This window comes from Zalophus californianus, chromosome 9, assembly GCF_009762305.2.
Source record: "Zalophus californianus isolate mZalCal1 chromosome 9, mZalCal1.pri.v2, whole genome shotgun sequence".
NCBI lineage: Eukaryota > Metazoa > Chordata > Mammalia > Carnivora > Otariidae > Zalophus > Zalophus californianus.
The window spans coordinates 76,590,564-76,734,742 of record NC_045603.1 but is presented as its reverse complement, the minus strand read 5'-3'; the positions used below and the strand labels follow the sequence as shown (position 1 = coordinate 76,734,742).

Below are 144,179 nucleotides of genomic sequence, written 5' to 3'. Positions count from 1 at the left end.
TACAAGAGATTATGGAGGGTGAGTACATTGTTAGCAAGGTAGGTGGGAGTGTTTGCTCTGGTTCCCACAGATGTCTGTGTATCTGTGCTGGGGGGCAGAGGAGGGAAATGGTGCCTTCAGCTCTTTTGTTCCTGGAGAAGTCTCCTAAATTTCTCTGCCCCTCCAGCACCATTTTGAGATTAGTAAACAAATCTCCTTCCTAAGGAGTGTTTTTCAAAATGCTGTTTCTATGCTGTATCTCAGTGAGGTTGTTTGTTATGCTGTCTTTTCAAGGGCAGGGACTCAGTTTCCTATTGCACTCTTGCTCTCGCAGAGCCAGAGCCCTGATTTTTTTTTAACTTCCTTGTGTTGTGCCCCCACTGATTATAAGAATTCTCCAAGTTAAGCCCCTCTGGTTTTCAAAGCCAGATGTTATGGGAATTTGTCTTCCCATTGTGGGTCCTCTGTGCCTGGGGTGCCTGGGATGCCTGAGGTGGGGTCTCTTCCTCTCCCTTCTCTGTGCTTTTGGTGTCCCTCCCTCCTGCAGACAGTGTGATTCCCAACCATGCCTCCACCCTTCCTACTATTTTAATGTCGCTTCTTCTCTACAATTAGCTGTGGAGGGTCTGTTCTGCCAGTCTTTAGGGTCATTTTCTGGGTTAGTTATACTGATGTGGGTGTTAATTAGGTGTATCTGTGGAAATAGTGGAGCTTAGGATCTTCCTACTCTGCCATTTTCTTTTGTTTGTTTTTAAAGTCTATTTTGTCTGATAGAAGTATTGCTACCATACCTTTTGTTTCGTTTGATTTTGTATGGTTTTGGTTTGGTTTGGTTTTTTGTTTTTGTTTTATTTTGTTTTGCTTCCATTGGCATGGAATTTTTTCCAGCATTCTTTTCTTTGAATCTGCATATCTTTAGGTGTGAAGTGAGGTTTTATTTTATTTTATTATGTTAATCACCATACATTACATCATTAGTTTTTGATGTAGTGTTCCATGATTCATTGTTTGCATATAACACCCAGTGCTCCATTCAATACGTTCCCTCTTTAATACCTGTCACCAGGCTAACCCATCCCCCCCCCTACTCCTCTCCCCTCTAGAACCCTCAGTTTGTTTCTCAGAGTCCATAGTCTCTCATGGTGTAAAGTGAGTCTTTTTTAGACAGCATATAGATGGGTCTTGTTTTTTATCCATCCAGTCAGCCTATGTTTTGATTAGAGCATATAGTCTATTTATTAAGATAATTATTTATAGGTATGTACTTGTTGCCATTTTGTTAATTGTTTTCCAGTTCTTTGTAGTTCTTCTGTTTCTTTCTTCTCTTGGTCTCTTCCCTTGTGATTTGATGGCCTTCTTTAGTGTTATGCTTGGATTCCTTTCTCTTAATTTTTTGTGTATCCTAGGCTTTTGATTTGTGGTTATGATGGGGTTCACATATAACCTATGTGTAGGGCAGTCTATATTAAGTTGATGGTCCCTTAAGTTCAAACACATTCTAAAAGCACTACATTTTTCTGACCCCTTTCAGGTTTTATACATATGATGTCATATTTTACATCTTTTTATTTTGTGTATCCCTTAACTAGTTTTTGTAGATACAATTGATTTAACTACTCTTAAGTTTTACCACCTCCATACAGGCTTTATAATTGATTAAACTACTACCTTCACTATGTTTGCTTTTACTCATATTTTCCTTTCAGAATTTTCTTCCAGTTATGACCTTTTTTTCATTTTAAGAATTTCCTTTAACATTTCTCATAAGGCTGGTTTAGTGGTGATAAATTCCTTTAACTCTTGTTTGAGAAAATTATCTCTCCCTCAATTCTGATTGATAACCTTGCCAGATAGTGTTCTTGGTTATAGATTTTTTCCTTTAAGGACTTTGAATCTATTATGCCACTCCCTTCTATCCTGCAAAGTTTATTCTAAGAAATCAGCTGATAGGCATATGGGGTTTCTCTTGTATGTAACTGTTTTCTTTTACCTTGCTGCTTTTAAGATTATCTCTTCGTATTACTTTTTCCATTTTAATTATGTGTCATAGGGTAGACCTCCTTGAGTTCATCTTGTTTGGGGCTCTCTGTGATTCCTGGACCTGGATGTCTGTTTTGTTCCCTAGATTAGGAAAGTTTTAAGCTGTTTCTTCAAATAAGTTTCCTCCCCTCTTTTTTTCCCCTTCTGGGATCCTATAAGGCAAGTGCTTTGAGGCTTGATAATGTCACAGAGTTCCCTTAAATAATAATGGTGGTGGTGGTGGTGGTGGTGGTGGTGGTGGTGGTGGTGGTGGTAGTAGTAGTATTGCTGCCATTCAACTTGGTTGCTTTCCATTACCCAGTCTTCCAGGTCATAGATCTGTTCTTCTGCATCCTCTAATCTGCTATTGATTTACTTTAGTATATCATTCATTACAGTTACTGAATTCTTCAGTTCTTTTTTTAAATATATTTTCCATCTCTTTATTTTAGTTCTCACTGAGTTGATTCATTCTTTTCTCAAGCCCACTAAGTGTTTAGAACCATTACCTTAACCTCTTAATTGGGCATATTGCCTACTCCCATTTCATTAGCTCTTTTACCATGATTTTTGTCTTATTCCTTCATTTGAGACATATTCCTGTCTCCTCATTTAACTCTTTGTGTTTGTTTCTATGTACTAGGTAGGTCAACTACCTCTCTTGGTCTTGAAAGTACTAGCCTTGCGTTGAGGGACTCCTGTGGTGCCTTATGGCACAATCCCCCCTCATTAGAATTAGGTGTGCCAGGGGCTCCTTCCTGTGTGGGCTGTGTGTGCTCTCCTGTTTTGGCTAAGTTGTGATTGCCTTCAGCCCAGCTGGCTGCAAGGACCTGGTTTATCTGCTGTGGGTGCACTGCACAGGGTTTGCTCCTTATACTATTGAGTGGTCCAGCTGTGGCTGCCAATGCTCACTGGTGTGTTGAGTGGGCAGTCAACCTAGCTGTCTGCAATTAGCCTCTCTATCACAGCTATAGGCACACCAAAGTCAGAGCTTGCTCCCTGAGCAGCCAGCTAGAAGGCCTAGCTGCAGGACCGGCAGGCATTCTGGTGTGTAGGGTTATCTCCCTGCACCACCCCCCAATCCCCTCCTCAGCCAGGTCAGGACTCACTTTGGGGTGGCACTTGTTCAGACCAGGGCTGCATTTCAGATGTGGTGGGACAGGAGCCATTTTGAAGGGATGCCTGCTGAGGTGGGCGGGTCTTCAGAGGAACACCAGGGTGGGGCTCATGGTGCTAGCAAGGTAGATGGAGAGTGTTAGCACTGGCTCTGAAAAACATGCAGACTTTAGTCTGGGGGAGGGGAAAGAAATGGTAACCACCAGCACTTTTTTTCCTGGAGAAAACTCCTGCAGATCCCTGCCCCTCTGGTGCACATTCTAATATTAATAAATCTCTACACATACACCCCAGGTACTTTTCACACTGCTGCTTTGTGCTGTCTCTCAGGCTGAGCTACTTAGTATGATGGCTCTTTCAGGGCAAGAACTGGGTTTCTGATTGCCCTCTGGCTCTCCTGGAGTTAAGCCCCCATTGTTTTTTTGTTTTGTTTTGTTTTTGTTTTTTCAAAGCCAGCCTTTATGGGGGCTCATCTTCCCAATGTGGGTTCCCAGTGCCAGGAAGTGCCTGGCACTGGGGGGTGTGTTCTGGTGTGCGTTCTGATCCTCTTGTTTCTCTGTGTTTGTGATACCCATTCTGTTTGTGGTTAGTTATGCTGGGGGTTTGGTTCCCAACTATATCTCCACCCTCCTCTCCTTTTTGATCTGGCCTTCTCTCTACAATTAGCTGTGGAAGATCTGTTTTTCCAGGCTTCAGGTGCATTGTCAGAGTTAGTTGTATAGTGTAATTGTTAATCTCAGTATGTCTGTGGGACAAAGTGAGCTCAGGATCCTCCTACTCTGCCATCTTCCTGCGAGTTCATATGTTTTAAATTTTCCAAAAAAAAGAGTGAACTCATAAAACCCTAGGGAGCTTACCCTTGACATTTCCACCACCATTTTTTCTTATCTACCCATCTCCTGTCCTCATAAATCCATCCTAAATGTGCCCCTCATGGTCAGGGCTGGGGAAAGATCTGTTCCTGGCTCATCATAGCAGAGTAAGGGTTGATCCACTTGGTCACTATTTATTGTTTTTCATAAGATCCTCCCCCTCCATTCACACATTTTCCATTCTTCAAAGTGCAATATTGATAAGGTAAAACCTAAACCAAAACCAAAACAAGCTTTTTTGCTAATATTAAACACCTTTCCAATGTGTATTAAGAACTCAACACTCAAGGTGGTGATAGAAAAGTTTAAAGTGCATGAAGAAAAACAAGAACCTTGTGTTGCCTCACTGAAGCTCATTGATGGAAGACTATAAACTGATGCAGACCTACAGTTTTCTCAAGCAATATTTGGTAGCCCTGGTGTAGGAGTAGGGTTCTCAGCTGAACTGATCCAGAGCTGGGATTTTCTGGAGTTAAGTGCGACCAAAGGGCAATGGGGCCAGGGATTTGAGAACACTGGCAAAGCATAAGTGAAAGATAGCTTTAAAGGACCAGACCATGTATGGAAGGAAGTAAAGATTCTTATGTGTTGGTGGGGGGCAATGAAGGAGGTATGAGGAAAGAGGATTAATAACAACAACAACAACAAAAATTAGGGAGATCAGTGAGTGGTTTTCTTAAGAAAGATTAAAGAACAGAAAGCAAGGGTGCCTGGGTGGCTTAGTTGGTTAAGTGACTGCCTTTGGCTCGGGTCATGACCCTGGAGTCCCAGGATCGAGTCCTGCAGCAGGCTCCCTGCTTGGCAGGGAGTCTGCTTCTCCCTCTGACCCTCCCCCCTCTCATGTGCTCTCTCTCTTTCTCTCAAATAAATAAATAAAATCTTTTAAAAAATAATAAAGAACAGAAAGGATTGTTTTCTTTTCCTACCGCCTTTAAAAAAAATAAAATAAAATATCTCTCTGTTACCATGGTTCTCAACTTGGGGTATGGGAGGGATTTTGCATCCTCTCCTTCAGAAAACATTTGGCAATGTCTAGAGACACTTTTGGTTGTCACAAAGGGTTCCTACTGGCCTCTAGTGGGTACAGGCCAGGGATTCTGCTAAACATCCTGTACAGGAGAGATTCCCACAACAAAGAATTACCCAGCCCCTAATGTCAAAGTGACAAGGTAGAGAAACCCTGCTCTAGAGAGTCTTTGTAATCTGAAAACTGTGAAATGTAAACATTATCCAGAATTTTTAAGCCATACCTGGCTAGGAAACTTGTTTTTCAGCACAGTCTTACTGCTATGAAGGTGAATACGAAGGTCTATAAAAGGGCAGGTAGATTTCAGGAGCCCCTTGGAACATGGTTGTTGTGACTGGAGACATCAAGCCACCCAGATACTTGGTACCAGATGCTGCTGCTATATAGCAGACAACCTTCTACAAAGGTTCAGTCACTGGGATCTTCCCATGGTGTGAGACAGCCCTCCAATCACCAAAGCAAAAATACCCCCTTATTTAACCAGGAGGCAGCCACACTACTTAAAAGATCCTCTTTCTATTTATATAAGTTGGGATTGTTTTCATAGCCAAGAATGACTCCATTACTTCCTGAAAGTGCCACAGATATTAGCCAACTTCATAGCTATAACTCTTATGCTGTTATTTTTTCCTTTTATTGGTTGTTTATACACCAATCATCTAAATCTAGTGACAAAGAAGGATGAATCTTTAATTGGGTTTTCCTGAAAATGCTAGCAAATTCTTTTTCTGTTCTAAAAATACATAGATAACTTCTGTACTCTATTTTGCTACAGAGGGAGGATCATTTATGATGCTCATTAGATGTTATATTTGAAAAATGGTCTCAGTATTCTCCTTGAATGTGGAGAAATTCCATTATTACCAAGATCACACAGAATGAGACATCTCAATGAGTCTAGGTAAGATAGACAAAACTAATAGTAGATGCAAACAAGAGCAACAGTTCTCAAATCTGTGTATCGGAATCACCTGGAGGATCTGTTAAAACACAGATTGCTGGGAGCCATTCCCAGAGTTTCTGAATCAGACCTAGGATGAGGTCCAAGAATGTGCATTTCTGACAAGCTCCCAGGTGATGCTGATATTACTTATCTGGGACCCCATATGGAGAACCATTGTGGATTTATACATTAATTTTCATGAATTCTTCTGTTTCAGTGTTAGGTTATATTTAAGAAATCATCTCTTCAGTACCATGTAGTATGTTTCTCTGTTTAAAAGAGCTACACTGAGTTCTTTTAACAGGTATTCCTGTGAACACACATATCTGAGAGTGGAAAACTTTGAGCTTTAAAATGTTTAGCAATCATACATGTTCACAGAAACTATGACTATGATTTTAATGACTTGATTTATTTTCTATAATCTCTTGAAAAGAACCAATTTAGTAAATGCTCACCAAAACCATATCTAGGTAAACTCCTGAATATCTAGAGCTAAAACAAGAGCTAGTCTTTCGGTAATGGGCCTGAGTAGCCATGTTCCTCATTTGTATAAAATAGTAGGTAGATATCCTATTAATAATGATATCCCTTTTGTTTAGTTATTCAATCTTTTTCATCTTTTGGTTTAAAATAATCACTAAAAACTGGGGTGTTTTAGAATTTCCTCATACTATGGAAACTTTCATTTCTAGTTTCAAGATATGATATTCTTATATCTTTTAAAAATACATTGTTTTTTAACGTTTAAAAATTAAACCTTTTTATAAAGACCAAATTCCACATAAGATGTAAAATAAAGTTTACTAACATTTTTCAGGGAATTGACAGCAATGTTATAAGTGATCTTTATATAGGAAATATCAGAACAGTTTCAATATTTCAAATATCTATTTCATAAAAATTTCATAGTATTACAGTAGGACCAATGTAACAAAGCATTCTGTGGCCAAATCAATTTAGGAAATGCTAGATTAATCTGTTAAATAATGTCTTTCTGGGAAGATTCCTCAGTGAGTTTAATATGCTTGTAATCCTTATGAAGCTGCAGCTATGACTTTCTCGATGTGGCATGTCTGAGGAATTCTGCTTTACCTAATGTGTTTTTGTAAATGTTTTCAAGGACAGGATGACGAATGCATTTCATCTAATATGTTGCCTCAGTTGACTATGACTTGTTGCTTGGAGCTCTGTGCTGAGAAGAGCTCTAAAGCCCAGTTGGGTTCAACCAAAAAAGGAATGCTATTTCTTTAGCCATGTCTTCTAGGTATGTGGAGAAAATGGTGGCATAAATGGTATGCACTTGGTATGTTTCTTCTAGATATTGAGAGGGATAGTTTTCTCTATCTCATAATTCTTATATAATTGTATAAATTATCTTGTCATATTTACTATGCTGAACTAAGTAATGATTTGTAAATAAAATTTCTTATTTCAAAAATTGCCTAAGATTTTCAAAAAAGTATACTATGAGTCCTAGCCACAGCAATTAGGCAAGAAACAGAAAAGTAATTTTTTTTTAAAAAGTAATTAAAATGGGTAGAAGATCTGAATGAACATTTTTCCAAAGACATCTTTGGATGTCCAACATCCAAAGATGACCAACAGATATATGAAAAGATATACAACATCACTCATCAGGGTAAATACAAATCAAAACTACAATGAGATATCACCTTACACCATCATAATGGCTAGAATAGAAAAGGCAAGAAATAACAAATATTGGCAAGGATGAGGAGAAAGAGGAACACTTGTGCACTGTTGGTAGGAAGGCAAATTGTTACAGCCATTAGTACTAGAAAAACAGTATGGAGGTCCCTCAAGAAATTAAAAGTAGAAATAAAGTATTACCCATTAATTCCCCTACAAGATACTTAAAGAAAATGAAACATTAATTCAAAAAGATACATGCACTTCTATGTTTATCTCAGCATTAATTACAATAGCTAAGATATGGAAGCAATACAGGTGTCCATCGATAGATGAATGGATAATGAAGACACACACACTGAACTATTACTCAACCAGAAAAAGGAAGGTGGTCCTGCCATTTGCAATACACAGATGGACCTGGATGGTATTATGCTAAGTGAAATAAGTCAGAAAAAGACAAACACCATATGATTTCACTTATATGTAGAACCTAAAAACAAATACATAAAAAACAGAAACAGACCCTAAACACAGAGCTACTGATGGTTACTGGGGTTGGGCAAAATGGGTGAAGGGGACTGGTAGATACAGGCTTCAGTTATGGAATAACTCAGGGGAATGAAAGGTGCAGCATAGGGACTATAGTGAACGCTATTGTAATGACATTGTATGGTGACAGACGGTAGCTATCCTTGTGGTGAGCAGAGCATAACATACAGAGTTGTCAAATCACTATGCTGTATTACCTGAAACAAATGTAAGGTTGTGTATCAACTATACTTCATTAAATAATTTCTTTCAGTAAGCTCTTCAGAAGTTTCTAATGTATTTTTTCCAAAATAAGTAGAACGTATGCTTCAGCAGACAAGAGGAAGTCAGCACCAAAAGCACAGTCACCCATAGACAAATGGACTGCATTAAACTTAATTCTTTCCTTTGCACAGAAATTTTTAATAGAGTGAAGTGGCAACCTGCAGAATAGAAGAAAATATTTGCAAATCATGTATCTGATAAGGAGTTAATATCCAAAATATATAAAGGATTTCTATAACTCAATACCAAACAACCCAAATAATCCAGATTAAAAATGGGAAAGGACATACCATGCATCTTTTCCAACCACAATGCTATGAAACAAGAAATCAACCACAAGCAAAACTCTGGAAAGAACACAAATACATAGAAATTAAATAACGTGCTACTAAACAATGGATGGGTCAACCAAGAAATCAAAGACGAAATTTAAAAAATGCATGAGACAAATGAAAACACAATAGTACAAAATCTTTGGGGTGCAACAAAAGCTGTTCTAGGAGGGAAGTTTATAGCAACACAGGTCTACCTCAATAAATGAGACAAATCTCAAACAATGTAACCTTACACCTAAAGGAGGTAGAAAAATAATAAAACCATAAATCAGTAGAAAGTAACTAATAAAGATTAGAGCAGAAATAAATGAAATAGAAACTTAAAAAAATAGAACAGATCAATGAAACCAACAGCTGGTTCTTTCAAAAGATCAATGAAATAAACCTTTACCAGACTCATCTAAAAGAGGAGAGAGGATTCAAGTAAACAAAATCAGAAAAGAAAGAAAAGAAATAAGTTGAGCCCACAGAAATACAAAGGATTATAAGAGAATATTATGAAAAATTATAGGTCAACATATTGAACAACCTAGAAGAAATGGATAACTTCTAGAAACATATAACCTTCCAAAACTGAACCAGGAAGAAATAAAATATTTGAAAAGACTGATTACCAGCAATGAAATTGAATCACAATGAAAGAACTCCCAACAACAAACAGTCTAGGACCAACCAGATGGCTTCAAAAGTGAATTCTAACTGTAAGTAATGTTACCAAATACTACATTTAATATTTACCAAACATTTAAAGAAGAGTTAGTGCCTATTCTCTCAAACTGTTTCAAAAATTGAAGAGGAATATATATATATAATCTATATCTATATGTCCATATATCTATATTATCTATATCATATATATATAGAATATATATATTTTTCCCTTTGCTTGTTTCCTAAATCCCACATATGAGTAAAATCATGTGGTATTTGTATTTCTCTGACTTCACTTAGCATTATACTCTTGTGTTGTTGGAAATGGCAAGATTTCATTTTTTTATGCCTGAATAATCTATATATACCACTTCTTTATCCATTCATCAGTCGATGGATACTTGGGCTGCTTCCATACATCAGCTATTGTAAATAACGCTGCTATAAACAGGGGTGTATGTATCCCTTTGAATTAGTGTTTTTGTATTCTTTGGGTAAATACCCAATAGTGCAATTGCTCATCATAGGGTAGTTCTATTTTTAACCTTTTGAGGAACCTCCATACTGTTTTCCACAGTAGCTGCACCAGTTTGAATTCCTACCAACGGTGCAAGAGGTTTCCTTTTTCTCCACATCCTCACCAAAACCTGTTATTCCTTGTGTTGTTGATTTTAGCCATTCTGACAGGTCTAAGGTGATATCTCATTGTAGTTTTGATTTGCATTTTCCTAATGATGAATGATGATAAGCATCTTTTTTGTGTGTCAGCTATCTGTATGTCTTTTTTTTTTTTTTTTTTTTTTTTTTTTTGAGAGAGCATGCAAGAGAGAGCATGATCAGGGAGGAGAGGGAGAAGCAGGCTCCCCTTGAGCAGGGAGCTGGATACAGAGCTCGATCCCAGGACCCTGGGATCATGACCAGAGCTGAAGGCAGACAGACTGAGTTACTTAACAGACTGAGTCACTCAGGCATCTCCGTAAGTCTCTTTTGGAGAAATGTCTGTTCATATCTTCTACCCATTATTTAATTGGATTATTTGGTTTTTGGGTGTTGAGTTTTATAAGTACTTTATATATTTTAGATACTAACCCTTTATTGGATATGTCATTTGCAAACATCTTCTCTCATTCCATAGGTTGCTTTTTCGTTTTCTTGATGGTTTCCTTCACTGTGCAGAATCTTTTTATTCTGATGTAATCCTAATAGTTTATCTTGGCTTTTATTTCCCTCACCTCAGGAAACTTATTTAGAAAAGTATTGCTATGGCTGATGTCAAAGAAGTTACTGCCTGTGTTCTCTTAGATTATTATGGTTTCAGGTCTCACATTTAGGTCTTTAGTCCGTTTTGAATTTATTTTTGTTCGTAGTGTAAGAAAGTGGTCCAGTTTCATTCTTCATGTTGCTGTCCAGTTTTCCCAACACAATTTATTGAAGAGACTGTGTTTTTCACATTGGATATTCTTTCCTGCTTTTTTGAAGATTGATTGACCTCCTAGTTGTGGGTTCATTCCTGGGTTTTCTATTCTGTTCCATTGATCTGCGTGTCAGTTTTTGTACCACTGCCATACTGTTTTGATTACTACAGCTTTGTAATATAGCTTGAAGTCCAGAATTGTGATGCCTCCAGCTTTGCTTTTCCTTTTCAAGACTGCTTTGGCTATTTAGGGTCTTTTATGGTTCCGTACAAATGTTAGGATTTTTTGTTCTAGCTCTCTGAAAAATACTGGTGGTATTTTTATAAGGATTGCTTTAAGTCTGTAGATTGCTTTGGGTAGTATGGACATTTTAAAATTAGTAGCTCTTCGGGGCACCTGTGTTGCTCAGTCGTTAAGCGTCTGCCTTCAGTTTGGGTCATGATCCCAGGGTCCTGGGATCGAGACCCGCATCGTGCTCCCTGCTCAGCAGAGAGCCTTATTCTCCCTCTCCCACTCCCCCTGCTTGGTTCCTTCTCTCACTGTTTCTCTCTCTGTCAAATAAATAAATAAAATCTTTAAAAAAATAAAATAAAAAGATTAGTAGTTCTTCTAATCCATGAGCATGATTTCTTTGTATTATCTTTAATTTCTTTCATCAGTGTTTTATAGTTTTCAGAGTGCAGGTCTTTCACCCTGTTGATTAAATTTATTCCTAGGTATCTTTTTATTTTTGGTGCAATTGAAAATGGGACTTTTCTTAATTTCTCTTTCTGCTGCTTCATTATTGGTGTGTAGAAATGCAACAGGTTTCTGTACACTGATTTTGTATCCTGTGACTTTCCTGAATTTGTGTATCAGTTCTATCAGTATTTTGATGGAGTCTCTCAGGTTTTCTATACATAGTATCATGTCATCTGCAAATAGTGAAAGTGTTACTTCTTCTTTAATGATCTGGATGCTTTTTTATTCCTTTTCCTTATCTGATTGCTGTGGCTAGGACTTCCATTAGTACACTGGTCAAAAGTAAAAATCAACATCCTTACCTTAGGGGAAAAGCTCAGGTTTTCCCCATTAAGGATGATGTTAGCTATGATTTTTTCATATATGGGCTTTATTATGTGGAGGTATGTTCCCTCTAAACCTACTTTGTTGAGAGTTTTTATCATAAATGGACACTGTACTTTGTCAAATGTTTTTTCTGTGTCTAATGAAATGATGATATGATTCTTATCCTTTCTCTTGATGTGATGTATCACATTGATTTGTGAATATTGAACCACCCTGGCAACCCAGGATCCACTTGATCATGTTGAATGATTTTCTTATATTGTTGAATTTGGTTTGCTAGTATTTTGTTGAGAAATTTGCATCTATATTCATCTGGGATATTGGCCTGTAGTTCTTTTTGTAGTGTCTTTTTCTGGTTTGGTATAGGGTAATGCTGGCCTCATAGAATGAATTTGGCACTTTTCCTTCCTTTTCTTTTTTTTTGTAATAGTTTAAGAACTGGTACTAATTTTTCTTTAAATATTTGGTAGAATTCACCTGTAAAGCCATCTGGTCCTGCACTTTGGTTTGTTGTAAGTTTTTTGATTACCGATTCAATTTCTTTGCTGGTTATTGGTCTGTTCATTTTCTTTTTTTTTTTTTTTTTAAGATTTTATTTATCTATCAGAAAGAGACAGAGGCAGGCAGAGGGAGAAGCAGGCTCTGATGTGGGACTCGATCCCAGGACCATGACCTGAGCCAAAGGCAGACGCTTAACCGACTGAGCCACCCAGGTGTCCCAGATCTGTTCATTTTCTATTTCTTCCTGATTCAGTTTGGGAAGTTATATATTTCTAGGAATTTATCTATCTCTCCTAGGTTGTCCAATTTGTTGGCATATAGTTTTTCACAATGTTCTCTTATGATTGTATTTCTGTGGTATTGGTTGTGATTTCTCTGCTCTCATTTGTGAATTCATTTATTTGCATCCTTTCTATTTATTTCTTGGTAAGTTTGGTAAGAGATTTATCAGTTTTATTAATTTTTTTCAAAGAACCAGCTCCTGGTTTCATTGATCTGTTCTATTGTTTGGGGGTTTTTTTGTTTTGTTTTTTAGTTCCTGTAAAATATTTATTTCTATTCTAATCTTTATTATTTCTTTCCTTCTGCTGGTTTTAGGTTTTGTTGTTCTTTTTCTAGCTCCTTTAGATGCAATGTAAGGTGCTTATTTGAGATTTTTCTGCTGCTTGAGGTAAGCCTGTATTGCTAGAAACTCTGCCTCTTAGAACAGCTTTTGCTACCTCCCAGAGGTTTTGGACCATTTCCATCTTCATTCATTTCCTTGTACTTTTTATTTATTTTTTATGTTTTTTAAAGATTTTATTTATTTTTTGACAGAGAGACAGCAAGAGAGGGTACACAAGCAGAAGCAGGGGGAGTGGGAGAAGGAGAAACAGGTCTCCTGCCAAGCAGGGAGCCCAATGTAGGGCTTGATCCCAAGACCCTGGGATCATGACCTGAGCCGAAAGCAGACACTTAACAACTGGGCCACCCAAGCGCCCCTCCGTGTACTTTTTAATTTCTTCTTTTATTTCCTGGTTGGCCAATTAATGGTTTAGCATGTTATTTAACCTCCATGTATTTGTGGTCTTTCCAAATTTTTTCCTGTGGTTTACTTCTAGTTTCATAGTGTTGTGGTCAGAAAAGATGCATGGTATGATTTTTGATCTTGAATTTGTTGAGATTGGTTTTGTGCACTAATATGCGAGTATTCTGGAGAATGTTCCATGTGCACTTGAAAAGAATGTGTATTCTGCTGTTTTAGGATGGAATGCTGTGAATATATCTGTTAGATCCATCTGTACCAGTGTGTCATTCAAAACCATTGTTTCCTTGTTGATTTTCTGTTTAGATGTTATACTGATGTAAGTCGGGTGTTAAATTTCCCTACTGTTTTTGTATTATTATTGGTTAGTTCTTTATGTTTGTTATTAACTGTTTTATGTATTTGGGTGCTCCTATGCTGCATGCATAAATATTTACAAATGTCATATCTTCTTGTTGGATTGTCCCCTTTATTATTTTACAGTGTCCTTCTTTGTCTCTTTACAGTCTTTGTTTCAAAGTCTATTTTGCCTGATGTAAGTATTGCTACTCCAGCTGTCTTTTAAACATTCATTTGCATGATAGATGTTTCTCCATCCTCTCATTAACAATCTTCATGTGTCTTTAGTGCTAAAATGAGTCTCTTATAGGCAGCATATAGAGGAGTCTCGGTTTTTTTATCCATTTTGACACCCTATATCTTTTTGGTTTCTTTAAGATTTTGTTTATTTATTTGACAGAGACACAGCGAGAAAGGGAACACAAGCAGGGGGAGTGGGAGAGGGAGAAGCAGGCTTCCTGGCAAGCAGGGAGCCCAATGTGGGGCTCTATCCTAGGACCCCAGGATCATGACCTGAGCCAAAGGCAGACACTTAACGACTGAGCCACCCAGGCACCCTGACACTCTATATCTTTTGATTGGAATGTTTACTCCACTTGCATTCAAAGTAATTATTGATAGATATGCATTGCCATTTTAATACTTGTTTTATGATTGTTCCTAAAGATTGTATCTGATCCTTTCTTCTCTTTTTTTCTTTCATGTTTTGCTGATTTTCTTTAGTGATATATTTGGATTTATTTCTCTTTATTTTTTGCATATTTATTAGTGGTTTTATATACAGTTACCATTGTGTTTGCAACCTCTTCTATATATAGCAGTGTATCTTAAGTTGATGGTCATTTAAGTTTGAACCCATTCTTTTCTCCTCTCCTCTCCACATTTTAGGTATACATTATCTTTATATCCTTTTTGGTGAGTTCCTTGACTGATTTTTTTTTTAAAGATTTTATTTATTTATTTGAGAGAGAGAGAAAGAGAGACAGAGAGCACGAGAGGGAAGAGGGTCAGAGGGAGAAGCAGACTCCCCGCTGAGCAGGGAGCCCGATGTGGGACTCGATCCCAGGACTCCAGGATCATGACCTGAGCCGAAGGCAGTCGCTTAACCAACTGAGCCACCCAGGCGCCCTCCTTGACTGATTTTTTACAGCAATATTTGTTTTTACTGCTTTTGTGTTTCCTACCTCTATACTGTCACTTTTGGTCTTTCCTTTCCACTCAAAGAGTCCTTTTTAATATTTCTTGCAGAGCTGTTTAGTGGTCACAAGCTCCTTTAGTTTTTGTTTGTCTGGAAAACTCTTTATCACTCCTATTCTGAATGATAGCCTTGCTGGATGGAGTATTCTTGGCTGCAGATTTTTCCCATTTAGCGCTTTGAATATATCATGCCTCTCCCTTCTGGCTTGCAAAGTTTCTGTTGAAAAATCTCCTACTAGCCTTATTGGTTTTCCCTTGTCAGTTACTGACTTCTTTGTCTTGCTAATTTTAAGATTTTCTCTTTCTTACTATATTTTGCAAATTTAATTACAATATATCTTATTTGTCTGTTTTTATTGATTTTGTTGGGGATTGTCTGTGCCTCCTGGATCTGGATATCTCTTTCCTTCCCCAGATTAGGGAAATTTTCAACTATTATTTCTTTAAATAAATTTTCTACCCCCTTTTCTCTCTCTCCTTCTGGGACTCCTATAATACAAATATTATGTTTGAGGGAGTCACTGAGTTCCCTAAGTCTATTCTCATTTTGCATAATTCTTTTCTCTCTGTTTTGTTCAGCTTGATTACTTTCCATTACTCTGTCTTCTAGGTCACTAACTTGTTGCTCTGCTTCTTCCATCCCTCTGTTCATTCCATCAAATGTGTTTCTCATTTCACCTATTGTGCCCTTTGTCTCCACTGCTATTCCTTATCTCTGTGTTAAGGGTCTCACGCATGTCTTCCACCCTTTTCTCCAGTCCAGTGAATATCCTTATAATAATTTCTTTAAATTTTCTACCAGACATGTTACTTATATCTGTTTTTGCTTAGATCTCTAGCTGTGGCCTATTCTTTCATTGGGATAAATTTCTCTGTCTCGTCAAACAGCCTCTCTGTGTCTGTTTCTGTGTGTTAAGTCAGCTGTATCTTTTGCTCTTGAATGTCAGCTCATTGCTCTTTAGGAAGAAGAGATCCTGGAGTGCCCTGCAGTCATCTGTTCACCAGCACCTGGCACCTCAGGAGAGTATCCTATACGTGGTGCTTATGCCCTGCTGTTCTAAGTAACTTTTGTGGGCTGTTGTGGACTGTGCTTGCTCTCTGTGGTGTTAGTGGGGACCAGGCAGGCCAGCTCCAGGGGGAGCATGCCCGCTAGAGAACGTGGGAGTGGGCAGCAATATTAGCAAAATTTGCCCTGTGCCACTAGTCCTATGTCAGATCCTCCAAGGAGCTTTGGCAGCTGGGGATTGCTGGGGACACAAGGCTGGGTGCAGCACATGATGATGCCTGAGAGTGTGTACCTGGCTGCGGTGTGGCAGCTGGGCACAGCACACAATGAACAGCTGCTGGGGACATGTGGCTGAGCACAGCGTGGTGCACTGTGACAGCTGTGCATACCCAGTGGCTGGTTGTAGCCCATACTTGGCTTTAGCAAAATTTGCCCTGAACCCATGGCTGAGAGTAGTATGTTTGGATTGAGCTAATCCTCAGGAGAACTCATGGGCATGGCACACTGCTAGTGGATTAGGCAGCAAGTGTCTGTACAGTCCTACCTCTCATGGGTGACTCTGTGTTTATGCTGGGGGGCAGGAGAGGAAAATGGCACCTGCCAGCTCCCTCGTTTTCAGGGAAGTCCCCCAACATGCTCCAAAATCAGTATGAAAAGATCTGTCACCCATTGACCCCCCCCCCCCACATCATGTGAACTGTCATTTCTATGTTGTCTTTCCATGCAGGCTACTACCTTTAAGGGCGGTAATGGAGCTGTCACCCTCCCAGCTCACCCAGGGTTGATTTAGCAGATTTTTAAAGCTCCAGGCTCCAAGTAACATTGGTTTTATAAACTCACAGAATTCATCCCCTCTGATTTTTAAAGCCAAACATTATAGGGATTAGCCTTCCCTGTCTGAGCTCCCTGGTGTGCAGGCCCATTTCTCTGCCCTCTTCACACACACACAGCTCCTTCTGACCTTCCAAAACTTTCAGATGCAGTTTCTGCTCTATATTTAGTCATGGAGTTTGTTCTGTCAGTCCTTGGATCATTCTCTGGTTTGCTGACTTGGATATGGATGATATCTAGTTGAAAACATGGGACAGGATGAGGTCAGCGTCCTCCTACCCTGCCATCTTTACAAGTCCCCTGGACCACTATTTTAGACCATACACAAAGATAAACTCAAAATGGATAAAGACCTAAATGTGAGACCTGAAACCATATAAATCCTGAAAGAGAACACAGGCAATAATTTCTCTGGCATTGGCCTTAGCAACATTTTTCTAGATATGTCTCCTAAGGCAAGGGAAACAAAAGCAAAAATAAACTATTGGGACTACATCAAAATTAAAAGCTTCTGCACAGCAAAGGAAACCATCAACAAAACTAAAAGACAACCTACTGAGTGGGAAAAGATATTTACAAATGATACCTCCAATAAGGAATTAATATCCAGAAATATATAAAGAATTTACATAACTCAACACCAAAACAAACAAGTAATCCAATTTAAAAATGGGCAGAAGACATGAACAGACATTTCTCTAATGAAGATATACAGGTGGCCAACAGACACACGAAAAGATGCTCATCACTAATCAGGAAAAAGCAAGTCAAAACCACAATACGATATAAGAATGGCTAAAACCTAAAACACAAGAAACACCAAATGTTGTTGAGGATGTGGAGAAAAAGGAACCATTGTGCACTGTTAATGGGAACGCAAACTAGTGCAGTCACCATGAAAAACAGAATAGAGGTTCCTCAAAAAATTAAAAATGGAATTACCATATGATCCATTCATTCCTCTACTAGGAATTTACCCAAATAATATGAAAACATTAATTCAAAAAGATATATGCACCGCTATGTTTATTGCAACATTATTTAGACTAGCTAAGATATGGAAGCAACCCAAGTATTCATCTGTGGATGAATGGATAAAGATGTGGTATATATACAAAATGGATATTACTCAGCCATAAAAAAGAATGAAATTTTGTCATTTATAACAACATGGATGGGTCTAGAGGTGTAATGCTAAGTGAAATAAGTCAAAGACAAATACCGTATGATTCACTCGTAAGTGGAATTTAAGAAACAAACAAATGAAGGGGGAAAAAGAAAAAACACTCTTAACTATAGAGAACAAACTAGTGGTTTCTAGAGGGGAGGTGGGTGAGGGGATGGATAAAATAAGTGGAGACAATTAAGAATAAACTTATCTTGATGATAAGATAATAATGTATGGAATTAATAAATCACTGTATTGTTCACCTGAAACTACTATAACACTCTATGTTAATTATACTGCAATGAACGAATGAATAAATGACTGAAGGGCAAAGGACTTGAATAGACACTGCTCCAAAGAAGGTATACAAATGCCAGCAAGCATATGAAAAGATGGTTGACATCACTAACTAGAAAAATGTAAATCAAAACCACAATGAGATTCCATCTTACCCCTATTAGGATTGCCACTATTAAAAAAAAAAAAAGAAGAAGAAAACAAGTGTCGGTAAAATGAGAAATCAGAACATTTGTGTGTTGGTGGTAGGAATGTAAAATGCTGCAGCCACTATGGAAATAGTATGATGTTCTTCAAAGAATTAAAAATAGAGTTCCTGGGGCACCTGGATGGCTCAGTCAGTTAAGTGTCTGCCTTTGGCTCAGGTCATGATCCTAGGAGTCTGCTTCTCCCTCTCCCTCTGCCACCTGCTTTCCCCCACCCCCACTTGTGCTTTCTCTGTCTCTCAAATAAATAAAATCTTTAAAAAAAAATAGTTACCATATGATCCAGCAATCCTACTTCTGGGTATAGATCCAAAAGAATTGAAAGCAGGATCTTGAAGACCTATTTGTATACCCATGTTCATAGCGGCATTATTTGCAATAGTCAAGAGGTAGAATGAATAAAAAAGATGTGGTAGATACATACATCGATAGATGAATGAATAAAGAGGATGTGGTATATACATAAAGTGGAATATTATTTAGCCTTAAAAGGAAAGAGATCCTGTCTATGCTACAACATCGATAAAAGTTGAGGAGATTTTGCTGAGTGAACTAAGTCAGTCATGGAATAAAAAGTGCATGATTCCACTTAGATGAGATATCTAAAACCATCAGCTTATAAAAATAAAGTAGAATTGTGGTTGCCAGGGACGGGAGGAAAGAAAATAGGGAGTTATTTTTCAATGGGTATAGAGTTTCAATTTTGCAAAATGAAAAATTCTAGAGATCTGTTGTACAACAATAAGAATATAGTTAACATTACTGAACTGCATGCTTAACATAAAAGTGGTTAAGATGGTGATTTTTTATAATTAAAAAAAGTTAAAGAGATTGTTGTGGGGGGCCTGGGTGGCTCAGCCAGTTAAATGTCCAACTCTAGATTTTGGATCTTAAAGGAAAAGCTTTCCGTTTTTGACCATTGAGTATAATGGCAATGTGGGCCTATCATATATAGTCTTTATTATGTTGAGGTACATACCTTCTATACCCACTTTGTTGAGACTTTATTATGAACAGATGTTAAATTTTGTCAAATGCTTTTTCTGTATCTGTTGAGATGATCCTATGATTTTTATCCTTCATTTTGTTAATGTGGGATAATATATTGATTTGTGGATGTTGAACTATCCTTGCATCCCTGGAATAAATCCCACTTCATCATAGTTCTTTTTAGTAATTCAAATTATTATTTAAGGCCAATGTTTCCTTATTAATTTTCTGTCTGGATGATCTATCCATTGATTAGAATAGGATATTAAAGTCCCCTACTATTATTGCATTGCAGTCTATTTCTCCTTTTAGGTCAGTTAATGTTTGCTCTATATATTTAGTTGCACCCTATGCTGGATACATAAATATTAACAGATGTTATATTCTCTTGGGTTACTGCTTCATCATTATATAATGACCTCCTTTGTCTTTTGTTACTAACTTTGGCTTAATGTCTATTTTGTCTAAGTATAGTTACCTCAGCTTTCTTATTTCCATTTGCATGGATTATCTCTCTTCATCCTTCACTTTCAGTCTCTACATCTGAAGTGAGTCTTTGTAGACAGCATATAATTGGATTTTATGTCGTGTTTTTTTTTTTTTAATCTGTTCAGCTACTATATCTTTTGACTGGAGAACTTAGTCCATTTATATTTAAAGTAATTATTGATAGGTATAAATATACTGTATTTCCCCTAATTGTTTTCTGCGTGTTTTGTACTTTTTTTCCTTGCTCTCTTTGTGATTTATTTTCTCTACTGGCATGCTTAGATTCCTTTCTCATTATGTTTTCTGTATATACTATAGAATTTTGCTTTGTAGTTACCATAAGGCTTACATAAAACCACTTTATTAATAAATCAATTTTAAGTTGATGACAACCTAACTTTGAAAATATTAGAAAGCTCCACATTTCTCCTCCAGCTGAATTTCATGGTTTTGTTTTAATTCCAGTATAATTAACACACAGTGTTATATTAGTATCAGGTGTACAATATAGTGATTCAACACTTCTACACATTACTCAGTGCTCGTTATGATAAGGGTACTCTTAATCCCCTTCACCTATTTCACCCAACCTTCTACCCACCTCCCTTCTGGTAACCACCAGTTCTCTATATTTAAGAGACTGTTTCTAAGTTTATCTCTTTTTTTCTTATTAATTTGTTTTGTTTCTTAAATTCCACATATGAATGAAATCATACAGTACTTCTATTTCTCTGACTTATTTCACTTAGCATTATACCCTCTGGAGTGATCCATGATGCGCTAAATAGCAGGATTTCATTTTCTATGGCTGAGTAATATTCCATTGACCGTGTACCACTTCTTTATACATTCATCTCTTGATGAACACTTGTGTTGCTTCAATATCTTGGCTATACTAAATAAGGCCGCAGTAAACATAGGGGGGCATATATCTTTCTGAATTAGGGTTTTTGTATTGTTTGGGTAAATACCCAGTAGTGAAATTACTGGATCATATGGTGATTCTATTTTTAATTTTTTGAGGAACCTCCATACTGTTTTGCACCAGTTTGCACTCCCACCAACAGTGCATGAGGGTTCCTTTTTCCCCACATCCTTGCCAACACCCATTATTTCTTTTGTTATAGATTTAGCCATTCTGACAGGTATGAGCTAATATCTCATTGTGGTTTTGATTTGCATTTCCCTGATGGTAAAGTGATAATGAACATCTTTTCATGGGTCTGTTTGCCATCTGAATGTTGTCTTTGGAGAAATGTCTGTTCATATTTTCTGTCCATTTTTAAATTGGATTATTTGGGGGGTTTTTGCTGTTGAGTTGTGTTAACTCTTTATATATTTTTGGATATTAACCCCATATCAGATATATCATTTGCAAATCTCTTCTTCCATTTGGTAGGTTGTCTTTTTGTTTTCTTGATTGTTTCCTTTGCTGTGCAAAAGCTTTCAATTTTGATGTATTCCCAATAGTTTATTTTTGCTTTTGTTTTCCTTGCCTCAGGAGACATATCTAGAAAAATATTGTGACTTAGAATGTCAGAGAAATTACTGACTGTGCTCTCTTCTAGTTTTATAATTTCAGGTCCCATATTTTGGTCTTTAATTCATTTTGATTTTATCTTTGTGTATGGTGTGAGAAAGTGGTCCAGTTTCATTCCTTTGCATTTAGCTGTCTGGTTTTCCCAACACCATTTCTTGAAGAGATTTTCTCTTTTCCATTGCCTACTATTGCCTCCTCTGTAGATCAGTTGACCATATAATCATGGGTTTATTTCTGTGCTCTCTATTCTGTTCCATTCATCTATGTATCTGTTTTTTTGTGCTAGGACCATACTGTTTTGATTACTACAGTTTTGTAGTATAACTGAAATCTTGGATTGTGATACCTCTAGTTTTATTATTTTTCAAGACTGCTTTGGCTGTTTGGGATCTTTCGTGGTTTCATACAAATTTTAGTATTCTTTGTTCTAATTGTGTGGGAAAATGCTATTGGTATTTTGATATGGATTGCAGTAAATGTAGTATAGAGAGCTTTGGGTAGTATAGACATTTTAACAATATTTGTTCTCCCAATCCATGATAATTTCTCTTTCTGCTACTTCATTATTAGTGTAGAAATGTAATGAATTTCTCTATATTGATTTTGTATATTGATTTTGAATCCGGCAGCTTTACCCTATTCATTTATCAGTCCTAGTAGTTTTTTGATGGAGTCTTTAGAGTTGTCGATATAGTCTCATGTTATCTGCAAATAGTGACAATTTTACTTCTTCCTTACCAATTTAGATGTCTTTTATTTCTCTTTCTTGTGTGATTGCCATGGCAGGACTTCCAGTACTATGTTGAATAAAAGTAGGGAGACAGGACATTCTTGTCTTGTTCCTGACTTTAGGGGAAAACTGTCAATTTTTCACCATGATGTTAGCTGTAGGTTTTTCATTATGGCCTCTATTATGTTAAGGTATGTTCCCTCTAAACCGACTTTGTTGAGGATGAATAGATGTTGAACTTTGTCAACTGTTTTTTCTGCATCTACTGAAATGATCGTATGGTTTTTATCCTTTCTCTTGTTGGTATGATGTATCACATTGACTGATTTGTGAATATTGAACCACCTTTGCATCCCAGGAATAAATCCCACTTGATGGTGGTGAATGATTTTTTTTTAATGTATTGTTGGGTTTAGTTTGCTAATATTTTGTTGAGGATTTTTGCATCTATATTCAACAGAGATATTCTCCTGTAGTTCTCTTTTCCTGTAGTGTCTTTATCGGCTTTGGCATCAGTGTAGTGCCGGCCCCATAGAATGAATTTGGAAGGTTTCCTTCCTCTTCTAATTTTTGGAATAGTTTCAGAAGATAGGTATTAACTCTTCTTTAATTGTTCAGTAAAATTCACCTGTGAAGCCATCTGTCCTGGACTTTTGTTTGTTGGGAGTTTTTTTTTTATTACTGATTTAATTTCATTGCCAGTAATCAGTCTGCTCAAATATTCTATTTCTTCCTGGTTCAGTTTTGGAAGGTTTATATGTTTCTAGGAATTTATCCATTTCTTCTAGGTTGTCCAATTTTTTGGTGTATAGTTTTCCATAATATTCTCTTAAATTTTGTTATTTATTTTTGTGGTGTTGCTTATTTCTCCTCTTTCATTTCTGATTTTATTTGAATCCTCTATACCTCTGTGTATCTCTCTCCATCTCTTGCTCTCTCTTTTATGAGTCTGGCAAAAGTTTTATCAAATTTGTTGATCTTTTCACAAAACCAGCTCCTGGTTTCATTGATCTGTTCTATTGGGGGTTTTTTTGTCTATTTCATTTATTTCTGCTCTAATCTTCATTATTTCTTTCCTTCTGTTAGAGACAGTTACTTAGGTTCTAACAGGATGCCTGGAGGCCAGCAGAGAGGAAGTCATGGCCAGCTATTGGGAAAGTCAGAGACCTGTCCTGGCAGTACTCCAAACAAGACAGGCCCAAGATGGCTGACAAAATAGGCCAGAAACCCTTGGCCAAATAAGGAAGAAAAAGCTGAAACCCTGCTTTCAAAAACTCCACCCCCCCCAAGTAATGAGTATTCCTCCCCTTTGTTAACAACTGTCAATAAAAGATAGAAACCAGGGGGCGCCTTGTTGATTCTGTCGGTTAAGCATCCAACTCCTGATCTCAGTTCAGGTCTTGATCTCAAGATCATTGAGAAAAAGAGCAAGAAGGAGAGAGAGAGAGAAAGAGAGGAAGGAAAGGAAGGAGAAAAGGAAGGAAGGAAGGAAAGAAAAAGATAGAAACCTGAACCCCTGGGCTCACATCTCTCTCTCTTTCTCTTTCTCTCTCTCTGTCCAACTTACCTGCTCTCACATCTCAAGAGTATACTTTTGCTTTAATAAACTTTCTCACTTGTGTCACTCATCCACTCTGTTGTGTCTGTCCTTGAATTCTTTCTTGTAACAAGACCAAGAACCATCAGTGACATCTTTGGGATGAGCTGCATTGAGGCCCCAGGGCCCTGGGGTCTCCCCAGTTTACCTGGCACCATCTTTTGGCAACCATATAGGTAACAGTGTGTTAAGTAACCTTATTCATCAGTAGTCTCCAACTTTTGCCTCCCTTGTACTGGAGAGTTGCTTAGCCACTCCTTCTTTGTTCTACTGTCTCTTTCTGATCTACCTGAGAACTAGATGGTCCAGTAGCATTTATGAGAGACTGATTTTCAGCTCTGAAGAATAAAAGGACACTTGTTCCTTCTAGTCAAAAGTCACTCTTAGGTGACTAAGAGCTTTATGGAAGTGTCAAATTATTCCTCAGGAGGTACAGTAGTCCCATAGGGCTTTCCATCTCACTAGTATTACCTTGGTTCATCCACAAACACACATATAAGGATGGACTCTCCAGTGCTCTGAACCCCCTGGTTGTCTTAGACTTCCAGTGGGAGAAACTGAGACATGTAAGAGAGTGATTCATGGTCATTCATGGAAGTGATACAAACAGCACACTGAAATCCATTACCCTAATCCTTGGGTAACTGTCTGGTATTCCCAGATGATTGCTATCTCTTCAGAAATCTTTCTTTTGGTTCTTCTATTACGTCTTAGGCATCTTGTACTTATTTCTCTTCTCTTTTCTTTTTTTTTTAAAGATTTTATTTATTTGTTATTTCAGAGAGAGCACCCACACACATGAGCAGGGGGAGGGACAAAAGGAGAGGGAGAGAATTTCAAGCAGGCTCTACACTCAGCACAGAGCCAGACATGGGGCTCAGTCTCACAACCCTGAGATCATATCTGAGCTGAAATCAAAAGTCAGATGCTTAACTGACTGAGCCACCCAGAAACTCCTCTGTCAACTTTTTTGATCAACTACAGGCTCACTCCTCTCATCCCATTCATGTTTGCTCCCTCTGACAACCACCAGAGGTGGGACAGCACAAAGCTGACACTAAGCAGATCAGGTTCACTTTAAAAGATTATCTTGAGGATGACAGAGACTTGTCCTTGTATTGTGGAGTATCTGCAAGGTTTATTTCACATCTCTTGGATCATCGGACACTCTGATGCCCCATGTTGAGCCTCAGCTGGCCCCTCTCATACCTACTTCAGCACTCTCCTTTGCTGATGGTGGGGCACAGAGAGACCTGTGGGATGTTCTGCCTATCACAGAGATCCTGTAACTCCCACTGTTGTGTTTGCATGGGTCACCATAAAATAGGCTATAAGCCATTTTACACCCTAGCAAGGGACTCCGCCCAACAAGATTTTTCCCTTTGGGTTTGCTTTATTCACCATTTAACTGAATGCCATTTAACCCAAGCAGTTCAGGGATTCAGAGGAAAATGGGACATAGAGGTTAATTCTATCTAGACTGGCTACAAAGTAGAAGAGATCAAAATGTTCCTGTGAGTCAGATAAGAAATATTTAGAAAATCTAAGGCAACCCCTATCCCTGGCAACCATTATTTGTCACCAATTGTTGAGAGGTCTATCAGAACAAGGGGAATGAGATATTCTGAGATCTTGAAATCATGATGATGTCCACTTCTGAGGAATCCACCTCAGGTCTTCAGGGTTACTTATCAAACATTGTTTTTTATCATTCCTATCAGGATCTTCAGGAAGGCATCACTCCTGTCACTGTAGATGCCAGGATGAGGCACGGGCCCTGGGGCCAGGGCTGGCCATTCATCACATGGCATGTTAGTCACCGCTGTGATGACAGGGGGCAAATGTACAGCAGGCTGGGGATGCCCACAGTCCACTCACCATCAGAACTCTCTGGAAGAGTTCCTAATTAAGGTCCTATTGAGGTCCTGGGAGAGAATCATCCTCCTCAGGATAATAGGAACCCAGGCTTCTAAAGAGATTCTCAGGAGAAGATCAGAGCCCCCTCTTGGGAACAATGGGAGCCCATGTTTAGTTGCTCCTTTTCTCATTACAGGAGTCATCTCTCCCTGAAGACAATGGGAAAATCCACCTCCATCCCCAAATTCTCTTCTAAGAGGTATCTTGAGACACTGGGACCAGCTCCCATTAGAAAGCTTTAAAAAGAAAAATGCTTGTCGTCTTTTGTAATACTGCTGGGCCCCAATGTAAATTAGAGGACAGGGGAAGTCTGACCAGAGAATGGTAGTCTTAACTATAATACCATGTTACAACTTGATCTTTTCTGGCGAGGAAACAAAAGAGGACCAATATCCCTTATGGCCAGGCCTTTATGGCCTTATACCAAAACTCTGATCTGTCCATACTCCTTGAAGAGGTCCAAGGACACCACTCTCCTCACCCTCTACCCCTCAATCCACCGTCAGCTGACCAACAGCCTCAGGCAGTTCTACTTCTGTTAATCCACCACTATACCTGTGTTCTGTCCCGTTCTCTATGTGCCCCTCTTCTGCCTCTCTTGTAAACGTCTTGCTGCCAAGATTGTGTACATGCCCCCTCCCCGTTTTTTCCTGAGTCTGTTTCTTCGTTTGCTGCTGCTTTTGTGTGTCAGATCTGAAATATATCTTGAGAGAATTGAATGAAAGTTGCCCAATCTTGGTATATGGGGGGGGGGCCTTCTCCTCATTCATTTCCCAGGTTAATTGCTGTGATCATTGGAGCCAATTTTCTGTGGTTAGTCTACCTACGGATGGGAATTGCTGTCAATGTATTCTCATCCCTGTCAAAACTCCTTTGGTCTCAGGGAGGCCCCCTGTCTTCTCTGACCTGGCACGGCCTGCCATTTTCCCTATTTGTTGGTGGAAAGAAAACATACATCTGTTCGTTCATTCAGCCTGACGAGCTTTAGGTAAGTCCACCTATGTGCACGTTAGGATTCCTGTTTCTCTGCCATTGGGCTTTTATCTGCCTCCAGCTTTGCTGGCTGCACTTCAGCAGCTCAGCCCCTGTACCTCTGCCTCCCCCTACTCCTGTTTCTACATTACCATGGGTATGGCTTGCATAACTGGATCCTATACCATCCTTGGTGCCTCTGGTACCATTGGCTCCTGTTCCCCTACCCTCACCGCTGAGGAGCAAATAGCACCCCAAGCTATTGGGCTACCTCCTAATGAAGTTCAAACTGAAGCACCTCCCAAATCAGCATGAAGGGGCCCAAGGACCCCCCTGGACTTAAACCACCCACTTCAGATTTCCCCACAGGAGTCCCAAGTAAAATTGACATTGGGAACAAATTGATTGACTTTTTAGTGGATACAAGTACCACATTCAAGGTTGTTCAATTAATTAAAATAAAGATGTTTTTAGAGTTATCAACATTAAATATAAAACTTTTATTCTTCCAAGGTTTACTAAAGATTAAATAGGCTCATGTTATCTCCATTGCAATTTGTCAACAAAAAGACAACTTAAATTGATGATTAACTTGTCTGTCTCATAAAGGTTTTCATGGGCAACTGTTAAGAACAGGTAGGTTAAACAGATAAAAAGGTTTGCAACTAAAAATTTAAATAGCTTTCAAAATATTTGCTAACCTAAAACATTCAGGTTTTGCTAAGTTAAATGATAAATTGGTTAAAATTCATTTGATATCTAAGGCTTTTCCAAATAATACTAAAGCATTGATTACTGAATGTAGGTTTGTCTGATTTGGGCTTCTTATTGCAGAGAAACTGAGGATACTTGGGTCTGTTAGCAAACATGTTGTATGCTTTATTAAAGTTGTATTATGGGAAAAAGACATGTTTCTAGAAATTATGAAATATATTCATATATTTCTGATCTAAAGATTTCTGGTATAACAGTTCACAGTTACTACTTAGTTTTCACTGGAGATATAGTTTTCACTGGAGTAAAATTCTTCTAAATGTAATTAAAATTGATGGAAATGATAAGGGAAGCAACTCTGTATGTAGGAAGTAGGAGATGTAAGAAAGGGGTAAGGGATGAGAATACAAAGAAAGTAATTTTGTCCTAAAATGAGAGAAGGCTTAGGACAAAATCTGAATGAAAAAGAGAGTTGTAGGAATTTTATAAAGGGAAAACTTTGGAAAAGAATTTTGTGTGGTCAGGAGTGAGATTGGAATGGATGAGTTTTTAAAAGTACACTGGCATAAGATTGAAATTGGTTTACTCTCTGCTAAAAATACAAAGTTTTCGGGGCGCCTGGGTGGCTCAGTCATTAAGCATCTGCCTTCGGCTTGGGTCATGGTCCCAGGATCCTGGGATTGAGCCCCGCCTCGGGCTCCCTGCTCCGCGGGAGGCCTGCTTCTCCCTCTCCCACTCCCTCTGCTTGTGCTCCTGCTCTCGCTACCTCTCTGTGAAATAAATAAATAAAATCTTTTAAAAAAAATAGAAAGTTTTCTTGGATTGTTGGTCTGTTCTTGATAAGAAATTGTAAACAAATGTGTTTTTTTTTTTTCTTTTCTTTGTCAGCCCAGAAAACCAGTTTCTGTGTTTTGTCTTTATCAGGTCTTTGATAACTTAAGAGAACTAAAACTTCTCAGTATTAAAATAGTTAAGTTTTGCTAACAACTATATAACCTTCTGTAGAATCTCTTATTGCCACCTTGGTTTAATTAGATAAATAGTAAGTTTTATAATCTGTAATCCTATTTAGGCACTTTAAAACTTTCTCAGGTTTTTAACAAATTTCCCAAGATTTGAATTCTAAATGAAGTCTTTTTGACTAATTAGGCTTGTTTATTTGGTATGTTAAATTATAGAGGAAGCATTGTCCAAAAAATGATGACAAACCTTTTTTAGGTTATATTTTAAGAGTACATGACATAACTGTTTCAGAAAACATATGAAATTCCTGAAGTTTTAATATGTCCTGGCATAAGGTCATCACTTCACATTCTAGTTACTAAAATGTTATGTGTCACAGAAACAACCAGATTTCCTTGTCACCTGCATTACAATGAACTCTTACCAGATTTTTAACCATATCCATTTTGAATCTTTTATCATTTATAGTTATTGTTCTGATGCTCCTGCAGAATGTTTCTTGTCTTCCAGGAGATTCATGAAAAGGACTTTTGACAAATACAGATTTCTAATATCTTTAAGATCATAAAACTACCTGGGTAAGAATTTCTGGAACTAATAGAAAAGCTGCATTCAAACAGAACAAGAATTAGTAACATGGGACTGAATGAATTGAGAAAGATGGTTATGGTTTTTATGACTCTTGTTTAAAAACATTGCTGGTTCTCTAATGTTGGCTCTTCCAGATTTAAGGAAACATCTTCTCTTAAGAAGATAAATGTGATAAAATATAAAATATTCTTTTGTGAACAAACTGAAACATTTCGTTTTTCTACCAGAACCCTCCAGAGTTCAGAATCTGTCAGTGAGTATTCTTTCTTTCATGGCAACTGCAGTTGTTTGCATAAGTTCAATAAGAATCTGTTCTCCTTGTAACGGGAGACCACTGGAAACATTGATTATATTATCAAGGCTTTGACTAGAATGTCATTTGAGAGAGACATGCATAGACTCACATATGACCACATAGCTTTAAGGAATTAAGGTTGACTTGATGGAGCCAGTAAAGCCCCTTGGAAATGTTAGCCAGATGCCTTGCTTAGAGTTCCCAGCAGTCTTAACCAGGTGAGTAAATAATATCACTTCCTGGCAGATGCCAAATTCCTTCCCAGGATATATGGGAGACCTCGAGAAGAATCCCCCCAAATCTACAGGTATTGCAGGCATGTATGATGGCAAGTATTTGGCATGGCTTCTGGCCTTGAGAGGCAATGTTCAATCTGAAATTCCTTAGAAAGATTCCAGCAAAGCAGATTAAAAGAAAACTCAAATGGTTGATCACTATTCTTGCTGAGCTTACGTAAATAATTAGGCCAGTTTTGTTAAAACTGGACTTGTTTTACAAACAAATTAGTCTTGATCTGGCTATCTTTAATGAAAATGAGGGTGATTTAGAGAAAGATTATGTTTCAATAACACGTCTTTGTGGATGTTAGATTCTAGTTCTGATTGTGTTTGTTTGCCTATAAAACCGGGCTGGGTCCTAAGTTGTTCTGGTTTCCTTGAATATCTGGCTAGGATTCTCCAAACTAAGATTTCCAATTTTCTTTCATTCTCTTGACTTGGAATCATTGAGAACCAAAACTCCCCCTTTTCCCAAAGCCCTGCAAACTGAAGCTGGACAACTTGAGGTCAGCTTCAGAGAAATTGCCACATGGATATCCATGCCATGGGTAGACAATCTTAGTCCTATTGTCTATGGGCCACTCAAAAGGATCACCAGGGGCATTTGAGCTACAAACCAAAAGGACCCATCAGATTGCCACTGTTTGCTCTCCCCCCTCCCCAACCTGAGGATGCTTCAAGATTCTAGAAATCTTTCCACTGGCAGCATTTAAGACTCAGACACTAGGTTTGCTCCAACCATTAATCTATGTTTTTCTTCTGTTTCCACAGAAATGCCTCTTATTAATTGATCGCATGCTAAACAAGACAATCTATATGACAGCTAACACCACCTGCTACACATGTATTACCTCCTCCTGAGAAGTAAGAATCCATAGAGATAAAATCAGGCACCAAACCACTTGGCTACAAGAGGCCCTTGACTACATTCTTACAGAAATCAGCAAGACTGCAACAAGAGCTAACATGTCGTGCTGTGTATAGATCACTTCATCCACAGAAGTTAAAGAAAGGCCTCCAGTCAGGTAAATCTCCAGATGGTGGTCCACAACAACCCCCAAAGAAACCCCAAAACAAATGACTGTCAACACCCACTAGACCAAGCCATGACTTCTACACCCCACTGTCCATTCAGGTTTCCTAAAACTTAGATAGCTAGGACTTCTGGAGCCCTTAGGCAGGGTCAACATCCCCTGACAGCATGAAGTAGTTACAGAAGATGGACCATCACCCATTTTCCCTAAAGATTTTAAGGGCCCAGAGTCCTTGAGGGGTTAATGTTAGAGGCAGTTAGGTTCTAACAAGATACCTAAAGGCCAGCGAAGAGGAAGTCATGGCCAGCTCTTGGGAAAGTCAGAGGCTTGTTCTGGCAGTGCTCCACAACAAAGCCACAAGCCACTGGATCAAACCAGACAGGTCCAAGATGGCTGACAAAATAGGCAGAGAAATTAAGGAAGAGAAAGCCTGAAACACTGCTTCCGAGAATTTCCTGCAAGTAATGAATATGCCTCCCCCTTGCTAACAACTGCCAATAAAAGATAGAAACTCAAACCCTCATATCAGTTCAATTACCCACACACACTTTCTTTGTCTCCCTCTGGCTCTCACATCTGAAAAGTGTACATTTGCTTTAATAAACTTTCCTGCTTGTGTCGCTCATCCACTCTATTGTATCTTTCTTGTAACAAAACCAAGAGCCATCAGCAGCATCTTTGGAATGGGCTGGGTCAAGGCCTCTGGGCCTGGGGTCTCCCCAGTTCACCCGGCAACATTTCTACTGGTTTTGGGTTTTGTTTGTTCTTCTTTTTCTTGCTCCTTCAGGTTTAAGGTTAGGTTGTATATTTGAGATTTTTCTTCTTTTTTTCTTTAATTTTTCTTTAATTTTATTTTAAGTGGGCTCCACACCCAATGTGGAGCTTGAATTCATGACTCTGAGATTGAGTTGCATGTTTTACCAACTAAGCCAGCCAGGCACCCCAGATTTTTCTTGCTTCCTTGGCGGAGGAGTAGGAGACCTGGATCTTGTCTGGTCTCAGGAATTCAGCTGAATAGGGATCAAACCATTCTGAACACATACAAGCTCAACAGGAGATCGAAGAGGAGAGTAGCAAGAACTCTGAACAGAGAAGCGACCACTTACTGGAAGTCGGGCCACTGCTCTTCCAGCAGGGACCCAACAAGCAGCAGATCCGGGGAGACTCCCCTTCGTCCCTGGGGAGGAGCGACGCAGGAGCTCACCACAGGGATCTGCTGGGTTTGGAGACTCCACATGGGATCGGGTGCCAGAGATAGAAACTCTGGGTCACAGGCTGGGTGAGCACAGAGTGCGGCCGGAGACCAGGGAGACAGGAGTGACTGCTTTTCTCTGGGGGCGCACTGAGGAGCGGGGCCCCGAGTTCTCAGCTCCTCCGGGTGGAGAATGGGAGGCCACCATTTTTGCCCTGGTCCTCCAAAGCTATATCGAGAGCTTGCAGGGAACAAAAGTTCCTGAGAGCAAACCGGAGCAGCTTGCTTAGCTCAGATCGACAAGGGCGGGGCAAATCCGCCTCCAGCAAAGACATTTGGGAACCACGGCAACAGGCCCCTTCCCCAGAAGATCAGCACAAACAGCGAGCAAGTCAAGACCAAGTTTACCGATAAATGAGAACGGGAGAACTCCAGCGCTAGGGGAATACTGCACATAGAATTCATGGCTTTTTTTTTTTTTACCATGATTCATTAGTTCAGCAAAGTTAATTTTTTTAACTGTTTTTTTTTTATTTTTCTTTTTCCCCTTTTCAACCAACATCTTATCAATCCCTTTTTAAAAAAATTTTTTTTCATTTTTCATTTTTTATTTTTAAAGTCATATTTTATCCCTTCATAGTAGTTACCCTCATTTTTGGCATATATATATAAGTTATTCTCTCTTTAAAATTTTGAGATACAGTTTCTTCTAACAGATCAAAATATACCCTAAATCACTAGTGTATGGCTTTGTTCTAGTCTCCTGCCTGATCTCATTCTCTCCCTTTTTTCTTTTCTTTTCTTTTTTTTTTAAATCTTCTTCTTTCTTTTTTCAAACAACTTATCAATTCCTTTTATAAAATCTTTTATAATTTTCATCTTTACAGTAATCTTCCATCCCTTTATTGTATCAACACTTATCTTGTACATATATGTCTTTTTTCCTTTAAAATTTTAGGAGGCACTTTTTTCTAAGAGACCAAAATACGCCCAAAATCTAGTGTGTGGCACTGATCTATGCACTAGCCTGATCATATTTGATCATATTCTGCTTTTTTTGTATTGTTCTGTTTTAGTTTTTATCTTTTTTTTTTCTTTTTTTTTCCACTTTTTTCTTTCTTTCCCTTTCTTTTTCCCTGGTTTCAGGTCTTTTCTGATTTGTATACAGTATATTTGCTGGGGACGTTGTTAACCTGTTAGCATTTTGTTCTCTCATTCATCTATTCTCCTCTGGACAAAATGACAAGACGAAAAAAATCACCTCAGCAAAAAGAACAAGAGGTAGTACCGTCAGCCAGGGACCTACTCAATACGGACATTAGTACGATGTCGGACCTAGAGTTCAGAATCATGACTTTAAAGATACTAGCTGGGCTTGAAAAAAGCATGGAAGTTATTAGAGAAACTCTTTCTGGAGAAATAAAAGAACTAAAATCTAACCAAGTCAAAATCAAAAAGGCTATTAATGAGGTGCAATAAAAAATGGGGGCACTAACTGCTAGGATAAATGAGGCAGAAGAGAGAATCAGCGATATAGAAGACCAAATGATGGAAAATAAAGAGGCTGAGAAAAAGAGAAACAACTACAGGATCACGAAGGCAGAATTCAAGAGATAAGGGATACGATAAGACGAAACAACATTAGAATAATTGGGATCCCAGAAGAAGAAGAAAGAGAGAGAGGGGCAGAAGGTATATTGGAGCAAATTATAGCAGAGAACATCCCTAATGTGAGGAAGGAAACAGGCATCAAAATCCAGGAGGCACAGAGAACCCCTCTCAAAATCAATAATAATAGGTCAACACCCCGACATCTAATAGTAAAACTTACGAGTCTCAGAGACAAAGAGAAAATCTTGAAAGCAGCTCAGAGATATGTAACCTACAATGGTAGAAATATTAGATTGGCAACAGACCTATCCACAGAGACCTGGCAGGCCAGAAAGGACTGGCAAGATATCTTCAGAGCACTAAATGAGAAAAACATGCAGCCAAGAATACTATATCCAACTAGGCTGTCATTGAAAATAGAAGGAGAGATAAAGAGCTTCCAGGACAAACAAAAACTAAAGGAATTTGCAAACACAAAACCAGCCCTCCAAGAAATATTGAAAGGGGTCCTCAAAGCAAAGAGAGAGCCTAAAAGCAGCATAGATCAGAAAGGAACACAGACAACATACAGTAACAGTCACCTTACAGGCAATACAATGGCACTAAATTCATACCTTTCAATAGTTACCCTGAATGTAAATGGGCTCAATGCCCCAATCAAAAGACACAGACTATCAGATTGGATTAAAAAACAAGACCCATCGATATGCTGTCTGCAAGAGACTCATTTTAGACCCAAAGACACCCCCACATTGAAAGTGACGGGGTGGAAAACCATTTACCATGCTCATGGACACCAAAAGAAAGCTGGGATGGCAATCCTTATATCAGACAGATTAGATTTTAAAACAAAGACTGTAATAAGAGATGAAGAAGGACACTATATCCTACTTAAAGGGTCTATCCAACAAGAAGATCTAACAATTGTAAATATCTATGCCCCGAACATGGGAGCAGCCAATTATATAAGGCAATTAATAACAAAAGCGAAGAAACACATTGACAACGATACAATAATAGTGGGGGACTTTAACACCCCCCTCACTGAAATGGACAGATCATCTAAGCAAAAGATCAACAAGGAAATAAAGACTTTACATGACACACTGGACCAAATGGACTTCACAGACGTATTCAGAACATTCCATCCCAAAACAATGGAATACACTTTCTTCTCTAGTGCCCATGAAACATTCTCCAGAATTGATCACATCCTAGGTCACAAATCAGGTCTCAACCGGTACCCAAAGATTGGGATCATTCCCTGCACATTTTCAGACCACATGCTTTGAAACTAGAACTCAATCACAAGAGGAAAGTCGGAAAGAACTCAAATACATGGAGGCTAAAGAGCATCCTACGAAAGAATGAATGGGTCAACCAGGAAATTAAAGAAGAATTTAAAAAATTCATGGAAACCAATGAAAATGAAAACACAACTGTTCAAAATCTTTGGGATACAGCAAAGGCAGTCCTGAGAGGAAAGTATATAGCAATACAAGCCTTTCTCAAGAAACAAGAAAGGTCTCAAATACACAACCTAACCCTACACCTAAAGGAGCTGGAGAAAGAACAGCAAATAAAGCCTAAACCCAGCAGGAGAACAGAAATAATAAAGATCAGAGCAGAAATCAATGAACTAGAAACCAAAAGAACAGTAGAACAGATCAACGAAACTAGGAGCTGGTTCTTGGAAAGAATTAACAAGATTGACAAACCCCTGGCCAGACTTATCAAAAAGAAAAGAGAAGTGACCCAAATCAACAAAATCATGACTGAAAGAGGAGAGATCACAACCAACACCAAAGAAATACAAACAATTATAAGAGCATATTATGAGCAACTCTATGCCAGCAAATTAGATAACCTGGAAGAAATGGGTGCATTCCTAGAGATGTATCAACTACCAAAATTGAACCAGGAAGAAATAGAAAACCTGAACAGACCTATAGCCACTAAGGAAATTGAAGCAGTCATCAAAAATCTCCCAACAAACAAAAGCCCAGGGCCAGATGGCTTCCCAGGGGAATTCTATCAGACATTTAAAGAAGAATTAATACCTATTCTCCTGAAACTGTTCCAAACAATAGAAATGGAAGGAAAACTTCCAAACTCATTTTATGAGGCCACCATTACCTTGATCCCAAAACCAGACAAAGACCCCATCAAAAAGGAGAATTACAGACCAATATCCTTGATGAACATGGATGCAAAAATTCTCACCAAAATACTAGCCAATAGGATCCAACAGTACATTAAAAGGATTATTCACCACCGACCAAGTGGGATTTATCCCTGGGCTGCAAGGATGGTTCAACATCCGCAAATCAATCAACGTGATACAATATATTAACAAAAAAAAGAACAAGAATCATAGGATCCTCTCAATAGATGCAGAAAAAGCATCTGACAAAGTACAGCATCCTTTCTTGATCAAAACTCTTCAGAGTATAGGGATAGAGGGTACCTACCTCAATATCATAAAAGCCATCTATGAAAAACCTACAGCGAATATCATTCTCAATGGGGAAAAGCTGAGGAGCTTTTCCCCTAAGGTCAGGAACGCGGCAGGGATGTCCACTCTCACCACTGCTATTCAACATAGTATTAGAAGTCCTAGCCACAGCAATCAGACAACAAAAAGAAATCAAAGGCATCCAAATCGGCAAAGAGGAAGTCAAACTCTCACTCTTTGCAGATGATATGATACTGTATGTGGAAAACCCAAAAGACTCCACCCCAAAACTGCTAGAACTCATACAGGAATTCAGTAAAGTAGCAGGATATAAAATCAATGCACAGAAATCAGTGGCATTCCTATACACCAACAACAAGAGAGAAGAGAGACAAATCAAGGAGTCTATCCCATTTACAATTGCACCCAAAACCATTAGATACCTAGGAATAAATCTAACCAAAGAGGCAAAGGATCTGTAATCAGAAAACTATAAAATACTCATGAAAGAAATTGAAGAAGACACAAAGAAATGGAAAAACGTTCCATGCTCATGGATTGGGAGAATCAACATTGTGAAGATGTCAATGCTACCTAGAGCAATCTACATATTCAATGCAATCCCCATCAAAATACCATCCACTTTTTTCAAAGAAATGGAACAAATAATCCTAAAATTTGTATGGAACCAGAAGAGACCCAGAATAGCCAGAGGAATACTGAAAAAGAAAAGCAAAGCTGGCGGCATCACAATTCCGGACTTCCAGCTCTATTACAAAGCTGTCATCATCAAGACAGTATGGTACTGGCACAAAAACAGACACATAGATCAATGGAAGAGAATCGAGAGCCCAGAAATGGACCCTCAACTCTATGGTCAACTTATATTTGACAAAGCAGGAAAGAATGTCCAATGGCAAAAAGACAGTCTCTTCAACAAATGGTGTTGGGAAAATTGGACAGCCACATGCAGAAGAATGAAACTGGACCATTTCCTTACACCACACACAAAAATAGACTCCAAATGGTTGAAAGACCTAAACGTGAGACAGGAGTCCATCCAAATCCTAAAGGAGAACACAGGTAGCAACCTTTTCGACCTCAGCCGCAGCAACTTCTTCCTAGAAACATCGCCAAAGGCACGGGAAGCCAGGGCAAAAATGAACTATTGGGATTTCATCAAGATAAAAAGCTTTTGCACAGCAAAAGAAACAGTCCACAAAACCAAAAGACAACCGACAGAATGGGAGAAAATATTTGCAAATGACATATCAGATAAAGGGGTAGTATCCAAAATCTATAAAGAACTTATCAAACTCAACACCCAAAGAACAAATAATCCAATCAAGAAATGGGCAGAAGACATGAACAGACATTTCTCCAAAGAAGACATCCAAATGGCCAACAGGCACATGAAAAAGTGCTCAACATCGCTCAGCATCAGGGAAATCCAAATCAAAACCTCAATGAGATACCACCTCACACCCGTCAGAATGGCTAAAATTAACAAGTCAGGGAACGACAGATGTTGGTGGGGATGTGGAGAAAGGGGAAGCCTCCTACACTGTTGGTGGGAATGCAAGCTGGTGCAACCCCTCTGGAAAACAGTATGGAGGTTCCTCAAACAGTTGAAATTAGAGCTACCGTTCGATCCAGCAATTGCACTACTGGGTATTTACCACAAAGATACAAATGTAGGGACCCGAAGGGGTACGTGTACCCCAATGTTTATAGCAGCAATGTCCACAATAGCCAAACTGTGGAAAGAGCCAAGATGCCCATCGACAGATGAATGGATAAAGAAGAAGTGGTATATATACACAATGGAATATTATGCAACCATCAAAAGGAATGAGATCTTGCCATTTGCAACGACGTGGATGGAACTGGAGGGTGTTATGCTGAGTGAAATAAGTCAATCAGAGAAAGACATGTATCACATGACCTCACTGATATGAGGAATTCTTAATCTCAGGAAACAAACTGAGTGTTACTGGAGTGGTTGGGGGTGGGAGGGATGGGGTTGCTGGGTGATAGACATTGGGGAGGGTATGTGCTACGGTGAGCGCTGTGAATTGTGCAAGACTGTTGAATCACAGATCTGTACTTCTGAAACAAATAACGCAACATATTTTAAGAAAAAAGAAAAAGAAGAAGATAACAGGAGAGGAAGAAAAGGGGAGTATGTCAGAGGGGGAGACGAACCAGGAGAGATGATGGACTCTGAAAAACAAACTGAGGGTACTAGAGGGGAGGGGGGGAGGGGGATGGGTTAGCCTGGTGATGGGTATTGAGGAGGGCACGTTCTGCATGGAGCACTGGGTGTTATGAACAAACAATGAATCATGGAACACTGCACCAAAAACTAATGATGTAATATATGGTGATTAACATAACAATAAAAAATTAAAAAAAAAAAGAGATAGTCAAACTCTCACTCTTTGCAGATGGTATGATACTGTATGTGGAAAACCCAAAAGACTCCACCCCAAAACTGCTAGAACTCATACAGGAATTCAGTAAAGTAGCGGGATATAAAATCAATGCACAGAAATCAGTGGCATTCCTATACACCAACAACAAGGCAGAAGAGAGACAAATCAAGGAGTCGATCCCATTTACAATTGCACCCCAAACCATAAGATACCTAGGAATAAATTTAACCAAAGAGGCAAAGGATTTGTACTCAGAAAACTATAAAATACTCATGAAAGAAATTGAAGAAGACACAAAGAAATGGAAAAACGTTCCATGCTCATGGATTGGAAGAACAAACATTGTGAAGATGTCAATGCTACCTAGAGCAATCTACACATTCAATGCCATCCCCATCAAAATACCATCCACTTTTTTCAAAGAAATGGAACAAATAATCCTAAAATTTGTATGGAACCAGAAGAGACCCCGAACAGCCAGAGGAATGTTGAAAAAGAAAAGCAAAGCTGGCGGCATCATGATTCTGGACTTCCAGCTCTATTGCAAAGCTGTCATCATCAAGACAGTATGGTACTGGCACAAAAACAGACACATAGATCAATGGAACAGAATCGAGAGCCCAGAAATGGACCCTCAACTCTATGGTCAACTCATCTTTGACAAAGCAGGAAAGAATGTCCAATGGCAAAAAGACAGTCTCTTCAACAAATGGTGTTGGGAAAATTGGACAGCCACATGCAGAAGAATGAAACTGGACCATTTCCTTACACCACACACAAAAATAGACTCCAAATGGTTGAAAGACCTAAACGTGAGACAGGAGTCCATCCAAATCCTAAAGGAGAACACAGGCAGCAATCTCTTCGACCTCAGCCGCAGCAACTTCTTCCTAGAAACATCGCCAAAGGCAAGGGAAGCAAGGGCAAAAATGAACCATTGGGATTTCATCAAGATAAAAAGCTTTTGCACAGCAAAAGAAACAGTCCACAAAACCAAAAGACAACCGACAGAATGGGAGAAAATATTTGCAAATGACATATCAGATAAAGGGCTAGTATCCAAAATCTATAAAGAACTTATCAAACTCAACACCCAAAGAACAAATAATCCAGTCAAGAAATGGGCAGAAGACATGAACAGACGTTTTTTCCAAAGAAGACCTCCAAATGGCCAACAGACACATGAAAAAGTGCTCAACATCGCTCGGCATCAGGGAAATCCAAATCAAAACCTCAATGAGATACCACCTCACACCCGTCAGAATGGCTAAAATTAACAAGTCAGGAAACGACAGATGTTGGCGGGGATGCGGAGAAAGGGGAAGCCTCCCACACTGTTGGTGGGAATGCAAGTTGGTGCAACCACTGTGGAGGTTCCTCAAACAGTTGAAAATAGAGCTACCCTACGATCCAGCAATTGCACTACTGGGTATTTACCACAAAGATACAAACGTAGGGATCCGAAGGGGTACGTGCACCCCAATGTTTATAGCAGCAATGTCCACAATAGCCAAACTGTGGAAAGAGCCAAGATGTCCATCGACAGATGAATGGATAAAGAAGAAGTGGTATATATACACAATGGAATATGATGCAGCCATCAAAAGGAATGAGATCTTGCCATTTGCAACGACATGGATGGAACTGGAGGGTGTTATGCTGAGTGAAATAAGTCAATCAGAGAAAGACATGTATCATATGACCTCACTGATATGAGGAATTCTTAATCTCAGGAAACAAACTGAAGGTTGCTGGAGTGGTGGGGGTGGGAGGGATGGGGTGGCTGGGTGATAGGCATTGGGGAGGGTATGTGCTACGGTGAGCGCTGTGAATTGTGCAAGACTGTTGAATCACAGATCTGTACTTCTGAAACAAATAATGCAACATATGTTAGGAAAAGAGAAGAAGATAGCAGGAGGGGAAGAATGAAGGGGAGTAAGTCGGAGGGGGAGACGAACCATGAGAGACGATGGACTCTGAAAAACAAACTGAGGGTTCTAGAGGGGAGGAGGGTAGGGGGATGGGTTAGCCTGGTGATGGGTATTAAAGAGGGCACTGGGTGTTATACACAAACAATGAATCATGGAACACTACATCAAAAACTAATGATGTAATATATGGTGATTAACATAATAATAAAAAATTTAAAAAAATAAAAATAAAAACAGATTTTTCTTGCTTCTTAAGGTAGGCCCGTATTGCTAAAAACTTCATTCTTAGAACAGCTTTTCCTGCATCCCCAAGATTTTGGACTGTTGTTTTCATTTTTATTTGTCTCCATGTATTTTTTTTTTGTTTTTACTTCTTTGACTTTTTGGTTGACCCACTCATTGTTTAATAACATGTTATTTAACCTCCATGTATTTGTGTTCTTTCCAGATTTTTTTCTTGTGGTTGATTTCTAGTTTCAGAGCATTGTGTTTGGAAAAAAAATGCATGGTATGACCTCAGTCTTTTTTAATTTGTTGAGACTTGTTTTGTGGCTTAACATGTGATCTATTGTGGAGAATGTTCCATGTGTATTCTGTTGTTTAGGTTGGAATGTTCTGAATATATGTTAGATCCATCTGATCCAACTTGTCTTTCAAAACCATTGTTTCCTTGTTGATTTCCTTTTGGATGATCTATCCATTGATGTAAGTAGGATGTTAAAGTCCTCTACTATTACTGTATTCCTATCAGTTTGTTTCTTTATGTTTGTTAATAGCTGCTCCATGTATTTGGGTGTTCCCATGTTGAGTGTAAATATTTACAATTATTATATCTTCTTGTTGGATATTCCTTTTATGATTATGTAAGGTCCTTCTTTGTCTCTTATAACAATCTTTGTTTTAAGGTCTGTTGTGTCCAATATAAGTATTGCTACCCTGGCTTTCTTTTCATTTACATTTGCATGATAAATTCTTCTCTATCCCTTCACTTTAAATCGGCATGTATCTTTAGACCTGAAATGAGTCTCTGGTAGGCAGCATATAGATGAGTCTTGCTTTTTTATCCATTCAGTCACCCTGTGTCTTTTGGTCAGAGAATTTAGTCCATTTACATCCAAAGTAATTATTGATAGGTATGTACTTATTGCCATTTTGTTACTTGATTTACTGTTGTTTTGGTAGTTCTTCTCTGTTCCTTTCTTCTCTTGCTGTCTTCCCTGTGGTTTACTAGGTTTCTTTAGTGATATACCTAGATTCCTTTGTCTTTATTTTTTGTATATCTATTATTTATTTTGATTTGTGGTTACCATTAGGTTTATATATAACATTTATGCATATAGCAGTCCCCAGATTAGGGCAGTTTTCAGCTATTATTTCTTAAAAAAAAATTTCTGCCCCCTTTTCCCTCTTTTCTCTTTCTAGGATCCCTATAATGCAAATGATGTTACCCTTGATGGTGTTGCTGAGTTCCCTTAATTTAGTCTCTTTTTTATTCTTTTTTCTTTCTCCTATTTAGTTTGATTCCTTTCCATTACTCTGTCCTTCAAGTCACTGCTCCATTCTTTTGCTTTCTCTAGTCTAGTATTTTTTCCCTCTATGTATTTTTAATTTCAGTTATTAAGTTCTTCATCTCTAATTGATTCTTTTTTATGTTTTCTATATCTTTGTTGAGGGACTCACATCCTCCACTCTTTTCTCAAGTCCAGTGAGTATCTTTATGATCATTACTTTAATATTGAAGATTTATTTATTTATTATTTGAGAAAGAGGAGGGGGGCAGGAAGGGAAAGGGGCAGAGTCACCAGCAAACTCCCCACTGAGCATGGAGCCTGATATGGGGCTCAATCTCACAACCCTGAGATCATGACCTAAGCCAAAACTAGGAGTCAGATGCTTAACTGACTGAGCCGCCCAGGTGCCCTTATGACCATTACTTTAAATTCTAAATCAGGCATACTACTTATCTCCATTTCACTTAGCTTTTGTGATTTTTGTCCTAGTCTTTAATTTGGGACATATACCTCTGTCTTCCCTTTTCGTCTAACTCTCTGGGTCTGTTTCTGGGTGTTAGGAAAGTCAGTTATGTCTCCTGCTCTTGAAATTAATGGTCTTATGAAGAGGTCCTGAAGTGTTCCACAGCACAATATCCCCTGTTCATCAGAACCTGGCACTTCAGGGGTGTCTCCTATGTGTGTTGCATGCACCATACTATTGTGACTGAGCCACATTTGCTTTCCATCCAGTCATCTGCAGTGGCTCTCTTTGCCTGCCATGGGGAGGGTTTGGTTCCCTGGGTTAATGGGCCAGTCTAGGGCTGCCTTGGGCTTGAGTTAGGTCAGGCTGGGCATTTGCCAGAACTGTAGTCACACTGAACTTCAGGGCACTTTCCGTGTGTTGTCCTCTGAGAGGCATTCATTGGTGGTCAGAGTCTGCAGTCAGACCAAATGTCTGCCCCCAACTCACTGCTAGGGCTCCAGTGGAACTAGTGTGTGTGGTATCTTCCCCTCTTCTCAGGACAAGAGTCACTTTGGGGTGATGCTGACCCCTGTCAGGGCTGCTTGCACGCTTCCAGACTTGTGGCACCACTTTGGATGAACCCCTGCTGAGGGCAGCTTGGAAGAGATGGCTTTGCAGGAGAACATGGGGGTGGAGTTCACAGTGTTAGCAAGGTTTGCACTTTCTGCTGGGAGGAGGCCTGGAGCCACTTTGGAGAATTCCTGAGGAGGTCATATTAAAGGGAATAATATGTCCACTGGAGTACATGGGGGCAGGGCAAAAGCTGTTAGCATTGTGTATGTAGGTCTGCTGTGAGAGGGGATCTGTTGCTACTTTGGAGAACAGCCAAGGGTGAGTTGTAGGGGGTGGGTCCAGAGAAGAGCATGGAGTGGGCTGCTGTTAGGTGTAGAGTGTTGACACTACACTTGTTCCCACAAGTGTCTGTGTATCTTGGCTGGGAGGGGCAGGGAGGGAAATGGTGCCCATCCCCTCTTTAGTTCTTGGAGAAGTCTCCTAAAGATTCCTGCCCCTCCAGCACACATTCTGAGATTACTAAATAGATCTTCCCATAAACTCCAGGTATTTGTCAAACTACTGCTTTTATTCTGTATCTCTGCAGTGCTATTTGTTATGCTGTCCCTTTAAGGGCAGAGACTCATTTTTCTATTGCCCTCTTGCTCTCCCAGAGCTGAGCCACTGATTTTTAAAGTTTCTGGTGTTGCGCCCCACTGATTGTAATAGCTCACCAATTAAGCCCCTCTAGTTTTCAGAGCCAAGGGTTATGGGGATTTGTTTTCCCATTGTGGGTCCCATGTGCTTTGGGTGCCTGCTGTGGGATCTGCTCCTCTCCCTTCTCTGTGCCTGTGGTGTCCCTCCCTCCCACGGCCAATCTCACAGGTCAGATTGGTTCCTAACTGCATCTTCACCCTTTAGTTTGATTCCTGATCACATGTCGACCGTTCCTACCATTTGTCAATGTGACCTATTCTCTATGATTAGCAGTGGAGAGTCTGCTAGTCATTTTCAGGGATATTTACAGTGATGTGGGTGTTACCTAGGTGTATCCATGGGGCCAGGTGAACTTAGGATCTTCCTACTCTACCATCTTCCCCAGATGGGCTTTTGACATAAAGTTTTAGAGCCTTGTGATATTCTCGGAAAATTTTCATTTTAAATTTGTAAGCCAAGAGTAGGTCAAGGTACAACTGATAAATTTTAAGTTAAAGAAGTATCATGTAGGGGCACCTGGGTGGCTCAGTCATTAAGCATCTGCCTTCAGCTCAGGTCATGGTCCCAGGGTCCTGGGATCGAGCCCCGCGTTGGGCTCCCTGCTCAGCAGGAAGCCTGCTTTTCCCTCTCCCACTCCCCCTGCCTGTGTTCCCTCTCTCACTGTGTCTCTCTCTGTCAAATAAATAAATAAAATCTTAAAAAAAAACTTTAAAAAAAGTATGTAATTCTTCTAAATCTTCCTATATATGTTATATTGCACATATAGCTGTAGTCATTTTAACAGAAAAGGCACAGATGATAAGATTATGAACCTCATCGTGTGTCAGCTATCCATTCCAAATTCATTGCATTGCTAGTACTGTATGCATCACCACTGACCAGATAACAAGGTCAGCTCTGCAAATCTTGTGCTTTGGAGAAAGAAACAACCAACTTCGTTAGCAACAAAAATGTCAGGAAGTCTGAAATGCTTTCAAGACCTGGATTCTAGATATCCTAATTGAGGGTAGTAGAAATATATTTGTGGATGGGGATTCTTTTCATAATCCTCCAAATCACAGTGTAGATGGCTGCCTAATAATTCTTGGACCCTAAGTGTGGTGCTAATAGCCCCTGATAAACTCACCCAGACAAGATGGGAAGGTCTAACACAGAATGCCAAGATGGGATGAAGGGCAACACCAAGGGCCGCTGTGGTAATGTGATCTCTCCAGATGGATTCTTTGATCTTAGATGAAAAGGCCAGTCCTATGATCTCATGATTCTTTTGCAAACATGGCAATGTTTGCTTTATTATAGGGATTAGGATCTATCATTTAAAGTGATATAATGGGGCGCCTGGGTGGCTCAGTTGGTTAAGCGACTGCCTTCGGCTCAGGTCATGATCCTGGAGTCCCGGGATCGAGTCCCGCATCGGGCTCCCTGCTCAGCAGGGAGTCTGCTTCTCCCTCTGACCCTCCCCCCTCTCATGTGCTCTCTCTCTCTCTCTCATTCTCGCTCTCTCAAATAAATAAATCTTTAAAAAAAATAAAGTGATATAATGTGAACAATTCTTTCTTAATCCTATATTGATTCAACAATGCTCTGTATAGGCTTTAATTAAGTTCAGTGTGATGGAATAGTTCCTAGACAGCGGAATGCCAACAACAAGCACAATTGCTATACTTACACTGCAGCTGTTGAGCTACTAGTTTTTCTTTATAACAGTGTTATCGAATAGAATGATATTAAGTTACTTTGAATACAATAGGCATGACTCTCCCTTTGTAATATATTAAAACATACTTTAAAATCAGGTATTTTTTATTTTGAAAACACTCAAACCTTGAGTTACAGACCAGATTGTTTCCAGATTTTTTCATGAAACTTGAAAATACAGTAAATAATATATCCCACTGATAACTTATATGTTTTTTTAAAATGATTATTTCAGGGGTTTTTATAATACCTTAATGATAAGTGATAACTACATATGAGTGCTGTTTTTGAAATGGGCTCAGAGTCATTTAAAAAATAATAGCATGGGTGTTTCTCTTCCTTTATTGGCTAAATTCTGGATCAACACACTATGACTGGCAAAGCTGAGAGAATGTGGTGGAGAAACAGGGTAGCTAGGGGTAATTAAAAATAAGTGCTCTGAAGTCCTTTGATGCTTGAAAGGATTTTTTTTTAAATGTAAAAACACATGAGATATCAGGGTTATATTGTGTCCGAAAAACACCACCCAAAAGACAAAAAACAAAACCCATAAGCCTGTATGCTTATTATTTCAGGGAACACAGCACAAGAGCAGGGTTACTTGTATCATTTGCCTTGAATTAACAGTGATGACCCACTCATCGCTGCCTACCATACCGTATCTTTCCTCTGAAGACAATGAGGGAGTCCAGATACCTTTTTGGCGTTTGAGCAAAACCATGCTCTATAGGGGAATTCCACAAGGATAATGACAAACTGATCAATTTCATTCTTTCTTTATAATAGACACAGATTCAAGGAGATACACAGAAATGGAAGTTATATCCCAGGTTTGCTGAGGTATGTGCACCAGCTCCCCGAGGCTTGCTGTGTAGCCATCTTTGGGACCAAGGGTGACTGGTAACTAAGACGGAGATGATGATCTGTTAGACCTAACATGCTCCTGAATCCTGAGAGACCCTTGTCACTGAAGGTAACCAGGAATGTCTTTTGTAATCCTGAAAACCCACTTTGCACATCAGAAACTGGGCTTCTGCTTCAGAAATGCCCACCAAGGCCAGGACAGAAGGAGGCTTGTTTTGGCCTCCCCTGAATCTGTTAGCGATAACATAGTCTTTTCCCTTCCTGATACATAGGTGGTGCCACAAGATCTAATTAAAGGTTAGCTGTCAATTAAGTGCATGTGAACCCTTGGATCTCACTACAGTGACTTTCTGTGCATCTCCTCGCTCTAAAAAATCACACTTTGCAGAGAATAACTGTACAGAGCCTGGATCATCTTCCATCTGATCCCTGCTATCAGTAAGTTACCCTGATAAAACTGAATTGTATGGAGTCATCTGCTTCATTTCTGGTCTCACCGTGCCTTCTCAGTTTGGGGGATTCCTTAATGCCACCCTCCCCACCTTCTTACAGTAGAGACCGGAGTGATCCACAGTCAACACCTTCCCTCCAACAGCATATTATCTACTTCATCATCCAACGGCGGTACGGTTGTTTTCTCCTTCTAAAAGCTAGGTGCCTGCTACCTGTCTCTCTCTCTCTTTTTTAAGATTTTATTTATTTATTTGAGAGAGAGTAAGAGAGCGAGAGAGAGAGTGAGTGAGAAGCAGAGGGGGAAGCAGGCTCTCTGCCAGGACTCTGGGATCATGATCTGAACCGAAGGCAGACACTTAACTGACTGAGCCACCCAGGCGCCCCTACCTGTCTCTTATTTAGCTTCTGAGAAGCTCTATGGTCCAAGCTCAATGGCAGAACCCCAAATACCCATTCATTTGTTCACATTAACCATGGCTGGCCACCAGTTGCAGGGTATATAAAGAAGACAAAATGTGTACAAAAAACTATGTAAAACATCGTATCTGCCCTCAAACTTGCAATCAATGGCATGAGCAATTCAAGGCAGAACAGAAAAAAATACAAGTGCTGTGAAAAAGAAGAGGAAGGCGCTAACAGCAAGGCCAGAGATCACCCACTGTGAAGGAATTCTAATTCACTGACATGCATGAGGAGAGACAGTGGACTTCGACGGTCTGGAAATCCGCAGTGAGAGCAGGGCTGAAGAAGTTTCCGGAGACATTTACTGCCAAGCAAGAGAAATGAGGGCGCTGTCCTCAGTATGTTGTTGGAATAGGGATCGCTATAAACGAAGAGAACTGAGTGGGTGCCACTGGACCACAGCTGAAAGGTACCCATAAGGCCTGGCTGCTTAGTTCCCATCAGCCCCAGTTCTTCCCTTCATGCACAAAGAGGTCCTATGGGAAAAAGTCACTCTTGCCTGAGTTGCTCTTAGCTTCCCGCATATTCCAAACCCTTTGGGAAGCCTCCAATTTCTAGCTCTTGCTGTGTAGCCATCTTTGGGACCAAGGGTGACTGGTAACTAGCACCCATCTACTTGCGACATCTCTTTGTCAAGTTGGGTGATCTCCAGGGTGAACTGCCGCTCAAGTGACCCGCAGGGAGCACATGAATTCTCTCAGCTGCTCCGTCTGCAGCAGAGACTTGTGCTCCCCCTTCTTCTCAACCCAGTCCTCTTCTCCCTCAACGGTCGGCTGCCTGCCGCCTCCTCTCTGTGGCGCACACGCCTGCCCCTCCCTCCCTCTTTCCCTCCCCCCACCCCCTACCCCCTCTGCCCGGGGCTGTCAGATCAGCCCTGGCTGCCCTGCCCTGGCGTCTGAGCTGCTTCCGACCCTTTGTTCGCTGATTTTTGTGGCCTCACTCCCTAGTAGACTGCCGGAGAAGCTTCCAATCCATCCAGAGGCAGCACTTGTACACTGATCTTAATGGAGAGAATGAAACGGGATCAGGAAGGATAACCATTTAAGGCCCGGATTTTTTTTTTAAGGTTTTATTTATTTTTAAAGATTTTATTGATTTCTTTGACACAGAGAGATAGAGAGCACAGAGAGGGAGAAGCAAGCTCCCCACTGAGTAAGAAGCCTGACACCGGGGCTCGATCCCAGGACGCTGGGATCATGACCTGAGCCAAAGGCAGATGCTTAACCAACTGAGCCACTCAGGTGCCCCAAAGATTTTATTTATTTTTTGAGAGAGAAACAGAGCACGAGTAGGGGGGAGGGCCAGAGGAAGAGAGACAAGCAGACTCACCGCTGAGTAGGGAGCCTGATGCCTAGGCTCGATCACAGGACCCTGAGATCATGACCTGAGTCAAAGGCAGAGGCTTAACCGACTGAGCCACCTGGGTGCTCCTGGAATTTTTTTTTTTTTTTGACAGATAAAACATATACACACATGTAGTGGTCTCTGATCATATGGCCAAGTTTGCCCCTTGATTTCCTCCATGGAGTTTTTAGTTTTCATTCTCCCTTACTGACAAGTGGACTGTAATTCACTATATTACTTAAATTACATAATTTAAAATAATTGTTTTCTACCTTAGGAATTTTTGCTGATCAACGATTTACTGGTTTCAACGTAGTCTTAACATAAGAGATGGGGAAAGGAGCTACTGTCATGCTAGGTAAGTACATGAGAATCTAAAGGCCAGCATTTACCATTCCACTCAGCTTTATTGTATTATTATTCCATTGTTTATTTTTTAATTCCAGTATAATTAATGTACAGTGCTATATTAGTTTCAGATGTACAGTATAGCGATTCAACAATTCAATATATTATTTAGTGCTCATCAAGTATACTTTTAATCCTTCACTTATTTTACTCATCCCCTCATGCATGCCCCCCACTCCAAACCACTGGTTTGTTCACTATACTTAAGAGTCTGGGGGGTTTTTTGTCTTTTTTTGTTTTATTTCTTAAATTCCACATGAGTGAAATCATATGGTTTTGTCTCTGACTGACTTATTTCACTTAGCATAATACTCTCTAGCTCCATCCATGTTGCAAATGGAAAAATTTCATTTTTTTATGGCTGTGTGTGTGTGTGTGTATCACCTCTTCTTTATCCCTTCATCTAGTTATGGACACATGCGTTGCTTCCATATCTTGGCTATTATAAATATGGTGTAATAAACATAGGTGTCCATGTATATTTTCAAATTAATGTTTTCATATTAATCAAGTAAATACCCAGCAGTGGAATTACTGGACCATAGGGTAATTTTCTTTTCAATTTTTGGAGGAATCTCCATACTGCTTTCCACAGTGGCTGCACCAATTTGCATTCCTAACCAACAGTGCTGGAGGGTTCTTTATCTCCACATCCTCACCGACACTAGTTGTTGCTTCTGTTTTTTATTTTAGCCAGTCTGATAGGTATGAGGTGATATCTCATTGTGGTTTTGATTTACATTTCTCTGATGATGAGTGATGTTGAGCATCTTTTCATGTGTCTGTTGGCCACCTGCATGTCTTTTCTGGAGAAATGTCTGTTCATGTCTTCTGCCCATTTTTTAATTGGATTATTTGGCTTTTGGGTGTTGAGTGTATACATTTTTGTTTTTTGTTTTTTTTTTAATTTTGGATACTAACCCTTGTCAGATATATCATTTACAAATCTCTTCTCCCATTCAATAGGTTGTCTTTTAGTTTTGTTGGTTGTTTCCTTTGCTGTGGAGAAGCTTTTTATTTTGATGTAGTCTCAATAGTTTATTTTTGCTTTTATTTTCCTTGCCATAGGAGACATATCTAGAAAAATATTGTTACAGCTGATGTCAGAGAAGTTGTTGCTTGTGCTCTCTTACAGGATTTTTATGGTTTCAGGTCTCACATTTAGATCTTTAATCCATTTTCAGTTTATCTTTATATATGGTATAAGAAAATAGCCCAGTTTCATTCTTTTGCATTTAGCTGTCCAGTTTTCCCAACACCTTTTCCCAGTGCATATTCTTGCTTAGTAGACCAATTGACCATATGATCATGGGTTTATTTCTGGGCTCTCTATTCTATTCTAGTGATCTGTGTGTCTATTTTTGTGCCAGGACCATACTGTTTTCATTACTACAGCTTTGTAGTGTACCTTGAAATCTGGAATTGTGATACCCCCAGTTTTGTTCTTTTTCAAGACTGCTTTGACTACTTGGAGTCTTTTGTGATTCTATACAAATTTTAAGATTGTTTTTCCTAGTTCTGTGAAAAATGCTGATGGTATTTTGATAGGGATTGCATTAAATCTGTAGAATGCTTTAGGTAGTATGGACATTTTAACAATAGTAATTCTTCCAATCCATGAGCATGGAGTATCTTTCCATTTGTATCATCTTCAATTTCTTTCATTAATGTTTTATACTTTTCAAAGTACAGGTGTTTTACCTCCTTGGTTAAATTTATTCCTAGGTATTTTATTCTTTTTGGTGCAATTGTAAATGGGATTGTTTTCTTAATTTCTCTTGCTGCTACTTCATTATTAGTGTATATAAATGCAATGGTTTTCTGCACATTGATTTTGTATCCTGTGACCTTAAAGAATTCATTTATCAGTTCTAGTAATTTTTTGATGGAGTCTTTAGTTTTCCATATATATTTATATGCCATGTTTATATTTCCGTGAGACTTCATGTCATCTGCAAATAGTGAAAGTTTTACTTCCTCCTCCCCAATTTGAATGCCTTTTATTCCTTTTTCTCGCGTGATTGCTGTGGATAGAACTTCCAGTACTATGTTGAATAAAAGTGGTGAGAGTGGACATCCTTGTCTTGTTCTTGATCTTATGGGAAAAGCTCTCACCTTTTCACCATTGAGTATGATGTTAGCTGTGGGTTTTTCATACGGTCTTTATTATGTTGAGCTCTGTTCCATCTGCAACAACTTAGTTGAGGGTTATTATCATGAATGGATGTTGTACTTTGTCAGATACATTTTTAGCATCTAATGAAATGATCATATGGTTTTTATCCTTACTCTTGTTGATGCAGTGTATCATGTTGATAGATTTGCAAATATTGAATTACACTTGCATCTTAGAAATAAATCCCACTTGATCATGGTGAATGATTTTTAAAATATATTGTTGGATTTAATGTACTAATAATACTTTGTTGATGATTTTTGCATCTATGTTCATCAGCGATATTGGCCTGCAGTTCTCATTTTTTGTAGTGTCTTTATCTGGTTTTGGTATCATGGTAGTGCTGGCCTCATAGAATGAATTTGGAAATTTTCCTTCCTCTTCTGTGTTTTTGAATAATTTGAGAATAGGTATTAACTCTTTAAATATTTGAATTCACCTGTGAAGCCATTTGGTCCTGGACTGTTGTTTGTTGGAATTTTTTTATTACAGATTTAATTTCATCGCTGGTCTGCTCAAATATTCTATTTCTTGCTGGTTCTGTTTGGGGACGTTATATGTTTCTAGTAATTTATCCATTTCTTCTAGGCTATCCAATTTCTTGGCATACAGTTTTTCATAATATTCTTTTACAATTGTTTGTACCTCTGTGGTGTTGGTTGATATTTCCCTTTTGTTTCTGATTTTGAGTTCCCTCTCTCTCTCTCTCTGTTGGATGTGTCTGGCTGAAGGTTTTTCAATTTTGTTGATCTTTCCAAAGAACTAGTTCCTAGTTCCACTGGTCTATTCCATTGCTTTCTTTTGTTGTTGTTTTGTTGTTGTTGTTGAAATTTCTATTTCATTTGTTTCTCCTCTAATCTATTATTCCCTTCCTTCTGCTGGTTTGGGGATTTGTTTTTCTTGCTCCCTCAGGTGTAGGGTTAGGTTGTTTATTTAAGATTTTTCTTGTTTCTTGAGGTAGACTGGTCTTGTTATAATCTCTCTTAGAATAGTTTTTGCTGCATCCCAATGACTTTGGACCATTGTGTTTTCATTTTCATTTGTTTACATGTATATTTTTTCTTTGATTTCTTGGTTGACCCATTCATTGTTTACTAGCATGTTATTTAACCTCCAAGTATTTGTGTTTTTTTCAGATTCTTTCTTTGGTCAGTTTCTAGTTTTATAGAATTATATTCAGAAAAGATGCATGGTATGACTTCTATCTTTTTGAATTTGCTGAGACTTGCCGTGTGGGCCTAACATGCGGTGTATTATAGAGAATGTTCCATGTACACTTGAAAAGAATGTGTACTCTGCTGTTTCAGGATGGAATGTTCTGAATATATCTGTTAGATCCATTTGGTCTAATGTGTCCTTCAAATTTCTGTTTGGATGATCTTGAATTTCCTTCTTGAATTTCTGTTTGGATGATCTATTTATTGATGTAAGTAGGGTGTTAAAAGTCCCCTATTGTATTCTTATCGATTTCTTTGTTAATAGCTACTTTATATATTTGGGGGCTCCTATATTGGGTGCATAAATATTTACAATCGTTATATCTTCTTATTGGATTGTTCCCTTTATGACTATGTGGGGTCCTTCTTTACTTTTTTTTTTTAATGTTATGTTATTCACCATACAGTACATTGTTAGTTTTTGATGTAGTGTTCCATGATTCGTTGTTTTCATATAACACCCAGTGCTCCATGCAGTATGTGCCCTCTTCAATACCCATCACCAGGCTAACCCATTCCCCTACCCCCCACCCCTCTAAAACCCTCAGTTGGTTTCTCAGAGTCCATAGTCTCTCATGATTTGTCTCCCTCCTCATTTACCTCTTTTTTTTGTTATGTTAATCACCATATATTACATCATTAGTTTTTGATGTAGTGTTCCATGATTCATTGTTTGTGTATAACACCCAGTGCTCCACGCAGAATGTGCCCTCTTTAATACCCATCACCAGGCTAACCCATCCCCCTACCCTCCTCCCCTCTAGAACCCTCAGTTTGTTTTTCAGAGTCCATCGTCTCTCATGGTTCGTCTCCCCCTCCGACTTACTCCCCTTCATTCTTCCCCTCCTGCTATCTTCTTCTCTTTTCCTAACATATGTTGCATTATTTGTTTCAGAAGTACAGATCTGTGATTCAACACTCTTGCACAATTCACAGCGCTCACCATAGCACATACCCTCCCCAATGCCTATCACCCAGCCACCCCATCCCTCCCACCCCCACCACACCAGCAACCTTCAGTTTGTTTCCTGAGATTAAGAATTCCTCATATCAGTGAGGTCATATGATACATGTCTTTCTCTGATTGACTTATTTCACTCAGCATAACACCCTCCAGTTCTATCCATGTCGTTGCAAATGGCAAGATCTCATTCCTTTTGATGGCTGCATCATATTCCATTGTGTATATATACCACTTCTTCTTTATCCATTCATCTGTCGATGGACATCTTGGCTCTTTCCACAGTTTGGCTATTGTGGACATTGCTGCTATAAACATTGGGGTGCACGTACCCCTTCGGATCCCTACGTTTGTATCTTTGTGGTAAATACCCAGTAGTGCAATTGCTGGATCGTAGGGTAGCTCTATTTTCAACTGTTTGAGGAACCTCCACAGTGGTTGCACCAACTTGCATTCCCACCAACAGTGTAGGAGGCTTCCCCTTTCTCCGCATCCCCGCCAACATCTGTCGTTTCCTGACTTGTTAATTTTAGCCATTCTGATGGGTGTGAGGTGGTATCTCATTGAGGTTTTGATTTGGATTTCCCTGATGCCGAGCGATGTTGAGCACTTTTTCATGTGTCTGTTGGCCATTTGGAGGTCTTCTTTGGAAAAACGTCTGTTCATGTCTTCTGCCCATTTCTTGACTGGATTATTTGTTCTTTGGGTGTTGAGTTTGATAAGTTCTTTATAGATTTTGGATACTAGCCCTTTATCTGATATGTCATTTGCAAATATTTTCTCCCATTCTGTCGGTTGTCTTTTGGTTTTGTGGACTGTTTCTTTTGCTGTGCAAAAGCTTTTTATCTTGATGAAATCCCAATGGTTCATTTTTGCCCTTGCTTCCCTTGCCTTTGGCGATGTTTCTAGGAAGAAGTTGCTGCGGCTGAGGTCGAAGAGATTGCTGCCTGTATTCTCCTTTAGGATTTGGATGGACTCCTGTCTCACGTTTAGGTCTTTCAACCATTTGGAGTCTATTTTTGTGTGTGGTGTAAGGAAATAGTCCAGTTTCATTCTTCTGCATGTGGCTGTCCAATTTTCCCAACACCATTTGTTGAAGAGACTGTCTTTTTGCCATTGGACATTCTTTCCTGCTTTGTCAAAGATGAGTTGACCATAGAGTTGAGGGTCCATTTCTGGGCTCTCGATTCTGTTCCATTGATCTATGTGTCTGTTTTTGTGCCAGTACCATACTGTCTTGATGATGACAGCTTTGCAATAGAGCTGGAAGTCCAGAATCATGATGCCGCCAGCTTTGCTTTTCTTTTTCAACATTCCTCTGGCTGTTCGGGGTCTCTTCTGGTTCCATACAAATTTTAGGATTATTTGTTCCATTTCTTTGAAAAAAGTGGATGGTATTTTGATGGGGATGGCAATGAATGTGTAGATTGCTCTAGGTAGCATTGACATCTTCACAATGTTTGTTCTTCCAATCCATGAGCATGGAACGTTTTTCCATTTCTTTGTGTCTTCTTCAATTTCTTTCATGAGTATTTTATAGTTTTCTGAGTACAAATCCTTTGCCTCTTTGGTTAAATTTATTCCTAGGTATCTTATGGTTTGGGGTGCAATTGTAAATGGGATCGACTCCTTGATTTGTCTCTCTTCTGCCTTGTTGTTGGTGTATAGGAATGCCACTGATTTCTGTGCATTGATTTTATATCCCGCTACTTTACTGAATTCCTGTATGAGTTCTAGCAGTTTTGGGGTGGAGTCTTTTGGGTTTTCCACATACAGTATCATATCATCTGCAAAGAGTGAGAGTTTGACTTCCTCTTTGCCGATTTGGATGCCTTTGATTTCTTTTTGTTGTCTGATTGCTGTGGCTAGGACTTCTAATACTATGTTGAATAGCAGTGGTGAGAGTGGACATCCCTGCCGCGTTCCTGACCTTAGGGGAAAAGCTCTCAGCTTTTCCCCATTGAGAATGATATTCGCTGTAGGTTTTTCATAGATGGCTTTTATGATATTGAGGTAGGTACCCTCTATCCCTATACTCTGAAGAGTTTTGATCAAGAAAGGATGCTGTACTTTGTCAGATGCTTTTTCTGCATCTATTGAGAGGATCCTATGATTCTTGTTCTTTCTTTTGTTAATATATTGTATCACGTTGATTGATTTGCGGATGTTGAACCATCCTTGCAGCCCAGGGATAAATCCCACTTGGTCGGTGGTGAATAATCCTTTTAATGTACTGTTGGATCCTATTGGCTAGTATTTTGGTGAGAATTTTTGCATCCATGTTCATCAAGGATATTGGTCTGTAATTCTCCTTTTTGATGGGGTTTTTGTCTGGTTTTGGGATCAAAGTAATGCTGGCCTCATAAAATGAGTTTGGAAGTTTTCCTTCCATTTCTATTGTTTGGAACAGTTTCAGGAGAATAGGTATTAATTCTTCTTTAAATGTCTGATAGAATTCCCCTGGGAAGCCATCTGGCCCTGGGCTTTTGTTTGTTGGGAGATTTTTGATGACTGCTTCAATTTCCTTAGTGGCTATAGGTCTGTTCAGGTTTTCTATTTCTTCCTGGTTCAATTTTGGTAGTTGATACATCTCTAGGAAGGCACCCATTTCTTCCAGGTTATCTAATTTGCTGGCATAGAGTTGCTCATAATATGTTCTTATAATTGTTTGTATTTCTTTGGTGTTGGTTGTGATCTCTCCTCTTTCAGTCATGATTTTGTTGATTTGGGTCACTTCTCTTTTCTTTTTGATAAGTCTGGCCAGGGGTTTGTCAATCTTGTTAATTCTTTCCAAGAACCAGCTCCTAGTTTCGTTGATCTGTTCTACTGTTCTTTTGGTTTCTAGTTCATTGATTTCTGCTCTGATCTTTATTATTTCTGTTCTCCTGCTGGGTTTAGGCTTTATTTGCTGTTCTTTCTCCAGCTCCTTTAGGTGTAGGGTTAGGTTGTGTATTTGAGACCTTTCTTGTTTCTTGAGAAAGGCTTGTATTGCTATATACTTTCCTCTCAGGACTGCCTTTGCTGTATCCCAAAGATTTTGAACAGTTGTGTTTTCATTTTCATTGGTTTCCATGAATTTTTTAAATTCTTCTTTAATTTCCTGGTTGACCCATTCATTCTTTAGTAGGATGCTCTTTAGCCTCCATGTATTTGAGTTCTTTCCGACTTTCCTCTTGTGATTGAGTTCTAGTTTCAAAGCATGTGGTCTGAAAATATGCAGGGAATGATCCCAATCTTTTGGTACCGGTTGAGACCTGATTTGTGACCTAGGATGTGATCAATTCTGGAGAATGTTTCATGGGCACTAGAGAAGAAAGTGTATTCCATTGTTTTGGGATGGAATGTTCTGAATACGTCTGTGAAGTCCATTTGGTCCAGTGTGTCATGTAAAGTCTTTATTTCCTTGTTGATCTTTTGCTTAGATGATCTGTCCATTTCAGTGAGGGGGGTGTTAAAGTCCCCCACTATTATTGTATCGTTGTCAATGTGTTTCTTCGCTTTTGTTATTAATTGCCTTATATAATTGGCTGCTCCCATGTTCGGGGCATAGATATTTACAATTGTTAGATCTTCTTGTTGGATAGACCCTTTAAGTAGGATATAGTGTCCTTCTTCATCTCTTATTACAGTCTTTGTTTTAAAATCTAATCTGTCTGATATAAGGATTGCCATCCCAGCTTTCTTTTGGTGTCCATGAGCATGGTAAATGGTTTTCCACCCCCTCACTTTCAATGTGGGGGTGTCTTTGGGTCTAAAATGAGTCTCTTGCAGACAGCATATCGATGGGTCTTGTTTTTTAATCCAATCTGATAGTCTGTGTCTTTTGATTGGGGCATTGAGCCCATTTACATTCAGGGTAACTATTGAAAGGTATGAATTTAGTGCCATTGTATTGCCTGTAAGGTGACTGTTACTGTATATTGTCTGTGTTCCTTTCTGATCTATGCTGCTTTTAGGCTCTCTCTTTGCTTTGAGGACCCCTTTCAATATTTCTTGAAGGGCTGGTTTTGTGTTTGCAAATTCCTTTAGTTTTTGTTTGTCCTGGAAGCTCTTTATCTCTCCTTCTATTTTCAATGACAGCCTAGCTGGATATAGTATTCTTGGCTGCATGTTTTTCTCGTTTAGTGCTCTGAAGATATCTTGCCAGTCCTTTCTGGCCTGCCAGGTCTCTGTGGATAGGTCTGTTGCCAATCTAATATTTCTACCATTGTAGGTTACATATCTCCGAGCTGCTTTCAAGATTTTCTCTTTGTCTCTGAGACTCGTAAGTTTTACTATTAGATGTCGGGGTGTTGACCTATTATTATTGATTTTGAGAGGGGTTCTCTGTGCCTCCTGGATTTTGATGCCTGTTTCCTTCCCCACATTAGGGAAGTTCTCTGCTATAATTTGCTCCAATATACCTTCTGCCCCTCTCTCTCTTTCTTCTTCTTCTGGGATCCCAATTATTCTAATGTTGTTTCGTCTTATCGTATCCCTTATCTCTTGAATTCTGCCTTCGTGATCCTGTAGTTGTTTCTCTTTTTCTCAGCCTCTTTATTTTCCATCATTTGGTCTTCTATATCACTGATTCTCTCTTCTGCCTCATTTATCATAGCAGTTAGTGCCCCCATTTTTTATTGTACCTCATCAATAGCCTTTTTGATTTCGACTTGGTTAGATTTTAGTTCTTTTATTTCTCCAGGAAGGGTTTCTCTAATAACTTCCATGCTTTTTTCAAGCCCAGCTAGTATCTTTAAAATCATGATTCTGAACTCTAGGTCTGACATCATACTAATGTCCGTATTGAGTAGGTCCCTGGCTGATGGTATTACCTCTTGTTCTTTTTGCTGAGGTGATTTTTTTTCGTCTTGTCATTTTGTCCAGAGGAGAATAGATGAATGAGAGAACAAAATGCTAACAGGTTAACAACGTCCCCAGCAAATATACTCTATACAAATCAGAAAAGACCTGAAACCAGGGGAAAAGAAAGGGAAAGAAAGAGAAAAAAAAAAGAAAAAAAAAGATAAAAACAAAAACAGAACAATAAAAAAAAGCAGAATATGATCAAATATGATCAGGCTAGTGCATAGATCAGTGCCACACACTAGATTTTGGGTGTATTTTGGTCTCTTAGAAAAAAGTGCCTCCTAAAATTTTAAAGGAAGAAAGACATATATGTACAAAATAAGGGTCGATACAATGAAGGGATGGAAGATGACTGTAAAGATGAAAATTATAAAAGATTTTATAAAAGGAATTGATAAGTTGTTTGAAAAAAGAAAGAAGAAGAAATAAAAAAAAAGAAAAAGGAGAGAATGAGATCAGGCAGGAGACTAGAACAAAGCCATACACTAGTGATTTAGGGTATATTTTGATCTGTTAGAAGAAACTGTATCTCAAAATTTTAAAGAGAGAACAACTTATATATATATGCCAAAAATAAGGGTAACTACTATGAAGGGATAAAATATGACTCTAAAAATGAAAAATAAAAAATGTTTTTTTTAAAAAGGGATTGAAAAGATGTTGGTTGAAAAAGGGGAAAAGAAAAATAAAAAAAAAACAGTTAAAAAATTAACTTTGATGAACTAATGAATCATGGTAAAAAAAAGCCATGAATTCTATGTGCAGTATTCCCCTAGGACTGTAGTTCTCCCGTTCTCCTTGATCAGTAAACTTGGTCTTGGCTTGCTGGCTGTTCGTGCTGATCTTCTGGGGGAGAGGCCTGTTGCTGTTGTTTCCAAATGTCTTTGCTGGAGGCGGAATTGCCCCGCCCTTGTCCGGGCTAAACAAGCTGCTCGGGTTTGCTCTCAGGAGCTTTTGTTCCCTGCAAGTTCTCAGTATAGCTTTGGAGGACCAGGGCAAAAATGGTGGCCTCCCAATCTCCGCCCGGAGGAGCTGAGAACTTGGGGCCCCGCTCCTCAGTGCGCCCCCAGAGAAAAGCAGTCACTCCCGTGTCCCTGGTCTCCGGCCGCACTCCGTGCTCACCCGGCCTGTGATCGAGCGTTTCTATCTCTGGCACCCGACCCCGTGTGGAGTCTCCAAACCCAGCAGATCCCTGCGGTGCGCTCCCGCACTGCTCCTCCCTGGGGAGGAAGGGGAGTCTCCCCGGATCTGCTGCTTGTTGGGTCCCTGCTGGAGGAGCAGTGGCCCGACTGGGCCGCGGATCACAGTTTATGGCCACCCCGAGCTGAGAGCCCGCGCCTCGGCTCCGTCTTTGCAGCCGGCTTCCCCGCTCCGATACCTGGGAGCTCTGCCGCACTCAGGCACCCCCGGTCTTTCTGTGAGCCCAAGGGTCCTGAGACCACACTGTCCCGGGAGGATTCCACCTCCTGCTTAGCCACTGGAGCGACGTCCCTCAGCGGAGCCGGCTTGTAAAAGGTCCGATTTTGTGCTCCGCGGCTCTATCACTTGCCAGAAGCGGCCGGCGGAGGCCCCTCCCCCGCCGTCTATCCTCCCGAATATCGCCTCGGATTCACTTCTCCACACGCCCTACCTTCCAGTAAGTGGTCGCTTCTCTGTTCAGAGAGTTGTTGCTACTCTCCTCTTCAATCTCCTGTTGAGTTCGTAGGTGTTCAGAATGGTTTGATCCCTATCCAGCTGAATTCCTGAGACCAGACGAAATCCAGGTCTCCTACTCCTCTGCCATCTTGCTCCACCCCCCTCATTTACCTCTTTTAACAGTCTTTGTTTTAAGGTCTATTTTGTCCAATATAAGTATTGTTACCCTGCCTTTGTTTTCACTTCTGTTTTCATAATAATTGTTTTTCCATCCCTTCACTTTCAGTCTTCATGTTTTAGGTCTGAAATAAGTCTCTTGTAGGCAGCATATAGATGGGTCTTGCTTTTTTATCCATTCAGTCACCCTGTCTTTTGATATGAACATTTAGTCCATTTACATTCAAAGTAATTATTGACAGGTATGTACTTACTGCTTTTTGTTACTTTACAGTTGTTTTTGAAGTTCTTCTCTATTCTTCTGCAGTTTTTCGCTTTCTTTTGTGTAATACTTGGATTCCTTTCTCTTTATTTTTTGCATACCTATTACTGGTTTTTGATTTGTGGTTTCCATTAGGTTTATATATAATATATGTATAGCTGTCTATGTTAAGCTTAGCATAGTAACATAAGTAACATAACTGATGGTCACTTCAGTTCAAACCCATTCTAAGAGCATTAAAGTTTTATTCTTCTCTCTTCCACATTTTAGGTATATCATGTCGCATTTTATATCCTTTTATTTTGTGAATCCCTTGACTGATTTTTGTAGATATACTTGATTTACTGCTGTTCTGCTTCCTATTTTTCTTACTCCTGCCTATGGTCTTTCCTTTCTGAAGAATCCCCTTTAATATTTCTTGTAAGGTTGGTTTAATGGTAATGAATTCCTTTAACTTGTGTTTTTGTAGGAAACTCTATCTCTCCTTCTATTCTGAGTGATAACTTTGCTAGATAGAGTATTCTTGGTTGCAGCTTTTTCTCTTGGCACTTTGAATAAATCAGGCCATTCCCATCTGGCCTGCAAAGTTTCAGCTGAAAAACCAGCTGATAGTCTTATGGGGTTTCCTTATATGTAACTCTTTTCTCTTGCTGCTTTTCAGATTCTCTCTTTATCACTACTTTTTGCCATTTTAATTACTGTGTGTCTTGGTGTGGACCTCCTTGGGTTGATTTTGTTGGGGGCTCTCTGTGCCTCCAGAATCTGAATAACTGTTTCCTTCCCCAGATTAGGGAGGTTTTCAGCTCTTAGTTCTTCAAATAAATTTTCTGCCCTCTTTTCTCTCTTCTGAGATCCCATAATGTGAATATTATTATGCTTGATGGTATCACTGAGTTCCCTTTATCTAGTCTCATTTTTTTTTTCTTTTTCCTGTTTGTCATGATTGACCTCCATCCATTAGTCTGTCCTCCAGGTCACTGATCTGTTCTTCTGCTTTCTCTGGCCTTATTCCCTCTAGTGTATTTTTAATTTGTTATTGAGATCTTCATCTCCGATTGGTTGTCTTTTACGTTTTCTATCTCTTTGTTGAGGGTCTCACTGAGATTCTCCACTCTTTTCTCAAGTTCAATGAGTATTTTTATGATCATTCTTTAAATTCTCTATCAAGCGTATTATTTATTTCCGTCTCCTTAGCTCTTTCGCTGTGATTTTGTCCTGTTCTTTCATTGGGATATATTCCACTGTGTCCTCATTTTGTCTAACTCTGGGTCTGTTTCTGGGTGTTAGTAAGGTTAGTTAAACCTCCTACTCTTGAAAGTAATATCCTTATGAAGAAGAGGTCCTGTAGTGCCCTGCAGTGCAGTGTCTCCTGTTCACCAGAACCTGGTGCTTTAGGGGTAACTCCCATGTGTGTTGCATGCACCCTATTATTATGGCTGAACTGCATTTGCTTTCAGTCATCAGCAATGGCTCTCTTTGTTGTGGGGAAGGTTTGGTCCCTATGTTGTTAATGGGCCAGTCTGGGACTACCTTGGGCTTGAGTTGTCAGACCAGGCATTTGCCAGAGCTGTAGTAGCACCTAACTGTAGGGCACTCTCCCTATGTTGTCCCCTGAGAGATGTTCCCGGTGGGCAGGGCCTACAGTCAGACGGGATGTCTGCCCACAGCTACTGTTGTCACAACTTTCTGACTGGTATGTGGCTTTCTTCCCCTCCCCTCAGGGCAGGAGTCATTTTGGGGTGGTGCTGGCCCCTGTTGGGGCTGCTTTCGTACTACCAAGCTTGTGGCACTGCTTTGGATAGACTTCTGAGCGTGGGTTGGAGGAATGGGTGCACTTGTTAGCAAAGCTAGGTGGAGAGTGTTCATGCTGTGCTGGGTCCTGCAGGTGTGCATGTTATCTAGACTAGGGCCCAGGTGAGAGAAATGGTGCCTGCAAGCTTTTTTGTTCTTGGAGAAATCTAAAGATCCCTGCCCCTCCAGCACACATCCTGAGATTAGTAAATATAGCTTCCTGTACACCCTGGACATTTGTTAAACTGCTGCTTCTATGCCATATCTCAGTGGGGTTGTTTGCTATGCTCATTAAGCGTGGGGACTCTGTTTCCTCTTGCCCTCCTGCTCTCTGAGCTGAGCCTGCTGGTTTTTAAAGTTTCCAATGTTGAGCCCCATTGACTGTAAAAACTTACAAAGTCCCTCTGGTTTTCAAAGGCAAATGTTATGGGGATTAGTCTTCCCGTTGCGGGTCCCCCATGCCTGGGGTGTCCTTCCCTCCCATGATCAGTTTTGAGGGGCAGTTTGGATTCCAACGGCATCTTGCCCTTCCTACTCTCTTTGAAGTGGCCTCTTCTCTATATTTAGCAGCAGAGAGTCTGTTCCGCCAGTCTTTGGGTTGTTTTCTCAGTTATTTACACTGATGTGGGTTTTATCTAGGTGTAGCCATGGGAGTAGGTGAGCTAAGGATCTTTCTACTCTGCCATCTTCCCTGAAAGTCCCCATTCCACTCAACTTAGGCTGTCATTAGATTAGGAGAAGTCAATCAGAAAATGGCTCTATTTCCAGCACCTTTTTTATTTTCCTTCAAGGTCCTGATGTGGCTTTAATGACCTTTGCTTTTTCAGAGCATTTGTCTTTCTCATTGGGACACGATTTATGAGATAGGCCCTAGCTCCCAACCACTCTCCACTCTAGCTTCTCCTAATGAACCCTTCTTACCCTCCCAAGCCAACAGCTACCTTGCTCTACCTCCCCCCAAAATCAAGAAAACATACTGATGGATTTTTTTTTAAGATTTTATTTATTTATTTGAGAGAGAGAGAGAATGAGAGATAGAAAGCACGAGAGGGAGAAGCAGACTCCCTGAGCAGGAAGCCCGATGTGGGACTCGATCCCAGGACTCCAGGATCATGACCTGAGCCAAAGGCAGTTGCTTAACCAACTGAGCCACCCAGGCGCCCCTGATGGATTTTGATCACCTGCTTACAGCACCACCACATTTTAGAAAACATTTCAGACAGAGGTTCAGAATCCTGGGAATCAGTCCGTGTTTTATTTTACAGTACATTCATATAAGTTCCTGCATTTCCAAGGTAACCAGATCACATTCAGGTTAGCACTGCTGGTAACAAAATTATACAACTACCCTGGCTTCAAAAACAAGATAGGATGATACACATTAACATCTCTTTCCCTTTAATACTGCAGAAAACAATACCTCACAAAAATAAAATCACATGCCTTTTACAATCCAGTGTGAAGGCATATTATTTATGTTAAAATAAACCATTTTGGACATGGGGAGAATAAGAAGAGTTTCAAAGCTTAGGATATCTAAAATGTCCCCCAGAGCCATCTTTCTCTTCTGCCAGCTGGTACATTCAATAACAATGCCTTGGGAGGAGGGACAGAGGAAAGCAAGGGATCCTTTAACTCTGAAACTCATGGCTTCTTAGGCTACTTCTGTAAAAACTACTTAAATAACCTAAACTTCTAAAAAGAGTTAATATTAACAAGGGATGGTAATATAGGAAGCACCTGGAGAAAATTCCTCCAGTCACTGAGGGGAAATATAAGCTGCAGACATTTCACAAAAACAGAAAACTGTATCACATCCAGTAATACATTAGGTTTTGAAAATACACTTTCACTTTACTGTATGAAAACACTATGATCCATGTTTTAGTCTTGAATTTGTTCAGAAAAACAGCCATAACCTCCATCTGCTATATTTCCTATAGGCATCATTACCATCCAAGAGGGCAGCTGACCAACATCCCAACCCGTGAAAAATATAACAAGCTGAACTTAGCTATAATAAAGGCTAGAATGAATTAGGTAGGAGAAAATTCAGATGTGTGAAAAGTAGAAGTTAAATTCATTTGGCTCTTTATCCTAGATAAAAAATTTTGTTAGAAAATGTTTTGGACCCAGGTCCAATAGAGCTGGAATGATACACTGTTGAAAATGCAAGCCCCTATCTGGAAAGACCACATGCTTATGTAGCACCCTTCTCCTAAGGGTTCAATGTGCTTTAGTATAATTATCAATTCATTACATAATTAAGTACATGATTCAGAATACACTCGGACTTACTGTTAATTCCAGTGACTAAAGAGTTCCTGCCACTTGCTGCCAAGAAACTTTTGAGTCCTGAACTTACCACGTTAAAAATGAAATTTATATTCATATTTGCTGACTCCAAAAAAATACCACCTCTTTCAGAGCTCAAAAATATGATGGAAGAGGGAATAAGACACTTATTAGGAAAGCCACAAAACATCTGATGAAAAACCAGAGCCAGTGCATATTTTACAACCCCTGAAGACAGCCCCCAGCAGCAGGGTGAGCGAGGCGAGCGGTGATGTTTTTGAAACCAGAGTGACTTGTAGCTAACTGCCTAACAGTAAATTCACATAGTAAAATGCAGAATAAGTCAACATATAGCCAAGGTTTACATTATATCTAGAAATATGTTTTATGCTTTAAAAAAAATTGCAATGCACTCCAAAAAAATTTTTCAGATAATTCATGTACAACAGAAGGCACTGTTATCCGCATAAATCCACTGATTCTGCATGGCAAAAACCTGAGACGTGCAATTCAATTCAGTCCTCTAAAACCACCTTGGTCATTCATCCTTTGGAGAATATGATTTGTCCTCTTCAGTCCACTGATTTTGTTTTCCTTGAATTTCATACATTACAGTAGCTGCTGAGAATATATATTTCGGGGGGAGAAAGTTCAAAGTGGACGAGGCAGTGGATAAAAGTGCTGCCTAATGCCAGAGTTAACCGGCACAGCCCACTCTGTCCCTCCCCTTGACCTTCACATTCCCCTGGTGAAGTAAAATGTAGTGATGACATTTGGTAGGCTGATGTTCCCTCTTTCAGTTGTTGCTGGGCACAGTCCCAAAGTTAAATGCGGAGAGAACTCCTTTGTTTTCAAAGGTGAAGCCTCCCTGTTGTTCAATCTTCTTCTTTGCCTCTAGCATTTGCCAAGAGAAGGGGGGGGGGGGGAGAAGAGTATTTAAGGTGACAAAGTTGGAAATAACCTCAAATGAGCTTCATTTCTTTATACTTAGCATTGTGAAGGCATGTGACTCATGATATTAGCTATTCTGCCCAACTGAGCATTCGCCTTTTGTTTCAATTCTAGTGTACTTAACAACATACAGTGTTATATTAGTTTCAGGTGTACCATATAGTGATTTAACACTTCCATATATTACTCAGTGCTCATCAAGATAAGTGTACTCCTAAACCCTTTCACCTATTTCCCGTTCCCCCACCCACCTCCCTTCTAGTAACTAACCATCTGTTTGTTCTCTATAGTTAAGAATAGTTAAGAGTCAGTTTTTTGGTTTGTCTCTCTTGTTTTCCCCTTTGTTCATTTGTTTTGTTTCTTAAATTCCACAGAGGAGTGAGATCATATGGTATTTGTCTCTATCTGACTGGCTTATTTGCTTAGCATTATACTCTCTAGATCCATCCATACTGTTACAAATGACAGGATTTCATTCTTATTTATAGCTGAATAATATTCCATTGTGTGTACACACACACACACACACACACACACACACACACACACACACACCATCTTCTTTATCCATTCATCTACCGAAAGACACCTGGACTGTTTCCAAAATTTGGCTATTGTATATAATGCTGCAATAAACATAGGGGTACATCTATCTCTTCAAATTAGTATTTTTGTATTCTTTGGGTAAATGCGCAGTACTGCAATTACTGGATCACATGGTAGTTCTATCTTTAACTTTTTGGGGAACCTCCATACTGTCTTCCACAGTGGAATTTTGAAATTCCAAATTTCTAATTTGCATTTCTTTCAAAAGTGTACAAGGGTTCCTTTCTCTACACATCCTCACCAGCACTTGTTCCTTGTTTGTTGATTTTCTGACAGGTGTAAGATGATATTTCATTGTGGTTTTGATTTGCATTTCTCTATGATGAGTGATGTTGAGCATATTTTCACGTGTCTGTTGGCCATCTGTATGTCTTTAGACAAATGTCTATTCGCGTCTTCTGCCCATTTTTTAATTGGATTGTTTTTTGGCTGTTGAGTTGTATAAATTCTTTATACATTTTGGATACTAACCCCTTATTGGACTGTCATTTGCAAATCTCTTCTCCCATTCCATAGTTTCTTTTAGTTTTGTTGGTTGTTTCCTTTACTGTACAGAAGCTTTTCACTATGATGTAGTCCCAACAGTTTATTTTGTTTTTGTTTCCCTACCTCAGGAGACCTATCTAAAAAGATGTTGTTATGGCTGATGTCAGAGAAATTACTGCCTTTGCTCTCTTCTAGCAGTTTAAGGTTCCAGAGCTCACATTTATGTCCTTAATCCATTTTGAGTTTATTTTTGTGTATGGTTTAAGAAAATGGTTGGGTTTTCCCAAAACCACTGTTGAAAAGACTCTTTTCCATTGCATATTCTTGCCTCCTTTGTCATATATTAATTACCATATAATTGTGGGTCCATTTCTACACTCTCTGTTCTGTTCCATTGATCTGTCTATTTTTGTGCCAGTACCATACTGTCTTGATGATTACAGCTTTGTAGTATACCTTGAAATCTGGAATTGTGATACGTCCAGTTTTGTTCTTTTTCAAGACTGCTTTGACTACTTGGGAGTCTTTTGTGGTTTTATACAAATTTTAAGATTGTTTTTCCTAGTTCTGTGAAAAATGCTGATGGTATTTTGATAGGGATTGCATTAAATCTGTAGATTGCTTGGGGCACCTGGGTGGCTCAGTCATTAGGCGTATGCCTTCAGCTCAGGTCGTGGTCCCAGGGTCCTGGGATCGAGCCTGGCATCGGGCTCCCTGCTCAGTGGGAGGCCTGCTTCTCCCTCTCCCATTCCCCCTGCTTGTATTCCCTCTCTTGCTGTGTCTCTCTCTGTCAAATAAACAAACTGAGGGTTGCTGGAGTGGTGGGGGGTGGGAGGGATGGGGTGGCTGGGTGATAGACACTGGGGAGAGTATGTGCTATGGTGAGCACTGTGAATTGTGTGAGACTGATGAATCACAGACCTGTACCTCTGAAACAAATAATACATTATATGTTAAAAAAAAAAAAGATAGCAGGAAGGGAAGAATGAAGGGGGGAAATCGGAGGGGGAGACGAACCATGAGAGACGATGGACTCTGAAAAACAAACTGAGGGTTCTAGAGGGGAGGGGGGTGGGTCAGCCTGGTGATGGGTATTAAAGAGGGCACGTACTGAATGGAGCACTGGGTGTTATACACAAACAATGAATCATGGAACACTACATCAAAAACTAATGATGTAATGTATGGTGATTAACATAATAAAAAAAAAGAACCAGTAGTACAACAGTAAGCAAAAAGGAAAAAATAAATAAAATCTTAAAAAAAAAAATCTGTAGACTGCTTTAGGTAGTATAGACATTTTAACAATAGTAATTCTTCCAATCCATGAGCATGGAGTATCTTTCCATTTGTGTCATCTTCAGTTTCTTTCATTAATGTTTTACATTTTTCAAAGTACAGGTCTTTTACCTCCTTGGTCAAGTTTATTCCTAGGTATTTTATTCTTTTTGGTGCAATTGTAAATGGGATTGTTTTCTTAATTTCTCTTGCTGCTACTTCATTATTAGGTTTTCTGTACATTAATTTTGTATCCTGTGACCTTACTGAATTCATTTATCAGTTCTAGTAATTTTCTGATGGAGTCTTTAGAGTTTTCCATATATATATATATATATATATATATATATATATATATGCAAATAGTGAAAGTTTTACTTCCTCCTCACCAATTTGGATGCCTTTTATTCCTTTTTCTTGCATGATTGCTGTGGATAGAACTTCCAGTACTATGTTGAGTAAAAGTGGTGAGAGTGGACATCCTTGTCTTGTTCTTGACCTTATGGGAAAAGCTCTCACTTTTTCACCATTGAGTATGATGTTAGCTGTGGATTTTTCATACAGAGTTTTTATTATGTTGAGCTCTGTTCCACCTGCAACTTTGTTGAGGGTTATTATTATGAATGGATGCTGTACTTTGTCAAATGCTTTTTCTGCATCTAATGAAATGATCGTATGGTTTTTATCCTTTCTCTTACTGATGTAATGTATGCCACTGATTGATTTGTGAATACTGAACCACTCTTGCATTGTGGGAATAAATCCCACTTGATTGTGCTAAATGATTTTTTTAACGTATTGTTAGATTTAATGTGCTAATAACACTTTGTTGATGATTTTTGCATCTATGTTCATCAGAGATATTGGCCTTGTAGTTCTTTTTTGTGGTACCTTTATTTCATTTTGGTATCACAGTTATGTTGGCCTCATAGAATGAATTTGGAAATTTTCTTCCTCTTCTATTTTTTGGAAAAGTTTAAGAACAGGTATTAACTCTTCTTTAAATGTTTGGTTAAAATTCACCTGTGAAGCCATCTGGTCCTGGACTGTTTGTTGGGAGTCTTTTGATTACTGATTCAATTTCACTGTTGATAATTAGTCTGTTCAAATATTCTATTTCTTGCTGGTTCAGTTTGGGGAGATTATATGTTTCTAGGGATTTATCCATTTCTTCTAGGTTATCCAATTTGATGGCATATAATTTTTTATACCATTCTCTTACAATCCTTTGTATTTCTGTGGTTTTGGTTGTTATTACTCTTCTTCCATTTATGATTTTGTTTGAGTCCTCTCTCTATGAATCTGGCTAAAGGTTTGTCAATTTTGTTGATCTTTTCAAAGAACCAGCTCCTGATTTCATCGATCTGTTCTATATTTTAGTTTCTATATCATTCATTTCTGCTCTAATCATTATTTCCTTCATTTTCCTGGTTTGGGGATTTGTTTGTTCTTTTTCTTGCTCCCTCAGGTGTAAGTTAGGTTGTTTAAGATTTTTCTTGATTCTTGAGGTAGGCCTGTGTTGCTGCTATAAACTTCCTTCTTAGAATGGCTTTTGTTGCTCCCAACAATCTTGGACCATTGTGTTTCCATTTTCATTTGTTTACATGTATCTTTTTTTATTTCTTCTTTGGGTCAAACAAGAAATCATTCATTGTTTACTAGCATGTTATTTAATCTCCATGTATTTGTGTTCTTTCCAGGTTTTTTCTTGCGGTTGATTTCTACTTTCATAGTGTTATGTTCAGAAAAGATGCATGGTATATCTTTTTTGAATTTGTTGAGACTTGCTTTGTGGCCTAACATGTGATGTATTATGGAGAATGTTCCATGTGCACACTGCTGTTTTAGGATGGAATGTTCTGAATATATCTGTTAGATCCATCTGATCCAATGTGTCCTTTAAAGCCACTCCTTCCTTCTTGATTTTCTTTTGATCTATCCATTGATGTAAGTGGGGTGTTAAAGTCCCCTATTGTATTCCTATCGATTTCTTTCTTTATTCGTTAATAGCTGCTTTATGTATTTGGGAGTTCCCATGGCAGGTCATAAATATTTAAAATTGTTATATCCTCTTGGTAGATTGTTCCCTTTATGATTAGGTAGGTCCTTCTTTGTCTCTTGTAACAATGTTTGTTTTAAGGTCATTTTGTCCAATATTAAGTATTGCTACCCTCCCCTTCTTTTCATAATTGTTTTTCCATTCCTTCACTTTCAGTCTCCATGTGTCTTTAGGTCTGAAATGAATCTCTTCTACACAGCATATATATGGGTCTTGTTTATCCATTCCATCACCCTTTGTCTTTTGACTGGAGAATTTAGTCCATTTACATTCATAGTAGTTATTTATAGGTATGTTTTTACTGCCATTTTGTTACTTGGTTTTGGTTGTTTTTGAGGTTCTTCTCCATTCCTTTCTTCCCTTGCTCTCCTCTCCCCATAAGTTGGCTTTCTTTAGTGATCTACTTGGATTCTTTTGTCTTTATTTTTGGTATATCGAGACTGGTTCTTAATTTGTGGTTACCATTAGGTTTGTATACAATATATTCTGCATATAGCAGTCTTTTTTTAAGGATTTTTTTTTTAAGATTTATTTATTTGACAGAGAGAGAGAGATAGCTAGAGCAGGAACACAAACAGGGGGAGTGGGAGAGGGAGAAGCAGGCTTCCCGCCAAGCAGGGAGCCCGATGCAGAGCTCGATCCCAGGACCCTGGGATCATGACCCAAGCCGAAGGCAGACACTTAACGACTGAGCTGCCCAGGCGTCCCATATAACAGTCTTTATTAAGCTGATGGTCACATAAGTTTGAACCTACTCTTTACACTTGTCCCTCCCCCCCAACTCCCATATTTTAGGTCTATGGTGTCATACTTCATTTCCTTTTACTTTGTGAGTCCCTTAGCTGGTTTTTACAGATATGCTTATTTTCATTTCTTTTGTGCTTCCTACTTTGATTATTCATGGTTTTTGTTTTCCACTAACATTTCTTGTAGTGCTGGTTTAGTGGTCATGAATTCTTTTAACTTTTGTCTGGAAAACACTTTATCTCTCCTTCTATTCTGAATAATAGCCTTACCAGATAGAGTATTTTTGGTTGCAGATATTTTCCTTCAGGCATTTGAATATGTCTGGCCTGCAAAGTTTCTGCTGAAAAATCCACTAGATTTTTGTACAGCCTTGTACATAACTTTGTTCTTTTCTCTTGCTGCTTTTAAAATTCTCTATCACCACTTTTTGCCATTGTAATTTTTTTTTTTTTAAGATTTTATTTATTTGACAGAGAGAGACACAGCGAGAGAGGGAACACAAGCAGGGGCAGAGGGAGAGGGAGAAGCAGGCTTCCCGCTGAGCAGGGAGCCCGATGTGGGGCTCGATCCCAGGACCCTGGGACCATGACCTGAGCCAAAGGCAGACGGTTAACGACTGAGCCACCCAGGCACCCCTGCCATTGTAATTATTATGTGTCTTGGAATGGACCTTCTTTGGTTGATTTTGTTTGGGGATGTCTGTACCTCTTGGATCTGGATTTCTACTTCCTTCTCCAAATTAAGGAACTTTCCAGCTATTATTTCTTCAAATAAATTTTCTGCCTCCTTTTCTCTCTCCTTTTCCTGGGATCCCTATAAGCAAATGTTATTATGCCTGAGGGGGACACTGAGTTCCCTAAGTTTTCATTTTACAGAATTTGTTTTCCCCTCACCTGCTCAACTTGATTACTTTCCATCACTCTGTCCTCCAGGTTGCTAATCTGTTCTGCTTCCCCTAGTCTATTTGTTCCATTTAGTGTATTTTTAATTTCAATTATCATGTTCTTCATCTCTGTTGGTTTTCAATGTTTTCTCTTTGTTAAAGATCTCACTGAAATGTTCCACTGTTTTCTCAAGTCCAGTAAGTATCTGTATGGTGGTTACTTTAAATTCTCTATCAGGCATATTACTTACCTCTGTTATGCTTAGGGTGTCTTTTGTCTATTGTTTTGTCCTACTCTTTTATTTGGGACACATGCCTCTGGTCTCCTCATTTTGTCTAACTTTCTGTGTGTGTTTCTGTTAGGAAATTCAGCTACATATCTTGTTTTGAAAGTAATGGGTGGAGCATGCAGTTTTAACAAGGTTAAAACTCTGCCAGAGGAGATGTGTCCCCGTCTCTGAGACCAGGCCAATCCACAAGGCACACACAGGCAGGGTGCACAGTTTTAATAAGACTGGCCACCGCTACTGCAACTGAGACCCCACAGCGTGCACAGTGGAGAGACACAGTGTTGGCAAGGTTTGCACTAGTCTTCTGGGGAAGGGGACCCACAACACCAGGCCTGAGGCAGGCCCCGCTGAAAAGGCTGGGTGCATAATGTAAGCAAACTAGGTAATGAATGCCAGCTCTAGGCTGGCTCCTGCAGGTATGTGAGTGTTTATGCTGGAGGGCGGCGGAGGGAGAGTGAGGAAGGGGAATGGCACCCACCAGCAACTTTGTTCCTGGTGGAGTCTTCCAGTAATCTCTATCCCTCTGGGACATATTTTGAGATTAGTAAATAAATCTCCCTCCTGTAAGCCCCAGGCCTTTTTCAAAGTGCTGCCACTATGCTCTATGTCTGTAGGCTGTTTGTTGTGCGGTGGGGGTGGGAACTCAGTTTTCTATAGCCCTCAAGGCTCTCCCGGAACTGAACCTCCTTTTTTAAAGTTCTAGGCTGTAAGCCACACTGGTTGTAAGAACTCATGAAATTCAGCCCCTCTGGTTTTCAAAGCCAAATTTGCATGCAGGCTCACAGTATGAGAGTATGTTTCTCTCCCCTCTCCATGCCTGCAGGTCCCTCCCACCAGTGGACAGACCCATGGTCCGTTTTGCTCCCCACTGCATCTCTGCCCTTCCTATCCTCTTTGATGTGGACTCTTCTCTACATTTTGTTGTGGAGTCTGTTCTGCCAGTCTTCGAGTCATTCTCTGGGTTATTTACCCTGATGTGAGTGTTATCTAGTTGTATCTGTGAGATGAGGTGAGTGTAGGGTCCTCCTGCTCTGTCATCTCCCCCCCCCCGAAGTCCCTGAGCATTAACCTTTATGTTTGCTATCCACAGAAAAACTGCTAAAAAGACTTTACCTCCCCTATCTCAACTTCCAGTAAAAATAAGCAAAATGAAAACAAGTCTCAAAGTTGTGTTTTAATAGTTCCATAGTCTACTGTTGGAAGTGTGCCCAGAATTCTATCAGGGACTGACACAGACTACGCAGGGCTGAAGTCCATGCAGAACTTTGGCTCTAAGTCCCAGGGGCCTGTTCCACGATGTTTTCCACTAAAATATTTTTGTAAGTACAAAATCTTTTCCACTGGTTTTCTAGGAGTGACTACAATAATAAAATAATTTCTCCAGGTCAAAAAACTGAAAATCAACAAGAATCACCAACATGTAAAGCCCAGCAAAAAGAAATGAAGAGTGTTTCATTTCCAGGAAGACAAGCTCCTTGCAAGAACTCATGAAGTACCTTCAGTCTATCTGGGGTTAAGATGTTTAGATGGGTGATCCAACTGACTAACTCTCCCTCAGCAAGATGCATCCCCACCTTTATGTCTTAACTTGGGCTCTAAAATATAGGGTAAGTACTCATGAATAACACCACCACTAAAAGACACATACTAATGCACAGGATTTTGCAGAGCTAAGATAGCACAAGTGATTAAAAAGAAAATTTTTTAAAAATCATACAATAATAATTCATTATTATCCTGAAAGGTTGGCCTGTAACAATTTTTAAAACAGCCTTCAGGTGCCACAAAACACATGAATAAGGCTGACTATTGGCACACGGACATGTGCACTCCAGTGTGGAGATCTGGTGAGCTGACCTGCCACTGTCCTCCGGTGCTCTGCCAGGGTGTACACCTCCTGCAGCGCCCTCCTCTGGTCCTCACTGAGCGGTGCCATGAGGAGCTGGTACCAGGCAGCATCCCGATTCTGCACAGCTGTTGCACGGGAGGGTGGGGCGGGGGAGGCGGGTGTAGAAGAAGAAAGAGAGTCTAGTGCCATGATAATAAAAGTACGATGAGCTGACTGCAGACAGTAAGAGAGTACAACACCATCACAAACACAAGGTGGTAAAACTTACTCCGGCAAAGGACTATTTTTGTAAACCCCCAGTTTACGAAACAAAAATACGCACTCTGTATCCAACCACATGGGACGATCAGAGGATGGTTAACACACTGCCAATCTCTGCTTTGCCCAGGTCTCTGCCTCCTTCGCCATTCTCTTCCTCCTGAGGGTTTACTAACTATGCACCCTAAACTCCAAATCTTGGCACACACCTCTACTCAGGTGCTGCCATTTTCCTCCAGCTTCTCAGAGTACCTGCAGCTTCAATACCGCTCCCCCACCAAGAACTCAAATTGGTGCTTTAGGCAAAACCAGCCCTCGAGCCTCCCAGGTTTTTCCATGTGGACAGCTTACCACAAACTCAACACAACTAAAACCAAATTTAACATCTAAACCAATTTTGGGCAGATCCCAAAACAACTTCTAACCAAAGGAAATTAAGGTAGACTTTAGAGAAAATATCTGAAGGGTTAGGGAGTAAAGACATACTTAGCAGAGCTTGTGTAAAAAACTGATATTCATCCACACTGCTGTCAAGGTCAAGCGGAGTGCTGAATCCCTCAAGGGCAGTCTCCTCCAACACTTCTTCATCCCAGTCGTCCTCCTCCTCCTCCTCTGCCTCCGCTCTTCCGTTATTGGACTGCACCGCTTGAGCAGTTACGTTTGTCTCCTCTTCATCACTTGAAATCTCCTCTGTGAACCCATTAATTATTTAAGAGGAATGAAAACACAAAAGGACAAAACATTATGGAAATGGGAAAATTACCACCTATTTTTACATGAAATGCTAAAAATAAACCTTTACCGTAGTTTGCTAAATTGAAAATGACTTTATCCTCCTCACTAAAAACAATTTCCAAGTATCCCTAAATCTAAAGTCTGCTGGACATTACTACTGTTTTTCTATGGCTGCCTCATACTCTTTAATACAAAAATGCTATTTAATCAAAGTCCCAAATTGACTTTTCTGTCAAAAAAAAAAAAAAAGACAAGTGTATGGTCAGTGCATGTGTTTTAAATAACAATGACCGGGCGCCTGGGTGGCTCAGGTGGTTAAGTGACTGCCTTCGGCTCAGGTCATGATCCTGGGGTCCTGGGGATGGAGTCCCACATCGGACTCCCTGCTCGGCAGGGAGTCTGCTTCTCCCTCTGACCCTCTTCCCTCTCGTGCTCTCTATCTCTCATTCTCTCTCCCTCTCAAATAAATAAATAATCTTAAATAAATAAATAACAATGACCTCCCACTGAAAATCTGGTCTTATTTTTTTTAAGATTTTATTTGACAGAGAGAGACACAGCTAGAGAGGGAACACAAGCAGGGGGAGTGGAGAGGGAGAAGCAGGCTTCCCGCTGAGCAGGGAGCCCGATGCGGGACTTGATCCCAGGACCCTGGGACCATGACCTGTGCCGAAGACAGACGCTTAACGACTGAGCCACCCAGGCACCCCAAGAATGTTATGGTCTCTTAACAGTCACCTAAATTGATTATGAACTGCTTAGAAGTGCTCAAATGAGATCATCCCTGCTAACAGAAAAGGAAAAATACAGAAAGAAAAATTAGCTACATGTGGGGTGAAAAGTTGAGAGCTGAATTGTATATCATCATGGATTGTTTTATTTTCAGTGACAATCTGTTTTAAGCAGTTAGCCCAATACTGTAAATAACCAGAAGACAGTAAATGCAGAACAAAATCAACCCAAAAGGGAAAGAGCTAGAGTAAACCCAAACTAGGCAATATTACTCCAAAAATAATAGTTCTATAAACATACCACACTGAAGCACCTGAATTAAACTGTGAAGCAGTTTTAGGGGTAAGGCAAGAAACCCTAGTTTTGATCATTGTGTGTGTGTGTGTGTGTGTGCGTGTGTGTGTGTGTGTATAAATGGCAAAGGTATAATTACAAAGAGCAAGAAATTCCTTTCCTAATTAATCATTCTATACTTCAGTGGAAATTCAACAGGAAAATCTGGGAAAGTACTAGGAAAGTTTTTCTCAAGTCATATTAGTTATAGACCAACAGTTTACAAAACAAAAAATTAGAGAACATAACATTCTGAAAAAAGGAATTCTGTAATTGTTGACCTACACTTAGCAAAAAACAAAACCCTTCTAATAAAGAAGCATTACTGCAAAAGTTCTACGTGGTATTCAGAAAAACAAAATAGAGGTGCTTGGGTGGCTCAGTTGGCTAAGTGTCTGACTCTCGATTTCAGTTCAGGTCATGATCTCAGGGTTGAGAGACTGAGCCCCACATCAGGCTCCAAGCTGGGCAAGGAGCCTGCTTAGGATTTTCCCTCTGCCTCTGCCCCTCCCCTCAGCACACGTGCACATGCTCTCTCTCTTTTAAATTTTATTTTGAGAGAAAGAAAAATCAGATCAGAAGATGTGCGCAGTTTTAGGGGTTAGGGACTGGTACCATTCCTTGTACATGAACAAACCAGGATGATGCCAATTAAATGTAAAATATTTTAAATCTACAGTCACCAAAATCATAGAATTTAGCATCAAAAATAAAGATGTATGTTTTCCATAAGTTCTGATTTTTCTCATTTAAAGAAATGTCTGTTTTTAACCAAAAGAGGAAAAACTCCATTTGGTGTTGGATAATGTTATTTCCTGGACCCAAGTAAGTAGTTTTCTGCAGTATCATTAAATAAAGATCTAATATCCTTGACTCTAACAATCTTATTCTGACTCTCAATTAAGCAAATAACCTTCATTTGTATACTTTATTCTAAATTTATTAATACATAAACCATAAGTATCTCCCAAATATAGTTTGATTAAGAACCATTAAAAAACAAACATATCAGGCACTCTCTATTAATCTGCTATGCTGTCACTTCTGCTCTTAACTAATGGCTCATTTAATTCATGCTGCTGACTTCACTGACACTGTCGGCACAAACAAGAAAATGAAATAACTGGTTGCTAACTTATTATCAAAACCATCTGATCCTGTTATAAATGCATTTGTATTTCCCAGGGCGTAACAACATTCATTAAGTTCAATAATTACTTACATGTCAGAAAGTGAACAAATCTAAACCCTGTAAACCCACCCCAAAATATTTGTTAAATGTGCAACAAGCCAAATGTAACTGTTTAATGACTCCAAATAGACTAAAATTTAAAAAAAATGCATGCTCAAATCAAAATCAATTCTAGCATTCATTGCAATTAGAAGACTTTACCGTTTTCTTCCATATCAGCCTTCTCCACTTTTGAGCGATCTTCGCGGTTTACCAGTTGCCTGGTAGCACAGACCTGCTTCAAGCCAAGGAAAAGGAAAAGAATTGAGGGTACAATCTGTCCCACTACAGCATCTACTGCAGGAGGTCGATTTTGCAGTTCCAAAAGGATACTCAGTCCTATTATACACATCTTCCGGTCATGATGCCTACAAATTACAAAGAAAAAAAATGTGCTCATGAGAAATGAGGATAATTGAAAAAACTACAAGAAAAAATGGCCAAGGTAATATTTTAGGGTTCATTCAATAGAATTATACAGAGGTATCCTAGCCCCCGTTTTGTACCATATGAAATCCTACATAAATCAAATTTTGTAAAAACCAATTATCATCAAAGAGCTACAGAAGTCTGTAATTAATATGGTGAATCTTGATATAATATCAATTTATGATATGAATGCTATATCTGGACCTTGGCATACAAGTTCTATTAAAGCAAGAACACCTGTATTTGACAGCATGAAATTCCTAACTAACGGGAAAAAGGAAAAATTTAGACTCTGTCTTCTGCATTAGATTGGTCTACAAGGTTTCTTAACACATACACTGTACACTAACCACAGGTGCCAAAAGCTATTCAGAAACTCAGCATATAATAAGGTGAACTTGATGGCTCTAAGTAAATCCATTAAATGTTCTCTGCTTTAACATAGGATAAGAAAAATCTGATTCTGAAGGAAAAAAGTTTGACCAGTATACATTATATACATTTTTCTGTTTCTTCTAAGTGGTTTAAAAATATTAAGAATGGCAAGACTACTATATTTGGTATAACACTCCCAGTAAGCCATCGTCAGAGTTGAAATTTTAGCATAATAGTCACGAATAGGTGTTCAGTCACTGGAGGAGGGCATGTACCTACTACTTGGCATCTCACTTTTCCTAAGTTTGAAAACTAGGAGAGTACTTCACATAAAGACACCCTCTCCCACTGGGGCAGCACCTGGGCTACAACAAACAATCCTTCTTTCTGACCTCATATTTGAGAACAAGCTCCCCTGAGATCTGCAGGGTTCAATATCCTGGGGCAAGACATCTTTACCAAACTGGCATTTTCCTTAGAAACCTGACCCCATTTAGAATGTTTTTGCCTACAGACACTTAATAGTCATTGAATCAGATCGACACTTAATTCTTGTAGCCTCAAGATATAATGCTAGCACATAAGTCAAAAACAAGTAGGGATAGGCTATAACTAATTTTCAGACTGTATTCTTTCCACTAGATTATACTACTGAAACACATTCTTAATTCTCTAAAAGTAAATATTATGTTAATACACTAAATATTCTTTAAAAAAATTATCTTTCTATATACTATTATACACTTTTAAAAGTCAACTTTCCAAAAACAGAAATGTAGCGTAAAATCCAAAACACATACCCAAGAAAACAATCTGTATCATTCATCCACTGATTTATAAACTGTACAGTTATAGGTCCAGGGTTGTGAGGCAATTGAATTTGTTCTAAAGTATGTAGCAGCAAATCAGGGTTGTAGTACAAGGCAGCAATTGCAACCTGAAGACACATGGTACGGAGCTCACTAGTTTTGACTCCTCGGGTTAATCTCTCCAAAACAAGTTGAACAAAGAGTGGAATGCACTAGAGGAAGAAATGAAAAAAAGAGTCAACCATATACATAGAAACCAGGTAGAGAGTGTCGATAGTCTTAATGATAATTAAACCTTTGCTTAAACTGTTTTGAGTTATTCAATAAATTCATATTCTCATAAAACCCAGAGATTAAATGGCCAAAAAGAGGTCTGAGAGCAGCAGTGTGAGGAAGTCTCCTTCCTTTCTGAGTGCAGATTACAGTTAGTTGAAGATTGTCCCACAGGAGTCCACACTCAAATGATGGCAATAATCCAAATGTAGACTCAGCCACTTCCACATTTAAGGTAAAATGACTAGGTTGGAATTTTTCTTTGTTAAATCAAATCGAATGGGACTGAAAATAATCATGATGTGATCAGAATTTCTCCTGAGAAAGAAAATTTCAATCACAGGATGTAATATACAGTGTGGTGACCACAGTTAATAATGCTGTATTGCATATCTGGCAGTTGCTAAGTCGATATCAAAAGTTCTTATCACAAGTAAAAAAATTTTATCTATGGTGCTATATGTTAACTAGACTTATTGTGATCATTTCAAAACATAAATATCAAATCATTGTTATGCACCTGAAAGTAACATGCTACTCGTCAACATCGCAATAAAAAAATTCCTGTTAGTATAAGACTGAAGAAAAAATGATGGCCTTCACACATGAAAATGAAGGCATCTGACTCCAATTCTACAGTATTGATGAACTACTTTTATTAGAAGTATTACCTAATAGTTATTTTCACTGAAAGGGATGGGCTGAAATGATTTGTGTAAAACAAAATTCTGAGGTCTTAATACAAGCTCATTTTAAAATTAAATGTTAAAAATCAAGGCTTGAGGGGAGGATTGGAGGACCAGGAAGAGCACAGAGGAGTATGAGGGTGGTGAAGACACTCTGTTACTGGAATGGTAGATATATGTCATTATTCATCTGTCCAAACTCATAAAACATATGACACCAAGAGTAACCCCTAGGTGGGAGAGATGGGGTGGATGGGTGATGGACACTAGGGAGGGTATGTACTATGGTGAGCGCTGTGAATTGTGTAAGACTGATGAATCACAGATGTGTGCCCCTGAAACAAATATTACATGTTAATTAAAAAACAAAGAGTGACCCCCTAGAGTAAACTGTGAAATATGCATTCTCAGTGTAGGCACATCAACTGTAACCACTATACCACCTTGGTGCAGGTGTTGATTAACAGAACACTGCATGTGTGGGGCAGGAGGATATGGGAAATCTCTGTATGCTCAATTCTGTGAACCATAACTGCTCTAAAAAGTCCACTAAAAAATAAAGTTTCATCTGAGGGTTGCTGGGGGGGAGGTGGGTGGAGGGATGGGGTAACTGGGTGATGAATATTAAGGAGGGCACTGGATGTAATGAGCACTGAGTATTACATGCAACTGATGAATCACTAAGTTCTACCTCTGAAACTAATAACACACTATATGTGAACTAACTTGAATTTAAATAACATTTTTGAAAGAAAAACTAAAAAATAAAGTTTTGTGTAGAAATTTGAGTTAAATTTAATATGTTTTTGTAGTCCAAACTATAAATATATTAGGACCAGCAGAATACTAGCCGCCTTTAGGAGAATATATAAAATTAAAACACATAACTACACATGGTAATTTTTTTTTTTTTAAGATTTTGTCAGAGAGAGAGAGAGACAAGGCCCAAGCGGGGGCGGGGGGGGGGGCAGCAGGCAGAGGGAGAAGCAGGCTCCCTGCTGAGCAAGGAGCCCAATGCGGAACTCGATCCCAGGACCCTGGGATCATGACCCGAGCCTAAAGCAGACACTTAACCAACTGAGCCACCCAGGCGTTCCTACACATAGTACTTTTCAGATTGAGATTTTATAAAGAGATGACTAATTTGATGTTTGATTAACCATATTGAGGGGGCGCCTGGGTGGCTCAGTCAGTTAAGTGTCTGCCTTGCTTTGGGCTCCCTGTCTGCTTCTCCCTCCGCTTGTGCACTCCCTCTCTTTCAAATAAATAAAATCTTTAAAAAAAAAATAAAAAACCTACTGAATTCTTCTCAAATTCTGATACAGAGCATTCAGGTACCACAACACATGTAGGATACAGGCTATATTAAAAAATATTACTATGGAAGAAAGGGGAACTCTCTTGCACTGTTAGTGGGAATGCAAATTGGTGCAGCCACTGTGGAAAACAGTATGTACGTTCCTCAAAAAGTTAAAAATAGAACTACCCTATGATCCAGTAATCGCACTACTGGGTATTTACCCCAAAAGTACAAAAACAACACTAATTCAAAGAAATACATACACCCCTATATTTATAGCAGCATTATTTACAATATCCAAATTATAGATAAAGCCCAAGTATCCATCAGTAGATGAATGGATAAAGAAGATATGTTATACCATACAAAAGAATATTATCCAGCTATAAAAAAGAATGAAATCCTGCTATTTGCAACGACATGGATGGAGGTACAGTATATTATGCTAAGTGAAAAAAGTCAGAGAAAGACATACCATATGATTTCACTTGTATGTGTAATTTAAGAAACAAAACAAGCAAAGGAAAAAAAAGAGGCAAACCAAGAAATAGACTCTTAATGATAGAGAACAAACTGATCTCCAGAGGGGAGATGGGTGGGGGCATGGGTGAAACAGGTGATGGGCTGAAGGAGTGCACTTGCTGTGATGAGCACAGGGTGATGTGTGGAAGTGCTGAATCACTATATTGTACACCTGAAACTAATATTACACTGTAAGTTAACCACATTGGAATTAAAATTAAAACTTAAAAATTTTAAAAAATTGTTACTACAGTTAATTATTGTGAATCAATGAAGCCACAAGAAAATGTAAACTAAGCTTGAAAAGCTCTTCTTGAGATGTTTTAATAATAAAGTTTCATTTTAACAAATATTTACTATTACACACAAAGCCATTAAGAATACAAAGAAACTGGGGTGCCTGGGTGGCCCAGTCAGTTAAGCGTCTGCCTTCGGCTCAAGGTCATGATCCCAGGGTTCTGGGATCGAGCCCCGCCTTGAGCCCCACATCGGGCTCCCTGCTCAGTGGGAAGCCTGCTTCTCCCCCTCCCACTCCCCTTGCTTATTTATGTTCCCTCTCTTGCTGTGTCTCACTCTGCCAAATAAATAAATAAAATCTTTAAAAAATAAAATGAATAAAACTAAAATTATCCCTTTGTAAAACAAAATCAATTCTGGGGACTGATTATGCAGAATACTTCTATATACTACTATGGAGTGATCTACGGGATGGATATATGATTATGTGAAGAAAGCAAGATGGGGAAAAAAATATGTATAGTATGCTACTGTTTAAGAAGGTGAGGAAAGAAAAAAAAGTGAGGAAACAATGAATACACCTGTTTGCTTACTTTTTAAAATGAAAGGATGAACGAAAAATGGGGTGGGGGAGATGGGGAAATAAACTAAGGGTAGAGGGGAAAGGGATGGAAGCTAGACTTCCTTGAATACACCTTGTTTTGTAAATTAGACTTTAGAGAATTACATATAGGTTATATATTTAGAAAAAATTTTAAAGCATTCCTAAAAATTAAAATAAAATGAAATAAATGAATCACACAAACAGGGATTATTTTAAAGGACTTTAAAATTTATGATTTGACTATATTCTGGCTATATATATCCCTAGCATATGGATATACCCTGGAGATAAAAAGAGCTACTAAAAAATCTTAAATGGTTAATAGTAATCATATGTTTGTGATAATATTGGTATAATTACTCTGACACTGTATATTCATATTAGTGGGATAAAACAAGGGAGTAATTATGATGAGAACCAGGATTTTTGGTATGGCAGATATAGATTCAGATCAATTAGGTTAAGTAAAAATGATGTAGTCCTGAACTTGAATTGGAAATATCTGTGTACTAACAATAGGCAAATCTTAAAATGATACAATATGTATTGCTTGGCTTTCTTGTGGAAATAATGACCAACTCAATAACAATGAATATCTCTTGTTCTCGTAATCTTAAAATACCATTTCACAGCATAGGGCAGGAAATGTACAAGATGAATCTGAAACACCTAGTCCTACCAGACAAGCTTTGCGCAGTGGCAGTATCGTAGCCAACGAGGTTTATCCGAGGCGCGATTATTGCTAATAGTCCTACCAGACTATTAGGAATAGTCTGTAGTTTGTAGTCCAAACTACCAAACACGACCAGGATCAGGTCAAAAGCACTCATATGATAAACTCAAGAAGTTCCCACTGGCCAAAGCTGAAACAACTTTGTATACCTGAAATATACTGAAACACATCAAACAAACTTGAATTTATAAATTCATGATAATATTTTAAAAAACAAAAAAAGCAAAATACCTCATTGGTCATCTTGGGAGAATGTTAGGAAACAAACTTATTATCTTGAATCATGGTAAATAAACAGACATACTCACACTGTTGCCCAGAGTAACCTGGTAATAGGTAAAAAAAACCTTTGTATAAATATTTCAGCTCATACACAAAAAAGGAATGACAGAATAATCACCACCGACAGCACTAACAACCTAAGATGAGAGACAACTAGACACTCTGTGGCTCCTGGCAGAAATATAAACCACCATCTATGAAGTATTCTTGCCAAAGGAATCACAAATGAATCTAACCAAATCTCTAGACCTAACTCCCAAGTGACAGGAAATACACAGGAATGTAATTCCAAGCAATATAGTCCTTTAGTTCTACTAGAGTGCACCATAACTATAACCTCCCTAACATTAAAGGTTCCCTAGGAACCCAAAACTTCTGACACAAATTCTTGAATACCAATTTTCCAATCCTCTGCAACCCAGTTTAGGAATAGAAACCCACTGTATTACACCAGAAATTTTTATCTGTTAACTTCAAATGGGTCCATCCAACTAAAAGCTATTCTTTTTCTTTTTTTTTTTTTTAGTTTCAGGTATAGAATTTAGTGATTCAACACTTACATACAACATCCAGTGCTCATCACAAGTATGCTCCTTAATCCCCATCAACTATTTAATCCATCCCCCACCCACCTCCCCTCTGGTAACCATTAGTTTGTTCTCTATAGTTAAGAGTCTGTTTCTTGGTTTGCCTCTCTTTTATTTGGCACATGCCCCCCATGTTCACTTGTTTTGTTTCTTCAATTCCACATATGAGTGAAATCATATTGTATTTGTCTTTCTGACTTATTTTGCTTAGCATAATACTCTCTAGCTCCATCCATGTCACTACAAATGGCAAGACTTCATTCTTTTTTATGGCTGAGTAATATTTCACTGTATGTATACCATATCTTCTTTACCCAGTCACCAGTTGATGGACATTTGGGCTCTTTCCATAATTTGGCTATTGTAAATAATGCTGCTATAAACATTGGGGTGCATGTATCCCTTTGAATTAGTATTTTTGTATTCTTTGTGTGACTAGTAGCACAACTGGGGGATCATAGAGTAGTTCTGTTTTTAGTAAAAGCAATTCTTTTATTCAACTCTTTATTATATATTAGACTCCTCCAAACTGAAATTTCAACTTTTTCCACTTTCTACAACCCTTCCTATTTTACTGAGAAGATAAAGCTACTGGATTTAAGCTTCCACACCCCTTCTTGCTACCTCAAGACATCTGTATATCAGCATTATCCAAACAGCACTTTCACAACAATTAATAGATGTTCCTTGGGTTTGGAAAACAAAAACATCCCAGAGTTAAATTAATTTGGAATATACAGATAGTAACACCCTCTTAGACACATTTTCAGATAAAGGCACTAGAAGTCAAGCAATAATGAAACCTACTGAATTTTGTTTTATCCAGTATTTCCAAGGCTTATCTGAATACTTTTTGTCATGAACACCTACAAACACCATTAGATGGTCACAGTTTAAGTAATATCACTGTATTCCTGTCCACTGGTATCCATACTTTCTGTATTTGTGGGAAAAGTCATCTTTATAACTCTCCAGGGTAAACCTGTGCTCTTGGGCTTTCTCCTGCCCTCCTCATCTAACAACCTGTTTTTCAATTTTCTGTGCAATGTTTGCAATGGTCCCCACTGTAAATCTTGTTCTAGTCTTCCATTCCCAATGCTGTCAGCCTAGAGTAGAACCCGTACCCTCAGACTTCAATTAGCTAATAGCCTCCTCACTCATCTTCATAGCCCAGTGCATGCAGAAGACCTGTTTAGATTAAAGATACTGCTAGCAGACTCTCATTCTAAGTGCCTATCTTTGACCACGTCATTTCTCTGCTCAATGGATTCTCCATTCAATTGCAAGGGTTGGTAAACTTCTAGTCAATATTTAGTAATACTTTCAACTTTGCGGCGCCTGGTAGCTCAGTCAGTTAAGCAATCAACTCCTGACTTTGGTTCAAGTCATGATCTCTGGGTAATGAGATGGAGCTCCGTGTCAGGCTACATGCTGGGTGTGGAGCCTGCCTGAGATTCTCTCTCCCTCTCTCTCCCTCTGCCCCTCCTCCTGCTCATGGCTTCTTTCGCTCTCAAAAATAAATAAATTCATACATACATACATAAAATTTTTTTTAAATTCTTAGTAATACTGGGATGCCTGGGTGGCTCAGTTGGTTAAGCATCTGCCTTCAGCTCGGGTCATGATCCTGAGGTTCTAGGGTAAAGTCCCATACCGGGCTCCCTGCTCAGCGGGGAGCCTACTTCTCCCTCTGCCCCTCCCCCGGCTCATGGTCTCTCTCTCTCTCTCTCTCTCTTACTCTCTCAAATAAATAAAATCTTAAAAAAAATTTTTTTAGTAATACTTTCAACTTTGTAGGCTACATCCAGTCTCTGTTGCATACTTTTTTTTTTTTAAACATCCCTTCAAAAATGTAAAAACCATTCTCCATTCCTAGGCCATACATATAGGTTACTGGCTGGATTTGGCCCACAGGCCATAGCTTGCCTACTTCTGGCTTACAGGAGAGATTCTAAACTCTTTGGCATGGATTTATTCTATACCTTTCTTGCATTATTAGATCTTATTGCTCAAAACTTTCCAAAAGTCAATCAATAGAACTAAACCCTTCACTACTCTCACTCAAGTCCTGTGCTTTAGTACTCCTTACTTTGTTACCACCTAAAACACTACTCACTGAAGCCTTCTTTGGGGTTCTTTTCTGTCTCTTTGAAACGGCAAACCTAGCTTCTGTCAAATCTGGCTTCTGTGAAATCAGTGCCTTTGAAAATACGTGTAAAACTTTATCAGTAAAAAAAAAAGGGAGGCTGGAAGGTCACTCTCAAAAATAATGGAGAATTTGGTGGTAAGAAAATAAGAGGAGGCTGGTAGCTCCTCCTAATTAAAATAAAAAGATGAACCCTAAACTAGCAGTTCACATGGGAAAAGCAAGGAAAGAGATGGTCATGAAGAACCCTCCTGGGGTCAGAACAAACTCAAACATGGACTTAGAAAACTTCAAAACAGCCATTATAAATGTTTAAAGAATAAAGGAAGCCATTTTTAAAGTTACAGGAAGCTATGATGACCATGTCTCATCAAATATAAAGTATCTATTAGGACATATAAATTATAAAAAAGAATCAAATGGAAATTCTAGAGTTAAAAAGTACTATAGGGGCATCTGGCTTAGCCAGTAGGGCATGCAACTCTTGATCTTGGGGTCTTGAGTTCAAGCCCCATGTTGGACACAGAACCTCCCTTTAAAAAAAAAAGTACTATAAACAAAATGAAAAATTCACTACAGGAACTCAATAACAGATCTGAACTGGCAGAAGAGAGAATGAGCAAACCTAAAGATAGACTGAAAAAGAGTATGCAATCCAAAGACCAGAGAAAAGAAAGAATAAAGAAAAATTATCAGAGCCTCAAAGAAATGTGTAACACCACTAAGCACACCAACATATGTGTAACAGGAGCATCAGAAGAAGAGAATAAGGAGAAATAAGAAAAAATATTTGAAGAAATAATGGCTGGAAACTTTCCGAGTGTGACAAAAAACAATCTATACATCCAAGAAAGTCAACAAATTCCAAGTAAGATAAACACAAAGACATTTCATAGGAAACATGGTAAAAGACAAAGAGAAAATGTTGACAGCAGCACAAGAAAAAACATGCATCATTGCCAAGTACAAGGGAATGCTAATAAGCTTAACAACTGTTAAACAATAGAGACCAGAAGGATGGTATATTCAAATTTCTGAAAGAAAAATACGGTCAACCAAGAATTCAGTAGAAACTGTCTTTCAAAATTGAAAAAAAATAGAAACATTCTCAGAAAACAAAAGCAGAGATTTCATTGCTAGCGGACCTACCTTATAAGAAATATTAAAGGAAGTTCAAGCTGAAAGCAAGTGACCCAGAAGGGAATTCAAAGACAAAGACACACACACACACACACATACATACATACACACAAGCTCCACTAAAGGTAATTATGTAATTTTCAAAAATAGAAAAACACTATTTCTTTGACTTTCTTCTCTTGGTTTAAAAAACAATTGCAACTTAAAAAAAAAAGAAAAAGCAACTGCATAAAATAACATCTTAAAATTGTATTGTTGAGATTATAAAATATAAAAATATTTTCAACATTAACAATACAAAGGAGAAAGGAGCAAGACTGTACTGGAACAAGCAAATGACACCAGACGGTAACTCCATCCAAAGAAACAAATGAAAGAATTAAGAAATGGTAAATAAGGAGGTTAATATGACAAACTCTATATATACTTGCTTGCCTTTCTTAGCTTCTTTAACACATTAAATTACAAAAAATAATTATAAACTGTGTATTACTAGGTTTATAACATATATATGTAATATATATAACAGTAATAGTACAAAAAGGAGGAAGAGAAGATAGAACTATATAGGAGTAATGCATCTATTTCTCACTAAAATTAAGTTAATCTAAATCTGAAGTAGATTCTGATACAATGTATTAGAGTAAGCCCAGAACAACCACTAAGCAAATTTTTTAAATAGTGGGAAAAAAATTAAAGCAATTAAAACATGCTATTAGAAAATATTTACTTATTTCAAAGTATTTACTTATTTCAAAAGAAAGCAATAAAAAAATAGGGGAACAAAAAATGAGACAAAAAATAAATAAAATGGCAGACTAAATCCATGCATAACAATAACAATATTAAATATTAATAGATTAAACAATCAAAAAGGAGAGAATGTCTCATTGGATTTAAAAAAAAAGCGGGGGCGCATGGGTGGCTCAGTCATTAAGTGTCTGCCTTTGGCTCAGATCGTGATCCCAGGGTCCTGGGATCGAGCCCCGCATCGGGCTCCCTGCTCCGTGGGAAGCCTGCTTCTCCCTCTCCCACTCCCCCTACTTGTGTTCCCTCTCTCACTGTGTCTCTCTCTGTCAAATAAATAAATAAAATCTTAAAAAAAAAAAAAAAAAAAAACAAGATTCAACCAAATGCTACCTACAGGAAACACACTTTAGATTCAAAAATACAAACAGCCTGGGGCACCTGGGCGGCTCAGTTTGTTGGGCGTCCGACTCTTGATTCTGCTCGGGTGGTGGTCTCAAGGACATGGGATTGAGCCCTGGTAACACTTCCCAGGGTGATCTACAGATTCAGCACAATGCCAGCTGGCTTCTTTGCTGAAACTGACAAGTGATCCTAAATTCTAATGGAAACTCAAGGGGCCCAGAATAGCCAAAGGAGTCTTGCAAAAGAACAAAACTGAAAGACTCAAACTTCTTAATTTCAAAACTTACTACAAAGTTATAATAATAAAGACAGTGTAGTCCTGGATTAAGGATTAAAAAATTAACCAGAATGAGAATCCAGAAATAAATCCTCACATTTATAGTCACATCATTTGACAACAGTGCCAAGACAATTCAATAGGGAAAGAATAGTTTTTTCAATAAATGGTACTGAGGGAATTCAAAGACAATGACAAAGACACACACACACACACACTGGATTTTCTTTCTATCCACATGCAGAATAATGAATTTAAACCCCTTCCTCATGCCACACAGAAAAACTAACTCAAAATAAATTAAAGACCTAAATGTTACAGCTAAAACTATAAAACTCTTCGAAGAAAAAAGAAGGAAATCTTCATGGACTCAGATTTAGCAATGGACTCTTAAATATAACACCAACCACAAGCAGCAAAAGAAAAAAAATAGATAAATTGGGCATCATCAAAATTAAAAACTGCTTCAAAGGACACCATTAAGAAAGTGATAAGACAATCCACAAATTGGGAGAAAATTTTTGCAAACTGTGTATCTGATAATGGACTTGAATTTAGAATCTATAAATAACCTCTATAACTCAATAATAAACAAATAACCCAATTAAAATGGGCAAAGAATCTGAATAGACATTTCTTAAAAAAGATAAACAAATGGCCATATGAAAAGTCGCTCAACTTCATTTGCCATCAAGCAAATGCTAATCAAAACAACAAGATCCTACTTCACACCTATAAGCATGGCTATAACAAAAAGACCGAGCAAGAGTTGATGAGGATACAGACAAATTGGAACTCTCACTCAACATGAGTAGGAAGGGGCAACGGAGCAGCTGCTCTGGAGAAATAGTTTGGCAGGTCCTCAAATGGTTAAAAATAGAATTACCACTCGTAGATATATACCAAGAGAAATGAAAACATGTCCACACAAAAATCTGCATACAAATGTTCATAACATTATTCATAATAGCCAAAAAGAGGAAATAATCAGGGGAGCCTGGCTGTTTAGTTGGTAGAGCATGCAACTCTTGATTCCAGAGTCGTGAGTTCAATCCCCACGCTGGACACTTTCTTAAAAATAATAGTAATAGGGCGCCTGGGTGGCTCAGATGGTTAAGCGTCTGCCTTCGGCTCAGGTCATGGTCCCAGAGTCCTGGGATCGAGTCCTGCATCGGGCTCCCTGCTCCTTGGGGGCCTGCTTCTCCCTCTGCCTCCCTCTCTCTCTCTCTCTCTCATGAATAAATAAAAAATAAAATCTTTAAAAAAAATAATAGTAATAATAATTTAAAAAGTGGAAATAATGCAAACGTCCATCAACTGATGAATAGCTAAAATAGATGTGATATATCCACCCAATGGAATATGTAGCAATAAAAAGAAATGAAGTACTAGTATACATGCTCCCACATGGATGAACCTTTAAAACATTATGCTAAGTGAGAAAAGTCATTCACAAAGGACCACATGATTCCATTTATATGAAATGTCTAGAACAAGCAAATCTCTAAAATAAGAAAGGAGAATAATGGTTGCCTAGGCTGCGGGGTGAGTGTTGAGGGGAAATGAGGAATGATTACTACTGGGTATAGAGTTCTTTGGGGGATAGTGAGGCAATGCTCTAAAACTGTCGTAATAGTTGCATGATTCTGTGAATATACTAAAATCCACTGAGGCATGTACACTGTAAAGGAGCAAATTATATGGTATGTAAATTACAGCTCAACAAAGCTGTTAAAAAAAAAAATACACGGAGCAAAAGTTACAGAACTGAAAGAAAAAAGACAACTCCACAATTTTACTTGAACACTTCAACACTTCTCAGTAACTATCATACCATGATTATAGCAAATGTCAAATTAATCTCTGTTGAAAATTTATAGTGCTTTTTAAATCAGTAAAAGAAACTTTTTCTTTTTTGCATAGTATATTCAATTCTGGTTAAAAGAAGGTATATGAGAATATTTCAACAGAATCCACAAAAAATAAAGGGAAAATGCAAATCTCTGGAAAACCTATTAAGGAGAATTTACATATTTATCTCCTTTAGGATTTGCTTGATAGCCTCTTAAATTATTACATATTTTCCTGTTTCTTTCTTTCTCAACTAGAATACAAGGTGCAATTTTCAAACCACATGGGTATTTTTCTCTGACATTTAAATAGAATTTGTTCCAGCAAGCACGAACTACAGGCTATCTTTTTAATTTTCCATCATAATATAAACAAAATGTCATTCAGGTATGTAAATTTTCAATATAAACATCAAGTACAAACTTTCCATACATGCATTACCTGATCAATTCCCTTTCCTTTGCACTGAAGAATGATGACTTCAAGAAGTTTGGCTGCATGACATTCTGCATCTTCTCCTGCATCTCCACATAGTACCTACAGTAATTACAATTCAGCTCAGCAGTGAATGGCATTGCATAGAATTTGAGTCTACATGAAGCAAATATCCCATAAAAATTCGGGCATTAGAATCATAGCTTTGGGGCACCTGGGTGGCTCAGTCAGTTAAGTGTCTGCCTTTGGCTCAGGTCATGATCCCAGGGTCCTAGGATCCAACCCTGCATCGCAATCATCACAATCACAATAAAGTAAGCTATATGAGTTAATTGTCCAGATAAGTGAAGCTTCCCTTTAAAGGCAACAAAACAATAAAATGAAATCAAAAGAAATTTTAAAAAACCTTCCATTTAAACAATGAAACAAACTCTGTAGTTTTGTTTCTTTTGAGTTCATTTTTTCATAATAGTAACCATAATTTACTATCACACACCTTTTAATTTCTCCATATGGAATTTATAACTACAAACATCTTCCATGGATGTTATAACCATTTAGGACTATAAGTATTACAGTACATAAATATAACAGTTTACCAGACCATTCCTCTATTGTCAATTTTGTATTTCTACTATTATAAATTATTCTACAATGCACAGACTCATACATAAAAATTGGAATATAATTGCCTTACAATAAGGTTCCCAGAAAAGAGGTTCATAGAGTAGAGCCATGCTTATATTGGAAATAAGAAAATATGGAAAAATTAATAAGAGTTCAAACACGAGCTATAAGAAAAAGAACAGACTTAACCTGAAGAGGAGACAGAAATTAAAAATAGAGACAGAAAGAGGTAACAGAGAGAAACAAAAGACAGACTCATTGAAAAAAGACAACAAAGTGGACTTTTGTCAAAATTATTCTTAAAAAGCACAGAGAAAATTATGAAAATATTAGAAATGAAAAAGACATAAATAAATACACATAAAGGAAAGATTAAAATAAGCAAATACTATGGAGAACATTATATTCCTTATATATTTGAAAGCTCAGATGAATTGGATAATTTCCTAGACAAATACAATTTGAGAAAACTGAATTAAAAAGAAATTCCTGATAAAGAAGACAGATTGAACATTCTCATTTAATTTTATTACTTCCCAAAAGACCATTAAAATAATAAAGAGGTTTTAGAGGCATAAATCCACAAAGACAGAGGAAAGGAAAAAAAGTAGACAGCTATAAAATTTTGAAAATTGGAAAACAGATGGATCAGTGAACTGAATCACAAATAGGAAGCTGGCAAAGCCAAAAATCAGCCCTATAAAATTTAAAATTCTACTTCTTAGGGCAATGTATCTACATTTAGATTCTAAACGTGAATGGGCTCTGGAACCAGAATCCCTTGGTTCAAATTCCAGCTCTGCCACTTATTATCTGTGCTTTTAAAAAAGCTAATTAAGGGGCGCCTGGGTGGCTCAGTTGGTTAAGCCACTGCCTTCGGCTCAGGTCATGATCCTGGAGTCCCAGGATCGAGTCCCACATCGGGCTCCCTGCTCAGCGGGAAGCCTGCTTCTCCTTCTGACCCTCCCCCCTTTCATGTTTTCTCTCTCATTCTCTCTTTCTCAAATAAATAAAAATCTTAAAAAAAAAAAGCTAATTAACCTCCATGTCTTACTGTCCCCATCTGTAAAAGGACGATAAAATACTTACGTGGCAGGGTTGTAGAATAAAGAAAAAAACACTCCCTTTGCCCCAAATTGCATTTACTTGGGTTTTTGGTTGGTTGGTTGGTTTTTGTCCCCACCTCCAGAAGGAGAAGAAAAAATATATATTTCGGTAATTTTAAAAATGGGCTCTGGAGCCAGACTACCTGGCTTCAAATATGGCTCTAACATAGACTAGCTCTGTGACAGACAATTTGACTCAGGCATAATGCAAAAAATTGTGCCTCAGTCTCCTCTTTGACCAAAAGGTGATCCTTTCTTCATAATGTTGTAAAGATAAAATAAGTGAATATGTATAAAGTACTTAGGAAATGCCTCATATGCAGTAAGAGTTCAGTAAGTATTAGCTATTATTAAAAACCAAGAATACGACATATATTTTAGCCACTTGTTAAGTCTAAGACATCACTGTGAATATCACTTTTTCCCCAGCTGCTAGAACACGGAGCAGCTGTACTAATGGGTGTAGGACTGCTATGTTTTTTGCTTGCTGCTTTCTCTTCCCTTTTGCCTCACTAGCAACGGTCTCCACAACTTAGGAGAGGATACTGAAGACTGCCAAGTGATTACGATTTAATAAGCTAGGTTATTACAGGGCTAACCGGGTCTTCAAAAATCATGATTCTACCCCTTCAGTTTATATGTGATGAAACTTAGTGACCTCCCAAAATCTCCCAGGCTCTTTATGACTGAACTGAGACCTCAATCAGATGTGCTGATTATCAGTTCAGAGCTCTTAACATCTTGGTACACATCTCCTCTAGTGAGGAAGATAGGTTGTACACTAGATATTTTACTCCCAAGGCCAAACTTAAGTATCTGGCAGCCCTACGCAATGCAGTTTTATATTTATGTATATATAAATATTCACCTAAAGGAGAAGGAAAACATTATTTATACTCATCAATGATTGCAAGATACAACCGACGGAAGGCAAAATCTAATCTGTGACAAAGACAACATAGTAGACAATCCTGTTTGTATGTAAATATAAGAGTAGCCAATATATGGCTAATAAATCATCCTGTACTGAGCTAAATGATGCCATTTTTCCAACTATTCCAATTTTTTTGTCTGTTATTTATATTCAAAATCTATATATATCTAGTGGCTTCCAATATACACGTTCAATTAAAGAAAATCAGTGATTGACAAACTGTGTGGTTATTTTCTTAGCACTTTGCTTTTCTGTTGTTGGGATTTTTAATAACACTTTTCTCTAATCAAGTAGTAAGTTTGCATTTTTGAAAGAGAAAACAAAAAATTATTTATCCTAAACATTATAAAGTACACAGCTACAAGAGTGGCAAACATCAGGAGTGCCTGGGCGGCTCAGTTGGTTGAGCATCTGACTCTTGGTTTCAGCTCAGGTCATGATCTCGGGGTCATGGGATCGAGCCCCACATCAGGCTCTGTGCTTGGCACACAGTCTGCTTGGGATCCTCTCTCCCCCTCTGTCCCTCCCCCAACTCGCACACACACACACACACACACACACACACTCTCTCTCTCTCTCTCTCTCTCTCTTTCTAAAATAAAATAAATAAATCTTTAAAAAAATAAATAAGGGGTGCCTGGGAGGCTCAGTGACTCAGTCGTTAAGTTCCTGCCTTAGGCTCAGATCATGATCCCAGAGTCCTGGGATCGAGCCCCGCCTGATTCTCCCTCTCCCACTCCCCCTGCTTGTGCTCCTTCTCTCCCTGTGTCTCTGTCAAATAAATAAAATCTTTTAAAAAAATAAAAAATAAATTTTAAAATTAAATAAATAAATAAAAGTGGCAAACATTCTTAAGCACAACACGCAATATAAAATTTTCAAATTACATTCCAGGGTCTATTAGAAAATAAAAAATAGCAAATTTATGTTGAAGGCAACACAAAACTAAAGTATAAGAAACAAACTGAAAGAGCGTTCTGAAGTAAAACACTCAAACATTAGTAAGAACCACTATAACAACTGATTAGGGCACACTTACCTTTCTACACATTGTAAAAAGTATTTCTAAATGCTTTGGATTAGATAATAAAGTATCTGTATCTATTGTCACATAATTATGCAAGAGAGGCATCATATCTGTAAAAAAAAATTCAAAAGCCCAATGAGATTTGAGTAACAAGAGTAGAAATAAATTATTCCCACCGGAACCATATTTCTGTAGCACCCACACATTACTATCTTCCCCCACAACCACAAAATGCTAGTAACAAAAGTGATAGATCTGCTCTATTTATAGACGAGGAAGATGTGGATCAGAAAGATTAAAATGCTCATCATTTATTATAGTGATTGTTCTGAATTTTTGTCTTTTTCTCCATAGGAGTCATCACCATTTGACAAACTGTATTTTCTGGCTTGTCTGTGTGTCCCCCACCTTCCCTGCCCTCTCCCCAACTAGAATGGAAGCATCAAAACAGCAAGAGCTATTTGGCTCACTGCTGTACTGCTGTGCTTAGAGCAGTGCTTGGAATATAGACAGTATTCAGAAAATAGTAATTGAATTAATGTATGGGTATATGTTCTGACTGCAAACTAATTTAAGGTACAACAGGAAACAGTCTCCCTTCTACTGCCTATATTCCCAGAGCTGCAAAACACTGCTCCGATGGCACCACCCTTTCCTCCACGGGGAAAGAACAATTATCTTCTGATTAGTACTAGAATTGTATGTGTCTTTAAGTCAAGTGTCAAAGGAAATAATGTCTAGACACAGAAAAGCAAAAATGTTAGATAGTCAAAGCCATACCTGTAAAGTATTCAAAACAATCCTGCTGAAAAACCTCATATAATATACCTAGCAGCTGCCACATTTGAGGGGAAATACCATGGCAGGTTAAACTATATGCCAGGGAAAGAATTTCTTCATAGAATTCTAGAAGGAAGAAAATCTCTAGTTAGAATGCTAGAAAACAGGAAAAATTAAACACAAAGACCACAGTGAGGAAGATTTAGGCTACCCACTCGCATACACTCCTCTTACACCCAATATACTTTGAGCACCTCTTTCTCGGCATTCCCATCTTCAGCTACTACATTTGCCACCTTACATTTCTTACCAAGATCTGCCCCTTACCCAATAAGACAGCGCAAAGATTCGTTTTTACTGAACTTACCCATAATACTGGAAATATGTATATTTTTGATACTGTGTAACAAATAAAATATAGTTTATATTTCTAAAGCTATGTTAGAAATGGATACAAGAAGGGCACCTGGGTGGCTCAGTCGTTAAGCGACTGCCTTCACTGCCTTCGGCTCGGGTCATGATCCCAGGGTCCTGGGATCGAGCCCCACATCCAGCTCCCTGCTGGGCGGGAAGCCTGCTTCTCCCTCTCCCCCTCCCCCTGCTTGTGTTCCTTCTCTCGCTGTCTCTCTCTATGTCAAATAAATAAATAAAATCTTAAAAAAAAAATGGATACAAGAAGGAATAGGTTGTGGTACATCTCTCATGTACAGGATTTTTAACCTACAAATAATTAATATTCTTTGGGAAGCTTAATTAAGCTAGGCTAAAATATCTTCCTGCCTCACATATGTTTACAAACTATATTCTGGACCATATTTTGTCAATTTACAAACCTTGTAAAATTTGTATTTACCACAAGCCAATTATACCTACCATAAAGAGTCCAAAGGGAATGCTCTTGTATTTGCATATATATTTTTTATTATTACCCTCTGTCAGAAGGAAATCATGTATAAACACACAATGAGAAAACACAATTCTCAATACAAAATTTTCAAATAATTCCTACCATGTCACTAAGCAAAAGTCTGTTAACTTCAAAAGTTTTTTTTTTCCTCTTATTTAAAAGGAACTAGGTACACCTGGGTGGCTCAGTGGGTTAGGCGTCTGACTCTTGATTTCAGCTCAGGTCATTATCTCAGGGTCGTAAGTTTAAGCCCCACATCAGGCTCTGCACTGAGCGTGGTGCCTGCTTAAGAGTCTCTCTCACCCTCTCCCTCTGTCTCCCCACCTCCACTCCTGCATGCTCTCTCTCAAAAAATTAAAAAAATCTTTAAAAAATAAAAGGAACTCAGGGCGCCTGGGTGGCTCAGTTGGTTAAGCAACTGCCTTCGGCTCAGGTCATGATCCTGGAGTCCCACGATCGAGTCCCACATCAGGTTCCCTGCTCAGTGGAGAGTCTGCTTCTCCCTCTGACCCTCCTCTCTCTCATGCTCTCTCTAGCTCATTCTCTCAAATAAATAAATAAAATCTTTAAAAAAAATAAAATAAAAAATAAAAAATAAAAGGAACTCATATTCACCCTGGACACGCTTGGAGTTTTTTTCTGTAACATTATTTAAAACACTATATTCAAAAGCTAATAGATGTTTGCCTTACCAAGAGCAAAATAAGATGGAAATCACAGATGTTGGGAAATAATTTGTTACATAAGACAATCACTTGAAAAGCAGCACTATCTGAATATGAAATATCTGAAAGTTCTGTTTATCATCACCCCACACCTTGGATATGAGGAAAGGAGAGCAAATGCCTCTTCCTAACATGAAGCCTGAAGACAGAAAAGGGGCCCGAGATTTCCTTGCACACCCTTGACAGCTTCAGCATGTATGCACGACCCAGCCACTCCAATGCTGAAGATCAGGCCTTTGAAACTTGACAGAGAAACTAGAAGGTGTGAAGCTGTTGCAGATTATTTTTTGCGGCTGTACTAGAGTCTGGACTGTGGTGGGCAGCAGTGCAGGACCCCGTGTTGATAAAGGCAGCACTGGCCTCTTCGGCAGACCACTTCTAGGGCACAATCCTGGGGCTCCAGCCAACTCCAGCCTCCCCACAGATTCAGTGAGCTACCAAACATCCTTCCGCTAAATTCCATTTACGCCTGAATGCAGCAAAAGTTATTTAAAGCATTCTCAACCAAGAAGACTGACTGTTAGGGTAGGATGGTTGTACTTACTTTGACTTCCTGCATAAGATAAAGCAGTTGAAGCAGTTAATAGCTAATCCTGGCTTCTAATAATAACTGAAATTTTAGGAGTAAATTAGCAATGAAAACAGTCCAGGGAAAAAATTAAAGGGGGACAATGAAAAGAGACTAGACCATGGACACAAATGAAGTCAGGCTGCTGGGGTGGAGGTCCTGGAATAAGAGAGTCAGCCTATATATATATATATATATATATATATATATATATATGCAGAATATATATATTTTTTCTTATCTAAGATCCTGTATAGCCAAATATTGGTTCAAAATGGGCCATTAACATTACAGCTAAAAACGTAAGAAAGACCATCCATCACCTTAGGGCTAGGGATGGGCTATCAGACAGGCAACTGGAGCCATGGCTTTCTCCTCTACCCACTGCAGCCAAAAATAGGGCTGTTTCCTTAACATCCTGATGTTGCAATTGCTCAAATCAAACAGCTGGGGGAGGTAGATTAGAAGGTTGGTATAAATTATTTCTCTTCGCCTTACTTCATGGTTTCACTCCTCAAGATTACTTTACTTTAAATTTAAATGGAGAATCTTCAGTTACAATCTCTTCCATGAGTAAGGGCATCAGTGAATATATTCTTTTTTTGCTTATCAGAATCTCTAGGGTTATGGTCCAGAAATATCATTTTAACTGGCTCCAGGTGATTCTTATGCACACCAATGTTTGAGAACTACTGCTTTATAGCAATGATTTCAAAAGGAAGGAGGATGTACCTAGGCAGTGTACAAGATAATCCACTGAGAATGGAAAATAATGTATTACAACACTTTATATATATAGACATTTAATCCCATCCTTCTACATTTCTATTTTTATGGATGTAAATGTAATTTAGTAGCATGTATATTGCCTATAATATGCATTCAAATATTATTTACCTATATTAGAAGTACATGCTCAATTTTTTACTAATGGTATGAATGATAAAAAGTTTGGAGACAACCACTCTTAAGCAGTCACATGCTTTTCTTCCACCTTTCTGTCTGCACACTATAAAGGCTGCATCTCCCTCTTGCCCACATGACTTGGGGCTGCCACCTTTAAAATGCTTGGATACTATGGGAAAACAGTCTCCTCTACAAATTGCCATCAGTTTGCAACATCCTGATTCTATTAGTTACTCATTCTATTCAGAAGTCAGGCATTATAATATAACAGAACAACAATTATTTCATACTTCTGAGAGGACATAGGTCTAACATTTCACATTTTTCAATTCCAGATTAAAGTTACTTCACCTGAACCTCATCCCAGTTCTTCCTTTCTAAAAATATAAAATTTAAAGTTCTCTGTCCTTTAAAAATTCCAAGACTAAAAATTCTTCATTGGATATATTAAATTTTTCTCTAAATGAAAATATAAATATATAATACTAGAAAGTATATCCCAAAACAGAAGAAAATGCAAGCTTCTCTTCCTCAAAATTGCCCATATTGTTGAATTTGAAGGGCTAAAAATGCACTTTAAATTCACCAAATTAAAAAAATATCAGTTTACCTTTTTACTCTACCTTTGAACTTACCAATTACATGTTTCTGTAAAACAAGATCAATGATCCGTAGACAGATATTCTCTAACTGCTGAGTAACCTAAAGACAAATTTAAACATTTAGTTTAAAATTCATCATGATAACCCTTAATCTATAAATATTAGCCCAATAAAAATACCAACAGGACTTTTTTGAGAGGAGAAGTTGACTCTAAATTTGAAGTGAAAAATATAACCAAGAGGGCACCCAGGTGGCTCAGTCATTAAGTGTCTGCCTTCGGCCCAGGTCACGATCCCAGAGTCCTGGGATCAAGTACCACATCGGGATCCCTGCTCAAAAGAGTGTGCTTCTCCCTCTCCCACTCTCCCTGCTTGTGTTCCTGCTCTCGCTCTCTCTCTGTCAAATAAATAGAAAAATAAAATCTTTAAATATATATATATATATATAAAATGAAGAAATTCTGAAAAGTAAACTAATGATAAAAGTGGGAGTTAAATCTGTAATAAAATTACAAATTAAGTTACTTCCTTAGCTTATATTTTATACCAAAATAAGTTCCTAATGCATGAAAGATTTCAGTGTGAAAACTTGGGCCATAAGAATACTAGAAGAAATGAAAAGAAGTTGTGTATAATCCTGAAGATGGAAAATGGCTCAAAGCACAGAAATCAGAAATAAATATATCGAGGCACTTGATTTCAAAAATTAATATCTGCATGGGGTAGGGGGAAGTCAGAGATAAATGAAAAATGGAGGGAATTATTTTCAAATGGTATCACAAAGATCAAATTCCCTCCCATGAAATCAAATCAACAGAAAAAAAGGCAAAGGTTATGAAAAAGAAATATAAACAGACCTTAAGCTTTTAACAAGATGTTCACTCAAACACATGGTAAGAGTACAAATTCTAAGCCCCAGATTACCACTTTACACTTATCAGACTGGTAATGATCAAAAAGTACGTGGCTGGGAAGTGAGACACTGCTGTCCATTGATCTGGGAAGTGTAACTTGGCCAAGTTAGCAATATCTCTCAAGCTTACGCATAACTACATCCTTTGACCCAGCAATTCCACTTCAAGGACTTTGCTCTCCAGACATATTATTACCTGTGCAAATGACATGTAAAAGGCCACTCACTGGGCGCCTGGGTGGCTCAGTTGGTTAAGCGACTGCCTTCGGCTCAGGTCATGATCCTGGAGTCCCGGGATCGAGTCCCGCATCAGGCTCCCCGCTCGGCGGGGAGTCTGCTTCTCCCTCTGACCCTCTTCCCTCTCATGCTCTCTATCTCTCATTCTCTCTCTCAAATAAATAAATAAAATCTTTAAAAAAAAAAAAAAGGCCACTCACTATAGCAATGTTTGCGATCAGTATCGACCAAGATTCCATTTAACAAGGGACAGTTAAATTATATTCATTAATGAGGGACCAGTTGAATAAACTTGACATATTATATAAGGAATATTATGCAACTACTAAAAATATTTAACTTAAGTGACTAATATGGAAGGATCACCAAGAGACAATTCAAAAGTGGCAGATAAAAACTGTATGCTATCATTTTCGTAAAAGAAAAATACACACACTAATTTTTTTGCTTAGCTATTACAATAGAAAAAAAATCTCTGGAAGGATACAAAAACTTGTAGAGGACCTACCTCCAGAGAGAATTAGATCTGGGGAGCTGGGGAAGAAGGTGAATTTTCACTATCTTTTCACATCATTTGGATTTTTCAACATACGTTATACTAAATATTTTTTAAGTAAGCAAAAATTCAACTCCATCATGGGTTACATTTTTCATCTGAGTCTCCTATTTCAAGTTTGGGGCATATTCTCTAAATATTCAGCTTTAAAGTACTGTCTTAAATAATCAACATATTTTGCCACCAGTAGGCATGGACACCAAGAACAGTTGCCAGTTGTAAATAACTGATATGCTTATTTATCACTGCATATCCCTGAAAACCAGCCCTGGAAAGAGACATATGTGCATCAACATTATTTGGAAGGATATACAATAAATGTTAACAATGACTGTTAAAAAAAAATAGAAAAAAATAAAGTTCCATCTTAAAGTTCAAAGGATCCAAAAATCTCCCAGTTTAAAAATCTGTCAATATATTTAAAACCATTAAAGAAAAACTGCATATGCATAAGCATCTGGTTTAGATTTCTAGTTTTGTTCTGCATACATTGTATGTACATGTATTCATACACATGTGATTTTTCCTTTTAAGGAAAGATTCTTCTCAAAGTTTGCTTTTAATAAGTCAAAGTTCAAGATCACAGGACAGGCAGTCAGGAGACCAAGATTCCAGCCCTTGTTTTGCCTCTAATTATCTATGACCTTGGAAAAGCCACTTACTGAAGGCTTTCAGTTTTGGGGTTTTTTCATCTGTAGGTTAGGAAGCTGGATTTGATTAGTGCTTCTCAATTTTAAACCATGCCTCCTTTGACAATCACAGTAAGTTCACATGCTCTTTTACTTGAAATGAAAAATAAATTTAACATCAATAGTAAAAAAAATTAAAAGGAAAAGGTAAAATACTATTTTATTTTCAAACTGATCCTGCTGCTCATTTTACTACTGCCCATCCTCCACACACACATATTCTGGAAAACTGGACTAGGGGATTCTAAGGTCTCTCCAAATTTAAAATACAAGTTCTGCATATAAGGCGAAAGAATTATCCTTAAGTATACTTACTGTAATGTAATTTGGAACATCTCACTATTCTGAATGGCCCATACAGTTTTAACAAGGATACAAAAATAAAACAAAATAACGAATATGGAAGTAAAAATTCACATTCAGCCTTTTAGGTGAAGGAGGCCTGCCCAGGAAAAGAATATCAAACTGTTTTTAAGAATCTGGTAATCAGGGGCGCCTGGGTGGCTCAGTCAATTAAGCGGCCTTCAGCTCAGGTCATGACTCCAGCGTTCTGGGATCGAGCCCACATCGGGCTCCCTGCTAGGCAGGGAGCCTGCTTCTCCCTCTCCCTCTGCCTGCCTGCCGCTCCCCATGCTTGTGCTCGCTCTCTCTCTCACGATCTCTCTCTCTGTGTCAAATCAATAAATAAAAAGTCTTAAAAAAAAAAAAAGAATCTGGTAATCAGGGCATCTGGGTGGCTCAGTCATTAAGCAGCTGCCTTCGGCTCAGGTCATGACCTCAGCGTCCTGGGATCGAGCCCCACATTGGGCTCCCTGCTCGACAGGAAGCCTGTTTCTCCCTCTCCCACTCCCCCTGCTTGTGTTCCCTCTCTCGCTGTCTCTCTCTCTCTCTGTCAAATAAATAAATAAAATATTTTAAAATAAAAAAAAAAGAATCTGGTACTTTTCCATTGGTATGTGATAAACACAGGATAAATCAACAGCCACAGGGTTTAACAATACTATTTAAAGAACCGGCACCTGCTTCCTAAGTCACACTGTTCAAAACAGGAGCTGCCGCCATTGCCGAGCAAGTCAGCTTGAGCTCACAGAAGTAACGAACTTAAATCTGATTTAAGGAGAGGCTATGTAATGCTTGGGGAGGAGAGCAGAAGGTTTCGGGTGGAGATAAATGGATATATTATCAGAATAATCTGACTGCAAACCCAAAACTCTGTGGCTGTGAGCAAGTCTCTCAATACCACCTAAACTTGTTTTCCACTTCTGCAGAGGGACACTACCATTTACCTGCTCTAGTGATCACATAGTAACATTAGTAAAATTCTATCAGCTAATAGAGGGGAAAGCACTTAATAAGTGTCTGCACAAATTCTTATCCCAATATTCTTCTGGAATTCAGTTTAGGAATGATGTTTTAAGCTCTTCTTCCCTTCCATTCTCATGATGTTTCTTACATTTGAATTTGTTCCATTATTTAATATCTGCCACTGTGATTGAATGGCTCTCTCTCTCTACCGAGAAGACTAGACTGTGGGTTCCACAAGGCAGAGCTCATGTCTTATTCAACTTGATATTCCCCAACAACCTAGCCTAGAACATAGCAGATGTGATAAACTAAATTCAGTTTAATACAAAGGAATATACTATGTATCTTACAACAATATGTAATATTCCCCCTTCAATTATTTTAGTATGTTCCTTTAATATTTGAAGGTAATTTTTAAAATCTAGCAACATAACAAAATAGCAATTTTAAAGTCATGACCATTGATCATGTAAATTTCAGTTAATGTTATTACAATGACATAATAAAACATAAAGAAATCCCACCTCTTTATGATCTTCTACAACTGTCAAGATAGTATCAATAGTATGTAAAATTCCCATAGCCATTACTGTTTTGTCTTCAATTTCTTCATATTCATCACTTTGAAGAACTTTGCCAAATATCTCAGCCTATGAACATAACATACACATATTCAACAATCAGTACTGTTACAGCTATCCCTCGCTGTTGATACAAGTTAATAAAAAGGCAGGGGCACTCATCTAGATGTCAGCCTTGCTCAAACTTAAGTTATATACTTTGCCGAGTAAATCAATGACAGAAACTGTATGTTTAAAATATGGCCATTTTTTCCTTATCTAATCACTAGAGTGGAACATACATTAGTTACAACAATTAGATAGCTAAAACTTCTGGTTATCATTAAACAAATAAATTCAAAGTCTGGGAAAAAGTGAAATCTGCCAATAGTCAAATGAAAAATTTGGTAAAAGGTAGAAGACAAAGTCAAGAAATCACCCAGAAAATGAAACAAAAAAGACAGACATGGAAGACAGGAGAAAAAAGGTAGGAAAATTAAAGACTCGGTCCTGACCCAATATTTCATATCAGAACTATAGAACAGGGGGAAAAAATGGTAGGGAGAAATTAATCAAATAAGTAAGTAATCAAATAAGTAAGAAATTGCCCAAAACTGAGTTTCCAGATTCAAAGCTCAGAAAGTGAAAATTTAGAAGGCTCACATCAAAGCATATCATTATGAAATCCCAAAATACTACAGATGAAATGATCCCAATGTTATTAGATTTAAGTCCAACTGACCACAGAAATTAACAACTGTCAGAATTATTAGGGCAAACATTTTTATATTAACATTTCAAAGGCTTATAAAACTAAACTCCAAATTTTGGAATTTAATTTATTCAGATAAGTCAAGGCTTTTTATTTTTATCATTCAAGGATGAATTTACTTTCAAACTAACATAAAACTTTGCCCATTCTTACCAAATGTTGGGTCATATCAACAGCAATTGAGGCTACTTCTTGACTATATTCACATATCATCTTCTGGATAACATTAGTAACATCATCATTTTCTGTCTCTCTAACAATGTGCAACAGCTCCTGCATGATAGGCCTTACGTGTGGCTTCATATATTCCTTAGCTAATGCAATAAAACAAACAAAATCAGTAAAAATTTAGGCATTCACAAGTGGTGAAAGGAATTAACTTGGTCACACGGTAAAGTGACACAGAGTAATAGATTCTTGGCAGATACTTGCTCTATGGTAAATAAGACACAAAGCTGTACCAAAATAATCTTCACCAATATATCCACTTCCCTTTAAGTAATTGGGGCATCAACCTACACATGGGAAAGAACTGTCCTACCCAAAATTTCAAAAGCTTTCATTGAGAAATTCTAATTATACAAATGCTCTATCATCAGCATGATTTATAGGACATGTATATGACATCAAGATACAAGTATAAAAAAAATCATGTACATAAAAACTATGCCCAATATTGATGGTGCCCGTTCCCCACCACATATCCTGTACAGTATCCACTGAAACACTGTTGAATAGAAGTAAACTAGGTTCATGTTCTTCATAAAACTGAATTTACCTTCAAGGGTTAACCTGAACTTTAAACAATAATCTTCTAAACAAACAAATGATTTATCTGTGTTATCACTCACTAGAAATACCACTTGCTACTTTCACAACTAGTAGAATCATAGAATCCTAGAATTGAAAGGACTCCTGAGGCCACCTAGTCCAAGCCCGTGAATTTAAATATATGGCTATCTAACCCTTGACATATGGTGTGCCTTGCCCAAGTTGACACAGCAACCTAGTAGCACAATCAAAACTAGACACCAGGTCACTGGATTCCCAGTATACCCCAGTGCCCAATGATTACCAACTTATTTCCTAATCTAAAATTTTTCTGGAAACCAGAAAAGGGGAAGAATAAAATTCTATAAAATTCTGAGGGGACAAAGGCTCAGAAATCTAAACCCTGCACCTTAAGACACAGAGAATCATCCTTATTAGGGAAGGAAGTAAAGAAACTATTTGAGAAGACTATGTCAAAAATAAAAATAGAATAAACCTCCTAAAAGGTATTTTTGGCTTTACCTTGTGTCTGGTTAGAAATTAATGACTGGAGAGCAAGGGCAGCTTCAACTTTGACAGGCATCTCCTTATCTTCAATCAGGCTCTTCTTTGCCAATTCAACTGCATTTCTTAGATTGAGCTCATTATGAAACTTCAAAGAACTGAATGCATGAAGTACCCAACAGGACTATGTTAGAAAAAGAAATTAAGTATGGAACTATTAGGATTATGGCATTCTATAATAAAGTCACGCATAAAGGAACTTCTTACTAAGTAAAATATAGTTAACTCTACCAAGTACTGTTTGTTTTGGGAGGGTAGCATATTAGCCTTGGTTGCTAACTTCTGGATCTCCCATTTTTTTTATTTAAAAAGGCAGTATTGGGGGCACCTGGGTGGCTCAGTTGTTAGGCATCTGCTTTCGGCTCGGGTTGTGATCCCAGAGTCCTGGGATCGAGCCCCACATTGGGCTCCCTGCTCAGCGGGAAGTCTGCTTCTCCCTCTCCCACTCCCTCTGCTTGTGTTCCCTCTCTCGCTGTGTCTCCCTCTGGCAAGTAAATAAATAAAATATTAAAAAAAAAAAAAGGCAGTTTTGTAACTTCTAAATTATCTATATGAATTTTTTCACAAGGAAAAGAAAATGGAACCAAATTAAGTGTCTCTGAAAAAAGAAATCCTGTTCAAGCTTAATGAATATTATGATTCATAACTAATTTGTTAGTTATATGTAAGAGCTACTACAAACCAATGTTTGACTTTCTTTTGCTGGCCTTCACAGCAAACAAATGAAACATTATTTTCCCTAACTAGCATCAGGATTTAGCAAGGTTCCTTTTTTTTTTTTTTTGCTCATATAAGGTATGAAGAATTTTTTTTTTTAAAGATTTTTTTATTTATTTATTTGCCAGAGAGAGACATAGCGAGAGGGAACACAAGCAGGAGGAATGGTAGAGGGAGAAGCAGGCTTCCCGCAGAGTAGGGAGCCCGATGCAGGGCTCGATCCCAGGATCCTGGGATCATGACCTGAGCTGAAGGCAGACGCTTAACGACTGAGCCACCCAGGCGCCCCTGAGGTATGAAGAATTTTAAACCTTCTAGAGGTTACCAAGTTTTAAACTACTAGACCACAGAATCATATTATTACTTTAATTCTCTATGTACATACAACACAATTACTGGTAATTTGAATCGCCAAAGACTTTTAGCAAGAGAGGTACAATTCATAGAGCCTGTCAAAGACAACAGCCTACCTATAAAAAACCTGTACGCCCTCTGCACCTCTAATCTGCATGTGCCCAAATACTTCCCCAGTGAACATTGCCTTCTGTTTATAAAATGCTTTTGTGTGTAAGACATTGTTAACATATGTTCTTCATAGCAAGACATTCTTTGTGTTGATGTAGTTATAAAGATAAATACTAGGCTCTTGAATTAATGTTCTATTTTTATTTCTCCATAAAAGATATTGATTTCAGAAGTAATATACACTTAGAACATGAATAAGTTTAAATGGATTATTATTTTCTCTATTTTTCTAAGGCATATATATCAACCTAATATACAATTTATACTAATCAAGTTTTTAGCCAAACTAGAATTTCATGCTGTTTTAGACACTGAAAATTAATCAGTTTACGAATTTACATTGTATTATTGCTGTAACATCATCCCTCTCCCTGCACGTGTTACAAATGCAGCAAGTAGGGCTAGGGTTAACATTTAAAGCAGCTGGAATTAAAATCCGTAAATCCCTTATTTACTAGTTTGTTTTTTATTAGCTTGGGGGACCATAAGGGACATTCTAATTGACTTCATTTTATCCCAATATGTGGTAAAAGGTCAATTTATCCAAAAACATTTAGTTCAATAATTATCTTACCAATTAAAATTTTTTTAAGTTTATTTTTTTTAATAATCTCTACACCAGCGTGGGTCTCAAACCCACAATCCCCACATGACCCCAACATCGAGTTGCATGCTTTTCTGACTGAGCTAGCCGGGCGCCCCTCAAATGAACACTTTAAGATACATAATGGAAAAAAAAAAAGATACATAATGGAAATATGGAAAACTTACTCTAGCTCGAAGATAGCCCAGGTTAGACAATAGTAACGGAAATACATGATTCTGCAGCAACAACTCCATTTGGTCCTTGAATAAACTCTTCTGTAAGGAAGCAGAAATGAAGTTTCAACTTAGCGATGCCTTGTTCATATATAAAAATCAAAACTAATAATTATGCTTAATATACTTCTATGTACAATTTTATAAAATTATTTGATCTACATATTGAATATTTTAAAACAAGACAGAAACAGTACCTTACATATAATTTGATACTGATTGATTTTTGTAGCAATAAATAACACTAGTCATTTTGTATCCTTTTCTCATATGGCAACAGTTTCACACTGAAAAACTGACAAAAGTGAAATTCTCTTTTTAATTAAAGAAACAGGTGACAGAAAAAAGGATGTTTACAGTCAACTCAACTATGCAGAAGCAGTCACGGGTTTTAAATTATTCACAACTTTCATATTCTCTCATTTGCCTGTGCTTAAGTAAATTATATTATGAGTAGCCTGACCTTCAATAAAATATCAGCCAGGGAACCAATCACATGCAGGGCTCCATCTTTCTTCCTTGGGTTAAAGTTCGGGTCTGTTAGGATTTGATAACAAAATGCCATCATTTTGGGCAACACCTAGAGAAACAGAAGAATCCATTTTAGTCTATGTGAGCTCTCACTCCCTTACTACTACAGTATTAAGTATGATACACAAATTTTCAAAAGTAAAGCCATTTTATTGTGTTTTACCAAGCAATTATAATTAAGAAAATAACGCTTTTCCCTAACTAGGACAGGAAAACATTCAAGTGACAGATTATAATGAGTAATATAATTTTTTAAATAGTAGGGGTATAACTAGTGTTTCAATTTTGGACTTAAAAAGAATAACTATATACCTCTTTTCTTTTCTTTGCAGCAGTATACAAGAGAGTCTGGGCTGCTGTGGTGGGAGAAGCATAATCTTCAAAAATATCTAGGATTTTAAAAGGTTAAACCACATTAGCAAAAATACAATTACTTATTATAGATTTTGAACCCAACTGACCACTATTCCTAAACAAAAAAATAAAACTGCCCATATACGACACTGGTTTACAGATAAAAAGGTGAAGGGTATATCATCAGTGCTCCCATGCACAACAATTATTTATCAAACTCTATATGTTGTCCTTTTAAACAATCATATTAAAGAGAACAATATATATTAGGCATATCTGTTTCACTGAGGACAAAAATTTATTTAGTGCTTACTATGTGCCAGGCACTGCTCAAGGCTCTGGAGATACAAAGAACAAACAAAAAGGGTTCTCAGGTGAGAGAAAGAAACAGATTATACACATACACACACATATACACATATGGAGTGCTAGTTTAAATATGGTGTCAGGGAAAGCCTCTTTAATTCTCTGTTGGGGTAACACTTAAGCAGAAATTGAATGAAGGAGGGAGAAAACTCTACACGGAAATCTAAAGAAAGCTCTCCAAACAAAGGAAACCACAAGTGTAAAAGCCTCGGGGGACTACGAGACCAGCGTTTGGCTCTGTCAACAGGTGATTCAGCAGGTGTTCAATGGATATTTATTGAATATACACCTATTTAAAACACACCACTGAACATCGTGAAAATTTTCACAAATTTCAGAACAGGCAGATATTGGAAAAGTATCTCATATGTCCATATTTAAATAGAAAAATAAAACCAAATCTAAGTCTGCCAAAATATAAAATACAAATGTAATAATACTAATAACTAACACGTATTGAGTGCCAGACACTATACTCATGAGATTACCTACTGTGCCCGGAACTTACTCTTTGGCAGGCACTATGCTAAGATTCTACAAGCATCTAATATTCTACTCTAAGCAGTTAAAGAAGTTAGTATACATGTATTAACCGACTTAGTCCTCCCAACACTATTAATACTGCTGATTTTATAGCTGAAAACAGTGCATCTCAGAGACTAAGTAACTTGCCCACAGTCACACAATGAGTAAGGGACCAAGACAGAATTGCACCCACACTGTCTTAATATCAAGAGCCTGCGCTCTCATAGTTTCTACCAAATCTAAAAACATTATTAATGTCAATGCATTTAGATTAAGAATACTTCATTCATACAAATAATTGTAAATGACAAAAATATAAAAAGAAAACTACATAATTGTGTAACTGTTCTTCCCTATAGTTATCCAAAAGTAAAATATACATATCAAATAGTAGGCACTATATCCTAGTCCACAAAAGAAAATGATTTTTTTCAAAAAAAGCACTTCAGTCTTGAATTATCCATATTCTCTTTTAATCAATAAAATGTAAATTCTGTCAATCAACACTCACAGCTCTTTATTATTATATTTCTAAAAACTGAGATACTATCCTATTTGACATAAAGAGTAAGTGAAATAATGGTAGCTTTCTGAACACTAAACAAATACTCTGGTCGTTACAAAAACACACAGGTATTATAGACAAACTAAACACTAAAAGAATACCTTGAAAATAGAAGAAAGACTGGCTAATCATTCCACTCCCAGGAAAACAAAGGCATTAGGAAGGGGAAATAATAAATCATACATATGTAAAATGATTTTCAAAAGGAAACAGTAGAACGGAGGGATAAGTCAGATGTGTAAATATCGTTTCTCGTCATTTGCTTCTCGGGTACTTTGTCTCTAAGAGAAGAGGCACTCCCTCGGTTACTGAATCAAATGATACCAAATACAAAGCACTGTAAAAGCAACATAACCCAATCATCTAGCATCTCTACCAGCAGGCTTAACTCAAGTAGCCAGAGACACCTGGCCCAACAAGGGAAAAGCACTGCGTTCTCACTATCTTCAACGTGCCTGGGGCAGTGTTAGTTTTATCGATTATTTATTCTAACGTTTATGGAAGGCAGACTAGAGCCAAGCACTAGTAGAGGAATGGAGAGGTAGAGCAGGGATGGAGAATGCAAAATAAAGCAAGTAAACAAGATAAAGTCCCTGCCCTCAAAAAGCACTAAGTTGCAGGAGAAAGAGGTACACAAGTAACATTCTGCTATGCGAAGTGCCTGAGTGTTCTAAGAAGCAATTAGTTTAAACCAAGGATAAAAGGGAATGAACTCAAGCAACCTACACAGTTCAGGAACTTCCAGAAAGATCCAAGTAAAAAGTTTCCTCCAGAGAACAGGGCCACACAGGGATATTCTCACTCTCTTGTGGAATACTTAGCCACTAAGATTAAGAGGCATACTAAATTGGGGTGTTCCCAAAATATGGAGAAATCCAAATAATCTCCCAGACGACGAACAACCCAATCTACAAATGGGTATCCCAAAAGGTACAGAAAGGGATGGTCCCTCCAGATCAGTATCACACAGAAAAAGTTGTAGACAGTTCCATGACTGCTTCAGCACCCCTAAGAGGGATGACCAAGATGGCTTTCCAACATCTACATGCTAAGGCCTCGAGTCCATTGGCTCAATAGAACATCAAACTCTCCTGAGTTTCAGAGTTTATCAGGCAACACAGAACTTTGGGAACTTAACAAAGTAATAAAATCGGCTTAAAAATATAAATTTAGCTATATTACTCTACATATCCAGGAACTGATGAGGAATAAAATCATCTTGATTACCAAATTTCATTCTTATGTACTCATATGGATCTTCTTGCCACAGCTCTTCATCCTCATCTTTATAACACATCACAGAAAAAATCACATCTTCAGAGATATTCTGAGAAAAAAACAAAACAAAATAACAAATGGCTATGCGCTATTCAAATTTGGGGACTATTAATAACGTATTTACTGACAGCCTTTATCATGTTAGTTTTCCAGACTGTTACATTAATCTTTGTGGTAAGCTTGCACTGGCTCAGGGGAAAACAGGAAAGCAAGAGCCTACGGGAGCAGGGGAGAAAGAGTTAAACTTAAGATTGCTTTTAAACAATAACTGATGAAAAGTATAGGGAAAGAGATGAATGGAAATGCTATTCTTTGAAGCAACAGTGGTGATTAATAAAGTTTTACTAACAAATCAATATTAAACACACCTTAATTCTTTAAGAAAGAAAAATAAATATCAAGCCAAGGTTATATTACTATTGTGTTTCTTATTGTGAACATTTTTATATTTCCATTTTGGCCCTAAATGTCAATGTACCAGCAATATTAAAATTTCTTTTCCTCTTCCATTTTCAAAAAAATTTCCTACTCTAGAAATGTAGATTTCAGGTGGGGAAAAAAAGAAATATCTAATAGCCTCTATGTACTCTGCTGCTAAAGCTCTACTAAGCCCGTTTGTGCTTTAAGAACTACATATGTAAAAATAGGATCATCTCTTCTCACTTATTCCAAATTAAATTCTAGGAGAAAAAAATTCAACTAAGGGACTGGACTTTTCTTATTCCTACCTTACAGAAATGTAAAAAAATAAGGCCAAAGGCATCAAGTAAAGAAAAAAAATCCACTCTTAATTTGTAACACAGTATATAAAATGAAATCGGTATCTTTATGAATTGCAAAGAAACTATCACTATTTGATCAAGGGGTTTAGACAAATACTATTAAGATGTCCACAGAAAACAATACAAAAAATATTACATTTATAAGACCAGTAATAAGGTAACACTAAACAAATTCTATCCTGAACACCAAAGGCAAAGTAAAAGAATTTATTTTCCTTTTTAGATATTATCATAGAGATTACAGAATTTAAGAATTCTTAGTTTGAGAGGGAAAAAAATTCAGTTCCTAGCATCTTTGAATTATCCAAAATTATCTACATGCAAATAAGAATTTATTTATTAATGGCCAATAATTTTTCATTCTCATTTGTTCTTTAAACGATGATGCTGAATTCTATCTTTAGGTAAACAAGTGATATAACAGAAAACTTCATATTTAATCCCCAAGAGAGATAAAAACCTTGTTAGTTCATACCTACAAAAGAAAGTGACCTTGTTTCATTTCCTGCAAAATAATACTACCTTAGTAGAGTCTTGGTGACTCTTTTCAAAATGCTATCACATAAAATACCAATTTGAGCCTAGCAACCTTTAGATAAGGACAGAAATATATTACCTGACTGAACAGAAGAGAAACTGAGGCTAAATGGGACTCCAAGTAAGACCAAGTGACTCCAGGTCTTACAACTCATTAAACTTGAAGGCCTCACTCTTCTCAAATATTTAAATTTCCAAGCCTGTCATATCAGATATAAGACTGCATGCATTTGAAATTATTCATGGAAACAAAAATATATTAAATATATAATATAGGATGAGTAACCTACTTTGTCTGGAGAACCTAGCTTAACCAGAGAAAAATCTCGGAGAGCTATTCCCTGACACTAACCTGTATGTGTGGCTTCATCTGCTTCCAGGTGACAGAATGAACAATCCCTTGATTAAGATAGTTGAATGCTTGCTGAAGAACACGGGGGGCTACATACTCTTTCTGTCTATATTGGTCTAAAATTTTTAGTAGTACCTACAGGAAAAAAAAGTTCAGGAGAACATAAATAATTTTAAGGTTAAGGGGAGGGGCATTTTAGATATGACATAAAACCCACAATCCATAGAGATTAAAAAAAAAAAAACCACAGATTCTGGGGGAAATCAACATTTTGTGAGAATACTCAATACTCAAGGTGCGCCTGGGTGGCTCAGTTGGTTAAGCGGCTGCCTTCAGCTCAAGTCATGATCCCAGGGTCCTGGATCGAGTTCCGCATCAGGCTCCCTGCTCGGAGGGGAGCCTGCTTCTCCCTCTCCCTCTGCCTGCCTCTCTGCCTACTTGTGCTATCTCTGTCAAATAAATAAATAAAATCTAAAAAAAAAAAAAAAAACAGAAAACTCAAGGACAGTTTTAATTATTAGTTAGGTTCATGTTATATTGAATTCAAGGGTGTCTCACTGTAGTTTCCAGCCATTTGTCCCACTTCTAACCTAGGGAACTACTCAGAGTAAGTCTATACTCTATTCCATGTAACTGAGCTCTTCAAATAAGTTAAGACTCCTATTAAAAGAAATAATAACAGACTTCACTAAGTGAAAACTGAAAACAACCACAAAGCAATAGACACCATAAACAGATTGTAATATTTGATAAAGTTGCATTTCAAATTGGAAGAGGAGTGGTAAGTTATCCAAAAAATAGTATCAGAACAACAAATCAGCTCTATGAAAATAAGAAGTAGGCTGCCTAACTCAACTCCATACCAAAATTAATTCCAGATGGGGAGCTATTTCAGCAAGGTCAACAAAAAAATGAAAGCACAGGATGTCTAGAAGAAAATATTAAAGGAGCGCCTGGGTGGCTCAGTCAGTTAAGCGTCTGCCTTCGGCTCGGGTCATGATCCCAGGGTCCCACATCAGGCTCCCTGCTTAGTGGGGAGCCTGCTTCTCCCTCTGCCCTTCCTCCTGCTATGTGCTCTCACTCTCTCTCTCTCTCTCTCTCTCTCTCTCAAATAAATAAGATCTTAAAAAAAGGGAGGGGCGGCTGCGCCTGGGTGGCTCAATCAGTTAAGCGTCTGCCTTTGGCTCAGGTCATGATCCTGGAGTCCCAGGATCGAGTCCCACATTGGGCTCCCTGCGCAGTGAGGAGTCTGCTTCTCCCTCTTAACCTCCCCCCTTCATGTGCTCTCCCTCTCTCTCAAATAAATAAAATCTTTAAAAATAAAGAAAATAGAAAATATCAAAGAATTTTATTTTGTAATCTCAGACCACAGATAGTCTTTGTAAACATAACACAAAACTGAAAAGTTATTTTTTAAGCCTTATTTAAAAAAAAAATATTTATGAGGAAGGAACCATGCCCAAAGCAGCTGTGACTGTCCCAAGGATCCTCCATCAGAGGTAGCACTACAACAAAGTCCAAATCTTCCAATTCCTGGTCCCAGAGCATGTCATTATAGCAAGCGTAAAACTGAACTGCTGAATAAATAAAGAGTTCTTTCAAAACATGTACAGAATTTATAAACTCAGAATGAATTCAGTTCAAGTTATGTAAAATTCAGGTTCGTCAAAGTTGTCAGAAGTCCCACCATCACTTAGATGCCCTTTCTGCGATGCAAGCTACAGGTGGATGCTATGGCACATGCTTCTTCCTAAGACAGCTATGGCTTCTACAAGGTGGAGGTGGTGGGAGAGGAAACAACAGTGAAGGGGAGAACAGTTTTTCATAAGAAAACAATTTTTAAATACTAGGAATATATACCTTAAGTGACCAAGGTACAAATAGTTTAGGACATGGATGAAAGGCCATGAAATCTGAAAGTGTACGTATGTACAACATACATATGTTTAGGTGGCCCTGGAAAAACTGGGCTGAGCACACTTCAAGAGGGCATCAACTTTAGGATGCTTACTGAGTGTAACAGCAGTGGAAACAGCAGAAGACAGAGCTGACCCACTTCCTGATTATCCTAGTTTCCATAGAGAATGCCTGAACAGATCATTTTATTCACTAATTTTCATTAGTTCATTAACAGATCATTATTCCATTTTTCCCTACAGACTGCCTTATGGGCCAACAAAATAATTTGTGAGAAAATTACAGCCATAGTTTCCTGAATTGTTGCAAGGTACTTTTTTAGAAATGATCATCCATAAAAGGAAGTATTCCATCTATGATGACAGCACTGAAGTATTTAACTTGATATCACTGACAATAAAGAAGACTAATATGCACAGATTTATAAAAATCTAGAAACACCCTCTATATCATTAATGGCTTTTATTTTTTTTTAAGATTTTATTTATTTATTCATGAGAGACAGAGAGAGAGAGAGAGAGGCAGAGGGAGAAGCAGGCCCCCAAGGAGCAGGGAGCCCGATGCGGGACTCGATCCCAGCACTCTGGGACCATGACCTGAGCCGAAGGCAGACGCCCAACCATCTGATGTTTGATTAATCTTTGCTTCCTCACTGTGGTCTTGATACAGCCAGTGCTGGAATAGTTATTAAACTTCATTTGTTGAAATATAAAGAAAAATGTGACTTAAATGGCAATACAGGTCAACCAATCTTCACACCCAAATGTCCTTTGTAGGTTTTAAATATTAATACCAACTTGGATTATTTCCCAAGAACTAATTTTCACTGTACAGAATGGTTCCCAAACTTCCCTAAAAATGTGTAAGTTCTCAGCTGAAGGTCTTAACTTCTGAGCTCCAACCCTCTTGACACAGATCAATTCATTACAAAAATCTTCTGATATAAAAGCTTAGAACAAAGAGGTGGGGATCACAGGAATAGAGAATAAGAAACCCATAAGAGGTCAGAGAGTTAACAGACGAACCCAATCTAAGTACTGGTCACTGTGACATCAGTATCAACAAGCTTAAAAGGTTTGAGTCTAGCATCTAGGAGTTTGGAAGGACACTTCTTGTGGAAGCTACCCTAGGACATTTGGTTCTAAAACTGATTGCACTGTATTAGATTCCCAGAGCTGCCATTTCATCCCCTATTAATATATAATGTATTAATATGTCCATAATCTACTTTTAAATGGATAGAAAGGACTTAACTTTCTTTTTTTTTTTAAGATTTTATTTATTTATTTGAGAGAGAGAGAGTGCAAGAGAGCACACAAGTGGGGGGAGAGGGGCAGAGAGAGAAAGAGAAGCAGTCTCCCTACTGAGCAGGGAGCCCGATACAGGGCTCAATATGGGGCTCAATCCGGGGACTCCAGGATCATGACCTGAGCCGAAGGCAGACGCTTAACTGCAACACCGAGGTGCCCCGACTTAACTACTTTCAATAATAAGCATTTCCATTTAAAAAGCATACGTTTATTACCTGCTGAATTCCCACTGCATAGGTTTTCAAAAAGAATTCAGAAAATTCAAAGTATTCTTTTGTGACATTTCCTGGGCTTCCATATCTTAAAATACAAAGAGAAAATGTTTAAATACTACAAATTTTTAAAACAAAGCATGCTCACTAGTTTAAATACAGTCCCTTGCTGAAAGATCTATTTGGGCAGAAAACTAACACTTTCCCCTTTTCCACAAGCCCCAAGATGAAATCATGACGAGCTTGTACTTAGATTCTGGGCCATACTTAAAATTTCAGACAGAGGCTTCCACCTACTTATGACTTTTTTTAATAAATGTTTCTGTAATTCAAATTGACTAACTTTCCTCTGGAGCTGAGTAGCCATGCAATTGTACAGCCTTCCTGTACAATTCCTACATATTTCCAATGAGCTAAACAATGTCATGTCTCCATTCTTTCCTCACAGAAGAACAGAAATCCAGAGAAGACTGTCCACATCATTATGATCTCAAAGCCAACGTACAGTTAAGCCTACCTTAAAACAGAAGGTGACTTTTTTTTTTTTTTGGCCCACTATGGCTTTTAAAGACAAATAATGATCTACTGTGGAGCATCAAGGGACCTATCCAGTTTTATGACATCCAATGCTGAGGTATTGATCATAAGATCGTAAATCTAATAAACAGAATTACCGTTCGAAGAGACGAGCTACAATATGCAGTGCCCATTTCTTACACTTCCACCAGACTAGTTCTGGTCTATCATCCTCATCAATCTGCAGAGTCTCCTAAGAGGACAGAAACACCCAGATTAAATTTCTGAATAAAAAGGTTTATGCAAACGACAAAGGCAGAATAAATCTTGTTATAGATTAAATAATACTAAATGTGAGTTTAGATTGCAAAAGCAAATTCTTACTTACAGATTGCTACGTAGGAATTAAATAAGCAAAGCAAATTTCAACTAACTAATGCTGTTGTTCACATTTATCTCCTAACTTCAAAAGGCCCAAATAATGGAAAACTAAATACAAAACACCATGTCCCTTGAGGAAACTCTGGGATAACAGAAAGGTTTTATATCTTGATCTGAATAATAGTAACATGGGTGTACGTTTGTCAAAATTCACTGATCTGTTCTCTAAGTTCTGTGCATTTTGTATATAAAGTAAACCTCAGTATAATTTGTCCCAATGTACGGATAAAAGAAAGAATACCGCACATTTGAAGACAAGCTTAAATTTAAAAATATGTACTTTAATTTAGTTATTTTGACTAATTATTGAGTTAATCTGGTAAGTGACATACAGCATCATTGTTATTACAGATAAAAATGAGACACCATCTTTCACCTACCAAACTGGCAAACTTAAGAACAAGTCCCTATTTATTAAAGTATAAGCCAGGGCAATGTTTCTAGAGAGCACTTTACAAGACTTGTCAAAGCCCTAAACACTTCTAGAAGTTTATCCAAAGAAAATAATCATGTATGTGCATAAATATTTAACTACATCCTTATAGTTACACTAATACCCTAAAGCCACCTAAATGTCCAGCAAATGAAACACTCCATAAAAACGACAGTTTAAAAACATTCATAATCATAAAAAATATTTATGAGATTTTGAGTGAAAATTTCAAAACAGGACCTAAATATTTTTATATTTAATATATAAATTTTTATAAATAAAATGTGGCCATATATAGACCCAGGGGGAAAAAAAGGCCAAAAGAATAAATACCAAGTTTTAAAAATGGTTTTTATCATCTTTAGTGAGATTATAGTTATTTTATTAATTTTGCTTATCTAAACTTTATAAAAATGAGTAGATATTACTATTTTTATTACAACAGTAATTTTTTTCCAAACAGCAAGCCAGGATAATCAATCAGTCTACCATAAATATCCCAAACACGAGTTTTCCCAATTTTTCTCAACAAGAAGCCCTTTCTTACAGGAGGAACCGTCCTGTCAATAATAGTTCGAAAGATCTCCATCCACGCAGTCATGGTTTGGTTATTCACTAGTTGAAGAGGCAATGCATACTGAAAACAGAAGAACATCATCATCAAACAATAATACCTCCCCTCCAAAAAAGCCAGCAATTTCATCTATATTCAAAGGTTCAAATATATGAAATGGCTAACATTTGACCATGAAAATAGTAATCTCATATGGCTTAACCTAAAATTTAACTTAAAATAGATCTATAAACATACGCAAATAAATTAAAATTTTGAAAATCCAGGGATATGTGAAATATGCATGCCATGAACTGTTTTCTCTGGGCTACTTGTTTAAATAAAAAAAACTTTAATACAGTAAAGTGTCATTTATTCAGCATGAGATTCTAGAGAAGTGATTTTTACCATTTACCCCTTTGTGTGTCAAGCTTTTCACTGTAACCACTTTTTCCCCAGCTTTATTGAGATACCATTGACATGTAACATTGTGTGAGCAGAAGATATGCAATGTGATAATCTGAAACACACACACACACACACACACACACGTATATACAGTGAAATGATTACTAAAATAAGGTCAACACCTCCTATAATTACCCTTTTTTTATAGTGAGAACTCATTTTAACCACTTTAATGAAAATCTTTACCTCATAAACATATTCTTCAGTTATTTTCTCTACACTGCAGCATCACACCACAACTACGGTTATCACTGTGGGTCTCCCCTGTTACACCATGAGTTCCACTCCTGTAAGACACAGTGCCTCTGCGTCCATTCATTTCAAAACCTGCTACATGCTAAGGACATAATGACAAGTAAGAGGCACAGTCTCTGTCCTCACAAAGCTTACACACTATGGGGAAAACACATATATGGACAAGGAATTACAATATGGTATGATATACAACACAGACAAAAACAGTACAATATTGTTAAAGGCACACATAAGGGGATCACCTCATCCAGGCTGGTGGTATCAGGCAAGGAATTACAATATGGTATGATATACAACACAGACAAAAACAGTACAATATTGTTAAAGGCACACATAAGGGGATCACCTCATCCAGGCTGGTGGTATCAGGGACATCTTTCTAGAAGTTACACACAAGCTGAGACCTGGAGAAAGAGCATGAATTGGCCAGCCATAAAGGACAAGAGTGCTCCAGACAGAACCTCAGAGGCTCAGAAAGAGAGAGGGTATGAGCTATTCATGGAGCTGAAGGAATTCCAGTACGGCCGGAGCATGAAGTAGACAGGGAAGAATGGTAAAGGATGAGATAGAGAGATGAGGGCTGTAGGCTGTGTTGAGAAGTTCCCAGTTTCAGTGCAATGGGGAGCTGCTGGGGCTTGAGATGGGGAGCAGAGGAGGGACAGATTCTGGGTTAGTGGGTGAGTGACGAGGAGTTCACTTCTGGACAAACTGAATTCTGAAGTATGTATGGAACATCTATGTGCCCTGCACACAATAAACATTTAAGAAATGCTACTTAGACAAAGTCAATTGTGTCCCGCTTTTTTTTTTTTAAAGATTTTATTTATTCATTTGAAACACAGAGATACAGAGAGAGAGAGAGCATGAGCAGGGGGAGAGGCCCTTCCCTCTCCCTGCTAACCTGAAAGGAAAAAAAAATTACCTCAGACCATCCTCTATTAAAAGTTTGAAAGATGAGGCGCCTGGGTGATACAGTCAGTTGAGCGTCTTACTCCTGGTTTCAACTCAGGTCTTGATCTCAGGGTGGTGAGGGTGGTGAGATCAAGCCTCGCATCGGACTCCATGCTGAGTGCAGAGCCTGCTTGAGATTCTCTCTCTCCCTCTCCCTCCTGCTCCTCCCCCCCCAACTCTCTCTCACTGTCTCCCTCTCTCTAAAATAAACAAATCTTTAAAAAAAAAAAGTTTAAAAGAGGAGTCTAAAAATATAAATCTTTATTGAAGTGAAATATTCTGAAACACTACAAAAGTACCTAAGGGACATGAAGCCGAGAACAAATCCAACGTCTTGGCTCTCTAGCTTGACAACACTAACCTCTCGCATGACTGATCTAATAAAAAAGCATGTAACAGAGGTCTGACTCATTCATCATCAAACACTTTACAGACTGACAACAATTATTCTTCCTCCACCCAGATCTAAATAATTTATCCAAATCTTTCAAGGATTACATTTTAAATACTTTTATATTTAAAACATTCCATCTCTATCCTCTTCTAATTATTGTTTAGACTCTCATATTAATATTCTTTATAGCTTTCAGATAAGAAAAAGGAAGTTTTTGGTTTTTTTTAAGATTTTACTTATTTTTCAACAGAGAGAGAAACAGCGAGAGAGGGAACACAAGCAGGGGGAGTGGGAGAGGGAGAAGCAGGCTTCCCGCGGAGCAGGGAGCCCGATGCGGGGCTCGACCCCAGGACCCTGGGATCATGACCTGAGCCGAAGGCAGACGCTTAACAACTGAGCCACCCAGGTGCCCAGAAAAAGGAAGTATTTTAAATGAAGGAAAGTAAGGCACTAAATCTTTGTTGGCTTAATAAATTGGGTCAAATTACAAAGAAACTCATCAGTATGATTTCCCAGTACAAGAGGAACCCTCTTCTTTTCCTTCCCCTTCTCCTATAATCCTAACTTATCAACAGGCAGAACGCTGCTGACAGATTAGTCAGGTAATCTCAGGCAGTTAATTACTCTGGTTCTCCTCATCCAGCACTTCAGACACTGGAGTGAAAGGCACAGTCAGTGAATCTCAGCTCTGCCACTAAGATAAATTTGGACAATAAAGTAGATTTCTGTGAGCCTGTTCTGCCATAGGATTTTTCCCCCCATAGGATTTTTTTTAAAGAAATACATGTGAGACTATATAATAATTTTTAACAATAACTTGCATATATTAAGCACTTTCCATATATCAGGCAGAAATACAAGGTCCCATATTTATCTTCTGCAACAGAAACTTACCTGAACAAGTGCATAAAAGATTTTCAGAATCTGCTTTTGTAGTAAAACAGAATAATGTGAGGAATCAGGAAGGAGCTGCATGATTTGTTGCTGAATACGAGGCAGAAATATTTGCATTGCTGCTATAAGAGGCTCTCTTTCCTCTGCTTTCTTATATCTACATGAGCAAAGACAAAAAGAGAAAAAAATAATTTCTCCCCCTACAGAAGAACTATAAATAATGAATGAAAAAATATTTTTTTAAACTAGATATAGCTAACGAAATAAAAACATTCCAAAAACAGTGGCTTACATTTTCTGTTTGGATTGTCAGAATAAACTTGAAAGAAACTCTGAAAGAGCACATCCCTCTTTTAGGCAGAGAAATCTAAAATCTTTCTAGAAAGGGTTAAATTGATTTCAAAGAATTCTAGACTAGTTTGCAAATTTCCTAAGTGATTTTTTCTACTACTTAAATTAATTTTCATCACACCACAATTCTTCCTATAAAACACAAGTTGATATGCTTGTTTAAATAGACATTCCTATCATATAACAAATAATGTAGGGAAAAAATTTCTTCTTATAATATGCTAAATTGAAATGTTAAAAATAGTTTGCAAACTTAGGTGCTCTTAGATTACTTCAATTGCTCCAAGTCTCAAGTATCTTCTAAAAACTCTACAGAGTCTGAACTAGTTTTTTAAAAGGAAAACTACAGGACTCTGCATGCATAAGGAGCAACCCTCCTAGAAACCAGAAAGCAATGCTATTAAATGTGACGCTCACCAGCCTCCTATCTCCCAAGCAACTTTCATGGAAAAGAACGTTGCTAGCAAGGAAACTTTAACATTTTCCATCCTGCATCCAAGGAGTTAAATGTTTGGTTTACTTAATAATGTGCTCACTTGAAGAACTTAAATATTAAGGTACCTCTACATGAGTTTCCAAGGAAAGCTGTTAATAAATGGGCCTCTGAAACTGGCAAATAAATTCAAGAAACACTGCATATCTTATCACTGCCTTAGAGATTAGCAACGTACTTTAGCAGATTAAAGGTTCTCTGAATAACTGTAGTAAATAAACATATTTGACTGTGCTTAACCCAATATTTCCCAAACTAACCTGATTTTGTAGAACACTAATACAGCAGACCTCTCTATGCAATTTAATTCTTTCTAAGTAACACAAGGCTGGTATCTTCAGCCAGTAGAAATCAACTTACTCATATGTCTTCACCAGTTGATACAGACATAATAAACTGCCAAGCCAGCTTCCACTGCCCTGTGATTGCAAGTAATAGTCTATCTTGTCGACTACTGCTGGCCAGTGACCAGGGAAATCATATTTAATGATGGCACGGAGACACATTGTTAACTGGACTCTGTAAGGTGGGGGGAAAAAAGTCCAAAATCTAAGTGGTTATAAATATCAGATTTCAAACACCTCTAATATTTACACAAAAGCACTCTAGCCTCTATTTACCTGTATTATATAGTTACATATCTCGGGCAGGGGAAAAAAAGAACAGTCCTATAAAGAAAAACCTCCTCAGTAGCTCCACTTACTGAAAATAAACAGAATGGGTAATTTCCTATAATGAATGAAAACTTTGAAACGGGATTATCCTAAATACAGCTTTGGAGGGAAAAAACAATTTAAAGATAAAAATTCATTTAAAATTTCTCCAAAAGAAAAAAGAATGAAGACACCACTGAGCTGCAAAATTTCCCACATTGTTACCTTTTGTATTTTAGTTATCATTTCCTAAGAGGGAAACAAAACAAAACAAAGTATTGTGTCATTTCAACTGGAAAAACTTAGCCTAAGAATAGTCAAAGTAGGTAAAACAGAGGCTGATATAACAGTGGGAAGCATCTCTGTGAGCTTGAGCCAACCATTATCAGTAAATAGCCAACACAGTATGTTGCTCCTATCAAAGTTTCCTAAGACAGTAATGTTTGTCTTTTAGAATAAGAAACAAGTATTAGCTGGCAATTCTTGAAGAGGAAAGCTAAGTTATTTGTAAAGAAATAAAGAAAAAAAGCAATAAGAAAGACCTAAAACAGAGAGACTTCTCTTTAATAAAACCACAAAGTTAATAAAAGATGTGATCTCATAACATTTATGTCAGTAACCATTTCCTCAATGGGATCCCTACTATAATTGGGATTGGGGAAAAAAAAAATGAGGAAAAAAATTTCTCTTCCACAAACTGTCAATATGTCCTTATATGGTTGTTTGCAAATGGTCAGAAAGTGAACCTGGCTAAATCAGGATTCCATAATGCCAAAAAAAAAAAAAAGTGTGTGTTCAGTTGGCTAATAACTTGCATTCGCTGAAATGAAACACACAAAATAATGCCTTTTCTTTCTGTTACCAAATCCATTTGGAAAAATTTCCTTGGCCATACTCTTAAATGAACTTTGAGAATAGTTCTTCAAGACTGATTACATTTAAGCCTTCAGGACATACAAGAAGCAACTGTCTCATGATAAAGATAAAAGTCTCCTCTTGTACCACCAGCAGTTGTTCCTGAACAATAAATCCGTCCTATCTGTGTGCAATAAAACTGAAACTTCTCATTTTTTTTCAGATTTCATCTTCAAGAGACCTCCCAATCCCTTCTTATTGCAAGCAAGCAAAGGGATGGCTATGAGCAGCCATCCTTCCATACGTTACTGTAGGAGCATCACAAGATTCAGAGAGAACTGAAAGTGTGAAGACTCGGACAAGACTCAGACACACGATGGTGTCAGAGGGGAGCCACTGCCAGGCTGGCACGTGGGCACCCACCGAGACCAACAGGGATTTTCTTTCATCAGGACACGGCCTTTCTCCTCTTAACTAACAAGGGAACTGAACGAAGAGGAGTTCAATGTTTGTTCTCCTTCCTCGCTGTTCCCCTCACACTTTATTCCCTATTCCTACTGCTTATGACATAATGTACATTAGACACTCGGGGATAAAGTTATATGTCATCTCTTGATGGTAAACAATTTCATTCCCCTACCTCAGTTTCACCTCTTTCCCTCCTCCGTTTTCAACAGAAATCTAATTACTAGCTCACATGGAAAAGAATCTGTGTTTCCTATTTTAAAACTGCAAACTGTTGGGGCTCTCGGGTGGTTCAGTCATTAAGCGTCTGCCTTCAGCTCAGGTCATGGTCCCAGGGTCCTGGGATTGAGCCCGGCATCGGGCTCCTGGCTCAGCGGGAAGCCTGCTTCTCCCTCTCCCACTCCCCCTGCTTGTGTTCCCTCTCTCGCTGTCTCTCTCTCTCTCTCTGTCAAATAACTAAAATCTTTAAAGAATAAAATAAAATAAAAAAATAAAACTGCAAACTGTTTATGATTCTGCAGCTCTGCAGTGCAAGGGGGGAAGCTGCTAGTGTTATGTGCACACTTTAACCAATATTAGATTAAAAATTCGGTTCCTCAGTTTCAGTAGCCACATTCCAGGTACTCAATAGCCATGTATGTCACGTGGCTAAACACTGGACAGGATGGATGCAGAAGATCTCCGTCATCACAGAAAGGTCTATTGGACAGTGCTGTTCTTCAGCATCTAACCTGAATTTTAAAAACGAGGGCCAGTCTTCTAGCTTATCCCTACTCTATCCTGTCTTCTTCAAAGAAAAAGATACTCAGTTCATAAAAAAATGAATGAAAAGATAGGTAAAGTATAAAGAAAAGTGGTAGGTTAAAACTGCCAGGAGTCAATTTCCCTGTACTGGGGGGAAAAAAGCAGTTGGTAAAAAGTAAAGAGATCATAACTAAGAATACAGGTTATTTATATAGAAGGGATTTATATAATTTTAGTTAAGTTTGATTTTTGCCTTAAGTCTTTATTGGCAACTTATGGCAACTAAATCTTTTCCAAAATATTCTGAGGCAAAGAACTACAAATACAAAGACAAATAAGCAAAACAATATTTTTGAGTGCCTACCTTCATTACTTTACCTCTTCAGCAATACAAACTTGAGGCTGATGATTAAATACAACCTCTCCCATCCAAACATTTTGTGCTTCCTACTAATCATATATAGTATAATGTACCTCACTAAATCTGGAGACCGAATTATTCCTTCCACAATGTTATCACGTATTTGCTGACGATCATTTTCATGAATGTTGAATGGAAATACTGCTTCTCCCGGTGGAGGTTCTCGGTCAGGCCAATACTGTGTCACCATGTTCTTCAAGTAAATGGCAGCTAAGGTAGAGAAAAAAAATGCTAATGTAGCAGTATTGAAAAGATGGCTTTAATTCAGCTTTACAGAGCATCAAAGGCTAAAGCCCTTCACTGCTAAACATGATACTCAGCAAAAATGGAAAAATCTTACAATTATAAATAGCCAACTGGGGAAAGGAAAATGTATAAGAATTTAAACTTTCCCTTTAGCTAATAAAGCAAATCTAAGCAGAAAACATTTCATTAAATCAAGCTTCAGAGTTTACAGGACAGAAAAAATGATCCAGGAAGCAAGTATATAACCTTAGACTAAATATAAGGTAGTCTAAATGAAACTCTACTAACTGCATTTTGATAGCATAAAGATTATACTGCTCCTAAGGCCTAAAGCTGAGTCCACAACAGGTGAAATTCCACCATCCTTCATGTAATACTGCTTTTCTTGTTTATTTTCTTTCACTGGCCACCATTCTGTACCACCATATTTGAAATATCGCTAATTTCTGCCTTACCCTTCTGAAATATTTACCCCTTGTAAATGTAAGAATAGGGAAAAAGACATCAACCTTTAAATATCTTTGTAAAATCTCAGGAAATTTCTTACCTGTTTATTTCTATCAAAATACATAATGTTGTTCCTATTCTGTTTACCCATCTCCAACAGTTAGCCAAAGGGTTCCGAAAGAAACAAGCTGACATACTTCAGATAGGGTTTTGATAGGGAAGGTGAAGCTTTCTAACTATCGCAGCTGAACAGTGAATATAAATACTTATAACATCATATGCTTATATATACATGATATGTAAGGATGAAGAGATGTGATCTGCAAAGCATTTTAACTTTCTTCCCTTGAGTTTCTCCTCTCCCTTCTTCCCCCACCTCACCTTCATCCCAATGTTACATAAAACTAAATTGGTTCACAGAAGCATTATGACACAGAAAATAAACCAACATGTTCTACATTGGCTATAATACAACTGAAATGTAATGAAATTATGAACTTGACAAACAGCAACTTTCAGAGAGCAAAGATACAGACATGGTAAAATCATGGACTTATTTATAATAGTCATTAAATACCATTAATTTTACCACTAAAAATTTTTATTATTGGGCACCATACAAGATGGCCTACAAAAAAGGCACACTAATTTGTATATGTTAAAATAAATCCTTGGGGCTCCTGGGTGGCTCAGTCAGTTGAGCGTCTTCCCTTCGGCTCAGGCCATGGTCTCAGGGTCCTGGGATGGAGCCCCGTCTGGGGCTCCATGTTCAGCAAGGAGCCTGCTTCTCCCTCTCCCACTGTGCAACCCTCACTTATGCACACTCTCTCTCTCTCTAGTAAATAAAATGTTTCAAAAGTTCTTAAAAAAAAAATAAATCCTCAATTAGAGGCACCTGGGTGGCTCAGTCAGGGTTCTGAGATTGAGCCCCCCATTGGGCTCTGCACTCAGTGAGGAGTCTGCTTGTCCCTCTCCCTCCCCACTGTGCACTCACACACATGCACTCTCTCCCTCAAATAAATAAAATCTTTTTTAAAAAATAAATAAATCCTCAATTAGTTAAAACAAAATTGAACTTAAGTTAATAAGAATATTAATTTCTCTTATGGATAATCATGGATTGCTAAGAATAATGAAGAAAAAGCACCAAAGATAATTCAAACTATCAATAATCTAAAGACCTCCCTTTAATCATTTAATTAGTTATCTATCTAACCATTTGCCAGAGCTAACAAAACACAAATATCATCTTAATCCAGTCACATGGAAATAATTAAACTTTGTTTTTCTGCAAAATCCACCATTCCAAGCATCTTAAGTTTAAAATTAACTTTCTAAAGCATACACACAGTTCTCTCCTTCTCAAGCACAACAAATCATCACTTAAGCCCTATGGATCCAGACTCACAACTACACAGGCCAGTCAGTCCCATAACCTCAAAGGGGAAAGAATGCCTGTAGGAACTCAATGAAGCACAATGCTATGCTTTCTGAATTGATGTTTCCAAGCTTTTCCATTTTTCATTGTAATTTGATAGTCCCTCTCTCTCTTATTAATCTGTTAAAGGCTAGGAAATCGAATAGCGTATTTAAATTATATCCAAAACAAGATTAAGTAGATTCTGAGTAAGAGCCAAGGAGCTTCCTACATCTAAGACACATGAGTTTAAATGAAAGAGTTTCTTGTAATGCTTCTGGACTGATCAGAGGCATCTTTCCAGTTTTTTCTAGGTTCTGTATTCTAGAACACTGAGGTTAACCTTAAAGAATAACTTGTGAATAACTTAGCTATAAGCTGAATTTTTATATCCCTCCCTATCCATCTTTTAGAAATATATACAAAAAGTCAGAAAAACAAAAAGCAAGCAACTTACAGAAAACAGAACCCATGCTGTTTTTCAAATGAGGGTCCCCACATCAGTCACCAACAATGACTTCATCAGGTCTAATATAACACCCAACCCTCAACTACCACTTTTTTTTATTTACTTTTTAATCTTTTTTTAAAAGTTTTATGTTTAAGTAATCTCCACACCCAACGTGGGGCTCAAACTTATAACCCCAAGATCAAGAGTCGCACGCTCTGGTGACTAGGCCAGCCACGTGTCCCTCAACTACCACTTTCAAGTCCAAACTACTTTTCTGCTCATAGCAACTCCAAAATGTACTAAAGAAACTACATTTCTGAAACTAGGTTTAGGTATATTAGAGGGTCTCCTCACAGGCAAGGAATAAAAAACTGGAAACAAAGTCACCTGAGAGATTCTTAATCCTAACTATACTAAATTTAAGATGGGCTCCTTTCTCTGTACATTACATAATAATATTAATAATGCTATTATGCCTCTTAATACCTCAAAAGGAAAATAACAGGACATCCAAATTTATTTTGTTCTGCTTACCAATATCAAAATATTACATTTTTTTTTCCTATTTCTTCACAGTAAAGTAATAAGGGACATTCACTAATGAGCTTGATTGATGGTAGCAAGAATATTTTAGGATGGCCCACAAGCCAAAAAATCAAGAACTGAATATTCTGCAGAACTATGTCTTTCCACTTAATATTAGAATAATTTTTTACAGTTTTATGCATGCTGACTTTTTTTTAAAGCAAAGATCACATCATTCTTTTTTAAATGTCATGATAAAATGATAAATTACCTGTCTGCATGTCACCATAAGGTTCTTGGGGCATCTTTGTATTTTAATAATAGATTAAATAGGACAGAAAATTTATAAGTTTAGGATAGATATAATGTAGAATTTTATACTGTGTATTTCAGATTCAATGATAAAATGGATGCTCTGAGAGAAAACTGTCCTATTAAAAAATTAACCAAGATAAACTCTGTCCTGTGACTAACAGATTTGAAATCTACATAAATTATGAAGAAAAATTGCCTGTAAATGCTATTTACATTTCATATCAAAACTTAGTTATCTAAGTTATTAAGATTCAAAGTTGTATAGAGGATATGAGGAAACTAGCATTACTGCAGTTATGATACAAAAAGTAAGCAAAAGCAACTTGGTGAGAAGATTCAAAATTCAAAATTTAAATATCATTAACAGCCTACAAGCATCCAGAGAAAAATGTCCAAGGATTCTGATTTTTTTTTTTTGAAGATTTTATTTATTCATTTGACAAAGAGAAACACAGCAAGAGAGGGAACACAAGCAGGGGGAGTGGGAGAGGGAGAAGCAGGCTTCCCGCTGAGCAGGGAGCCTGATGTGGAGCTCGATCCCAGGACCCTGGGATCATGACCTGAGCCGAAGGCAGATGCTCAACAACTGAGCACCCAGGTGCACCTCCAAGGATTCTGATTATAGCTTAGCCTCTATCAACAACAACAAAAAAGAACAATAAAGGAAATATCCATAAATATCAAATTGTTTAAATAAACTAAACTAGTTCTGTATAAAGAAATAATGAACAATTGTTATAAAGAATAAAGTACATATATATGCGTATACACTGATATGGAACAACGCCCCAAGGGTATATGGTTCAATGGGGAAAAAAAGTTATAAAACACCATGTGGAGTAAAAACAGATTTTTGATACATTTTTTCCTATTTTTTAAATATATATATATCTTTTTTATTATGTTATGCTAGTCACATACAGTACATCAATAGTTTTTGAGGTAGTGTTCCATGATTCATCGTTTGCATATAACACCCAGTGCTCCATGCAGTACATGCCCTCCTTAATACCCATCACCGGGCTAACCCATCCCCCCACCCCCCTCTCCTCTAAAACCCTCAGTTTGTTTCTCAGAGTCCATAGTCTCTCATGGTTCGTCTCCCCCGCCGGTTTCCCCTCCTTCATTTTTCCCTTCCTTCCCCTAATGTCCTCCGTGCTCTTCCTTATGTTGCACAAATAAGTGAAACCATATGATAATTGACTTTCTCTGCTTGACTTATTTCACTTTAGCATAATCTCCTCCAGTCCCATCCATGTTGATGCAAAAGTTGGGTATTCATCCTTTCTGATGGCTGAGTAATATTCCATTGTATATATGGACCACATCTTCTTTACATTTTAAAACCATCATATCTATAGAAAAAAAGGAATTGGAGAACCTTGCACCAAAGTTGATGGCAGCTATCTCTGAGGGTGTAATTAAGGGCAATCCAATGAGTTTTTATAATGTTCATATGTCGTGTAAAGAAGACATATTAAGTCAATAAACTGCTTTAAAAATATTTAAAAATACTGTTTCTCCAAAGCTTCACAGGACCTCCACGATGGCCCTATAAACACTCAGATTATTAAAATAGTTTCCATGGGGCACCTGGGTGGCACTGATCAGTCGTTAAGCATCTGCCTTCTGCTCAGGTCATAATCCCAGGGTCCTGGGATTGAGCCCCACATCTGACTCCCTGCTCCACTTGAAGCCTGTTCTCCCTCTCCCACTCCCCCTGCTTGTGTTCCCTCTCTCCCTGTGTCTCTGTCAAAAAAAATAAATAAAATCTTAAATAAATAAATATAAATAAAATAGTTCCATTTAGCAAAATGTGATTTCAGAACAGCCCTATTTCATAAAACAAAGATTAAACAACTGAGAGTTATGGTTTCAAAAAACAAGAAGTCTTATAAACCTTATTAAAATAACAAATAATTGCAACATGTAGGTTTTTCCATAAGTTTTTCTTAACAACAAAGGGAATCATACATATTGCTACAAGTATTTTCCCAAAGCTAATGATTCCTTACCTTTTCTTTTTATGTTCAAGGAGAATTAAATACTTTTATCAACATATAGAGTATAATCCTATCTGTATAAAACTGTTGATCTCTCCTTCTACCTGAACCTGTAAAGACTAATGTTCGCCGAATGTTAAAGATGGCCATTTCTGAGCAATGAATATTGGGTAAATTTTTTTACTTTCATCTTTGTATTTTTCTGTATTGCCCAAATTATTTATAATGAATATAAATCAAGTCACCTAATAAAAAATTTTTTTAAATATCTACTTTTTAAATTAGCATTTGTCATTTTACTCCATTTATCTTGAAATTACTATCTTTTCAGACTCATGACACTCCAAGACTTTCTCCATTTTATACCTTCTGGGCTCTAATGACCAGCTCATTAAAAAGGCAAAAAGAGGAAGGCACAACATCATGGAACTACCATAAGGTTCCACAGACTTGAAAGTAAGTCTCATGTTTAAAATAAAAGTCCTGTTCCCCAAACATGTGTTTAGGAACATCTGTGCACATATTACCTCCATGATCTGACTTATGAATGGAGCTCAAACCCACATACATAAAATCACGGCCTTCAACTATGGACACAAAGGGTGGGCCACCAGGAATTATAAAGAATTAGGGAGATTAAGCCATTGAAATTGTGAAAGCTAAGGGGGAAACGGCAAAGTTACAGAGGCAAGGAATCGGTACGTGAAAAGGAGAGAAAGAGAGGAAAAGCTAGGGAAGATGTAAGAGCTCAGTATCACCTCTAAATTTCCAGGGAAAAAGAAAGTGAGTTTTTAAGCCATTAGAAATACTTTATGTGTGCTTCCTATTTTTTAAAGAAATCACAGAAATAAATAATTTTACAAAGGATGAAAAACCTACTCACCTGCCTGGCGTACTGGGAATTCCACATGGTCAGACACTATAATCCGAAGTAAACTGGGGGCAAAATTGATAATCTTGTAGGACTGAAATTACAAAGAAATATTTATAAAATAGGCCAATATAAATGAGTAACTGTTAGCACTGTTATGGAATACATTACTATCCAAATAAAAGGAAAAGTTTTAAAGCGAGAGAAATTCTCCAAGGCAAAAATAAGATTACTGAAATACTTCAAATCAAAATTGGAATAAACTGATGAATAAAGGGGTATGAATATTTTTGTTTTTTAACTTATATTGTCAAAATGCTCTCCAGAAAGTGTAGCAATTTACACTCCCAAAAGTAATATATACCTACTTATCCAACACAAGGTTTAGCATTATCATTCCTTCAAAATTGACTCATATTTTAAATTACATTTCTGCTAAGTTAAAATTTATCCTTCCTGTTGGCTATTTGTTTTCTTCTACAAATTTCTTATTCCCTTTATCCTTTTTGGAACAGAATATTTGTTTCATTCTTAATAAATCCTAAGAGCTATTTATGAATTTAAAATCTTAACCTTTTATTGGACCTATACATTGCAAGTGTTTCTCCCCAGCTTATTTGTACTTTAATTTTGCTTATGGTATTTTTGACAAACAGAAACATGGAAAACATGGGCTACAGAAAACAGCAGATCCAACATTGGAAAACAGACAAGATAATGTGAATTATCTGTGCATGAGCTATGGAGAAGAACCAGTCCAGGTTGGAACAATGTGCCTCACAAGACAGTGTTGACAGTTGTCATCACCAGCTGCCCTCTGTTGGTGGAGCACTCTTTATTTTATTTTTAAGATTTTATTTATTTATTTGTCAGAGAGAGAGAGAGCATAAGCAGGGGGAGCGGCAGGCAGAAGAAGCAGGCTCCCTGCTGAGCAAGGAGCCCAACTCAGGGCTGGATCCCGGGACCCTGGGATCATGACGTGAGCCAAAGGCAGACGCTTAACCAACTGAGTCAGCCAGGCGCCCAGTGGAGCATCTTTTAAACCTGACACCCAAATGAGCCTGTGCTGACGTGCCTGCTGCCTGGGTCACTCCCCCCACACACACAAGTTCTACTTTGACCTACTCCTGAGTTTGGACATGCTGATTTTAGAATTAAAAAAAAAAAAAAATACAGAGCAGCCGGTTCCTTCTGATAATACTCCCTCTAAATGTCTAGTACCTGGACCAGGTTACCGTTCTGCCACATTCCCAGAGCTTATACTTGGCCTTACCCGCTGACATTCCCAGAAAAGACTCATAAATTCTCAGTAAGGCTAAAACCGACAGTGATAAAGAGGAAATGTTCAGCTTCCCTTCTCCCAGAAGCCTGGACCTACAAGTGGCATCCTTTTCAACATACCACTAGGTTTATGTATACCACTCAACTTTTTAATTTATCACCTTTCCTACTCATTTATTCATAATAGCATTAATAAGATAAATGTTTGACTAAAAAATCTGGAGAAAAATGGTATCTTAAAAATGTCGATCTTTTCCATCCAAGAATATTTTGCTTTCCAAATCTTTCTATAAAATTTTGAATTATTGAGGTGCCTGGGTGGCTCAGTCGTTGAGCATCTGCCTTTGGCTCAGGTCATGGTCCCAGGGTCCTGGGATCAAGCCCCGCATCAGATTCCCTGCTCAGCAGGAAGCCTGCTTCTCCCTCTCCCACTCCCCCTACTCGTGTTCCCTCTCTCGCTGTGTTTCTGTCAAATAAATAAATAAAATCTTAAAAAAAATTTTTAATTATCTTATAATTGTTCTTGTTTTCATCCTGTATAAAGCTCAGAATCTTAAATCTGTTGTATATAAATTTTTTATTTATAATTGAAACTACCATTTTAAAGTAATTTTTAAGAAAACAGATTTCTTTTAACAGCAGTTTACAGGAGTCAAAATTAATACAGATTTAGCCCAATCTTCTAACCTTCTATGTGTAATTATAAAATAACTCATGTTTGTAACATTTGAGATACAGAAAGATCCTGTAGTGAATCACAGACTAAAGCATCCATAGTTTAGTTCTAATCTCTATAGTTTAGATACTTATTGCACATAAGTACAAAATAACCTGTACACTTAGATTAATGGTACCTATTTTAAAGCAGTTATTGTGGAGACTACTTTCATTTCAACACTGTTGCCTTTGTACACATATTGGAACTCCTCTTTTTGCAACTGCCTGCCATTTCAATGACCTTGTGCAACTTTTTGTCTTCTCCTTTCAGCCTTGATTCAAACTATGTTAATTTGGCCAGCTAAAACATCCAGGAGTAAATTCAGATAAAGTCTCATACTACTTTCCACACAAGTATTTAACCCAATTTCTTTTCTAACTTGGGGTTCAAGTTTCTAAGAAAAAAAAAGACATTTCTCGATATTTACTTTCTATCTGTGAAGTTTTCTGAAAATAAAGTTTACTTAGCATAATTCTGCATTTGACGAGAACTCATTTTAAAGCAAAGACCTGCTGTCTCCCATTCTCTGCCTCACTGCTCCCACTACATTACCTTTTCTAGTACTCCAACATGCCAAGTTGAAGGCCTTTATTGGACTTGTTCTTCCCTCTGTTTCTCTCCCAGTTCTTCACCTGGTTCACTCCTTCACAACATCTAGGTCTCTGCTCAATGTCATTCTTCAGAGAATGACCACCCCATTTATACACTCCAACGCTGTCTCTCCAAGACTTTACTATCTATTGCACTTATGACCTGATATTATTTACTTGTCTCTATTCCCCACTAGAATGCAAGCTCTGTGAAAGCAGAGCCTTGGATTAGTGTCTGCATTAGAACTCAATAAATATGTTATTCATATAAGCAAACTTGCTTAAAGGGCAATAAAAATGATATAGACAGATGCATGGAAAAGCAGAGATTCCAAAGCTCGGCAATGAAAGTAATTATTTTTATTTCCCTATTGAGGCCATGTGGAGAATGCTTTATTAAAAGAAGATACCTTTGTGGATGAGTTACTGGAGCAAGATAGCTACCCATTCCTACTTCCCTTTGCAGGTGCTAAAGGGACTGCTGGGCATACAGACAAGGAGGAATGTGCACAGGATGCATTCTTAATACCCTGAGATAAAACTGAAAATGCGTTCTCTGGGGACCCCTGGGTGGCTCAGTTGGTTAAGCATCCAACTCTTGGTTTCGGCTCAGCTTGCGATCTCAGGGTCATGAGATCGAGCCCAATGTCGGGCTCCAGGCTCAGTGCAGTCCACCCAAGTTTCTCTCTCTCTCCCTCTGCCCCTCCCCATGCTCACAAGCTCTCTATCTCTCTCTCAAATAAATAAATCTTTTTTTAAAAAAGAAAAAGAAAAAATGAAAATGCATTTTCCCATAGAAACAATATCACACAGAGCAATCAAGGAACCAGTCACTGGTAACAGAAATATGTTGGCTAGAGAAAAATACAGCTCCAAACAAGAATTTATCCTTCAGAACAGAGGCTGTTATGTTTTGAAACCGCCTACTCTTCTACAAGGCAATTGGTAAATCATCAGTACACTGCAGAAGCTGCCCCCACTTCCCACGCAGAGCATATTTGCTGAGAGGGGACCTAGACTAAAATAAACTAGCTGGACCCTAATCACTTATGGTAGATTACCCACCCATTTGTCCAACAAAGCAGGATATTACAGTGGTGGTAAAGAATAAGCATACAAAACCCAACATTATAGCCGTATTTTACTATACAGTTATGTGACTTTATACTTGTCTTCTACTTACAGACAATTTAAAAAAAATACTTAGAGCATATTACAACACAAAGCATTATACAAAATATAAGTGTTCAATGAGTGGCATAGCAATAAGCTACTTTTAGAAGTTGCAGAGGTAATTATGGTCTGTGATGAAATGGGTGGATATGGGGCAGGGCAGAGTGAGGATGAAATGGGTTTGAACTGAAATACTATGAAGAAAAATATAGAATTGGGTCCCAAGTGTCTCTTCTAGTTCTGCAGGCTTCCCCACCAACCTTTCCCCTTCTCTACAGTCAACTGCACTTACACACTGATGAATCAGAAACAAAGCAAGGATAGGCTAACAGAGGCAGGAAGGTATAACATGATATCAAAGATATCCCTACTGACACTATCAAAATAACATCTGGCCTCATTGTAAAGAGAAGGGGGTCACAAACAGGCCAACTCCCCTGTTCATACTAATAGATGCAAGTTCAGCTCTTGCTTTGTTCCTTCTAACCAACCCCTGGATTACTACTATTCTTCTAGCCAATCACCATATAGTACCTCTGCTCTGCAAAGCCTGGGACAGGTACTGACTTTAATTTTCCCCTATTCTGAGTAAGAGTCCTTTTCTTTTTGAGGTAACAACACATTCTCTTTAGGCTTCAGTTTAATTCAACCTTCTCTCCAGTGTTTTCACTCTCCCTTTATCTCTTGGGGATCCTGATTCACACTTAACTCCAAACACCATCCAGATTTCCCACTGGATTTCAAAGATTTAAAATGCACAGCTGCACTTTAAAGTCAACTCCAACTAGGGAAAACCTTAGTGAACTCCCACAGAAACTTTTACTTAAAACAACTGTTCTCACACTTCAGGAAGCACAGAATCATCTAGCTAGCTAATTAAAACATAATTGGGACCCACCCCCAGAGTTTCAGAGTCTCTAAATGCGAGGCCCAATAATTTCCATTTCCAAGTTCCCAGGTGATGTAGATGCTGCTCATCCTGGGCAACACTTTGAAAACCACTAATTTAGGTATATTCCTTTATATTTTAAGGATTGCCCCAACCTCAACCAGCTGTCACTCTACCCTGGGGAGTAGACCTTAATTCGTACTTTTTAGTAAGAGGTCTATCATTCATTCTTACAGGTGAGGAGGGAAAACATGAGCTAAATTTTGGGATCACTACAATTTCAAAATGCCGGTGGTAACGCTGGAACAAGGTCAGGGCCAGTAAGAAGAACACACGATGGAAGATAAAAGAAAGTCTTACACATTTTAGCGCTTATAAGAAATCCCTCCAAACGCATATTACTTGACGTATCTTTTATAAAATAGTACCACGATGAAAACTGCCTCCCCTGCACTCTCCCGGCAGCACTTCCCAGCGCTCCAACACAACTCTGCCAATCAGTGTCAAAAGAGTCCTGCCAACCCCACAGAAGCAGGCGATGGGCAGGGTTTCCCACCGCAACACTTAAAAAAGGCTGGGTCTGGAGAAAAGCTGAACTCAGATTTGAATTTTAAGTGAATTTTCCCACCCTCGTCCCTAAATCAGCGTACTTAGGGAATCACACCCTGCAAACACTAGCAAAGCTTTCCAAAGCCTCTTTCTGCGGATCAAGGGGACCGAACAAACTGCACTAGGAAAGGAAAACGACACGAAAAGATGCAAAGGTGGCCAACAGGTGCGCGAGTTGTTCAGAAAAGATCCGGGGAGTGCCACTAAACTGGACCCCGGGGCGGGGGGCGGGGGGCGGGCCGGGCCGAGCCGAGACTAGCTCCAGGGTCCGGAGCCCCGGTTGGGGTGGAGATCAGGGGCGCAGAGGAGAGCCGGGCGAGCCCGCGGGGGGCGCCAAGGGGGCGCCGCAGGCCCGCTCCTCACCTGGTTGAGCTCATTCTCAGCTGCAATCCGCAGCTTCGGGTCGATGGTGCCCTTCAGCGCCTGGATGATCCGGTTGAGGTCCATCTCCCCGGGTGGGGGCTCCGCGGCCCCCGGACCAGTAGGCCAGACTGCAGCTTTAGTTTTTCTTTTGACCCTCTCAGCCTCCTCCTCCGCGACCCCTGGACTACCTCACTCCCCACCCCCCGCCACCGTCGCCACCTGCAGCCACTTGCTGCGCCACTCTGACTCCGCGCCCCCTGTCCTCCCTTTCTACCCCCCACAACTCGCTCTCCATTCACCCTTTTACGACAGCCGGTGGGAGGCGGGAGAAGTGAGAAGAGGAAGCGGCGCTTCCTTTACGGCGGCCTCTTCCCCAGGGCGTGATGTTATGGCTGCTCCCACAGGCGGCCCCCATGCTGCTGTACGGAAAACAGTAACTGGCTTCTTCCCGGGAGGGAAAAGCGCGCACTAGCTCCGGCAGGCGGCCGCCATGCTGCCTTACGGAAAACAGCCTCCGCTCCTTCCCAGATGAGGAAACAAGCGGGCTCGGGGTCTCTTAACAGATACTTCCTAATTGAGCATATAAAGATGGAACGGCACTTTTTGTTAGTACGAAACTGGGCATCACAACCGAACCTGTTCCAGGGTAGACTTGTTGGGAACTTAAGATCATCTAGCCCACAGTAGGACAGGGTTCCCTTGATCTATGTGAGCCATCATTCATTCATTCATTCATTCCCTCAACATTTGTTAAACATACGTTTATGGACCAGAGTACTGAGATATTTAGGTACCACATTATAACAAGATGACTGAGATGCAGGTTATTATGAAGGAACTTACAATCTGATAGAAGAGACAAATGTAAAAATATTTACAGAGTAATTGTGAAAATAAAGAGAACAAAGAAACTATGTGCCTGAGAGTTTCTGAAAGACGTCTGTACCTTCTCAGAAAAGTAGTGAAAGGCAAGAAGGATTATACAATTTCCACTCACTGTGGCCTTATCTGGCCCAATAAATTCAATCGCCTAGTGGTTGCCAATGTCTCTTACTGCTTCCAGTTTTCCCCCTCTTTAGTCCATTCTCCACACTGACATCGGAGTAATGTTTCCTAAAGGTTAATACTGTCATGTCCCTTCCTTGATAACTTCCCATCAATTTTAAGATATTATTCAAACTCCTTAGCACTCCAGGGTCTTAGGAAACGTAAGTGCTTTCATCTCCACACTATTTCATTAACCCACTTTTTTGGACCTCATGATAATCTAAAGCTCCTTGACCTCTGAAATCTTAACTCCAATATCCTCTTTTCAAATTAGGACCTATTCCTCCAATCTCTCTCTCCCTCAATAATTCACCAGTTTTCCAACTCAATTACTTTTTTAGTTCTCCTTAGTCTCCCCATTCCTTACTACACATACTTCTTTGCTGTTAAACTCCCAATTCAACTTTTTTTTTTTTTAAGATTTTATTTATTTGACAGAGAGACAGCGAGAGAGGGAATACAAGCAGGGGGAGTGAGAGAGGGAGAAGCAGGCTTCCCTCGGAGCAGAGAGCCCAATGCAAGGCTGGATTATGACCCGAGCCGAGGGCAGAAGCTAATGACTGAGCCACCCGGGCGCAGCCCAATTCAACTTCTTAAGTCTACCTTTGACCCACTATGTAAATCAACACCGCTAGAAATGTGTGTCTTTTCTTTCTTTTTAATTTGTCAGAGAGAGAGAGCACAGCAGGGGGAGCGGGAGGCAGAGGGAGAAGCAGCCTCCCTGGTTTGCAAGGAGCCTGATGTGGGACTCTCCATCCCAGGAACCCGGGATCACAACCCAAGCTGAAGGCAGACTCCCAACAGACTGAGCCACCCAGGTGCCCCCATGTGTGTTCTTTTCTTAGGGTCAACAATCCTATTCCTTCTTTGATCAGAACGATCTTCCATTTTCCCAGCAACTGTTCCAACCCTCAAGACTCTTCTCAAACTCCCTGTTTCACAGAGCCCTGAAAAGACGAGCAAAGCCATCAGGCTCAACTCACTCAAACACAGATTAATCTCTGCTTACCCCTATTCACCTCCTTACCTCCAATCTGAACCCAATTCTCTCCCATCTCTTCTGGGACCTTGCTCAATAAATCTCCCTTTTCTATATATTTTTCATAAAATAAATTTTGAGGGGACGCTTGGGTGGCTCAGTCAGTTAAGCGTCTGCCTTTGGCTCAGGTCATTATCCCAGGGTCCTGGGATTGACCCCCTTCAAGCTCCCTGCTCAGTGGGGAGTCTGCTTCTCACTCTTTCTCTCCCTCTTCCACTCCCCCTGCTCATGTTCTCTCTCTCCCAAATAAAGTCTTTTAAAAAAATAAAATAAATCTTGAGTAATTGCATGCTCACAGTCAACAATTTTGTGAAACTTTTTCTTATATTTTCAACCCCTTTCTCTCCACTGATTCAATCTCAGCCTAAAAACATTTCCCCCAGTTAAAAAACAATCTTTCTCCAATAATGCTAGTTATTGTTCTCTTTCACTTTTCATTCCAAAGAATGGTCTTCATTCCTTGTCTCTACTTCTTTACTTCCCTACTCATGCTTCAATCAGCTATCCCCAGGGTTCTGCCCTCATTTCCCCCAGTGAAGCTGCGGAGCAAAAATCCTTTAGATCCTTTAGATACCAAATGCAAGAGACATTTTCGGTTCTCATCTGAAAATGTCTCTCTTTGGTATCTGACACTGTATTATATGCTCTTCTTTTTTAAAAATATGTTTTCTTGTTTTAAAGAATATATTTGTAATAGTTTTTAAAGATTTATTTATTTGAGAATGAGAGTGCACGCACACAGAGGGAGAGGGAGAAGCAGACTCCCTGCTGAGCAGGGAGCCTGATGCAGGGCTCATCTAAGGACCCTGGGATCATGACCTGAGCCAAAGGCAGACGCTTAACCGACTGAGCCACCCAGGTGCCCTATATTCGTAATAGTTTGAATGCTCACTTGATCACCCAAGTCTTAAACACTGGTGCTTCTCAGGACCCTTTCACCCTCTTCTCTTTCTTTTCTTTCTCTTAAGAAAAAGAGAATTCTGCTTTTGTCATTTCATCCACTTATATAACCTTAACCATCAACTCAACGGGGACAACGCAGAAAACTGCTTCTAACCAAGATCCCCTTCCTTAAACTAGATGTATCCAAATACCTTCCATGTTTCTACCTGGCTGTACCCAAATCCTTTAAGGCACATGTCTAAAACTGAACACTGGTAGCACTGAAGATGGTTTGGAGTAGGGAGAGACTTGATGCAGTTATTTTAATAACATAAAAAGAGAGAAAAGACAAAAAAAAAAATAGTGACACCAGAGAAACTGGATCATTCATATATTATTGGTAGGGGTTTAAAATGATACCACCTCTCTGGAAAACAGTGGTTAAGCAAACTGGCACATCTATACTTACTACTGAGCAATAAAAAGGAATGATACATTCAACAACCAGGATGAATCTTCAGAGAATTAAGCTAAGTGAAAAAAGCCGATCCCAAAAGCTCACATTCTATCTGATTCCATTTATATAACTTTTACTAATATAACATTCTTAAATGGGGTGCCTGGGTGGCTCTGTCAGTTAAGTGTCCGACTCTTGATTTCAGCTCAGGTCTTGACCTCAGAGTCTTGATCTCAGAGTTGTGAGTTGGAGCCCCACTTTGGGCTCATATGCTGGGCATGGAGCCTACTTTAAAAAAATAAATAACATTCTTAAAATAACAAATCACAGAAAGAACAGATCAATGGTTGTGAGGGCTTAAACGGGGAATGGGGACAAGAAGGAAAGGGGCATTACTATAACAGGGCAATATGAGGGATCCTTCTGGTGATGGATATGTTCTCTATCTTGACGGTACCAATCTCAAACATCCTGGTTGTAATACTGTATCTTGTTTTACAAAATGTTGCCACTTAATTTCTAAGGAAATTAAAGGGTACACAGGATCCATGTGTATTTTCTTATAACTACATGAGAATCTACAATTATCTAGGATAAGTATTTTAACAAAATGCCTAAATAGAGTTGATGTTCCTAATAAAACTTTGTGGGCTTTGGAAAGACTCAATGAAGATAAATTACTAAAAAAACAATGCTGTCAAGTTAGCAGTGTCTAAGGCAACAGGAAAAAAAAAACACAAGCATCTATGATTCTGCTCTCAGATTTCTTTCCAAGTATTTTAAAACAGCTTTCCCTAAACTATAACTTAGGTTTAACTTATACTTGTGTTTGAGTCCCCTTTTTTAATTACATGAGAGGAGGTCTATTTCTTGATACACTAACATTATTTACGGTAGAATGTGAGCCAGCTATATTGTCTTATTGTACTGTCATGGTCTGCATATGCCTCACCTCTTTATACCTCTGTCTCCTCATCTGCTTCCAAGAGCTGTTGTAAGGACTAAGTAAGATAAGCACATTGCCCAGGGTACATGCTCAGTATTAACTATCTTTGTATCCTATTTAAAAGAGAGGACAGACCTTGTTCAACCTTTATTGAATGAGACATAGTGAGACCTAGTCTCATACTATGCCTGGTACATAAAAAGCAATCAAGAAATACTGGTTGAATGAATAAATGAATGCATGTGAGAGAGATAAGGGGTCTGAAACAGGACATCCATGATAGCAATTAAGAAGGTAAGAGATACGAGACATTTCACAGGTTGAATCAACAGGAATTTGTGACTTATACAATATATAAAGTAACAAAGGGAAGTCAAGAATGATTCTGAAATTTCAAGCTTTGATGACATATGGAACTCATTAACCGGGGCAACCCGAAGGAATATTAAAGTTTGGAGCGAAGATCAGTTTGCCTTTCAACATGTTGAACTAGAAGTGCTTAAGGATTAGACATCTAGAGGTTTCCAGTGACAACTGGAAATTCCTATCTGGCACTCCCAAAAGAGCTAAGGCAGGGGTTAGAGGAAGGAACACAGGGATGCCGTTAGAGAACTATGAGTCATCTGGGCATATAGGTTAGCTAGCACACAGACACGGACATTACGCAAGAAATAAAGCATAGAGAGAGAATAACTGGCATGATTACAACTCCAGTTACAGGAAGTAGTTTTCACTCCAAGCATTGTCACTGTGGCCTTTGAGATTTAACATTTTAGTCCTCTAAATGGAGTATCACACAGCTGTCCTCCCCATCTGTTGGCGGCAGCTCATCTGCTGGTCTGTGTTACTAGGCTTGAATCTGGTCCACACGGTAGAAAGAGAAAATGGGAGTTAAAACCCAATGCACAAAAAAAATCCTATTTGTTAAGTTTAATACATTTTTTTAAACCATGATAAATAATCTGCAAGTGAATACTTCTACCCCGAAAGTGTCTATATTGCCAGGGCTCTACAACATAGCATCTGAAATATATGCAAGAGTATACACAAACATCTTGTAAATTTAAGATCTTTAGTATTTTGTTAATGTAACAGAAGTCAACGATAGTCTCTAAAATGACACATGTAACCAGAAGCCCTGAGTGCACTTTTCTAAAAGAATGTGACAGACCTCTCAGTTTTAAAAAATTAAAAATCAGTGATCAATAAGCTAAAGTAATAGGGGATTAGGAAGTTTCTGACCAGAAGTCAGTCTCTTCTCTGAGGGACTAAAATGGTAGTGGTGGTGGGAAGGGTTAGAACCTAAAGATAGTAATATTAACTAGGACTAAAGAAATACTTCGTTTCAAATCAGGGTTTCTTTCCTCAAAATGTTTATTTCCTCAGGCTTTTCACATTTCACACTGGAAAAGAAGTCATCCATCTCAACTTCGGGATCTACTGGAACTACACCTTCTGACGACAGCTCAACAGAGTCCGGTTGGCCCAGTTCACAAAGTGTTTAGTTAACCATAGCAAAACTGAGTAGTGAACCAAAAACATCTGTGTGTGCAAAACAATGGGAAATATGGTAAAAGTAACAGCACCTGAGAACTAAAGAAGAGGAAAAAACTACTGTAGAAAATGATAGGCTGTATTTGGGCTTGAGAGAGCGGAGTCTGGCCCAGGCACTTCTGCTAGTAGCCTGAGAAAGTCAATCTCCAAAAGTCTCCATCTTCTTATGTCCTTAAACAGTGTCTAGGATCTGAGGATCTAGTAAGATCACATAGATATGGGTACTCTGTAAATAATGAGGTAAAATGCAAATATTAGTGAAAGGTGGAAGGCAGTTAGGTTTTTTTTTTTTTTTTTTTAAGATTTTATTTATTTGACAGAGAGCAAGAGCGAGAGCACGGGCAGGAGGAACGGCGGAGAGAGAGGGAGTTGCAGACTCCCTGCTGAGCAAGGAGCCTGATGCGGGGCTCGATCCCAGGACCCTGGGGATCATGACCTGAGCCAGAAGCAGACACTTAACCAACTGAGCCACCCAGGTGCCCTGGCAGTTAGGTTTTTATGGTAAACTCTTCCATGTGTTATCCCAGGCGTAATGATAATGAAAACAAATCCTCAAGCTCCAACCAGACAAGGTGGTATAAGAACCATAAAACCTACCGTTATCTTTTACTTGAAAATTTTTCACAAAAAAGTGGTATGTACATTTCAAGTTCTACAGTAAGATTCAGAATAAAAAGTAAAAGTCTTCCTCCCTCAATCTACAACCCCCTTTCCTTAGAGCCAACATTATCAAATTTCTTGTACAAACTACCAGAAAAAAATGATCCAAGTAATCATACACACATAGATTTGGAAATGTTTAAACATTGTTGCACACTCTGCTCTGTTATCTTCCATTCTGACTTAACCAGTTCCCTATTGGTAGGCATCTAGGTTGTTTCTCCAGATTTTCCTATTATAATTAATACTATACAGAGTATCTATATGCACGTATCACAGCATAATTCTGAAACTATTTGTATATTCCAGCAGTGGAATTTCTGGGTCAAAAAACATATGCTTTCTTATGTTGATATTTACTCTCCAAAAATATACCAATTTTATTCCCATCTACAGTATGAGTGCTCATTTCTCCACATGCTTGCCAAAATACGCACCTAAAAACTTTATATATGCTTATTGATCATTGTTTATGTTTGTATTAACTGCCCCTTCATACATGTTGCCTTTTGGCCATCTTTTTCTCTATTTCCTCCCATTGCAGAAGGTCATTTGTCTTTTGACATCATTTCCACCAAACAGAAGTTTTAGGGGAATAAATTCTATGTGTAAAATTTGTCCACCCTTTATGGCTTCTGGGTTTTGTGTCCCACTTAGAAACTCCCACATTGATGTCCCCACCCTCCCCTCCAAATCACACTACCATAAACCCCAAAGTCAACTAGTCCCACCTCTGCATTCAATGTTTCCAATTGTATTTTTGGTGCCCCATTCTTTTTTTTTTTTTAAGATTTTATTTATTTATTTGAGAGAGAGAGAATGAGAGATAGAGAGCATGAGAGGGAAGAGGGTCAGAGGGAGAAGCAGACTCCCTGCAGAGCAGGGAGCCCGATGTGGGACTCAATCCCGGGACTCCGGGATCATGACCTGAGCCGAAGGCAGTCGTTGGTGCCCCATTCTTAAATATGAACAATCAACTGATTATCACAATATTCTGAGCAAATATAACAATACAGATAAGAAATTAGAACAAATAGAAAAAGTGTGGGGAATAGACTGCAGATGGAAGAAAACTTAAACTTTAGCCTCAGAAAATAATGCAATCTCAAAACGAGCAGAACACACACATGTAAAGAGCATTCAGACAAGTGTCCTCATAAATTTTAAACGTAGGAGAAATT

At 38.4% G+C, this 144,179-nt stretch overlaps 1 protein-coding gene and 1 pseudogene across 1 annotated transcript; one reads left to right on the top strand and one right to left on the bottom strand.

The window, feature by feature from the left end:
* Nucleotides 1-62,944: 62,944 nt before the first annotated feature.
* On the bottom strand, nt 62,945-136,721 carry IPO8 (importin 8). Its single transcript, XM_027594401.2, has 25 exons — nt 136,414-136,721; nt 130,803-130,884; nt 124,569-124,725; nt 121,738-121,896; nt 120,534-120,690; nt 117,566-117,655; nt 116,303-116,397; nt 115,632-115,716; nt 112,190-112,324; nt 110,468-110,567; nt 107,743-107,819; nt 107,363-107,479; nt 106,852-106,941; nt 104,797-104,962; nt 103,657-103,817; nt 102,696-102,821; nt 98,505-98,571; nt 94,764-94,889; nt 93,996-94,093; nt 90,296-90,391; nt 78,056-78,276; nt 76,614-76,819; nt 73,907-74,110; nt 73,171-73,287; nt 62,945-64,907 (listed from the first exon to the last, which is right to left on the bottom strand). Exons 1-25 carry the CDS (start codon nt 136,495-136,497, stop codon nt 64,810-64,812), a joined length of 3,114 nt encoding a protein of 1,037 aa, XP_027450202.1. The 5' UTR covers nt 136,498-136,721; the 3' UTR covers nt 62,945-64,809.
* On the top strand, nt 82,372-82,481 carry LOC113923185 (annotated as a pseudogene).
* Nucleotides 136,722-144,179: the final 7,458 nt, after the last annotated feature.

Excerpts from the sequence above, each read along its gene's own strand:
- IPO8 (XM_027594401.2), bottom strand. The coding sequence starts at position 136,497 with ATGGACCTCAACCGGATCATCCAGGCGCTGAAGGGCACCATCGACCCG. Across the intron at positions 130,885-136,413 it reads CTGAGAATGAGCTCAACCAG|TCCTACAAGATTATCAATTT; the intron begins GTGAGGAGCGGG and ends TTGTAATTTCAG. Across the intron at positions 115,717-116,302 it reads GTAGCTCGTCTCTTCGAACG|ATATGGAAGCCCAGGAAATG; the intron begins GTAATTCTGTTT and ends TTGTATTTTAAG.